Source organism: Pseudopodoces humilis, chromosome 4 (genome assembly GCF_049639895.1).
Source record: "Pseudopodoces humilis isolate 2021_Gansu_Grassland_sample_001 chromosome 4, ASM4963989v1, whole genome shotgun sequence".
Taxonomy (NCBI): Eukaryota; Metazoa; Chordata; class Aves; order Passeriformes; family Paridae; genus Pseudopodoces; species Pseudopodoces humilis.
The window spans coordinates 31,015,082-31,159,260 of NC_142203.1; the positions used below are offsets into that span (position 1 = coordinate 31,015,082).

General features: G+C 41.0%; 1 protein-coding gene and 1 long non-coding RNA gene across 10 annotated transcripts; one reads left to right on the forward strand and one right to left on the reverse strand.

The window, feature by feature from the left end:
• Positions 1–3,775: 3,775 nt before the first annotated feature.
• GNE (glucosamine (UDP-N-acetyl)-2-epimerase/N-acetylmannosamine kinase) lies at positions 3,776–43,191 on the reverse strand. 7 transcript variants are annotated; one of them, XM_088053966.1, is made up of 13 exons: positions 27,396–27,412; positions 25,593–25,702; positions 22,840–23,048; positions 20,088–20,539; positions 18,937–19,089; positions 18,300–18,512; positions 17,969–18,056; positions 13,139–13,349; positions 10,645–10,774; positions 8,628–8,849; positions 7,494–7,676; positions 6,813–6,929; positions 3,776–6,090 (listed from the first exon to the last, which is right to left on the reverse strand). In XM_088053966.1, the coding sequence occupies exons 3-13, from the start codon at positions 23,001–23,003 to the stop codon at positions 5,855–5,857; spliced, it is 2,169 nt and encodes a 722-aa protein (XP_087910092.1). In that variant the 5' UTR covers positions 23,004–23,048; positions 25,593–25,702; positions 27,396–27,412; the 3' UTR covers positions 3,776–5,854. The 7 variants fall into 7 exon arrangements, with proteins under 7 accessions (XP_087910092.1, XP_014116446.1, XP_014116445.1 ...); XM_014260971.2 differs by lacking the exon at positions 27,396–27,412 and adding an exon at positions 26,196–26,807; XM_014260970.2 differs by lacking the exon at positions 27,396–27,412 and adding an exon at positions 26,712–26,803.
• Positions 43,192–51,357: 8,166 nt separating this feature from the next.
• On the forward strand, positions 51,358–91,181 carry LOC106628682 (uncharacterized). Of its 3 annotated transcripts, none has more exons than XR_001332119.2 (5): positions 51,358–51,575; positions 68,347–68,462; positions 71,353–71,432; positions 72,141–72,250; positions 89,780–91,181. It is a non-coding gene; the product is annotated as an uncharacterized LOC106628682 (long non-coding RNA). The 3 variants fall into 3 exon arrangements; XR_015772433.1 differs by lacking the exon at positions 89,780–91,181 and adding an exon at positions 73,387–74,260; XR_001332118.2 differs by lacking the exon at positions 89,780–91,181 and having other exon boundaries at positions 72,141–74,260.
• The last annotated feature ends 52,998 nt before the right edge of the window (positions 91,182–144,179 follow it).

Consider the following 144,179-nt stretch of genomic DNA (forward strand, 5'->3'; position numbering starts at 1 on the left):
TCAACACACAGGAGAGAGGACTGAGCAGTTAAGACATGTGATATTCTACTGCTTATTCTGTTCTGCTAGGTTTTTAAGGCTGTCTTCATATGCGAAGGTCTGCGGTGTACTTGGATGTTTTTGAACTGTGTCCTTGTCCTCACTGACCATTGCAGACACTTCTTCCCACTAGGGTGGTGAACTGGAGAGTTGGAGAGCAAGAGAAGGGAAGACTTGCTCTTAAGGCTGCTCATGTCTAGGTTGGAGTTCTGTCTGCCAAGGTAGTTGAATCGGAAACAAACTGATAGAAAAATCTCTGTTCTGCTTCCTTGGCTCACCTAACAGTCACAGGAGCTATATTCTAGCCTTGCTCGGTTAAACCTTACCCTTAGCTGCCTATCTTATAAAACTAATCTGTTCAATCTCCTACATTATTTCACCATGTTTATAAAAAACACAGTATCTTAACTACTCTGTAGCGTAATTGCTTTAATACCTTCTATGTACAAGTCCAGGCAGTCTGAAACAGTTGCAGGTGTAGACTACGATGTACCAAGGCTCAGGATGTTACTGCACAGCAGCTGTCTCACTAGCAGCTGCATTCCTGTGGTGGGTAAGGTAGTGAATAAATGGTTTCCAGTTGGGCTGCAGTTAAGCTGTACCTCACAATTGTCTGTAATGACTGGAGCTACCAAGTGTATTCACATACTACTGGTGGGTGGTGATGAGAATGATAGTAGATTACAAGTCTGAAAGCTTGATTCCATGGAAAATTAAGACAAGAAGGTATCTTCTGAACTGCACAAGGGTATGGCAGGTGAGTCCAACAGGACTGAAGCACGGAGCAAGTCCATAGAATACTGATACTCATTGCTAGCCTTGACTAGTTATGCATTTGCCTTGACTGAAAATTTGCTTTTTACTGCACACTAAAAAGCTCTGAAAATAAATGTGTTCAAAATGATCTGATAATTTAATAGAGAAGTCCACTACCTTAAATGTACAGTCTTTAAAGTGTTAATATGAATTTAGGAGAATTTGAAAGATCTACTGTTTAGAGGGGCTCATGCGCACTGAGTAATGGTATTTATTTTCCTATCTTACATAATATTTTATCTGGCTATGGATGTGGCTTAGAGCTGCAATCCAAGAAAATGGGCAAAGACTCGAATTCAAGGCCAATGCAAAGTTACAGAAGTTAAAACAGTATTTTATATGCTGGGTTTGCAGAGTGTAAGAATGTGTTTGCAGATTTTTTTACATATTTCATCTTATTGGAACACTTAAAATGCAGCTCTGTGGGTTATGATTACCTCCACTAACTCTGGTGCAGAGATTTTGCAGATTAACTCTTCTGCCTTAATTCTACATTGTATGTAAAATTAATGTAAAATGACATTGAGTATGCTAGCTCACTGTTTCCTTTATCAGTGCTGTCACAAAATCACAGACTGGCTGTGGTTGGAAGGGACCTCTAGAGGTCACGTAGTTCAGCTCCTCTGCTCAAGCAGACCCACGAGCCTGTTGCCCATGACAATATCCAGACTACTTCTGAAGATCTCCAGGAAGTGAAATGCCACTACCTCTCTGGGCAACCTCTGCCAGTGCTTGGATACCTGTATAGCATGGAAGTGTTTCCAGATGTTCAGATGGAGCCTCCTGTGTTTCAGTCTGTGCCCAGTGTCTCCTATCATGGCACTAAGGAAAAGAGCTTGGCTTCCATCTTCTTTGCACTCTTGCTTCAGGTATTTATATACATTAATAAGATTCCTTAAGCCTTCTCATTTCCAGGTTGAACAGTTCCAGCTCTCAGCCTTCCCTCACAGGAGAAATGCTTTATAATCTTTGTGGCTCTTTGTTGAGCTCTGGTGTGCTCATGTCTCTCATGTACTGGGGAGCTCAGAACCAAATGCAGCACTCCTGGAGTCAGGACATTTTCTGTGTCTGAGAATTGTTTTAGATTCTTAGACCTTGTGACAGAACAAAAGAATTCTCAGGTTTATTTGAACAAATCTTGTTTGTGTTTCTAAGCCCTGACTTCTTTTCTTCAGAGATCAGCATCTGTCACTGTTTTGTAACTTCATGTGACTGTGTTGTGCTACCTCTGCCTGGCTGTGCATGCTCAGTCCTGTTTACTGGCTTTAACTTCCCCACTGTTGCTGATTATCTCCATAGCATTACTCAGAATCTGGGAAAAAGCCTGGATGCTTCCTATCCTTTAAACATAATCCCAGCTGCATGTGTGTGAAGATCTCATGCAGTATTGAGAGAGAAGCTGTGGACTCTTGCTGAACACATCCTGGTATAGAACTTGCTTTGTTTAGCTTCTGATCAAGTGACAGCCAGCAGCCAGGCAGTCTGAAATTACAATGAGCATTTGTAAAGAAGAGGGATGGAGAGGTCATGGGTTCACTGGAAAGCAGGGAGCCTGAAAACAACAGCACTGTGCATTCATCCTCTTAGCCTGTGGAACATGGTTAAGTTTTAAACAGCCATAAAACAACATGGTGTGGCTTACCTATTTCCTGCTGATGTTTTTATTTTCTGAGCAACCAGTTAAGAGCGAAACATAAATATTACAGGCTTGTATTTCAGAATGGTCAACATGGGTGTCTACAGTCTTTGCCAAGAGGATTCCTCCAGCAGTACTTGTCATGCAGGCAAGGATGTTCCTCTGCAGGACCTTGTCCTGTGGAACTAGCTCTAATCCAAATATAATTATCTGGAATGGTCCAAAAGGAGTGTACAGCCCAGGTGTTTTATACTTACTAATGCCTGTGATGTTTCCATGGCATTTGAAAGGGACCCCGATTTCAGATTTCACTGAATCCATGTATAAATTCTATCTGCACCTTACTCTGGGTTGTGTTTTTGCAATACAAAATTGCCATTTCCTCCATTGGTAATTCCTGCAAGTTTTTGACAATTTTGTTAGAATTAAATGGAAGAAAGATGGTGCTTCAGCACCACCAGAAAGCTAATGGATTTGTTATTTCCAAGTGTCTGGGTGGCAGATCAAAGATTCAGAACACTGAATAAACTTGATGGTCAGGAAGCCAAAAAGAAATTCTAAACCTTGAAGTATACAATCCTCTATGGATTAGCTATGTGGTTTGCAAAGCATCAGCAGTGACCTGTAAAAAGGTATCTATCAAAACTCATCTTTTCCTTATGGTCCCAAGTCCTGGGTTTTTGGTTTGAGAACTAAGAACTCCAGTTTTAGTTTGCTTTCCAGTCTTTTGGCACTCTACTGCTGTTGCTTGCTTATGTAATGCTGAACATCCAAGTTCATGAGGGGTCTAGTCCTGGCCCAAGCTGTTGATGTCATACACAGTTCTGCTTGGAGGGCTGGAGGGTGGCATTCCTGCCAAGGCTCCCACAGTTAGGATACCACATGCACTTGCCACAGACACTGCAGAACCAACCAAAATGCAACAGGCAGTATGAACAGGTGCTGCCAGTGCAGGTACTGAGAATTGTCTGAGCTTTAGGCTCTGAAATACTGGTAAAGGCTGGGGAAAGGGACTTTGTTTCTGCACATTTTCCCAGTATTGGATATAAAGGTTGGTTTGCCCTTACTTGAGTCGATCTTCATGGTACGGACTACTCTAAAGGACACTGGGCCAGCATCAAATAAACACATTACTGCAGATATTCTGTGAACATATGATGTTTGCTCCTTCTGGGACTGTATACAACTGAGGGCTAATGTCCATAAAATCTCTGGTCCACACTGAAGTACCTGAAGTTAAAAGGATGCTTCTGAACAGGGAAAGAAGGAGAGACAAAACCACTATTTCGCTATTAAATATGACTTTTTATTCTCTCTGATTTTATAAACTGCTTGTACATATGCAGCAGGTTCTTGGCCAATTGACAGAAAAAAAGCATTTTCAAAAGCATTTGAAGAATCATTTATTAAAGGTGTAACACTTTTCAACTGTGTTTTAGTCTGTCGTGTTTTTTCTGTGCCTGTACCCTCCCTTCAGCTGCTAGGGAAAGACATCTTAGATACCAGAAATACAGAGCTTCAGAGGGTCTGGAAAGCAAAAGCCTGGTCCCACTTTTAGCCAGGCATTCCAGCCAGGCATTCCTTGTGATGGCAGAGGATGGAAAGATCAAATGACAGGCCTCCTCACTGTTAAAACCTCATTATTCCTTATCTGAGCTACTGTCACTGCAGTTTCTGCTCATAGAGCTAAAGCTCTGGTGTTGAAGGTAATGGTAATCATCAAGTAAACCAAGATGTGTACGAAAAGGAACTAAAACTCCTTGGTTACCTAAAGCCTAGTACAACTTGGCAAACAATTAAGAACCAGTTACTTGCCAAGTCTGAGAAAACTATGGTACAGAGGCTGCATGATTGTTCCTGGAGATACCAGGAGGAGGATCCGGTGGTATTCCTGAAATCTGCTCTGAAGATATGAGTTACCAGCAAGCATTCCTTGTGGAAGAGAGGGTGAAGTAAAGACAATCTGTGTAGGTTATATCCCAGAATTAGCGAGTGTACTAGGAGCTATTCAGTCCAAGTTCGTTGTATAGCAGAGGGTAATGGTTGCAGAAGATTGTTTCATTTTGACTGGAGAAGAAATTCAAGTGTGGAAATAGCCCCTATGCTAACACCTTACTGGACTTCTGAGAATATCCGTGGTTGAGTTAAATGTCAAGATAGGTCATTAAATTCAGGACAGGATAGTCTTGTGACTGTTCCTCCAGAGCTGTCTTTCTGGATTAGCTGATAGATGGGTTGGTATTTCAGTTTCTCCAGCATCTTGAAAGTATGCTAAAAAAAGCAGCTGGATAAAGACAGCACTATATATCAAGGACTCATTAAAGAAATACAAATCACTGTTTACTTAGGCAAGCCTTCACTGGTATTTGACATACTTTTCTCCTAGGCTTTTGAATGCTCTGAAGGTGAGAAGGGTCAGATTTGACTTTCCATCCTGAAAGCTGATGGTGAAAGCAGGACAAGAGCAGTGCACCTGCAGCCACCTTCCGAATGGCTGAGGGGATGCATCATGTCACTGGGCAGTGAAAGATTGTCTATGATCAGCTGTGACACGTGGCTGAATTTCAGCTAACTGACTACCAAAGAAGAAGCAGCCTCCCTGAAAGTAGCAGATTAAGTCTCTTGAGAAATTCTCCAATATTAAAATTCAAACAATTTACTACTGGCCATAGCCAGAAGACAAAGATGCTCACTGCTATACTCATCAGTTTGTTTGGACTCCTCTGCAGGCTGTAAGCTCACTAAACTGTATGTTTTTTTCCCTTCATATACAAAGATTCTAAAATGAGACTATGTCCTTTAGAGATGATGTAATAAATAAACTTGGTTGCCTTTACCATCTCCTTACTGAAAAGGAATTTCTAGGTGTAGCCTTTTTTTATTGTAGAGGCCCTTGTTTCCACCCACAAAAATTACTACCTGCTACTGGTGATTACATCATTATTTACTTTGTGGGTGGAATCCTGGAAACTGAAAAGCTGGTAAACAACTCATTTCACATACGTGGGAAATGAGATATGGATCCCCGAGAGTTATAATAATTTTACACACCATACACATTATCCCCATACAGCAAGAGATGCTCATAAATAATTCAGCCACACTCAAAAGTAACATATAGGCTTACCAACAGAGGTGCTTAAAAAAAACAGAATTGCACATTACTTCCAATGAAGTCAGCTGAAATTTAGGAAAAATACAAAAAGAGAATACCTCAATTAGGAAATGCTGAAGTAGTCACTAACTACTCAGAACACTACTCTGATTCATTAGCTGCTCTCATAAAATTAAAATTTGGGGCAAAGTATTCCCTCCACCCATTAGGAATTTGAATAGTCCAACTCTAACTCTTCTGTAATTCTTCTAGTATATTCTACGTGTAGTATAATCCAGCACCAGGCTAGCAGCCCCAAGAAGAGCAGGATCTGCTAGATTTGAGACCACCACATCCACTGTTTTAACAGAGGACAGCGCCTGTCGATTTATCACATCTTTGACAGCGTTAACATAGTGGTTAGCTAGAACTCCAGAAAGGATCACGAGAGATGGGTTCACGGTGTGTAGAATGTTCACAACGCCAAGGCCCAATGCAGTCCCAGCTGAAATGATGAAGTAAAAAGAAATTGAGTAGAATACTCAGAGCAGTTCTGTCATCAGTAGTTGAAACAGTTCTGTTTGCAGCAACACTGGAAAGTCAGCAGTGTTTTGTTCCACGGTTTTATGTTACCAGGTAGTATGTGTCTGCTGTTAACTTTTCTTTCCAAAGTCAAAAAGAAAAGGCAATTTTCTTTTAGTACAATAATGCATTATTTAACATTATGGATGTGAAAAGACAAAACAAGGCATTAAGCATGCTCGTAAGCAAAGAGAAAACAGGAAAGCATCACTCTACCACCTTAGTCTTAACCACTATGCATGAGGGAGGACTATGCTTAGAACTAGTAAACCAGTGAAATACGCCATGTAAAGTAACACATAAAATAAATTGCCTTTGCTACCTCAGACCAGCCATTCACTTGCCTACAGTGAAGTGTCCCAGAATTTTCCAATATGATAATATTGAAACTTTACTTATTTTTTTAAATTGATCTTTGCAGAACCTTTTAATCTTTTTTTTTTTTTTTTCGGAACAGATACTTTTAACGCTTCTGCTGACATTTCCTCCAGCATTTATATTTAAAATCTCATTACCATTAGTAATCTTGATATTGAGAGGGCCTCAATGTGTACAGGCTGTTTGTAGTGTTACGGTGCACTACCATTTCTGTACCCCCTAAAATACAGTCATGGAAGTGTTTCACCCTCTGGGCTATGTTCTCACCTGTTCTGAGAATGCTCTCTGCTTTTCTATTCCCAAGTTTAGCTGCTTGAATAAGGTGTGCAGCACTAACAATCTCTTCCTCCTTCATTGACATTCCTTCCACTAAAAGCAGATCATCTGAAAAGGAGAGAAAGCCAAGAGCAAGACATGATAATGTGGCAAGTCAGAGGGTGAAAAATTAGGCAATTAAAATATTTTAATTTCTTTTACTTGTATATTGAATCCTGAACAATCTGTAGGTAATCAATCTATATTACTCAGGAAACTACTTGCAGAAGCAGGAAATCAAACTCAAACAGTTAGAGTATGGTAATTCTCTAGTCTTGTCAGACCCAAAGGTAAGTAAAATATAAATATTCTCAAACTTAAGACCAAGAAGCTTTTGCTGAAAGACATCACAAACCAAACCAAACATCACAGAATGCATGTCAGATTAGTTTACATCAAGCTTAAAAAGAAGAGACAGGCTCTGCTGTGTGCTTCTGGGAATTCTGAGACCAGTGGTTCCAAATGTTCCTTGCCACTGAAAAAGATCCGTACTATGCAGGCTGCCTGTACACCTATTCTTGTCTCCATCCAGAAAAAGAAGGCAGATTTATTTTTTCTTAATATCTTCTTTGAAAATTTCTTCCTATACTGCAGTTTAGTAACTGTGTTTGCAAAACCAGAGTAAATAGGTACCATCATGCAGTTTCTTAGCTTCTCTCTGTAACGCTATTCCTGAGGCATATGCTTCTATACATCCTTGGCTGCCACACAGGCACTCTGGGCCATCTAAGGATACGACAATGTGCCCAAGCTCAGCAGCACAGAAAGAACTGCCATGGATCAATTCGTGTTGATGAACGATTCCACCTCCAATTCCTGCGAAGATATTAAGACTTCTATTGTTACAAAAGAAGACAAACATCCCCTGCTGCCCAACAGTTTTTAAAGGCCCCAGTTCTGCAAGACACTGGTATTTGCCTATTCTGATACAGACAAGATAAAATAATTTGCATCAGTGGTCATCTAAACTAGAAACCAAGAATTACTAACTGTTAAAGAACTCTTGTATATTTGACACACCTAATACACAAGCTCACAGCTCCCTCCTTCCTATTCATATATGGATCAAAATGGTATATAATACTTGTATTTTTTTTTTTTAAAGCCTATGGATAGTACTGAACTCTGACAGATATTTTAAGCTTGTGAGTCATGCTCTTTATGAATAAAACTATCCAAGTGGCCCTAACATTTTATACTTCAGAGGAGAAGTTCTAATGCTGTATTTAGACAGTTAAGCCTCTGTGTTAAAGGGCCAGGACACATAAACGTGGATGCCTCTGCTGCCCCTTCCCAAACTGTGTGTAGATTCATCAGCTAGTTCTTATTGCCACCATCTAACGGACTATATACTTCACAAATGAGAGACGTTACCCCATGTTTGCATTTGAGATTTAAGCATACTTTTTTATATTCAGCTGCTTATCTTCTAGATACATATTCTGATCTGACTTGTGTTTCTAAAGTTGAAAGAGAATTAAGCTATAAAGCAGAAAAAATGCAAAATTATTCCAGTTGAAGTTGCTCAAATTTTCCTTACTTGCCTGTGGAGCAGTACCAGAAGAACTTCTTTCATCAAGAAGTTTAAATTATGGAAGTGGTTTTATTTGTCTGAATAAATTAAAAAGCACCCTAAACCAAACATACAGTGTAGCAAAATAATTTTTTGTTTTCCAGGCATAGTGGTAATCTTTATGCCTATAGAACATCTGAACCTCTAAATGATGGTGCTGCACTTTGGATTTCATTGAACTATGACATACCCACCTGTACCAGTAATCAGTGTTACAAAATTTTCTATTCCTTTTCCGTGACCAAATTTCCTCTCTGCTAGAGCAGCACAATTTCCATCATTGTCCACCCAGACTGGCAGGTGCAAAGCATCAGATATTGGAGTTCTGAGATCCACAGAGCTCCACTCCTGAATCAGTTTTGTAGAATGAAGCACAATTCCTTCTCGAGGGTTTACCCGTCCACCTGTGGATATACCTGTCACAAAAATACAGAGAAAAATGAAAACTAAGTCTGTGTAACAGACTTTAAGTAAAAATCTATTTTTCTAATGACGATATTTTTTCCCCTAATACTAGGCTTTGAAGCAGAGCATGAAAGTAAAAAATTTTGAAGTATTACTGCCAGTTCAACATTTGACATGTAAAGATCCCAAAATCATGGAATGGTTCAGGTTAAAAGGGACCTCTGGAGATAATCTAGTCCAACCTCTCTGCTAAAGCAGGTTCACCTACAGCAAGTGGCACAGGATTCTGTCCATAGATTTTGAATATCTCCAGAGAAGACGACTCCACAACCTCTCCAGGCAGTGTGTTTCAATGCTCAATCACACTCAAAGTAAACAAGATAGTTCATAGAATGCCATGCCTCTAATCACTATGCACGAAGTATCTTAAGACTAACTAGATGGGTAGTGGTTAATGTTAGCGAGAGAGTTAATATTCCTAATTCAGGCAAGACTGCAGCAAATTGCTTAATAGCTTTGTTTCTTGTTAGTGATGTACAAAAGACAACAGCAAAAATAAATTATTCAAACCCTAGAACACTGTTAAGTGTCTGTGAGTCTGCTGTAACTCTCAGGATTTAGAATGACTAAAAATAATTACTAGTGATTTTTACTTAAAAACACAGTTTTTGGGAAAGAACAAAACTGTGTTCAGAGATTTGTCTCCTGAACAGAGTAGGTCAGTAATAGGCTCTATCAGCCAACCCAGTTTTCCCTAGCTGGAGAGGCTTCCAGAGTTGATGGAGTGTCTCAGGACCACTGAAAGGAAGGTCTCTATTATGGAGGTATTCAGCTCTATACAACAAAGTTTTTAGAACATTTTATTGTACAAAGCTTATATAATTAAGTCACATATACAGATGGTTCCAGGGTTAATGCTGTAATGGAAAGCAGCCATAAAAGCTCTAAAAGAAGCAGCTGAATCGAACATTAAAGTTTTAAGAAAGTTCTGATTTGAAGGGCTAATATTTCTCCTTATGGCTTTGTGCACTTCACATCGTTTTTAAAGAATACATGTTCAAGTTAACTTTTCATTGTAGTGTGTGATTCAGGTAAGTTTTCATCTGGAACAAGCTACTTTTCTTTGAGAACATTTCTCAGCTAAAATAAAGATTCTGTCCTTCTTAAAAATCCAGGACACATTACTCAACATCTTCATAAATAACTAGTATGTATCTCCTAGCCAAATCTCCTAGTCACCATTAAACTGAAGAAGTCCTGTCTGATATAAGCACCATTTAACACAGAACTGTACTGCAAGTGAACTAGAAGATAGCAGAAGGGCTGCTTTTGTCTCTGTTAGCTACAAATTCACTCCTAACATTCTAGTCTTTTTAGTCTGCCTTGATGTATCTGAAAATTCTGCTGCACAGTTGACCCTAGCCCTAAAGAAAAGTTTGCAGACAGCAGAGAAAACATCACTCAGCTGCAGCTATTTCAAGAGCTGTTTTGAGAAATTCTGAACATCTATCTGATTCACAAGGCCAAGACAGCAGAGAGCTTCAAAATCCAGAATGCTACATAAACGCATTTTAGATATAGTTTACTGTGACTTAACAGATTGTTTAATGGTTGTTACAAACTGGAGAAACTTCAGTCTTTGTAGTCTGCTTCTCATTTTCTGTTTAAACACCTAAAAACGTTTGTTAAGAAAATGTAAGAACTTAAAGTACATAAGATCCATTTTAGAAAGGTCTTTTAAGTTAATGAGTAGTTATTTAATTTCATGTTGAAAAACATAGATGTAAAAAGTATTTGTTAACTTACCTACTCCCAAAATTCTGCAGTTTACATTTACTGCCTCTGATGCCGCCTCTACACACATCTTTAGAATTAATGCTAGTCTGTCTTCATAGGTTTTAGGGTTGAGCTGGGTGTACTTCTTAACTATTTCACCCTAGAAATTAAAAACAACAAAACATGCCCTAGAAAAATATATATAATGATGACGTTTATCTTCCATATAAATTACAGGTCAATTTGTAAACAGAGAGCCATAACTTATCTCTTTAAAAAAATACAGATGCTATGCTTTAGATCTTGGGCCTGCAGGCAAGGTTTTTGATAGCTCTAGGGGACAAGTTTTTAAGATTAGACATTACATTCTGCTTCTGTATTCAACTTCCCATCTGAAATTAAATACACATTTTAAGGAACTTGTAGCTTGTGTGAGGAAGTATCACCAGAGCTGCTGCAACTTTTTTTAGGCATAAACCATGACACAGCACTTAAGCTCAACACTGAAGTCTTAAAAAAAGGAAAGAAACAACTGCTAAAAAAGACAGAAAAACCACAGTGCTTTAAAAATAAATTATTTCTAATCTGACTGCATAAAATGTTTCTTTGATGTCACAGACAGTGCCATTTCACCAAAAAAAGGAGAACCAGACAAAGAGAAATGCTAGAAATTTCAAGGCAAAATTTACTATACTTTCAGAAAATTATCTTCTAAGAAATTACACTTCTGAGTCGCAGTATCTCTAGAGTACCATCAAGTGTGATACATCATAGAACAGTTTGGTTCAAATGGACCTCAAAGATCATCCAGTTCCAATCTCCTACCATGGGAAGGAACACTGAACCAAACCAGATTCCTCAGAGTGCCATCCAACCTAGCCTTGAACGTTTCCAGGGATGCGGCATCCCAAACTCCTCTGGACAACCTCTTCCAGTGCCTCCGCACCCTCACAATAAAGAATTTCTTCCCAATATCTAATCCAGTCTCACCCTCTTTCAGGCTGAAGGCATTCCCCCTTGTCCTGTCACACATGCCCTTGTAAATACTTTGGAAAGGATGGGGAATGGCCATGAAGATTATTTTTAACCCTAGTCACGCAGTGGTAATGAAAGTATTCATGACACATGCTTGGAATCTATAGGTACTAAAGATTTGACCTTAATTAATTGTTTATATCACAGAATTAAGTCAAGAGACTGCTGAAGGTATTCTGCCTAAGAGTGTTATTCTCCCTGTTAAATCCCCTGTGTAATGTATCTAAGGGAACTGCACTGAATTGATGCAACTAAGCAAAGAGGAGTAACAAAGACAGTCTATAAAAAATATGGCCGAGTCATTGATACCAAAGAACTTGGAAAAATTCCAAAGTGACAATGGTTTTGAGCATCGGGTCCCATCATCTCAGCATCACATGAGCAATAGAGTTTTGGATGCTTAGTTTCTTCACTTTTAGTTTGGACGGCACATCAGAGAACTTGTTTTGGAAGGCTGCAGCAAACATTATCAGAAGACATAACAGCTTCCAAAAAGAAGTTTTTGAAATAATCTTTTTTTGTGAAAATAAAATGAAATCTCATATTCTGCCACTGGCTGTTAAATGCTTACATCTCTTGTGTAAATTTTGTTATGAAAATCTGATTATTTTCACTCTGATTTGCTAGTATTTCAATTTTCATAAATGTCACTTTGAGCTCTGTAAAGTAGGCAGAATTTTTTCAAATTATTTTTTTTCAGGCTGTGTTGACTCACAGGAAAAAATGTTGTGTCAATTTTGCTTCTAAAAATATTACACTTTTAAAAGCTGTCTATAAGATCTTGAAGATCTGTCAGACACCTTTTAAATGAATGCAAAAATTCTGGACTGTATCAGGTCACTTTACACTTTACAACCTTTCATGCTTCTGCACCTTATTTTGCCCTCTGGGCAACTACTTATTGAACTGATCTAGTTATCTGCAAATATGGAGTGTAAATGTAATTGTCCAATACTGTTGAAAATAAAAGCCAAGGACTTATCATTGTGAGTTTTATTCACATCTTTGAGATGCTGCAGAGCTCAGTAAATTGATTTTCTAGATGCTGGTTGTTGCTCAGAATGGTCTTGTGTGTCTGTTACATGGCAGTGTAAGGCAGCGGAGAAGCAAAAAGCCTACTATTGAAGCCTTCCATATTTTGTTTTACACACAAAAATTTGCAGGGTGAACTGAGTCACCTTTTAAGGAGAACCAACACATGCAGAAGTTGTTCTGTTCTTCAAAGTCCGTAGTCAGCCTGCACAAAGAGGCAGCTACAACCTTGCACCAGCAAATGGGCATTGCTAGTTTAATATCAGTCTCAGAAGAGCAAACCAGTAGGCAAGCTGTATCATGACTGTATGAGAGGCAGCAAAGAAGGGGATAAATCTTTATTCCTCAACAAAAGTCAACAGACTGCTTTGTTTTGGAGCTCTTTTGCAACACAAGCCCATATCCACAAAGCGAAACGAAGTTTTCAGGATATTTAGAAGCACAACAGAATATTTACCTTCATACTGACAATTGCTACTCGGAGATTTGTTCCTCCTAGATCCACTGCCAGCGCACTCTGTGTCTCTAGAATATGGTCAATATCTTGAGAGATATTATCTTTGACAGGAGGAAAACAGAATTTCTTTTGCAATGGTTCTTTGAGGTCAATAGATTTAAGGAACTTCAAAATCCTTGGAACAGCATTACCATCTCCATATATTTTTGAGCTATAATATAAAAAAGATTTAATGTAATTTGAAATAACACTGCAGTCTATAAAGTTCTTTGTATGACAGAAAAGTTTAACAGTGTCATTGCAATATTATGATCCGGCCACTCTGCCAATACTGCAGCTCACACTATGAAAGTCTGTCATGAAATATGGTACACTGTGACAATGGTTTACAGAACACACACAGATCTTTCAAGTCTGGCACTAGCTCCATTTTGGAATACGAAACTGGAATGTAGGAAACTGAAAAAAAATGGTGCCAAAATCCCTGTAAAATTAAGTTTAATGAAGAGACCCACACCATAAATCAGAAGTAAAAATATGGACTGTTTATGTGCTACAAATGAAATAAGATGTACTTATCACACTGATGCCAACTATGTAATAATAAACTACATTCATGTCAGTTTTCAACATGTCTGTTTCTAAAATATCATACATGGCATCAGATACTTGGTATTAAAGAATTCAGTTTTATTGCTCTGTTTAGATTCTTAAGAAACACTCTTTTTATCCTTGTCCTTAGCTGAATAAGTATCTATCAATATTTATACGAACTTATCTGTTGGAGAAATGAGGGTCAATACCCATTAGGGCTGAGGAATAAGGAAAAGCACCTTGCCAGAATTCTGCAGCTTCTCTGGAAGCTTGCACTCAGGGCTCTCTATGTATCATGAGGTCAAATCAGCTATCCAGTATCGTGTCATAGAAGCACAGAATAGCTTGAGTTTGAACTGACCTCTGGAGATCATCTAGGCCAAACCCAGCCCTGCTCAAGGCAGGGTCACACTGAGCAGGTGACACAGGAACTCGTGCAGGTGGGATTTTAATGTCTCCAGGGAGGGAGACCCACAACACACCTGGACAGTCTGTGCCTGTGGTCTGCCACCCTGTATGTAAAGCTCTTCTTCATGTTGATGTTACTTGTGTTTTGGTTTATGGCCATTACTCCTTGTCCTGTTACTGGGCACCACTGAGTAGAGTCTGGCACCATTGTCTGGGCACATGCCTGGAAGTATTTTTATGTTTTGAAGAGATACCCCCTCCCAGTTCTGTTGTCTTCTCTAGACAGGGCTGGCTTCCACATTTTCTCTCTGTCCTCATAAGAGAGATGCTCCAGACCCCAAATAACAGAATCACAGAATAAACTAGGCTGGAAAAGACCTTTGACATGATCAAGTCCAATCCGTGACCTAACATTATCAGCAAAACTACGTCACTGAGTACCTCATCAAGTCTTTTTTCAAACACCTCTGGGGACAGCAACTCAACCACCTCCCTGGGTAGTCCATTCCAGTGCCAAACCACTCTTTCTGTGAAGAATTTTTTCTAGTATCTGGCCTAAACTTCCCCTGGTGTAGCTTGAGGCACTCTCCTCTCATCTTGTCACTGGCTGATGGGAGAAGAGGCCAACCCCCATGTACCTGGCTACAGCCTCCTTTCAAAGATTGTGCAGAGTGATTAGGTCACCCCAAGCCTCCTCTTTTCCAGCCTAAACAACCCGAGCACCCTCAGCTGCTCCTAATAGGACCTGTGTCCCAGACCATTTACCAGCCTCACTGCCCTCCTCTGGACACGTTTGACGATCTCAACATCCTTCCTGAACTGAGGGGCCCTGAACTGGACACAGCACTCCAGGTGTGGCCTCACCAGTGCCCAGTACAGGGGGAGAATGACCTCCCTGCTCCTGCTGGCCACACCACTCTTGATCCAGGCCAGGATGCCATTGGCCTTCTTGGCCACCAGGGCACACTGCTGGCTCATGCTCTTGTCTGTCACCTGTACCCCCAGGTCCCTTTCTGCCTGGGCACTGTCAGGCCACTCTGTCCCCAGACTGTGGCACTGCAGGAGGTTTTTGTGACTCAAGGGCAGGACCCAGCACTTGGATTTGTTAAATCTCGCTGGAATTGGCCCTTCAATCCAGGCTGTCCAGGGCCCTCCTACCCTATAACAGATCGATACTTGCTCCCAGCTTGGTGTCATCTGCAAATTTACTGATGGTGGATTTGATCCCCTTGTCCAGATCATCAATGAAGATATTAAACAGGACTGGTCCCAGTACAGATCCCCAGGGGACTCCACTGGTGCCCAGTCCCCAGCTGGATGCAGCACCGTTCACCACCACTCTCTGGGCCTGGCCACCCAGCAAAGAGTGCTCCTGTCCAAGCCTGGGCTGCCAGCTTTTCCAGGAGTGTGCTGTGGGAGAAAGTGTCAAAAGCTTTGCTGAAGGTCAGGCAGACAAGATCCACAGCCTTTCCTGCATCCACCTTGTGGGTCAGCTGGTCATAAAAGGAGATCAGGTTGGTCAGGCAGGACCTGCCCCTCCTAAGTCCAAGCTGTCTGGGTCTGATCCCTGGGGCATCCTGTAGGTGCCATGTGACCACACTCAAGATGATCTTTTCCATAATCTTGCCAGGCTGACAGGCCCCTAGTGTGCTGGATCTTCCTTCCTGCTCTTCTTGTGGATGCGTGTCACACTGGCCAACCTCCAGTCATCTGGGAGCTCCCCAGTGAGCCAGGACTGCTGGTAAATGATGGGGAGTGGCTTCACAAGCTCATCTGCCAGCTCCCTCATCACTCTGGGATGGATCCCACCTGGTCCCATGGATTTATGACCATTCCAGTGGCTCAGCAGTTCTCTGATTGCCTCCTCCTCAACAACAGGGGGACCATTCTGCTCCCTGACACCATCTACCAGCCCAGGACAGTTGTCCTGAGGACTGTCTTACTGATGAAAATTGAGGCAAAGGTATTAAGTATCTCTGCCTCTTCCTCAACTTTAGTTTCTAAATTCCCTCCCCCATCCAATAATGAATGGATATTATCCTTGCCCCTCCTTTTGTCAGTAATGTATTTATAAAAATATTTTTTATTATTTTTCACAGAAGTGGCCAGATTGAGTTTTTATTGGGCTCTTGCCTCCCTAGGCTTTTTCCTACATGACCTAGCCACATCCTTAAACATTTCCTGAGTTACCTGCCCCTCTTTCCAAAGATGATACATCCTCTTTTTCTCCCTTAGTTCCTTCACAAGTTCTTTTTCAATCAAGACCAATGGCTCATCTTTTGGCACACAGGGACAGCCTGCTCCTGTGCCTTCAAGATTACTTTCTTGAAGTACATCCATCCTTCCTGGACCCCTTTGTTTTTAAGGGCTGCTTCCCAAGGATCTTTCTGAATCAGATTCTTGAATAGGCAAAAGTCTGCCCTCCAGAAGTCCAGTCTAGAAGTTTTGTTGGTGGCCCTCCTTGTTTCACCAATTATTGAGAATTCTATTATTTCATGATCATTGTATCCCAAATGGCCCCCACAACCACATCTCCTGCCAGACCTTCTCTGTAACCCTTTTGGAAGATGGGAGTATCACTGGCTTTCCTCCATTTATTGGGCATCTCCCCCACTCTGTGATTTTTCTAAGATAATGGAGACTGGATTAGCAACATCTGCCAGCTCCCTCAGCACACATGGGCGCATCCCATCAGGCCTGTAGATTTATGGGTGTTTAATCTGCGTAGCTGATCTCTAACCCAACCCTCTACAAACAAGCCTTCCATTCTCCAGCCTTTTTCTGTTACCTCTGATGTGTGGGATTCCTGAGGGCTGTTCTCAGCAGTAAAGACTGGAACAGAGAAGGCATTCATAAATCTACCTTCTCTGTGTCTTTCATCACCAGGACACCCATATGATCCAGCAGCAGCCACATATCTACCCTATTCTTCCTGTTGCTGCTGCTGCACTTGTGGAAGTCCTTTTGTTGTCCTTGATAACCCTAGCCAGACTGAATTCCGAGTGGGCTTTGGTCTTCCTTCGCACATCCCTGCATATTGTGACAGTGTTCCATTAGTCCTCTGTCCCTTTTTTCACATCCCATAAATTTCTTTCTTATGTTTGAGTTTTACTAGAATCTCATCTATTTAGGTGTCCAGCCCTCTTTGCCTGATTTCTGGATCATAGGGATGCATTGGTCCTGAAGTCAGAGGAAGTGATGCTTTTAGCCAGGGGGATCCCCTTCCCCCATAACAGGCTAAAAATCATAAAAACATAATCCACTGTTATAAAAGCCAAAACCTTCTCGATAGCAAAAGCCACAAACCCAGACACTGATCTGCACAATCTGTCTGCCTCTGGCTATTCCCAGTTTCTCTGACTGGTAGGATACATGAGGAGGTGACTTGGGCAGTGATGTTTTTCATGTGCTTCACCACGGCTTTGTACTCTTCGTGATCCTGCCCATTTTTTGGCTCTCAGTGTTATTTGTAACCACATGACAAAGTGTCCTTCAGGCACAAGTCAGAGTACAGACAGGATGCCCTCCTGTTCCCAAAGAACAAGCTCTCTTAATCACACAGATCTATGTTAACATGAATTTTGGCCTCTTGACTTTCTGTTGGATATTAAATGACTACTTGTGTTGAAACATTGCTAGTAACATTTTGCTCTATAAATACTATTGCATACCAGATATCACATGGTTCTGAAATGAAAAGTCATTTGTAACCTCAGATCAGTGCATTAAAAGCGCTCCAATGAAATATGATGAAAAACCTTAGGACTAAATGCCTTTTACTCTACTGCTTTAACATCTCCTCCAATGAATTAAGATGAATATACTCACCATGGATATTGCTTCCCAAACTGCAGCTGTAGAGCATGAAGAATCTTATCCTGTGTATCAGCATCACGAACATGAAGAACATTTTCACCTAGACAACAAAAATTAACATATTAGGAAAGATCAGATCCTCAAATTGCATTAGAGTGTGAGCTGCTTTAGAAATGAAAAAAAAAAAATTGTTTTTATTTCTTCTGTGAGGGAAAGATGCCCATCAGATTGACATCACTCTTCATCAGTTATGGCCCTCCCCTTGCTTCCACTAAATCAACGGTGAGACCTCTGACGCAATATCCTGAATTACAAAATACTGAAGAGTTAAGCAAACATGTACCTGTTTCTCTTCCTGTCTGACGTGTCCCCAGGTTGATGACAGGTGTACCAAATGCTCCCACCTCTCTGACACCACAACTGCTGTTACCAATCATGCAACCAGCATGAGCAACTAGCTGAATGAACTGGTCAAATGGCACATGCTTTACTGCCCGAAAATTGGGATGATGTTCAATGCCCTTCTTCCTCATCACACGAACCATCTCTTTGCTTCCTACAGAAAACCAAAGTATAAGAAATTATTTAAGTTCTACTTTAAGAATGTAGCATCCAGCCATTCACGGAGTTGCTAGCTCTGAATAAGGTTCTCCTTTTATCCTTACACTGTAAATCACATAGCTCAGCACATTTGCCAAAGTTTGATACAAGAATTTACTGCAAAACGATCCCTGTAGTTTTAAGTTAATTTAAGAGACACTAATACTACTCCTACATGTCACATGGCTTCTCCTCATTTTCCTGCCCACACTGAAAAGCTGAAATGTCCTCCAGCAATGTGAATATGGAGCTGCAGCAGATGCACCCATGAGGCTGACACCATCCAGCTATTTCCACCTGGCTGGAGGACGTGGGATAAAAGCACTCTTTTTGAAGATAATCTGTTATGTGTCACTTTGTCATGAAGGTATTCTACTCACCTGCATCCACATTAGGGAACAGAACAAGTGTTCTCTTGTTGAAGGAGATGAGTGCGTCTAGTGTCAGTTCAAACATCTTTATGGAATGTTTAATATCTGTGGTTACAGGATGTTGCAGAGCAACTATATAATCTCTGGTTTTGACATCTTCACCTGTCCAAATGGAGGGCAAGAAAAGTTTTTTTATTGGCATAGAATAGCAAGAGGAAGGAAGGACATACTTTTGGAACCACAGATGTGAAAGCCTGAAAAGTCAAGGCACTGAATGGAATATATCTAACATATAGGAATCAGTGCTAGAATAAAAAACAAGGGAGTTACAGGGTAGCCTAGCTTGTTATTTGCCTCTCTAAGCATGTCTCATAACTTTAGAGACCAATACCTAAATGTCAACAAACTGTTAACTTGCAAGCCTACTTCTGAAACTTTCCAAGACTACACCAGGATTGAGAGACTGTTCTCACACCACTGTAATCTGGAATAATCCCTGAAGCCACTCAGATTTTGTGTCAGTTGTCCATTCTCAAGCAAAGATTTAATTTCCAGTGCTTTGAAATCGTCAGTCATACTTGTCTTAGTATATTTGATAAACATTTATCTGCAAAATATACTGATCAAAAAAGACTCCAGCTTCCAACCACATATGGTAGCTGAACAGGAGACTTCTTTGTCAAAGACAAAAAGCAAACATAAAACCCCACTGTTTACAGGAATTATTTTTAAGTCAATGAGTATGAAACACCAAAAGCCTTTTGTCCTTTTGCAGTGCATTCCTCAAAAAAGGGTTCACAACAGAAATTCTCTTTGATTTTTTTATATTAGGGCTGAACAGCTTTGACCCTATTTAAGCAAAACTCTTAATACACCAAAGTAACTCCTCATGTAAGACTGTTCTGCTTTTAAATTGTTCAGCTCAGAGAAATTACCTATTTAAGGAGTTATTTTTGACTCAGCAGAAGGTCCAGAAGTGTTCAGTAAAATGCAATTGAAGCCTTTCAGCTGTACGTGGCAGAAAACAGAATGAAAGCAAATGTAGAAAGAAATTTCAAGTACTATTAAAAAATATATTACTTCTTGACTGGTAACCTACTTACTGAGTTCATCTAGTGTTGAAAGGTATGTGAGAAAAACATAAAAAGTGGCCCACTTACCTAGCCACATGCTAATAATACTCATGTAGTCCTTGTTTTTGGCAGAGAGCAGCTTGTCATATGAGGGACAGCCTGCTAAAAGGATGCGGTCGTGGTCTTCACACATGGCTATCAAGTGCTGCTCTGCACTCCTCGTGCAGCACACGTGGTAATGGGCCAGTTTGGTTATGGCATGTCTGATGGAGTCATCGATGGTCCCACTGACTTCCCCACCTTCAATGTGAAGAATGCGAATGTTCATCAGGGCTGCAGACGTCGCCAGGGCCAAAGCATCGAATCTGTCCCCGTGAACTATCATTATGTCAGGTTTCAGGCGGTTGAGGACATCAGGTAGCTTGACTAATGCAAGGCCCACTGACTCCACCATAGCTGCTTCATCCTCCCCTCTCACAATGGTGTGCAATCTTGTATGAATATCAAAGTCATCTTGTTCAATCATACGATAGGTATTACTGAAGGTCAGAGAGAAAAGGTTATTCGAGTAAATACAACTTGATTTTACAGCAATATTGCTTCACAAAATAAACATGAATTACAACAGCTGTACTGGGGTTTGTGTACAAAGACCTGCTTTTCACATCTTCTTCACTGAGGAAGGTAGCTTTTAAGATTTTAACAGAATATTCTCATCCATGTGAAGATCCTTCCTATATTCCAAATACCCAGTTTCTCTAGACACCTTTAAGGAGGAACTGTGCTGAACATATTCTGGAAATCCTCAGAAATCAAACTCCTTGTTCATGAGTCTGAAGAGCCTTTCAGAGAGTAGACATGGCATGATTTCCTGTCAGAAAGGGTACGTTTATTGACTTTTCTGTGGACAAATGTATAAATACAACAGATGTGATGCAAAGTTGTATGTTTAAAGAAAACATCTTGCAGGTAGCATATATTATATCACATTCTGCATTTTTTTTAAATGCAAATCCTTTTTATTTTATGGAATAAAGGGGCTTGCATTTATATAGCACAAACTTCACTATGTTTCCAACTCCATCTACAAATATTCTGCACAGACTTACCATTTTCTTGATTATGTACATTTATCTCAGTAAACTTTCTTCTCATTGTTTCTGTATTCTTTGCCTTTTGAAAGGTGCAAATCTAGGGACAAACAAGACTCTGCATTTCTGGTGGTTTTGTTATTTTTTCACTCCTCCATGCATTTCAATAAGACACTTTACAGGATCATCTGTCATCTGACTTCTTTTACTTTTTATTACCCCATTCACATCACTAGAACATATATGTTCTGAGGACCAAATAATTTTCCAGGATGCAGATTAAGGGGTGCAGGGCTAGACCCTGAAAAAAACCCAAGGAGTACCTGGGTTTTAGAATACTTACCTCAAAGTAATTAGCAGCAAAAATATTTGCCAGATCAAAATCTCTACTGTTTGCTCTGTGCATTACAAATAATTCACAATACAGAGACAAGTGTTAAAACCACCTTGGAACTGGAAAAGTAGTATTTTGTATTACTTTGCACCAGTCTTGCAGACAGTAAAAGGTTATGTGATATAGAGAAATCAGGGCCATGTTTCTCCTTTTTAGCAAATGAAATGTGGTTACTTTATTTCTCCAATCAGACAGGGTGCAATTCAACATACTAACCTGTCAAGAAATTAAAGATCTGGTTTTGTTTTGAATCAGGTTAGTTTTGTGATGTTGAATTCACCTTGCTATGTTACTGGATGGAAACAACACCCAATACAAAACAATGAACAGAGCGCTATAATGTGCAGAAAGAGAACAGTCACCAGTGGAATCCTGTCTTAGTACTTTGAGATAATATAACTTCCTCCTGTCCTAGTATATAAAATGGCAAAATTTCTCACTGGAAAGTCCAAAAAGTATCTCTACTGGAAGATAATGCTTATACATTTCTAAAATTTCAACAATGCTGATACACTGCAGACCTAAGCTAAAGTCTGATTTTTGTCTTCCAAATATGAGTTTTCATATCTATTTCACTTCCTGGCTCCAATCTAGTAAATGCAGCCTGAGGAAAATCAACCACAGTCCCAGAAAGGCTATCGATACTTCTCCTTTAAATCCATACTTCTCCTTTAACCTTTCCCCAGCAACCAGGAGAATATCCACCTGGGATGAGGGAAGTAATTCCAAGGGAAGGGATTTGGACCAAGACTTCTCATCCTCCTGGGCAGGCAATCTGAATACTTACTTATGGAGAGTTATGAATAGAGATTCTGTTCTCTCCCACCTACCCATATACCACAGAAAACCATATATCTATCATTTTGTTATTCATTCTGTCAGAAACATACAACCACAACTTCCTGTCTCCACAACACTGGAAGTAAGCACAACGGTGTTCTCCTGGGATATGCAATATGTAAGTACTTTCTCCAATAAATGTAAAGCCCAAGAGCTGCAATTTAAAATGACTGAGAAGGCTCTTTTCTCCATGAAAATTAAAAAACTGTAGCACATTTCCATTTGACAATCACCAGGTTTCAGGGAAAAATGTTGTTTCTCACTTCAAAAAGTCCGTGATCCTCTTTAGGGTCTCAATTACAACATTTGCACAAAACTTTCTAGAATTCCAAGACTGGCACAAAAGAATCCCAGAAATATGCATTCTCATAAGGAGCTGCAAAATAAAATTCTGGAAAAAAAAGTCAAACTTCATTGTGTACACTCATGATGCCAAGACATCTTTTAACGTGATGTTGACATTATCATTGCTAACACCTCAGAAACATATTGGTAGATAAAAAATTCACCTTACCCGTAATCATCAATCAGGTGGGAACCAAGCACTACGACATCAAGCTCAAAAAACTGTGGTTCTGCCTTAATACCAAACATAATGGGAGCTAATTTTGAATAATCAGCACGGTTGCAAGTAGCAACACAAACACGAAGTTTGTGGTTGTTTCCATTCTTCTCCATGACTTCCTTTTGTTTCTGTTTTGAAAGATTCTTGAAGTACACCTCCTGACATAATAGAGAGAGAAAAAAAAGTGTGTAATTAATAACAGTACAGCAATTTACTTATGGCAAATGGTGTGCACTTCATAAACAGTATACACAAGTGCAGCCCAAACTGTGGATACACAATACCTACTCCACTGATAATGGACACATAGTATGTAACAGAACAAATAAGTTCTGTTTCCAAAATTTAGAACACAAAAATATATATATTTTTTCTAGTTAAAGCTCAATTTTAATATTCTATTTCTACAAATAGGATATAAAAATTCTGTATAAGCAATATTTAAGTACTGTGAAGTTCAACTGTAATTAAACAGTAAAAAGACTTCTCCCTGCTCTGATGGAAACTTCTGTACAAGTAGAAAAATGATTCTGCTTTAGTAAATGAAAGTAGAAAATCTCATTCCCAATTACAGAATGGAACAAATTGCTGAGATGCATCCACTGACAGACTCTGTAAACAAAAAGAGAAAGTTTTTGATTGAGACAGTTTATGTATCTCCATGAAAACAAATTTTGGTGAGGTAAAACAAGTCAAACATTTACTTCCAAAGCTTTACATACCCTTTTGTAGGCCAAAGTACATTTAAAAAAATCAATAATACAGTATTAGATTAAATAAAACTATTAAAAAAGGATACAGCATTAAAAACCCCAAAATAACCCAAATTTCCTGTCCTCCCCAACAGAAATTACTCAGGTGTTACCAAGAGTTTAAATAAGTACCATCCTTTTGGTATAAATCTAATGTTATGTCAGATTTTTGCTCCACTGTGCAGACAGAACTTTTTCTGGATTAATGCACAAGGCTTGCTTATCCTTGCCTCAAAGCAGTATCAATCTCTCTACTGACATTATATTACAATTAGACAGTACATGATAATATTAACAAGAGCAATTCTATGCTCCTTTTAGATTGCATTCAAATTTTTTCAGTAAAGTTCTAAAAGAAAGGCCACAGTGACTTTACACTCTCATGAAACTTACAAAAATCAGCAACTTTTCAAGATTTCCCTATTTTAAAGACATTAGTATAGGTTTCATCAAACAAGACAAAACAATGCTTTGGTGTAATAGTAAAATTAGGGTAATCAAGAATCTATCCCAAGCTGTCAAATGTAAAGTGGTGTCTCTAGTCCACTTGCAATCTGTTATGGCTCTACAAAACTATGACTGGCAGTGACATTAGCCAGACTCAGATCTAACAGACCCACTGCTTTTCCTCATTTCTAAAACAACCTCTCTTTGGAGGTGGTTCTGAGCAGGACATCCTGTCATTATTTATGTAAAACCAGACATTAATTCAAATAAAATGGTGATCAATGTGATTCACCATTGATTAGCACAATATGAATGCCACTTCTAACACACCTATAAGCTTGTCTTCGAAACCGCATGAACAATATTAGTGTAACTAATAGCAAGCCTCTCACAAAACTCAAGCTGGCCACTGCTGCATACATATTCTATATTATATAAAACAAGAAGCCAAAGTAAAAAACTGCAAAATAAGGAAGTAACAAAGCAAACTTATCTGAAGTCTGTTAACTCCAAGTTACCTGTCTGAGCTAAGAGCATCATGACCCCTCTGACAAAGCAGATTCTTTTCATTTATGAAAAGCAGGCTTTTAAGAAGCATAACAGTTTTCTGTCCTCCTTTTTTCTTCAAGCATTGTCTAAAATTCTAAAAACCTTCCACCAAGACACAGAACATACCATCTAAAACGGTAGGTCTGTAAGAGAAAAAATAAAAGCTCATTTTTCACCATAACTACAGATCCAACAGAACTGAATCACTAGCCCACACATCTTTCCAGCCAAGAAGATCACATTTAATTACAATTGGTATTTGGCTGTAATAATGGTCTCTTGAAATAATTTTAGAGGTAGATGTGGAGACACTTCAAATCTGTCTGAATTGACCAGAATCAAAAGCAATTCCTGGCATTTGTCCATTTCAACTTCTGTTCAAATTACATTTCAAAGCAGAATTATTCCCAATACTGCCTTGAAACTCTAACACACTAGTTTCAAAAAGCTGCCAAGTGAGCCATGCACTGGCCTTGGTGCAGACAGGTTTTCTATCGCTGTCAATTTTAAACACCTGCTTCTCTGAAGAGCCAAAATATTTACCCTAGCATAACCTAGGTTACAATGCAATGTAAGTATCAACTGCATGTGGAAATTTGCCACTAATTAAAGTGGTTTATTGTTTTCTAGGATAACTTGGATGTTTCCTAAAGAAACACATAATGTATTGTTGTTAGTTTAATAACAGACATTATTCTATCCTGACTCTGACCTTTTCTGTGCCTAAATGCAAAAATAATTCTGTATTTTCAGACAGTATTCACTGTCAACAAGTAATGGCCAAGTCCTTTCAGCCACTAACAGCAAATTCCTTCAAGCAGAACTGTGATGACCTAGCTACAAAATTTTGTTATGACTGTGTTTTTTAATTTATTATCAGCTTCTGCGGGCAAATCATCTCTTTTCAGAACTGTTAACCAAAATTACTTGAAATAACTAATCACCAACACTTGCCTTCTAGTTTCTAGATGTTTGATAATATGCTGAGATTGAGCTACATGGAACTCTCTAGTTGGGGAATCCTCCTGTTCCAAGGTCTACCTCTTCCACTTTGCAGGGACTATCTTTAGCAGAAAGGAGAAGAAATAGAACAGTCTTCCATTAATGACTACTTGAAATAGTTAATTTTCATCTACTGCTCTTCTATATCCCATCCTAAACTTTTAGATTATTACAGATGCAAGGACTTTTTACAACTGGGAAATTCTGGGCCAGACTTAACAGCAGTCAAGCAGCTAATATTTCTGTTAGCAGCCCCCAGAGCATGAGACACCCCTCTATTACCATTTCACAGAAAAATGACACCACCTGTACATTCTGTATTCTACATTCACACCTCTGAAACACTGGGTTAAAAAATCAAAGACCCTGGCATATTCCCAGTCTCTACACTCTGTATATGCCCATGTATTGAGGGCAATTTCATCTTCACACTTGCTTTGCTATGTGGCATGCAGGATACTCTGCCCTGAACTCTTGCCACACCCTGTACCAGTATGTGTGTTCCCACCACCCTTTTCCACCCTTCGGTTCTACACCGCCTGTGTGCAAACACACCTGGGGCCTCTTCCTAGAGCCCAGTGCAGATGACCAAGCACCAAACCAAGTCCTTAAGACACCTCAGACACTTCAGTGAGCGTGGAAAAGCGTCCATTGCCCTGCACATGTGTTAGGGCAAAACATGCTCCCTACCATTCCCACACGAATGCGGCTGATATATTCACCAGGCCCCTTCCTGGTGAAGGATCATCCCCTGTGTTTCTCCAGAATACTGGTACACCAGGAATCACAGGATATGATGATTCCAATGCTGAATTGGAAGGGACCCACAAAGATCATCGAGTCTAACACTTATTGCTGCAGAGGACACCCCAAACACCCATGTGGCCGACAGCATTGTCCAGATGCTTCCTCAACCCTGTCAGGCTGGTGCTGTGACCACTTCTCTAGGGAGCCCGTTCCAGCCACCCTCTGGCTGAAGTGCCTTTTTCTAATACCCAGCCTAAACCGCTCTGACATTTCAGGCCATGCCCAAGTGGAGGGTCTGCCCTGGTACTCCCCTCCCTTCCGCACCCCCCATACGCCGGCAAAAGCCACTACTGCAGCCGGCCGCTCTCCCTGTTCTTCTCGACGCTGCCCTGCGGGCTCTTGATCCCCGCTTTCCCCGGGAGACCGCGCCCGCATCTCCGGGGTTCTGGACGCCCGCATTTCACGGGGACGGGCCCCGCCCCCGCGGAGCTCCCGCCCCCGCGGAGCTCCCGCCCCCGCGGAGCTCCCGCCCCCGCGGAGCTCCCGCCCCCGCGGAGCTCCCGCCCCCGCGGAGCTCCCGCCCCCGCGGAGCTCCCGCCCCCGCGGAGCTCCCGCCCCCGCGGAGCTCCCGCCCCCGCGGAGCTCCCGCCCCCGCGGAGCTCCCGCCCCCGCGGAGCTCCCGCCCCCGCGGAGCTCCCGCCCCCGCGGAGCTCCCGCCCCCGCGGAGCTCCCGCCCCCGCGGAGCTCCCGCCCCCGCGGAGCTCCCGCCCCCGCGGAGCTCCCGCCCCCGCGGAGCTCCCGCCCCCGCGGAGCTCCCGCCCCCGCGGAGCTCCCGCCCCGCGGAGCTCCCGCCCCCGCGGAGCTCCCGCCCCCGCGGAGCTCCCGCCCCCGCGGAGCTCCCGCCCCCGCGGAGCTCCCGCCCCCGCGGAGCTCCCGCCGCCTCCCCGCACGTCTGCGGCGCGCCCGGCCCAGCCTGGGCCCAGGCTCCGGCGGCCTCCTCGCATTCACCTTGCCCTGCGCCAGGACCGCGGCGGCGGCGCCGGACCGCTCGCATCCGCCGGCAGCAAGCCCCGCCCTCGCAGGAAATGAGCGCGGAGGAGGCGCAGCCCCTCGCCGCGCCCCGCAGCTGCCCCGCTGGCCACAGGGGCAGCTTAGGACCCAACACTAGCTTATCAACCAGACTACGGCACTGAGTGCCACATCCAGTCTTTCCTTAAACACCTCCAGGGACGGTGAGTCCGTTGCATTGGCAGCCCATTCCAATGTCTAATCACCCTTTCTGTGAAGAAATTCTTCCTAAAGAGGAAGCACCTCCTTGAGGTGAGACAGTTTCTTCTTGTCTGTTATCTGCATATATATATGCTCCATATATACACATCTGAGCCATCTAGTTAAAACTGCTGGATAGTCTCACAGCGTCAGTGGCAATTGCCATCATATTAAGAGGTTTCAAAGTGAGTGCCATCAGGGAACTACGGCTATGGGGCTGCTGTAGGAGATGCACAGTTAGGACAAGCACAGCCTACAGGGGTGTATGGAAGAATAAGGCAGTTGCAGGCTCTGAGTTGCAGCCCTCCAGCCAGGGCACCTGCCAGTAGCGTTAAGTTTTAAACCCTTTAAGACTTGCCTGTGGGAATTTAAAGTGCTGATTTGACTGTTTCCCAAGAGATCTAGAAAGGATCTTATCCTATGCTGACGTTCAGAAAGTCCTCAGACAGCTGCGGTTCAATGAATCATAGCTCCTCAAAGACTCAGTGTATTGAGAATATTGCAGCACACCCACTTCTGAAATTACTAGGCACTTTTTCTTGCAATACTGACCGTATGTAGTAATAGCAACTGGAAGGCACCTTAGGTTCAATTCATGTCCAATTTAAATTATTTTCATTGTTCTCTGCATCACTAAATTTCCTTTATGCACATTGCTTAAAAACCCATGTACATTCTGGAAATGTCAAATAAATGTGAATTGTCTCCTGTAAATGCTTTCAGGTTGTGATAAGATTACCAGCATCTATGGTTAGTTTCACTGAAACAAAATGCTGAAGAGCCTGAATCATATTTGAGCATGAGTGTATGGAAGTGTGAACATATGGACAGACACTGGTTTATACTAGTACTAACACAGCTAGAAGCATCTACATTGAGTTAATTAGTCTTACAACAGCATCAGTGCATCTCTTGATGTGATTTTTCTGTAAATGTTCTAATGGTGTTTCAGCATGTTGCAGTAGAAGGTGCAGAAGAAACAAGAAAGTTTATGCTCCTTTTGGTTATTTCTCACAGACCTCACATATTACATGAATAAGATTAAATTTTTCTTGTTACTGAGTGAGCCCTGCCTCAAGGCTTTCCAGCAGAGAGAAAAATGCTTTGCAGAGAGATGAGATAGGAGGAGAAGCCTCAGCCCATATATCTGCCTGCTCCAATTTGTTTTATGCCTTTCTGCTCAAAATCTCCAATGACACTGTGAAGAAGGCCTCTTGTCCTTGACAAGTCCTGTGGCTGTGAAGGGGTTTATTAGAGGAGCAGGGTCTCAGTACCCAGATAATTCATTTGCACTTCCCTCATCAGAAAGCTCTGCAGGAATAGTAAAGACTCTGCAAAGACTAAATGGACATTAGTGTCAAAGTGCTGGGAAATGTTTGAGATGAGGACATTACTTCTTTCGGGAGAGGTCATGTTGCTTAAGATCTGAAGAGCAGAACCAAGGTCAGTTCTTTGTTTGCAGCTGGTTTGGATTTGTAGGAAACCCATCCTGTAAGATGGGTGAAAGGGTGCTCAACTGGGATGATCTGTGCATGACTGTGACCAGGAGATGGATAGTGTGGACAGACAGAATCAGTAGGACTCTGATCTTCTGCACTGGTGCTAAGCACTGTGTTGCTTATTCCCACTGAAAGCAGAGAATAATGACTTTTCAACATCTGTCTCACATAACTGAGATCAAGGTGGCAAAAACTTCCACTAAGATTTTCAAAAGCAGCTGTCCATATCAATTCTGTACTGTCTAGCCTGAAACACCTGAAAGCAACTTAAATTTTAAAAATCAGGGCTTTCAGAAAAGCAGGTCTTTCTAACACGCCAAAGAGATAACCTGTGAAAGATTCTGGCACAGTCGCTACTGTGAATGCACTCCATTACAAATATCCCTTGTAGGAAGAGACCAAGTATCACGTGCTACATGATATAAGGAGAATATAAACTTGTTTATATGTAATAATTAATGTAATTAATAATAATAATGTAATTGTAATAATAATGTAATTAATGTAAACTTCCCTTGTTAGGGAAAGCCTAACAAGTTTCAACTTCCTGTATTCTCCTGTTTATTCTTCCCAGTTAAAACTACCAGGTAAGCTGTGCAGTTAATAGCAATTGTAGGCAGCCACATCACAGTTCATATCTGATGTTTCATAGAAGGGGAAGAGATCAGGGATAAGACAATGCCATAGATGCTAAGAGGGAAATTTGGGGATTTATTCTTTTCTCATCACAATACAGATCTCTTACATCTTTGCTCAGTGTCTTATGCTAACACAAAATGGGTATCTACACGAGCTAAGACTGTAAGACACAGAATTCCCAGCTAAGGGAGAGGAAATCCATAACTGTATGAAAATTTGTTCTTTGTCTCTGGAAAGATACTGTCAAAGGAAATCAATGAAGCTAGTGCAGGGAGCTGTCTTATGACAAGCAGTTGAGGGACCTTATCATTCTCTATATGTACCTGAAGTGAGATTATAGCAAGGTGGGGATCAGTTTCTTCTCCCAAGTAACACGTGATAGAAAAGAGGAAGTGGCCTCAAGGTGTTCCAGTGGAGGTTTATTCTTGGATATTCAAAAATAGTTATTCACTGAAAGGGTTATCTAGCTTTATAAGCAGCTGCCCAAGGAAGTACTGGAGTCACCATCCCTAGAATTATTTAAAAGGCACATAGATGTGGCACTCAGGGACATGATTTAATGTTGGACTTGGCAGTGTTGTATTAATGGTTGGACTTGATGACCTTAAGGTTCTTTTCCAATCTAAATAATTCCATGAGTCAGTGTTAAAATTAGGTGCTTCAAAAACTCAGGTAACAAGACAGTTGTGAATCTCATTGACATAATTATGAATTAGATAAAAAACATTGCATACTTTTTTTTAACGTTTCCAATGTTCTATAATAGATTACAGTTCCTTTTTTCCTTATTGGAAAGATGTCATATTCTGGTGTCTGGTGTGTTACAAAATAATGGCATTTGTACATACCCTATAAAATGTGAGTAAAGTTTATTGTAACTAGCTAGAGTTGTAGAATGTGATAGATGCATGGCATAAAAAGTAACCTATGTTGTAGAGAATTCTTTGATCAGGAGTGTGTGTGTGGGCCAAGATAATATCCATCTAAAACCCATGCACAGCACTGGAAAGTGTACTCGAAACTTCAATTGTTGTTTTTTTTTCTCAGTTCACTAAATGTCTTGAGCCTTTGTCTTAATTTCAGCTAAAAAACCCACCAAACCACAAAACTTTTCTTTCCCACTCCCTCTATCTAAAAAAGGAGTTTTTAGATAAACAGTTCCACTATTTATCTAAAAATAGTGGAACTGACCCACTTTTTTTTGTCATCATGTTACTAACTCTGCTTGTGTCATTTCATTCTTTAAAAGGGTCTGTTTTCTACACCTGTAATCAATGCTGTTAAGGTTAAGTCTTGTGTGTTTCTTCTGAAGCTCCGCTCCTTGTTCAGTCCTGCTGGAATGATTGCTGCTGATTTGTTGACATCCATTGGTTCAACATACCCAAGTGTGCGAAACAATAAAGGTAAGAAGACTTTCAGAAGCCATGAAAATAAGCCTCAGAAAAGAAAAAGTAGAGAACTTAGAGCTAGTTGCAGCCCCCTCCATCCCCTGCGAACCCCTCTCTGGGAATGTTTCTTCCATCCCAGCCCGGGGTCCCTGCCTCCCCGCTTTTAATTCGTCTGTTACAGCGCCTCAGACGCGGGGGGAGAAGTCGTTGTTGGTGATACCTTTCCCAACTTTTTCTGGTGTTGGAGCGGTGCCGGCCGGTTCTTGTTACGGTAAAGGGGTCCAGAGCCTCAGGCTGCACGGAGAGCCCAGGCACAGCCAGCACGCCCAGCACAGGCGCCTGCCGCTGTTCGCAGCTCAGAGGAAGCGAGGAGCCTGCCCGCTGCCGCTGTACAAACGGCTGGCACTGGAAACTGCTCGGGTGATGGTTTGGCTTTGCCCAACTCTGGTCACACAAATTTAACACGGAATCCTGAATTTTTTCAGTCCAACCCAGAGACTGCCTCAGTTCTGGCAAGAACTGGGGACCCTCCAGGGACCAATTTGAAAACTAATTCAGTATGTTTGACTGACTGGTCTGATATTAGACGAAATTTCAGACAGGATAATGATTTTGACTCTTTAAATGGTCAGCTTCTAGCCAGGCCGGTGAGGTATGGTAAAAACAATCAAAATCCTCAATACAAACACATTATGATATCAAAGAACTCAGACAAGCAATAAAAGATAGCGGGCTGACTTCTCCATATTTTAATAATGTGGGGAAAAGTATTTTTAATTCTTACGAGCGGGTTCCAGCAGATTGCCACAACGTGGCTTCTATGATTTTATCTAATTCGCAGTACATCTTATGGGACTTAGAGTGGAGAAAGCTTCTCAATAGAGTAACAGAAGATTATGTGGGTGGTCCTTATGCTCTATTAACCATTGCTCAATTAGCTGGTGATGCACCAAATGACAGGCTGGAGGATCAGGCAGTTTTCCTGCCTAGGCCTGTGCTCAGAGATATAAAAAACGCTGCAAGAAAAACCTTGCTCACTGTTGAACCGGCAGGTAGTCAAGCCAATGCTCACTCTACAATAATGCAAGGCGAAACTGAGGCCTACGGTGCTTTTTTTAGAGCGACCAACACAAGCTGTCAAAAGGCAATGCCCTGATGAACAGGCTCACCCTTATAGTCTTAAAAGCCTTGCTTTTATTAATGCAAATGAGGAATGCAAGAAAGTTATTTTAGCTTTGCCTGACCGGCCCCCAACTGTTCCTCAAATGCTTTCAGCTTGCAGCAAACTTAGCCCCCAGAGGACCTTGCTAGGGTACAAGCTAATGCTCTTGGGGAACAGATTCTAAAATCCCAAGATTTATTGGGAGAAAAGCTGGGAGATAAACTCGAAAAGGTTTTGAAAGCTCTTGTGACTGTGCAATTTGGTACAAAAGCCAAAGAGCTTTGTTTTAACTGTGGAAAGCCTGGTCACAGGAAAAAGGATTGTCCTGTACTGGTACCACAAGCTAAGCCATCTACTGTTTGCCCTCGATGTCAGAAAGGGAAACATTATGTGAAGAATTGTCATCCTCATTTTGACATCGATGGTAATCCCTTGCTGTTAAACTCAAAAGGCAGCACGGGCCAACACACGATGAAACAAGTAGTGGCACCCCAGTTGCCAAAAAATTTAGTTACCTCGGCTTTACCTGGAAGGAACCCAAATCAGATGTTATTTATGCCCCAGCCACCCATCCCTCAGGTGGCTCCACCCTACTACCCCCAGGGGCAAGGTTTGAGTTGGCAACTTCAAAATAAATATGCCTTTTAAAAGACTTCTGTTATGAAGGTATCCCCACAGAAATTACTGGCATTTCTCAACAAAGACAAGACTTTAATTATATACAAGCACAGCAACAGAATTTTTGGACTTTCCTTTCAGCTGTTGTTTCAGCAGACTGCAAACAAGCGCTAATAATTTCAGCTCTTGCATTTAGTATTCCTGCTGTGATTCAACCAAAAACACCTATAGCTATTGCATTGTTTTACCTATGGATACACACAGACAAAATATGTATCAAGAGACTCCACTTCCAACTAATCAAGTTGTGCACCCAGAGGTGCCATTTGGGAATCCTACCCCGAGTTTTGATGTCTTTTGGGTAGAACACATGGGCCTTGACCAACCAGAACTGACTTGCAGCCTGACTCATCTTGGTAGAACAGTTTCTATCACAGGCATGCTGGACACTGGCACAGATGTCACTGTGATATCTCACAGGTTTTGGCCGAGTGATTGGAATTTAGTGTCACCTCTGGGCACCCTCACAGGGACTGGAGGCACCACTGTGTGTCTGCAAAGTGAATCCAGGATTACTGTTACAGGTCCTGAGGGGAAGACAGCAACAGTATGTCCCTTCCTTGTGCAGAAGCCTCTCACTGTATGGGGGAGAGACTTAGTGTCCCAGTGGGGAGCAAAAGTACAAGTGGACCCCTGATGGGGACCACACCAAAGCCCACCATTCTAAAGCTGTCATGGAAAACTGATAACCCTGTTTGGATTGATCAATGGCCTTTAACAGAGAAAAGAAGTAAGTAACCTTAAAAACTTAGTAAAAAACAGTTGCAAAAAGATCACGTTACACCTGCAAGTAGTCCCTGGAATTCACCAGTGTTTGTCATCCACAAGAAGACTTCTAATTCCTGGAGACTACTTCACAACCTGAGGAAGATCAATGAAGTAATTGAGGACACGCAACCTGGACTCCCCTCTATGTCAATGATTCCAAGAGACTGGCCTCCCGTTATCCTTGATTTAAAGGACTGGTTTTCCAACATTCCACTCCATCCAGAGGATGCACTGAGGTCTGCTTTTTAAGTTCCAGCTATCAATAGAGGAGAACCACTGCAAAGATATCACTGCTAATCTTTGCCTCAAGGGATGAAAAATTCTCCCACCATTTGCCAATATTTTGTTGTACAAGCTCTGTCTCCAGCTCAACAGAAGCACTCACAATCTGCGATTCTACACTACATGGATGATTTGCTTATTGCAGCACCAACACGAACAGAAATGGAACAAATTCGTGACAGTGTTGTTACCGAAATTCAAAAGGCCGGACTGGAAATTTCTACATCCAAAATTCAAAATGTCCCACCCTGGAAATATCTGGGATGGAGGATGACTGAACAAACAATTACTCCACAGAAAATAAAACTCTGGACCAGTGGCAACACCTTGCAAGATTTACAACAGCTTTTGGGAGAAATTAATTGGGTCAGATCTATTTTGGGAATTACCAGTGATGAACTTGCCCCACTCTTTGACTTATTAAGAGGAGACTGTGACATCAAATCTCCTAGGACTTTAACACCTGAAGCTCAAGCATCCCTTGAAAATGTCACAGAAGCTTTCCAAAGGAGACAAGCCCATCAATGTGCTCCAGAAAAGCCCTTTATTCTTGCAGTTTTGGGAGAAAAACTGCAACTTTATGGTCTCATTTTTCAATGGGACCCTTGTGAAAGAGATCCTTTGTTAATAATGGAATGGGTTTTTCTTCCTTACAAGTCCCCAAAGACAATTTTTACAACTAGGGAGATGACAGCACAAATTATAATTAGAGCCAGAACAAGGTTGTTAACTTTAGCAGGCCAAGATTTTGCAGTTATTTATTTGCCTCTGATAAACGACAACCTTGATTGGGCATTGCAAAATTCAGATGATTTGCAAAATGCATTGTTGAATTTTTCAGGTGTTTGTTCTATTCATTACCCAGCCCATAAATTGTTGCAAATAAAATTGAGCTTTAGAGAAAAACCCATGTTGAGTGAAGAGCCTTTAAGTGCTGTAATTCTCTTCACTGATGGATCAGGGAAAACACACAAATCAGTAACAGTATGGCTAAATCAAACAACAAAAACATGGGAATCAGATATTCAAACAGTGAGGGGATTTCCCCAAATTACTGAATTAGCTGCTGTAGGCAGGGCCTTTCAGCTTTTTCCTTTTAATTTCATTACAGATTCTGCTTATATTGCTAATGTAGTTAAAATAGTAGAAGGATCAGGTTTAAAATATGTTGGAAATGATGTTTACTTTCAAGCTTTTATACAATTTTACAATACAGAACTAATCCATGTTTTGTTTCTCATGCTAGGGCTCATTCTTCGCTCCCAGGATTTTTAGCAGAAGGAAACGCAAGAGCGGATAAGCTGGCAATGGTTGTTTCTAATACTTTGCCAAACATTATTGAACAAGCAAAACTAAGTCACGCCTTCTTTCACCAAAATGCACAAGCACTTGTGCGGATGTTTCACATTTCCAAAAGTCAAGCTAAAGCCATCATTAGTACTTGCCCTGACTGTCAGCTTGTGCAACCTGTTTCTATAGGAGCTGTCAACCCACAGCGTTTGCAAAGCCTGCAGCCACGGCAAACAGACATTACTAAGCACCCTTCCTTTGGGAAATTTAAAAATATTCATGTATGAGTTGAAACCTTTTCAGGTGCAGTTTTTGCTTCTGTCCACGCAGGAGAAACAGCTAATCATGCCTGTCAACACTTTTTGCAAGTATTTGCTTCACTAGGGGTACACTGAGAAGTAAAAACAGACAATTGCCCTGCATATGTAGCCCAAAAATTGGCCACATTTCTGATGGACTGGGGTGTTCGCCACTCTTTTGGAACTCCCTACTCCCCCACAAGCCAAGCAATTATTGAAAGGACACATCACACCCTAAAATGTGTTCTAGATCAGCAGAAGGGGGGAGCAGAGATGACACCACAGATGAGATTGAGCAAAGCTTTACATGTTTTTAATTTCTTGAACAGCTCTTTTGCAGAACCTGATCCACCAATTTTTAGGCATTTTTCAAATAACACACAGGCAAAATTAGAGGAAAACACCTGTTTTAATTAGAAACCCTGAGACAGGACAAATTGAAGGCCCTTTTCAACCAGTAACTTGGGACAAAGGGTACGCTCGTGTCTCCACAGGTGCCAGACCTAAGTGGGTTCCAGCAAAGAACGTCAAACCATATTGCACAGAAGAACATGCTGATGAGTCCAAGAGCAGAGAGACAAGCACGGAGACATGAAACAAACAGAGAGCCCACGAGTCCTTCCTGACAAACCTTGTTCATCTGTGGAACCTGCAAACCCTGATTTTTATGTCATTGTAAAAAATGTGTAAATTGCTGATTTCATGGACTCCTTTGGCAAAAACATGGTATTTTTTGCTACAGAGAGTATATCCCCCCATTGAATTTGCAAAGGTGAAATTACCCCTTCTTTTTTTTTTGTTATAGGTAGCTAGTCCCCAAGCAAATTTGAGAAAGTACAAGAGTAGAACCTGGGAAATAAGATATATGGAAGGGTCTTTTGCCAAAAAATAGTTCACAAAAACGATGGAGCTGAATGAAGTATTATGCTGGTACTTGCTGGTCTTGCTTGTTCTGTGCAGAGCAGATTTGCCTGTAGAACAACCAAAAACAAATGTTTGCCTTAGCCAAGGCTGCAGGCTCAGACACCATATGCCTGTCCGATTCAAATCCAGAAAAGCCGTTTTCAACCTGTCTAGTTGGTGTCCCAGTAAAACACTGGCCAATACCCATATATTATGATCCCTTGACCAAAACGGGAGCAATCTTGTGACTGATTGGAACATTTGGACCAAAGGACTTCCAAAAGCAGAATCTGAACCCCAAGAATTGGAAATTCTTGGTTCTTTGACAATGGATTTTCAGGTAGCAATTCATGAGAGAATGATTCTCCAAAGTGCAATGTCACTCCCAATTATCCTCCTTATAGGAACTACAGTTTTTGGTGGAATTACTCAGACAGTTGGTGTAAATTTTCCAGGGCTGACCAATATCCATGACAATTACCAGAAGGATATTGGTTCATTTGTGAAGATAGGGCTTGGCAAGGTATTCCATCACACCTTGAAGGTGGTCCATGCAGCACTGGAGAACTCACTATGCTAGCACCTAAAACAGTCATTAAGAAAAAACATACAGGAAAAAGATTTATCCACCGGTATGATGAAAATTGTCAGAATAATTTTAGACCCTGAAAGGCTGCAGAAAGAGCTTCAGCAGGTTTGCTACTACCCCAGCTTGCCTCAGCAATGGCATTGAAACAATTAGATGAGGTAAGATGTTGGCTGAGTAAACAGACCAATGCCACATGCCTTGCAGTCAGTGATATGCTGACTGATGTCACTGGTGTTAGACATGCTACCCTTCAAAAGGTAGAGCAGCAATTGATTTTCTCTTACTGGCACATGGACATAGTTGTGAGGAATTTGAAGGATTATATTGTATGAACTTTTCTGACCACTCTGAGTCCATCCACAAAAGCATACAAAAGCTGGAGGATTTAACATCTCAAATTAAAAGAGAAAATGAATTATGGTTAGACGATTTGTTCGAAGGATGGAACTTTGCAACTTGGTTAAAGCAGCTTTGCAAAATAGGCTTGTATGTTTTAATGGTTGTGGTGATATTAGCAATAATGCCTTGTATGCTTCAGTGTGTTTGATGAGTGATGAACAAAGCTGTCAAAGTTTTTATTGTACAAGGAACCACAGTAAGTTCTCAAAATCTTACAAAGGTAGTAGATGCAAGTATAGATATAGATGAAGGCTTTGAATTAAGACCCTCTAATGGACAGGCCTTATTTGAATAAGAATAATTATTTTATATATATTTTATATATTTATAATATATATACTTATATACTTATATATATATTTATTATTATAATAATATATTGTTATATATATATTATAACATATATATTTATATAATATAATATAATATTTATGTATTACTTATTTGAATCCTTGGAATAGACCAGATCTTTACAGCCTGTAATTGCTGTGGTTTAAAATATCAGTGCTTAAAGTGAGTAAGAGAAGTACCTTAAACAAGCAAAGAGGAATACATTAAGTATTAAAAGACTTTAAGTTTTGCTGATGTACCTTTATGTAGAAAAAGTATTGCAGTAGACCTGTGTAACACAAGGTAGTTAATAAGCGACAAAGTTAAGAAAGTCTTTGTGGTTGTTCCAAGAGGGGGAATTGTGGGAAACAGTAAAGGTAAGAAGATTTTCAGAAGCTGTGAAAATGGGCATCAGAAAGAAAAGGCAGAGAACTTAGAGCTAGCTGCAGCTGCAAGGCCTGAAAGTAAAGAAATGCAATAACACAGTATGCAAGGATGTTAAACAACAGTTGAGTTTTTAGGCTTGGCCAAGACAGACCTTAAGACTGCAGAAAAATATGCTTACCAGGACAGTAGAAAGCTTTAAGTTTAATACTGTGTTATTCTATTTCTATTGTTAATAGAAAGCTTGTTTGCTTTCTATTAACAATAAACAATTGTTTGTAAGCTTTAGCAATATGCTATTGGCTGAAAAAATTATAAAATGTTCTGTAACAAAGAGATCTTGAGCTGCTTGTGGCAGATGTGAGCTTGTGCCATCTCCTGTATCTGCAGCTGAGACTGGTGCCCGAAATAAAAACTTGTGACGTGTCACCCAGCAGTCCCATCCCATTTGTGAAAAATTAACCTCCAACACCCAAGCTGGCTTCAAACCAGTTAGACTTCAACCATGATGGCAGCCTAGGCTGGCGTGATTCTTGTAGTGTAATTCTTCCTCTTATTGTGCTGTACATCTCCACCCCTTCATCAATAGACAGTGTGGTTCACTTAAAACAATTTGGGGAATGTTCAAAATTAAATGAGTAGAGCTGCTGTACATACTCAGAGTATTTGGACGTGAGTCAGCACAGAACCAATTTGATTGGAAGCTGTCATCACTAGGTAAGACAATGGGTAACTTTGCCAAATACAAGATCCCAATTTCCACCTCAGGTGCAGGTGGGAGAATTATTTGTTATACATGAATATTATATATTACATATATTTATAATACTCATATGTGTGTGTGTATATATATATATATATGCATGTATGTATATGTGTATATATACACACACACATGCATTTATTTAGATATATATATATATCTATTTATTTGAATACCTGGTTGAGGAAACCATGCAGAAGAAACCAAGTTTGCAACAGCATCTTTTGTGAAAGTCCGGAAGGAAAATTCTGTTAAGCTTTCCCAGTTCTGTTCCCAGTTTCCAGACTGCCTAATTTTTTCACTTCAAATTGACATGAAATGCTGAAAAGAAAGCTAAAAATCTGGCAGGAAGGAGGAATCAAACTCTGTCCACTTCTCACTATTAATAAATACCTCCCATGTTGCACACAGGTCTAGAGATTTCTCTTTGTTCTTCTTGTCCAACTGGTTTTGTTTTTTTGGGTTTTTTTTTCATCTCTCCTAATCCTTTTCAGGCTCTTTGGCATCCTACTTGAATGCAAGTATGTTTTTCAATGTGATCATCAGATGACAAATATTTGAAATATTGTGTCTTCTCTGGTAATTGCTAATTTCTAATTTTAAGGAGTACTAATTCCACTACATAATTACAAAAAAAAAGAAATCCATTAAGAAGTGATCCAGTATCAGGACTAAAGAATTATAATAATGAACATGCATTTTCACCCTTTATGCCATATTAAAATAATTTCTTTCATATGTAGTTTGTGGATTTTGGCTATTAACTGCACTAGGAAAAAAAATGTGATGAAAGAAGAAAATGACATTGTAAAGTTACAGTTACAATACAAAGCAGATAGTTTACACTTAACAAGAGAGATGAGGAAACTTTGTGAGACACAATATAAAATGGACAATGAAGTGTAGCAGTAGCTACCCTTCACTAAGTCTATCCTGTCTTTTATTATTAGGTGAGTTATTCAAATGTCTCCTTTAATCATCTGACTCTGAGAGGAATCTTAGACCCTAACCTATTACATGGCTACTATAATTACCTGAAACAATTTCAGATTTTCCATCTGAAGAAGCTTACAGAAATACAACAGAAGGCTTAAGTGCCAGTAAAAAGCACAGTGATATCAGGCATTCCAAAAAAGTACATCTGCAGTCTTGATTCTGGGTCAAGAATAAAATCTCTTCATTTTTTTCAAGTATCTGTAGCCCTTATTTTCATTATCAGAAATGTCCAGAAAAACTTTGGTTTTTCCAAACAACAAATAAAGTCATAGAAAAGTAAAAACAAACACACAATTTTAAAAAGAGATTCTGTTTCTAAAGCCTTCAACCAACAAACCTTCTGTAAATGTGCTTTGATTGGACAATAAATCAAGACCTTGATGATGAAAAGAAAATTTTTGGAATTCAGGATGACATTAAGGAAAAAAACCAAAAAGCCCCACATGCTAAATTGCCATTTACTTCTTTCCTTCTGGCTTTTTCATACTAATTTGGAAAAAAAGTCACATGAAGAGAATCTGAGTCAGCTGTTATTCTAGAAGAGTCTAATTTTCTCAGCTGGATTTGCTATCCATGTTCTTTTATTAAAGCTTTGATTTAATACCAGATGTTTTAATGAAAAATTGTCCATAATTACAGAGCCATATAAGTAACTGCTAAAATATTCCCTGATTTTTGCAGGAAGACCAACTCTTCAACAAATGTTCTAACAAAACATCCATGTCCTTAGGCTGTGCTGAGTCCCTCTGGGAAAGGCCATACACTATGAAGAGAACAGCAGCCCATTTTCCCAAGGACTTCTGTGTGACAGGGTGTAGGAGGTTACTCAGAATCGTGTGGACACAAACCACTTTCTGACTGGCCTGGCTGCTGAGGCAGTATTTATAAAAAACTCAGCCTGAGTGTCACTGACAATGAGACTCCAGGTTGTGAGAGTCTCTCCCTCTTACTTTTCCTGTGCTTTTTGAAACACTCTTGTGTGTCTCTGAAAGGCAGTTTGAAATACTGGCATTGTGTGGCATGCTCTCATGCCTGTATCTTCTCATAAAAGATTAAAGATTGAGCTCAAACTTTTGATTAGAATTAAAATTTGATTACAATTTTAAGAAAAAGCATACAATTTGAACATGATTTTGGAAAGGACATTCCTGTATTTTCAAAGCTAAGTACTTTGAGTAAAAATCAATATGGTTGTCTTCTACCACATGAAATCATGCTTATTTACAGAAAATATTATGGGTGTCCTTGACTCTGTCCTATTGTCAGTTTTGTATAGGCCATAAAAATCTGCCTTCCCCAGGCAGCACAGTGTTGATGGGATTCATGTCCCTGAGTGTGGGCTGCCAACCTTCTTACTAGTTAAAATTCTCCAGGCTTCAGGTAGACTTGTTAAGTGTGATATGCTTAAGGAGCAATGAAGCAGAGGTGAGAAATCTTCTAGTAGAAGACTGCTCCCAAGTCAGACAGTCCACATAGCTCCTGTGTGCTGACATTCTCATTTAAAATCCTGGGGGATGTGCAAACTTCTTGTTTGCACTCTTGATTTCCTTAGTATGAATGGAGAGCTTTGTTAATTTTCACTTTAGTCCCTGAGCTTTAGTACTCTTTTTTTACTCTTTAGTGTCTGGTGTGCTGACATGGTGGTTTCAGATTTGGACTCAGAGTACCATAGGAAAACACCTCTACAGGAGAGCAAAAAATGTCAATTAATTTCTTACTTAAATACAACAGAAATATTTTCAGTGCATTTTGGAAATCCGTTTCTTTAAAACCTAAATCTGAGTCCTAGATGCATGCCTTCACTGATGAATATCTAAGGTGGTATTTCTCAACACCTCCAGATCTCAGGGAGACTTGGTGCTGAATCTGAAGTCAAAGCTGGCTGGAACACAAGAGGAGGGGGAGGATATGTAAAGAAAAGCTTCAGATAAAGAACTGACATGGTAGGACACTCAGATTGAAATGGAACAGGCCTTCTTTGAAAGATTTTGTTTAGTATTCTGGCAGACATCACCTCTGATATCAAACCACTTCAAGCATGCAGAGCTATAGCTCCTGGTAGTTAAAACCAGCTGGCAGTCAGCCACAAAACCTGCTCTACAGGTGGCAAAGTGAATGGCCCGAGGCAACAGCATCAGCAGGACTACTTCCTGCAGTGGCACTGCTGGCCAAAGAGCAAGGGATTTGGACCCTTCCCACGGGTCTTGGCCCCCTCTCCAGTGCCACCTTCCCAGCCTTTCTGCACTTGCTATCCCCCCTGCTGTATGGCCATCCTCTGCCTTCCTCTCAGTGTTGTGTTGACTTCACCTGTTAGCGGTACACCTTCTGAGAAAACCGACCTGAAAAATGACCCCACAGAGCTCAACTCCCCTTGTTATCCTGCCTGTATTCATACCTCTTCTCCCAAACCCTGTCCACCTCTCCATCCTGATGGAAAGCGATTCCTTGGAGTATGCATGGCTTTCTTCCTAATGTGCTTGTATATAGCACCTGGCATGTAGGGGCCATTGGTCATTGCCACAGGTACATAAACAAAACTGAAAATTTTTCTAGACCCTTGCCGAGGCCACCCTACAGGGTCGGTGAACCTAATGCGGGTAAATCTAATTTCTCATCTCCCAAATGAAAGAAAGGTAGTCACAATTACAAGGTTCAGAGTGCTAGCTTTGGGAAGGTCACAGCTTGCTATGGACTGGGTAATCAAAAGAGAATCCAGAGAGAAAGGGCACAAATAAGCAACCATTCAGCACAGGTCTCACGAGAACTTCTAAACGCCCAGAGCATCAGCCGGCACGGCCCCAAATCCTGTGTGCCCGGTGGAGACACGGAGATCAGAGGCGGGTCCCGCGATGGAGACGGCGCCTGCCGTGACATCCTCGCCGAGCGGGCAGGGCAGCTCCCTCCCGGGTGCTCCCATGCCGGGAGCCGGCTCGGCGCAGGGCTCGGCGGCGCTACCTGCCCGGCCGCCCGGCGGGGCTCAGCCTCGGCTCGGCCCCACAGCGCCCGGCCCGCCCGCGGCCCCCCGCGCCCAGCCCTGACTTACGTGGGGCCCGCGGGCCAGCGGCTCCCGGCGCGGCGGCACGTTCGTCCCCATGGCGGCCGCGGCTCCCCGCCGCTTTCTCGGGCCGGCTCCGCCGCTGCCAAGCCGAGAGGCACCCGGGGCCGGGGCCACGCCGCGGGAGTGGCACCCGGGGCCGGGGCCACGCCGGGTCCGCCCCGCAAGCGCCGCCCTCCGCCCGCCGGCGGGGGGGGTCCGCGCGCGGCGGTGGAAGGCGCCGCAGGGTCGGGGGATGAGGGGATGTGCTGAGACTTCTCGGTGTTCCGCGGTGATCCAGGCGTGCTGGGGCCCAAGGCTTTGGCACTGCGTGTGCTAAGGCCCTCCGGCATCCCTGCCCGGCAGCGTGGGCAGCGGGGGTCCTACGCCGGGTGTCCCCCGGTATCGGCTCCTGGTGCTCCCCTGTGCCCCGGGGAGCCATTCCCCGGCTGGGTACCCTCAGAGCACTCACGGCGGTGGGGAAATGCAGGCAGCCTTACTGCTGCCAAGCATCTCTGTGGATATTACCAGCTAATATCCATGACACCTAGTGTGTTCAACATTACCCAGACTACCCAGATCCAGTCAGAAGAATAGGAATCTGCAGCTGTCTCAAGGCAAGGAATCTGTCAAGCGAGTCTTCCAAACACAGGTCTGGAACACAGCAGCAGCCAGAGCTTCCTAAGTCTGATTCCAGTTTCTTCTTGTCTCAAGATAATGTTTCAAGGCTGTGACATGGTGTGTCTTACAGCTGTATCTCTGCCCCCTTGGAAGTCCTGGGGCCTGCACGTACGTGCCGTGTCCCAAGGGAACCCTGAAGTTACCCCTCTCATGCAGAGCTCCAAGCTGCTCTAGACACCTGTGTGACCACAGAATTCTGGGTCATCTTGGGGTACTTCCAGTTCTTTTGATTTTTGAGATATGTACCTTAGTGTTTGCAGAGAAATTACTTGTCTCCAGCCATTCTGTCCTTTCCTGCTTGTATTTCCTGGAACACAGATGTTCAAAGTGAATTTATAGCACTATAATTCAGTAAGCAGGTCAGCACACAGCACCTGTAAGTTTTACAGACCAGCTTTTTCTCTGTGACCAGATTTACACCTGTACACAGAAAACTCAACAGTAGTGGCCATGACTATTGCTGTGATACTCTTCTAGTTCACATCAGTGTGCTATACTGGTATCTGTTTTGGTTCTTCCCTTATAGCTGTGTCTGTTTATAATTGGCAGTTTATATATATTTTTTTTTTCATTCTGTTACCACAGTGTTTTCCTAGCTGCTCATTTTATCCTGTTAAATATCTACAAGGTAAGTTACTAAATAAAACATCAGAACAAAAGGAAGGACAATAAAGCAGTACAAAAGACTCTAAAAAGGTGGGCATTTGTAGAATGGGAAAAGAAGGAGGCATTTTCTTAGTTTGCTGTAAATTGTATATTGCATTTTTTCCCCCATTTTACACAGCTTGCACAGCTGGGTAATTACCTTTTCAGTATGTTTTCACTGTGAGTTCTGTTCTGTTCTCTTCTTTCTTTATGTATGTGAACATACATAATTTTTTCTGTCTCCAGTCTAATCTGAAACCCAGCAGTTTTACACTCTGTTCTACAGAAGTCTCATTCTGCACGTATGTATTTTAGCTCTTACTCCTTCGCAGCATTGAAACATCAAATTAACAGATTTTCTTCTCCCAGGGCTGCATTACACAAGAGTATATGTGTAGGCATACACATAAATATATATGTAGGTATATATTTAAACATATTTTCCAGCTGTGGGAGAAAACAAGCTGTATTGAAATTTCCCTTTGTGAGGTACTTGATTTCTAAAATGACTCTGTTGTTGACCAGAAGAGGACCTTAGATTTAGAACTTGAAGCTCTATTTTTTTTTCCTCTGAGACAACACTACAAAAAAAGAAAAGCCCAAATTCCCTTGGGCTTCTCCAAGCAGCATTCTTTTCTTACTCTGCTTTTCCACTTTTGCAAACATTTGTCATCCTGCTTCTCCAAATGTCACTGATAATTTCTTTGGCATGGGACCTTTACTTCCTACTCTACTGATGATTAATACCCTTACAGATGGGCCTTTGTTCTGGATTGTTACAAATGCAAATTCATTTATTTAACTAATTCTTTTTTTTCCCCTTTAGTACTGTATTCTGTAGCACTGCAGAAAATTCAAGTCTTCCAGGAACTGTGTCTGTTGTGCTGCAGGACTGTCTTTTACTTTTCCTGAAACTTAGCAAAAGCAGGAGGCTGAGATTCTGGGATGTCAGCCTGAGACCTTATTGAGTCTGCTCTGAAAACTCACCAGCTCCTGTGGACAAATGAGCTCACCTCAGTGCTTGTAGAGACAGTCAAGTGTTCCTGTCCTGGTCCCTTGTGCCATGTGAGTTGCACTGTTGTTTTATGCACTGTGCAGGAAATCATGGCTTCAGAGGTGCAGTAAAGTATCCCCAAGGTGTTTGAGGCCCTCAGTATTATGTGCCTTTGTCCTGGCCTCCCTAGCTGAAAGATGATTGTTATTCTCAGGAAGCCTCTACAGACATACCTGTGTAGGTGTGGTGATTTGTAAGGGTAAGACTTAATGCAGGAGGGATGGCAGGGGCTGCATAAAGTGAACCTTTAACAAGGTTTTCCCTCACTATCACTTGATTTAGAACAGCCATAGGTCATTTCTGTTATATGTCCATGTCCTGGTTTTAGGTGGGTAAGTTAATTTTCATCCTAGTAGGTGGTATAGTGTTGTGTTCTGTATTTAGTATGAGAATAATGTTGATAACAGATTTACATTTTCAGTTATTGCTGAGTTTACAGTAGTGTTTACACTAAGAGAATTTTCAGCTTCTCATTCCCTGCCAGCAAGAAGGCTGGTAGGACACAGCCAGGACAGCTGACCCCAAATGGCCAAAGGGATATTCCATACCATATGATGTCATGCTTAGTATATGAACTGAGGAGGAAAGCTGTCTGGGGCCTGCTGCTTGGGAAGTGGCAGAATCACGGTGAGCAAGCAGTAAGCAATTGCTTTGTGCATCACTCTTTCATATATTCTAACTATTGTTGTTGTTGTTGTTAATCATCACCACCATCAATATTAATATGTTCTCTCTGTCCCCATTAAACTGTCCTTATGTAAAGCCAAGAAGTCTGAGTCTACCAGTTATCTGCCCCTTCCTGATGAGAGGGTGGTGGACTGAATGAGCACCTGTGTGGTGCTTCATGGCCAGCTGGGGTTAAACCACAGCTGTCCACCACTCCTTCTCTGCACGCAAGACAAGTGGAGAGAGTTGTGTTCTCCTTAATCTTCAGTAGGCTTGTGAGCCACCTGAGGCTGTACAAGCTACACTGACCTAACTGAGTGCCTGCCTCCTCACACAAAACCAGACCTTCAAGTGCCTTATCTTGTCTTCTGGCCTCTTTTTTAAGGAACAAGTCTTGGTAAAATGCTGTTTTCCAGTGCCATCTCAATCTACAGTCTAAAAAATTATTGCATTTTAAATAACATATTGGTCAATTTTTATCAATTTGGCAGAAGCTTCTATTTCTCTCCCTCTTACAATGCTTTGACATTGCTCTTTGACAAATAGCAGTAACCCCATTGAGCAGGGTGTTCTGAGGCAGAGGGAACTGCACAGGGAGCTCAAATTGAGCAGCTTGCATTGCCTGCTGCTGGCCAACTGGGGCAGCTGATACATTGCTGACAGCAGCCTGGCTGCTGGATAATGAAAGGCTAATAAAAAAGGCTTTGCCTTTGTGAAGCTGTATGTGATATTAAAATGAGTATAGTGATACATAAGACTGGTGACTTCACATAGCCATGTCTGTTTTCCACACCTCTTCACTGACCTTTCCTGTTGAAAGGGAGGTAGCATCACCCTTTTCCTTGCCTGGGCTTTCAACATCTTAAAGGTTCACTTGATGTCCTTTTGGCAGTTTATACAGTCTGGAGACTTATGCCCTGCCCAAGTGATGAGGTATTCGGTGTGGAGGAAGCTGCAGGGTGGACATGGATGATTTGCAGAAGTTTTTTTTCTGCTCCTTTGTGGGCATTCAGAGCACTGAGCTGTTGTTGCAGGGAGCTGAGAGTAAATGTTAAGTTCCTTTGACCCTTTCTAGGATATACTTACTTCTCTCTGCTTCAGGGCAAAGAGGGATAGAAGGAACTTTCCAAGTAATCTCTGATTAAACAATTAACCTTGCTTTACTAGATTTTCTTGCTCTACCCTCCTATATTTGCCTCTAGGCTGTTCCATAAAAAAGCATGTGAAGAACGTCCACTGAGAAAAGAGCAGACTACTGTTATATAGTTCATGCAGGCTCAGATAAAAATGTCACCACAAACACCGGAGGAATTCAGTACAACAATTTGCTGAAGTAAAGTTGCTGAAGGAGAAAGGAAGGTCTGAACTTCTGGAATGACAGAAATAAAGTTGATTTCTACCAGCCGCTGCTGTGAGGGGCTGTGGATGAGGCAGATGACCTGGATTCTTCCCCTGCCCTTTTCATCCACTACATGAGTGACTGACTGGACTGTCTGAAAGAAGTGGAATGTGGATCCTGGATCCACAACAGCAGAGACTCTGGGTCAAGAGGGGAGTGAATGGGAAAGCTCTGTGTAGAAAATCCCCAGGTTTGCAGACTTAGTAAGACCCAGTATTTTTCATAGATTCAAACAGATGATTAAAACACCTTACTGATATTTTAAGAAAGACTAGTACTTCATCTAAAAGTCCAAGTGTGTTAATGTGGTAAAAGCTCTAGAATTTCTATAGCTAGTAGCATACAGTATGGTGAATGTTTAATATATTTAGGTAAACACAACTCATTAAAAATAAAACCAGTAGCCTCCACAGTATAATAGTATCTTTCTGCTAGCAGGAGCAACATCACATTTGTTACATGTTCACAGCCTGTTACAACACTCAGTGAATTCAGATCTTACTCCTTAGTCAGTTTTTGGCTAAAAAAACTGTTGTATCCCAGTAATGTGGCTGCATGTAACAATGTTCTCAGAGTAAAGGTTTAGTGTACAAGCTATGTGGTGGTAGAGGAAAACACCCCTGCTTTTCTAATTTCATAAGCTTCAAGCTCTGAAGGATCATGCACAGATGAGTGCAGTGAAGAATTTGTACAGGCAGAAATGAACTGCAATCCCTGCTACATATTATTGAAGCAGAAGTCTGGAAGCACTAGGTTTATATAGCTACGTATGTATGAAAGCAGGCTGAAGGTAGGATTCATTGGAGATGGTATGGAATGTTTACCTAGAGAACAAGAAAGGCCTATCTGCTGTCCTGTATTTGAAGATCACATTTTGCTTACAGGTTTTTACCTGTGAAGATTTCAGATCCCTTGGTGACTTAGATTGATGCTTGTTTTGGTACTCCAGAAAGGAAATGAAAGCAACAAATATTTTGAGGAAGGTGAGTGATTAGCTCCAGGAAAGCCATGTGGATCTTAGAATTTTCTAAGGAGGCTGTGACCATTATGCAGGAGTCATGAGATCTAATTAAGGGAACAGATCCATGTGACTGTTAGGCCAGCTCAGATCTGACTTTTGACAGAAAAGAGCACTTGGTTATTTTGGACAGAAGATCCTTGATAGAGGATGGTCCTTAGACAGCCTCTGCCCTTACAACCAAATGTTGGGAAAATATCTTTATCTGCCTTCTACTTCAATGCTGTGATGAGGTGTACCAGGGGAACCAGTCAATGTTCATTACTTTCCAATAAATCCTGATTCTTCACAGAGCTGGCTGTTTATGAAGGATGTACCGTTGTCAGGTGCCGGAGCATGAGAGAGCTCTGTCTGGTGTTCTTGGAGCTGCCTTGTCATGTCTTCCATAACAGAGAAGTGACTGAGTGCTTCTGTTCCCACTCTGAGATGAGATGTGTCATCATATGTCTAGGCTTGAAAGTTGCCCTGGAAAGATTTAGCCAGCTGTTCTGGTATAACCCTGACAACTGCTCACTCTCTGTCTTTGGTCTGAGCAAGGGAAACATGAGATTTTCTTCCACAGCTTAAATTATCTGGGTAGGACAACTAGGGATTAAAATATAGATGTTTTTGGTTAATAGCAGGTAGACAAGAGAAAAAACACACTCCCATCAGAAAACAGCAGTGATCCATGTCTATACATGGATCTCTTCTCTAAAGAATGGTCATCACAGTTAGCAATAAGCCTTGTCCCAGCCCTATCTGGAAAGTGTCATACTGAATAAACACAGGCATACGCAAGAAACAACCCTTTCTATTCTCCTGTTCTTGATGTTTAATTGAGTTATTGATGCTAGTAGATTTGTTCGGTTCCCTGCACTTGGGAACAATCAAAACTATCTCACTTGAGTGCCAGATAACAAACCAGTAGCTCAGAATTTGACACAGGAGACTGAAGATGCCATTCAAGCATTGCCAACCCTTATAAGACACCTCTGTACCTTGCCTGTCTTGGTCTGTATCCATAAACAATGGCTTCACTCATGGTTTACGGGGAGTGGTTTGGCCACAATATGACTGCTTGCTTGTCAAGCACTGTAGGAATGAATTTGTTTAAACGTCAGTGAGACTGCGGGGAAGTCTGAAGGGAGGAGGATTTAGTACTCTTCTTGTTGGAAGAGATTCAGATTACGGAATACTTAACTAAATTAATACCTGAAGCCATGGGCCCTGATGGTGCGTACCCATGAGTGCTGAGGGAGCTGGCAGATATAATTGTGAGGCCACTCTCAATTATCTTAGGCTGATCATAGTGACTGGGAGAGGTTCCTGAGAGCTGAAGGAAAAGGAATGTCCCTCCTGTCTTTCTTGTCTTCAAGGATGACAAGGAAGAGTATCCAGGCAAGTATAGGTCAGTCACCCCCATCCTGATTCATTAGTAAGAGGGATGGAGTGCACCCTAGCAAACTTGCTGATGACACAAAGCTGAGTGGTGCTGTTGACACTCCTAAAAGATGAGATGTCTTCCAAAGGAACCTGGACAAGTTTGAGAAGTGAGCCAATAGGAATCTCATGAGATTTAGTAAGATCAAGTTCAAGGTGCTGCACCTGGGTCAGGACAACCCCCAGCATCATCAGCACAGGCTGGGGCTGAGCAGGTGGAGAGCAGCCCTGTGAGAAGGCCTTGGGGGTGCTGCTGGGTGAGAGGCTGGACATGACCCAGCCATGGGCACTCCCAGCCCAGAGAGCCAAACGTGTCCTGGGCTGCATCCGGAGCAGCGTGGGCAGCAGGGGAGGGAGGGGATTCCGCCCCTCTGCTCTGCTCTGGTGAAAGCCACCTGGAACCCTGCATCCAGCTCTGGGGTCTTCAGCACAGGAAGGACATGGAGCTGCTGGAGTGTGTCCAGAGGGACACCAAGATGAATAGGGAGAGGGAAAACCTCTCCTGTAAGAGAGACCTGGGATTGTCGAGCCTGGAAAAGAAGGCTTTGGGATGACCCAATTGTGACTTTACAGTACCTGAAGGGAGCCTGAAAGAAAGACAGAGAGGGACTTTTTTACAAGGGCATGTAGTGACAGGACAAGAGGGAATGGCTTCAAATTGTAAGAGGGTATGTTTAGATTACATGTTGGGAACAAATTACTGTGAGAGTGGTGAGGCACTGGAACAGGTTGCCCAAAGAAGCTCTTGATGCCCAGTCCCTGGGCATGTTCCAGGCCAGGCTGGATAGTGCTGTGAGCAACATGGTCTAGTGGAAAGTGTCCCTGCCCATGGCATGGAGGTTGGAAATAGATGTTACATAGTGTTCCTTTCACCCCTTTCTATGGCTGTCTCCTGACATGATGGTGAAACAACTTTTGTGAAACTATTTATTCCTGGAAAGAAGGTGTTTTGAATTAGTCAGCATGGATATAGAAAGAGGAAGTTCCGCTAATGAAGTCAGTAACCTTCCATAATGAAATTACTCACTTGGTATATATGGGGATAGCAGTTGATATTGACTGCCTTGACTTCAATAAGGCTTTGGATACTCCCATAAAATTCATGGATAAACTGCTGTCATATGGGCTTGATGAGCAGACAGTGTGGTGGTTTGAAAACTGGTTGAATGGCTGGGCCCAGAGGGTATATTCAATGGCATGAAGTTTGAGTCCAGTCACTAGTAGGGCACCCCAGGGGTCGATACTGGTTTAACACTTGTTAAACACCTTCATAAACAATCTGGATGAAGGAACAGAATGTACCCACAGCAAGTTCACTGATGACATCAAACTGGGAGGTGTGGCTGGTACACCAGGGGGTTGTTCTGCTTTTTAGTGGGACATTGACATCATACAGCCAAGGGAAGTGCAAAGTCCTGCATCTGGGGAGGAACAACCAGATGCACTGGTACTTGCTGGAGGTCAGTTGGCTGAAACAGCTTTGTGGGAAAGGACCTAAAGTCCTGGTGGGCAGCAAGTTGAACAAGAGCCATTGATGTGCTCTTGTGCCCATGCAGTTTAACAGTATCCTGAGCTACATTTGGAGGAGTGTCACCAGCAGGCTAAGAAAATGATATTTCTCTTCTGTTCAGGTAAGATCACACCTGCAGTGCTGAGGTGAACTCTGGGCTCTGCAATACAGCAGAGATATGGAGCTGCTGGGAGAGTCCAGAAGGGCTCCAAAGATGATTCAGGGCCTGGAGCATCTTTCATATGAATGAAGTCCAAGAGAGCTGGTATACTTTCTCAGAGAAGGCTCAGGGGAAAATCTCATCAATGTGTACCAAAATCTGAAAAGAGAGCAAAACAGAGAAAGGACCCAGTCTCTTTTTGGTGATGCTCAGTGACAGACAAGGGGCACAAACTGAAATGCTTGAATTTTCCTCTGAACATCAGGTAATACTTCTTTTCTGTGAGAGTGATCAAGATGGTGGCTTCTCCTGCCTAGGGCATCTTCAGAGGTCATCTGGGCATAGTCCTGGCAACCAGCATGAAGTGGCCTTCTTTCAGCAGGGTGGTTGCACCAGATGACCCCCAGAGATTGCTTCCAAACTCAGCCATTCTAAGATTCTATGATAGATGTCATAAAATACTGAAGATGTAAAAGTTCATACAGGTCATATACTGACAGTTAAAGGCCATGAGCATTGCTTAAAGGTCTCTAAAATTACATCAGATGCCTGTATTTAAATGCCTGAGTTACTCCTTAGTGTCTAGACAGAGCAAAAAAGTTCCATTCAATGTTGTATCTGTGCAGGATGGGCAGGAGCAGGATGTGGATCCTGCTGAAGAGGAGGAGCATGTTTGCCTTAAAGATGTTGGCTTGTTTGGTGTGTGAAGTGATGCATTACAGAATACACTACTGTATTTTTTTCCCTCAGGAATGAACTTTATACAGTTGATTTTTTTTTGGGTCAGGTTTTGATTATATTGTTTTGCTGTTTGTATCCTTGTCAGACCAAATATGTGCTCAGATTTGTGGTGACAAGAGATACTTTATGATACTATATGACCTCAGGTATCAAGGTAGGAAGGGTCAGGGAGCCTGAGTACCCTTACAGATCTGAACCTTGCTGCATCAGAGGTGGAGATTACAGTCTGGGTGTCCCTGAGCCAAGTGCTTGGGACTTCATGTTTTTAGAGAGGTCTGCATCAGAAGACTTTGATAGAAGAGTTGAAATCAGGATTGGTCACTGCTGTCTTTCAGCTGAGAATCTAGGCTTAGAGTCCAGTTGGCACTTGGGGTAACAAGAAAAAATCCCTTTACTGATGAGAGAAAATTTTCAGGATTGTACTGCTGCTACCTACAGGCATGCTAGTTTTCCATCCCTCAGATCACTTGCAATCTCATCCTGCCTGTTTATAACTGTAAGATAAATTATAACAGAAAGCTATTGCAGATACCATTTTTCTGCATTCTTCTCTTGAAGAAATGTGGATTGCTTTTTGATTTGACTTTTTTTCCTGGCGCAAACTATGATTGGCAGGACATCATTGCTTGCACGACCATTTTTTACTGTCTCCAAACCAAAAGGCTGAATTCTGACAAGAGAGTTTAAGTGAGGATCTGAAATATATTTGGTCTGAAATGTGTTGGATTCACATTGATCACTGAAAATCCAGGGGTAGGAAAACAGGATGTAAAGTATGCAGATTTCCTGTATATAAAGGATAAAGTAGAAATCTTTGTGGGCATCACACAGAAGGGAATGTATGGAGTCAAACTCAAAGGAATATTTATTAAGCAAGTTTTCCTTGGAAGGCACAAAAGAGAGAGCTGCCTTCTTGCAAGTCACTGTTCTTGTTAATGCAAGGGGAGCAACACAGATTGTACTGTGTGAGAGCAGCCCTGAAGGTGAGTTCATACTTTGGGATGAACAGGGAACAGGGCAGGACTTCTTGTTCTTGGCAAATGTATTTGTAATGAGCTGTGTAGCTGGCAGTCTTCTGCGAAGAAAATACAAACCCTGCTTATATATGGAGGCTAGGTTTTTTTAGTTTACCTGATGAATAAGTGAGATCCATACTTACTTCAGCACTTTGCTCATCCAAATTATGAGGTGCTCTACCAGCAAAGTGCTTTGGCATCAGTGCAGTTCTGAGTCAATATGCCATAAACTTTTAACCTTTTACTCCAAGAGCAAAAGAGAGACAGGAAGGCTCTGGAGGACATTTTGGCTTATATTCTGTTTTTATTGGGTCTTTACTCCAAGTGAGGACCCTAGCAGATTCCTTTGTTTGGGTGATGCCAGCAACCTGCTATAGAGGGGGAATTTAGGAAGCAAAGATGTAGTGTACAACTGATATCTCCTTCACAAATTCTGCAGTGACACTCACTGCTGTACAGACCCTGCACAGAGAGTCTTAAGGTAAATTCCCCTCTAAGCCTTCAAAGCAGAATATTTTCCCAGTGCTTCAGGCTGTCCATCTTCATAAATGACACGCACACTTCTAGAAAGTACAAGAAAGCATGTGTAGAGTGCACAAGTTAAAAAAATTTCTAGCATTAAACCTATTGAAGATTTTTAGTGCTTCATATGTATTGAAATTATCTGTATATTGGCTTGCTGGTATCTGAAATGTTTTTGAAAATGTACTGTTCTAAATGTTCTACATCAGTTACCCTCAAAAAGCCAAACTGAAATGCTTCATAAATCAGGGAAATAAATAATGTCTGAGAGAATATACTGCAATGTTACATACTGAAAGAGATTTTCTTTGAGGAAGTTATATACAATAAAAAAAGTCAGAGATGCTGAAAATTGTAAAAGCCGAGCTGGATTCTTCTCAGCCTAGTTTGAAAGCCACTTTTGACAGGCAGGGCTTCCTGGATTTTAATTGAGGAAGACCAACTTTTTAAAGGCACTTTGGCACTCAAAATGTATGAAAACACCACTGGGAATTTTTAACATGCATTGGAAGGGGATAAGATTCAGAATTCCCTTTCCCTCTAGTATCTAGCCAACTGGGATCTAACTCAACCAAGACCTTTCTCCATTCATAGTGAGCACGGTGTGTTTGAGAAGCTGACAGTGTGATGTCCTGGAATAGAGAGTTCTGAGGCTGTTAAGAAGCTAAGAGTGCAATCATTCTCAACTTCATCCCTGGCTGAAGGTAGGGAAAGTATTAGCAAACCTGCAGGATGCCTGGCCAGACTTTGGGACTTGACACCATCTGTGTGGGCCCTTGCCTCTTCTTTTGGGTCAGAGGGCTTTCAGGGGTGCCACATGGTGGCACAGCAGGAGTGATAGCTTACAGAGCATGGTGAACAGCACGTCTTCTTCCTTGCCCCCTTTAGGTCACACAGTTGTTTTCACAAAGAGGTACAGTTCACACTCCAAGCCACAACTCCACCCTCTGGAGCATCTAGTCCCACAGGAGTACTCTACTTAGCAAACTGTTGCAGTGTATTCTGCAACCACTCTAATGGCTTGGAATACAAATGTTTATTTGTGCTTTTGTTTTGAGTGTGTGACTGGCTTTTCCTAGGTCTCTGTTTAAGAACTCAAGAACACACTGTTCTCTCAGTGAAGGAGCAGCAAAGAGTAAGCTGTATGGTAAAAGTCTGCTGTGACATATTTAATACATTTGTGAGAACGACATGCTTAGATCTAAACAACTCAAGATTGCCACTATTTAGCTAAAATCTGGCATATAATACCTGGCATAGACCCGTCTTGAAAATACAGATGAGTCAAAAATAGCTTACAGAGCATACAGACATTCAGGAGGGAGCAGATCAAAGTAAGAAAATCTAAAATACATAGCATCAAAATCTTCCATTGTCTTTTTAGTGAATAAGATAATAAAAATAAAGTATCTGGGACTCTCTCCTATCTCTCCACTTTCCACTGCTCTCCTTTGGTTCATTTGTGCTTTGTTCTTTTTTGGAAAGTAAATTTCCTGAGCCTGTGAGTACCCTTTGACCTAAGCAGACTATCAAAACCTGTGCTGTATCTTGGGAGTCTGCATGGCTGCAGTTGCAAGAGCAAGGGAGTCCTTCAGTGATTTCTTAATCAGCTAAGCTTAGGGACAGTGAGGAATGCCATGGGAACTTGACCACAGCCTTTTGTAGAAAAGATTGCTCTGAGAAATGCTGTGTGATAACTTAAGGTGGTGTGATAACTGTCAGAAAGAAGTATTCTTAACTAGTCAAAACAGCTGATTTTGTGAACTACAACTGGTGCAAATCATCAGGGGAGGTACTCATGTGTCACTTGAGGTGTCTCTCTGAAGCTTCATGGTGTGTTTTATTCAGGTCTTGCCAAGTAAACTGTGCTAGGATGTAAGAGGTCAAGGCAAAGTTAAGTGTGTGAGGACCGAGGAGAGCTATAGACAAATGTCCAGAATTCGTCTACAGCAGCAATGAAGGCACCAGCAAGAAATTACTTTAGGCAGAGAAAGCCAAGACCCCTTTAAATTGGGTGCCTCTTTCTTGACGTGGCTGAACACAGATCAGTGCAGGCCAGTGTGGCCTTCCTGGAAGAGGTCACCACAGCTATTGGGGTCTTCCTGCTATGAGGACAGTGTTTGAAACCAACAGGGGGATCATGACACTCCTTGGAAGATCAGAGGACAGGTTTTGAACAGAAATATATCAAGGGAAGCTGTAGGCAGCTTCACCTGAATCAAGCTGAGTCTTTCACATTTTAGAAATTTGGGTTGGATTAGGTGAGTTGTTTTCCAAGAAGAGTTGCCAAAAAGCATGGTACTGCCAGTGCTAGAGGTCTAAATGCCAGTCCCATGGTACTTGATATCTGAATTTGGACTTTAAGAAAGTGTCAAAATGGATTTGTAGCTCTTGGGCATGGGATTTGAGAAATCTTCTCTGAAGGTAAGGGGAAGGCTTAAAAAGACTCAATTTAAAAAGCCAAAAGTCAATCTAACAGGAATTGACATTTCTATGATCCTATTCCATTTGCAGCCCTGGCTGACTAATCCTCATTTCCTACCCATATGTTCCAGTCCTGACTGAAACAAATGCTAACCTTCAAGACAAAATTGAAATCCATGTGCCAGACCACTGGATCTCTGGCATATACCCCTCTGATATGGAAGAGACATCATGCACTCCAGCTCTGTTCACTGACAGAATGGTGAGACTCACAGCCTAGTATGCTGAGAGGAGCAGCTTGTTATGGGGCTTGCATACTGAGAGAAGACTAACCCAAACACTTTACCACTGTTCCTTTCGTCTGCCAGTCCAATATTTTGTTCCAACTCCAGCTGCAAGCACCACGTAGCAGGAAAACTTCGGTGATACTAGCTCAGGGCTTGGAGGGCACTTCAGTGTGACACAATGTGTGCTTTGAAATTATGGGCTAGGCTTTTTTTCTTCAGCACCTTTCTTCTGTTTCCAGGATAATTAATGAGCAAAGCAATGATGGAACTGTGCATGTAGGTAATAAATTCAGCACTCATAGGTAATTTAGATTTGCAAACAGAAACTGCCACTCTACCTTCTAACAAAGCAGAGTACAAAAATCTGCATCTAAGCCTGTGGAGACAGACCCAGTCTTAGCACATGCTAAAAACTGTAATACAGCACGGCAATAAATGGTTTCCTCCTCCAAAAAAAATTATTTTTCTTGATGTTTTTCAGATGTTTCTTTATCTCTGCATTTTTTGTATTGATTAGTTGGTCCCACTTGTAAGTGTAGAGAGATACTTGTTTTTCACTCTGCGTTTTACTAGACCTGTGTTTTTGAAGATGATAATGGTGGTGTTTGGTGGTGCAGGGTACTGACAGGAGATTCAGGGCCCAGCTCCTACCTCAGACAGCAATCACACTCAGTATTAGTGCTGCTGTCATGAGGATAGGCCAGATGTGAGGTGAAGAGAAGAGAATGATGTAACATATGGATGTTGGCAGGAGGCCATGCGGACAATGATCAGTTGTTTAAAAAGAGTGTGAAAAGGTTCCAAAATGCTATGTTTTGCACATTTGCTCCTGCCTCTGAGCAGTGTTCAGCTGCTAGGGCTACTGTTACTGCTGGAATCTTCCCACTCTGCTATCCACCATCTTAGAGCAGTCAATTATTGAACTCCTTGAGTTAAAAATAAATGTGTTGCAGTAGGTCCTGAGAACACCATCTGTTTTAAACCAGGCAACTAAAAGGTATTTCTCAAGTTGATGGCAGTTATGCAGGAAAATTTTCTATGTAATTTCTATGCAAATTTTCTATTTCATTGCCTTACCTGATCTTTTCAGGTCATTTTTCCTGTGCAAATTTTGTATAAAAGTTTAACTGTAACTTCTGGATCTGATCCTGGATCTTTGTCATCTCCTTCCTGGTTGTAAGAATGAGATGAGACAGTGCCAGGTCTGTGTTACACAGACATCAGAATGTCTGGCAGCAGTTCCCTCTCACATTCTGTACCTGTGCTTTTAACCCCTGTGGGGTTCGGAGGACAGGAGCTCCTCTCTCATGCCAAGCAGAGCAGAGATAAGGGTCATATGCAGGTTGGCTCTGCCTGGGGAACATTCAGGTTGGTATGTCCCGTCTAATATAGAAATGTTAAATGTTTCTTGTTTGCTGTATTAGCTGGATCACATCTTGGTAAGGTATTCAGAGGTGGCTGAGGCTACATCATTAAGCTCCAGGGCATACATTTTCTCTTTTCATCTATTTCTTCTATTCCTGTATGGTTGGTTTGCCATTTCATGAGATTTTTTTTATTCAGACTGTCTTTTCAAACTTGTATTCTCACTGTAGTCACTACAAGTCCTTTGAGATAGTGTTTCTGGGAATTAGCAGATTGGAGTCCTGATTTCAGAGAAAAAAAAAATATTTTTAGCTTGCAAACTTGTATACAACCCACCACACTTGACCTGGCATTGGTGAACCTGACTAGGAGTGGAGTATTTCATAATGAAATGACTACTCATACTCAAAACTCAACAGAGATTTTTATTTTGGTATACCAGCCAAGCTGAAAAATGTTTCCATTTTATGCTGACTGACACGTCATGGGCCAAATAACTTCTGTCTTGCTGACCAGTCAATGCCCATTACGAGTTTTCTTCAGGGACAAAGCACAATTAAGAGCACAGCATGTCTCTGCTTTTTTTTTTGTTGTTAGTAAAATATTCAGCTGAACTAAAGCAATGAATCCTGAAAATGGATTTTTTTTTTTTTTTGGGAACATCTTGGGTGAAAAACAAATACTTCTTTCTTGCAGACCATATAGATTTGCATTTGAACAAACTATTCTCATTCCTTTCTCAGGAAGGAAAAAAAAAGGCAGTTGGATATTTTTGTTTCATTCCACTTTTCAGTTGTGGCTTAAGGAAAACATTCACAAAGTCCTTCTGGGAACAGCTGCTAAAATCCTGACTGACATGGCAAATCTAAGCGTGTCTTGTTGAACTGTCTTCTAGTCTCTATAAATTTAGGGATGGTGATGTGATAGAAAAAGTTCTCTCTCAACAGTGAAAAGAATCATGTGCAATTAACCAAACCAAACCAAACCTATGCAGTTATTTCATATGATTTGCTGTTTAGGAGACTAACCCACCAAGTGAGACAGTGGGAGGTCAGAGAAAATTCCAGTGGCTGAGACTGGAAAAAATTACACATTATTATAGGGCAAGTATACACCCATGGGACTTTCTTTCCTCCTCCTGTAGTTAAATCCTGGCTAAACACTATTAAAATTTCACATCTAGCAACCTGGAATTGTTGAGGGGAAACAGCTATGTGCAACACTGGGCTTTTTATTTTCGTTTGTTTTACTGGTCGACCAGGTTGGCTTGGCTCATTGTGATTGTTCCAGAGCAGGAATGGTTTGGTGGATTGAAGGAATGAGTAGCATGATGAAGGAGGCAGTGCCAAAGGACACAAAGAAGCTCCACTGCTTCTTATTGCCATATCTGGGAAAAAGTGCAGCAAGCACCTTGGTACTCCTTCAAGAGGTGCTCCTTGCTCCTGCAATGGAAATTCTGCAGGAGCTGTACAGTACTGCGACAATCTCAGGAGCCAGTCCTGCAAGTGCTGGCTAAACAACACACCTTTGTAACCTGAAGTACTATGTCAGTAACAGCATTCTCCCAAATTCCCATTTCCTCAAGTCTAATAGGAAGCTTACCTTAAGAGGTTTTTTACCTTCTGACAGACCTGGGGTATTTTAACTTGGGAGTTTCAGTGTTGTTCATGATCCTTTAGTGTTAAGATTGGTTTGCATGTCAGATGCTCCAAGAACTTTCACTACCAGTATTAATCCAGAGAGCATGTGCCACAAAATAGTGTATTACTCAAAGTTTGTGAATGGGTCTGTTGTAGCCTGTTGTTCAGAAGAGAGAAAACTTTTCAAACACTCTGAAAAGGGCATTTAAACTGTGTTTTATTCTCATGTTCTGTTCTAAGGTTATCACAAAATTTGGCCTCAAAGCCTTTATCCATAAACTGAGAGTCAGCTTACAAAATTTCCTGGTGGAAGTTAACTTTTTATTTAAAATCATAAATCACTTTATTTTGCCTTCTAACTTTTTTTTGTGTGTGTGTGTTTGAGTCTTTTGTATGCCCCTGTTTTTCAAGATTTTCTCTGCCACTCTGAAGACCAGAATCTTAATTTTTTTTATTTATAAGGAGGAAGTCAGATAATGTGATGGCACTAGCTGGGACATAAGGCAAAACACAGTACATGCCAGTATAGTTAGTTGAATCCTCTGTCTTCAAACTGTGTATCTGAGGCTCCACATCAGTCTCCTGGAATGTCCTGAGTTATCTGCTTAGTAGGCAGACGCGCCTCAGAGGTTGGTTGTATAAATCACAAGCAACTGTGCAGGGAGCACTCCTTTTTATATATGGGACAGACATTCCTGTTTGACTGTGGTAAAAACCAACCAAACCCTGACATATTGCCAGCACTGAAGAGAAAGCTGAACTGACATTTTTACTAGTCTGTAGGGGAATTGGAGAAGAGTGTCAACTTTCTTTTGTTCATTTTCATCCCAGCTGAGAGAGGAATCCGTTCCTCTAATTTGAGTCTCATTCCTATAATTCCTCTGTTATCATCCCCCAGATACTATGTTGTTGCAGACACAGTAGGGATGGTAGGCAGAGGCTTGTGGTGTTATAGAAGAAGGATTAGGCTCTTCGTTATTTACCTCAGTCTTCCATTCCTACTATATTACTCAGTGACAGCCTCATTCATTCTAAACTCAGTTTAGAACGAGAGGGAATGGGCCATTCCCAGGAAGATAAGTGGGATTCCCTCTGAAATGTTCTGCAATGTGTATGTGAGAAATTTGCAGACAAGTCCAGTGAAACAAATGAGATTTTTTAATGTCTCCAGTGCTGCAGTGTATTTTTTGAAAGCTTGTAACAGAAGTCTGTCGTTGTTCTACAGGATGCTATAACGATGAATAACCCAGATTGGGTCTGAAGCCACTATAATCAAATGCACCTTAAGAAATCAATTGTGTTGCTAAATCAAATTGGTATGTTTGGTGGCCTCAGTTTCCAGCAAAATGTCACTGTATTGACTAGGTAGGAAATAAAATACCTTTGTTTGTGGCTTTTTTTTTCTACTGATAGACCACAGAGCAGAACTTCATAGAACATTTCCATTGGAGTAATACCCTCTGGGAAGTAAAATTTTAAGGGAGGTAAAATGATTCACTAAATTGGAATAGTTTCCATAATGTTTAGTTAAAAAAATTCAAAAAGAAATAAAAATTGATCCTAAAAGCTGTGTTTTTTCATATGACTCAGTTTTATTTAACCAAGTTCAGTTGGAGAAATAAGAGTAAGTGGGTAAATGTTGTAGAAAAGTGCTTAGAATCTATAGAAACTAAAAACATAAATTGGGTTCCTAAAAGATGTCTTTCATCCCAATTTGAGATAAATAAAAGAATATGAAATATGAAATGTCAAGCATTTCCCAAAGTTTTCTTTCTGTTATAGCTCTGAGTCAGTATAGCAGTGTACCCTGAAAATCCATCTGCTTTCCTAGAAATGAAGGTCCAGTGCAGCACTTCATCACACAGCACTTGGAATAGCAGCAATGTTGCAACAACCGTCTCATGTTGCAAGATATACTTAACACAGAATTAATTTTTAAACTCTGAAAGGCTAAGTCATTTGAGTAAGCGAAGAAGCACTCAAGCAAGGCTTGGTTTTTCTTTCTTCCCTGTGCTGTGTCTACAGCATTGAATATTTTCCCTTTTTTTGGCCAAAATCCATTCACAATATTGTGTAGTAGCACACAGCATGATATTTCCAACTAACTACTCATGTAGAAAATAAGGCTATCATTTGTTATCTTGCTCAGCTGAAAGCAGGCAGGCTAGACAGTGATGACAATGATGAAAACTTGATGGGTCTGTCATACTGGTAGAGCCTGGGTAGTACTTCTCAAGTGACACTGGGATCATCTTTTGAGGGTGATCCTGACAACCATGAGTCCTGGATGGTCACACTTGGCCCTAGCAGAGCTTTTTCTGATGTTTGACACCTGTATGTTGAAGCTTGCAGGCTTCTTCAAGTGATTACAAAAGTCCAAAGGTTGAAGATCAGATTAAACCCAGCAGAGATAACATCACAGCATAGGCAGCAGACTTCAGACTGTGCAAGGGGATTGATTTGGAACCTGCTGTTCACATTCTTTGGTGAATAGCAGGGAATGGTGGCTGATAGCCCACATCTTCTTATGCACAAATAATTTTCAGATACACAAACTGAGTTGGTTGTGTTTGGGCCAAAAAGTATTTATTTTACTCTTTTTTTTTTTTTTTTTTTTTTTTTTTCCCCAGGAAAACACCGTATTTTTCATATATCTAATCAAGGCAGAATTTGCAAGGGAAAATATTTGGTTATCTGGAACAGGCCCAGAGAAAAGCTAACCTATGTAGGCAGGACACAGGCTTTTATCCAGATGGACCAGTGAGAAAAACAGACAAGGTTCATTTCACCTTTTGATGGACAGTTATCTTGTCACATGACAATCTCAACCTACTCAGTATGTACCAGAAGTCTTTTTAGGGTTCTGAGAAAGTGAATTCCCTAAATTTTCACTGGATTTTACCTTATTTTTCTTTTTGCATATAGCAGAGGGATTCTTTCAAAGCATCTATTCTCCTTTGTCACCTAGACTTTTTTTTGTAAACTGATTTCTGCTATGAAATACTGATATTTAAAAAAGAAAATATGTTCAAAATTAAGTAATGATTTTATTTTTCTTTGTCTTATTTCCAGTGATACTTTATTCCTTCATTGCTTCCTGCAGTTTATTTCTCCTACTCTGTTTGCTATTATAGATTTGCTTGAGAAATTTGGGGGTGTTTTGTTTTAGGCCAGAGATGTCATGCTCCATATAGCAGAAAATGCCTCAAGTATGTGCATGCCTTAACAAAGATAAAAGTATGAGGTGTGTGCAGAGAGTATGGCAGTATCACATGGACTACACTGTCATTGTAATTAAACTGGCTCAACTGGTCTGATAGCCTAGTGTAAATATTAGGCATTATTGATACCATCAGCTCCTCCTAATCTGATAAAAATAAGAGAGTGACCATAGGGAAGAAAACCTGTGGAAGCCTGCATGCTATATGAATGTTCCAACACAAGGAGAAAGGAAAAAGAACAGGGAAGCTTCTAACAACAGAGTTTCTAACTGTGTCACTCTCTGAATCCAGTGTCAGTCATTTTTAACCCTGCTGGTACCACCAGGTATGGGGCTTACCTCCCACATGGCCAAGCAAATGTTTCTGTATGGGTGAAAGGCATTGGGGGTGTGCTGGTCAGAAGGGATCTAAGCCTACCTCAGTTTAGCAAGCATGAGGAAATTGCATAAGTGCCTGAATGCTGCTCTGATTTTCTGATGTTGGGGTGTGGTTTAGAGGGAGTGGTGCTCATTAGGGCCACATTATCATCATGGGGACATAAGCAAACCTAAGCCATGGGGACAGGTGGGGGATAGAAAGAAGTTGTTCAGTGCAAAAGACCTCAAAAGTTGAGGGGATTCATCAGTTCACCATGGTTTTGATCTGAGAGATTCTAGACTTCTGGGGAGTTGCTGTCAGCAAATCTCTGTTTTGCAAACTACAGGAAGAGGGAGCATTTTCAGAGATTTCTTTGCTCCTTGCTTTAAGAAGGCTGTTTAAATGTGCATAAAATGAATTTAAAATAATTTTAAGGGGTAATTCTAGCAAAATGGGACAGTTTGCAAATTTGCTTTTGTCCTTTTCAGTTCATTGCTATGAGTCAGGGTATTTTTTATGTTTTGATACAGTTGAAACTTTTTATTTGTTTTGGGAAAGCTGACTTCCTGTCCAGCTGGCAACTTGTAGTTCCTCCCACCTCAGCCTTTCAAAAAATCTTGAGGAGTGCTCAAAAAAAGACATTCAGCCCACTTAATTCCAGTGTCTCAGAAACTTACTCTCTACTGCCAGCTATGACAAATCTTGTCTGTTTTATTTGGTATTTTATTTTTATTTTTTGAACAAGCAGAGTTGTTTTCCAAACTGGACTTAAGATTTTTAAAAAAAATTCCATTATTTGTGAAAGCAGTTGCAGACTGACGAATGTTGTTGTTTTAGGGGACTGTATGTGTGTGTGTGTTAGTTTGGTGCTTGTGAAAGGTGGCTCTGTTCCCTTCAAGTGTTAGCTATTCTTTGAGAACATTAAACAATACCAGGATTAGGGAGCTGGGGTGGGGAGCCACAGGAAACGTCGGTAGATGAACTTTTAGACTGTAGAGAAGAGACTCCTGGGTGTGACAGAGTAGCTTATGGGACACTGGGAGAGGTACAAGGCACTTTAGACAATGAAGGAAAAGTTAGACTCACTCAGTTCCTGTGAATTAGAGTCCTCCCTTGACACACTGAGTCTGGGGATGTCTCATTTGGCTTGCATCCACAAAGAACAAGCAAGTAATCCTCATTTCTGCAGCCAAGAGAAGCAGGCAGGTTCAGCTTTCACCAGCTCTGGGAAGTGTAACAAAACTCTGAGACAAAGTGGGTACAGAAAACCGACAACTCAGGCCAGTGCAGAACCCTCCCTTTCTTTGGGTCTCCTGCTTGTTGTAGAAGAGGTGGAGGAAGGAGAGAATCTGGACAGCAAACCTTCATCCACCCATCATCCTGAAGATCTGCCCTGAGCATTACTTGGACCATGGCCTTGAACAAACCACGTAATGGCTAGGCTAGGCTTCAAGGCAGTTCTGGTCACCACCCTTTTCTGACAATCGCACTTCCTGACCAAGTCAGAAAACTGAAACACAAGTGTCATCCACCCTAGACAGGGACACATTCTGTTCCACAGACCAGGCAGTTTTTGGGAAAGGCAGAGCTGTGCACAGGGTCCTGGCTTGGGAGGTGTGTAGGAGTGGGAAAGGTGAAGCAAGAAGAAGCAGAGATATTTGGTTTAAGAGCTGGCTGATGTGAGTGATATTGGTTAACACTCCCATTTCTTATCTCATATTGTGGTCTAGAATAGGTATTCTTTGTGTCTTCTTTGGAAATTGAGTAACCTTCTCTCCCACATCCCTTCTATATCTAATGGAAGCACTTGTCAAAGCTCTAGGTTTTAGTAAGGTACTTCAGTTATACAAGCCAAACATATACTGACAGAGGCTGTATGTAAATAAAACTCAGGAAGCTCTGGAGTGAAAGGCTGAGCTGATCCAAACTCATGAAACTGAAGCTTAGGCTGGCTCCTGTTAGGTGACAGTTTGGGTCTTTGTGTTCCATCGGGAATTTCAGTCTTATATTTTGGGTTCTTCTGCCTCCTTCTGCTTTGGTATTTAGTACAGTAGTTACCTCTGAGCTCCCATCGCTTTTGGTCTCCAAAATAAGGTTTACAGCTGTGGAACTAAACTGTTGTTAGGAAAAGAGAATCTACTCTCCATGCCAGTGTCAGCTGCCTTTAGCTTCTCACATAATGGAATCCAGAAATAGCACTCAGGCTTGTGTTCATTCACCACAGAGGCAAATTTTACCGTCTCACTCTAACTGAATGCCATTGTGAGATCTTCTTGGTACAAATAAAAATTAGATTGCAAGGATGCTATCCTGCATACCATTATACTTAATTTGTCAGAGTGTTGCTCCCATTTGAGTGACAGGTATCTCTAGACTGTTGTAACCCATTCCTTCCCAAGAATATGGAAGGATATCCTTGTTATCATACTTGACATAAGGAGGGGATGATTCACAGTTAAAGAAGGATAGATTGAAAGAATATAGTAGGTCACGGTCAAGGAATGGTGGATTGACAATGTCAGATACATCTTGTGAGGCCTTCAGCAAGAGTGACTTGAAATGGCAGGACTCTGGGAAGCAAGCTGGACCTTTTGCTCTGTGGCCAAGACAGGCTGGTAAAGTGGCTAGATCCAGCCTTGAGGAGACACAGCCTGTGTCACTGTGAGGAAGAGGCCAGTCTGAGCAATAGCATAGCTACAACCTGTCTGGGCGACAGACAGCACAGCCTGTGCTGTGATGGGAGGTGCAAGCACACACACGGCACTGCACAATGCTGACAGCAAAGCTACAGGCTCCTAAACTGTGTGTCTGTCTTTCCAGCTTATCTGCTGATGATCTGCTTGAAACCCCCATTCTCTAAACTAAGTTTAACATTTACCCCACCTTGAAATCCAGTGCTCTTCACAAACCCCTCTAGCCTATTCCTTCTTCATAAGGAGCTCTCTTTCCTTGGAAGGCCATATTCCTTTCCAATTCACCTTTGCTTTTCATCAAGCAATCACAGTCCTTTTAAAAAAGGTACCTTGTAGGGCAGGAAGACAAAGAAGACTGCTTGGTTAAATAAAAGAAGCTGGGGAGAAGATGCACCAAAGTTTCTAAAACGTAACAGATAGAACTGCAGTTATATGCAATAAGCTGTAACAAAATGCTTGTTCTGAAGGAAGTGGTCTGATGCCCAAATAATTTTTTCTATTGGCTGTCTAGAGGCATGTCATTTTAATCTGATGGTAAAAATATTATAAAAAAGTGTATGCTTTTCCAATAAATATGTCTGGCCCTATGACTGTCTGAGGACAGTGCTTTGCATGCTGAAATGCTGCAAAATGGTGCCCACTTAACAGGGACCTGAAATCTCTGAGATGATTCTGGACCTGTGGTATATTCCCAACTGAACCAGTGTATTCCCAACTGATCCAAAGGGTGGATTTCAAGAATGGTTGAGGATGTCCTTCTCATAGTGGGCTAAGGAATGATTACAGGTCAGCCTTGCAAGCAGCTAGGGAAAAAAATTAAATTTCATAGATAAACAAAAACCAAACTAGCAAAACTCAAAACCCTACCATATATATATATATATATATATATATTTGATGGGGAATAATGTAAGTAAATTAGAGACCCTTCATAAAAATTGTTACATATCACAAGGGAGGAAGGTTACAGAACTCAAGAAAGAAAGCTTATGCAACTTCTTATGTGGGTGAAGGTAAAGCAATTTGTGGTGTGAAGTGAAGCAATTGTATAACCTTGAAAACTGGAAGAAAGTGGGTGATTATTTAAAGACTCATCAATCAGAGAACCGTGAGGTTAATCCTGATGAATTTATTACATGGCAAATTATTTGTTCTGCACTACGATTTTTTAATGATTTGGATGAAATTGATCAGCCTGCAGTAGATCTGTCAGCAGATACTTCTTCCGAATCAATACCACCACTTTCGCCTCATGATCCCGTAGTGTTCCAAATGAAGGAGGGAATTAATGAGGAGGAACCAGAGGGCGATGCCATAGATTTGAAAGAGTATAATTTACATCCCACTGTAAAACCACAGCCAATGAAAGCTGTGGCTGCAGCACCATCTAGTGAGTTAAGGCTGCTAAAACAGCAATTAAACCCTGCACTCTGTGCGACTGAGAATGAAGCTTTGCCGTCCTCTAAGTCAAAACACTTTTTAGATACTTGCCAAAAAAGATGGATCAAGGGGATGTTGAACTGCTCGATGCTGTGCCTGTGACTTATCACAACAAGCATCCTTGTCATGAATAAATTTCTTATGATATGGCTAAGGAGTTAAAGTCTATGAGCAAAAAAGGTCTTCAATCTTCCCGTACGATAGGACTTACAGAGGCTGTTGCAGAAAGCTATATAATGTTACCTGCTGATTGGAAAGACTTATTTAAATAGGTTATGGCACCAGGACAGCATTCAATTTGCTGGTCTGAATACCAAGATGTATGTCAAGAACAGGTACTGGCAAATATGAATACTCGTAATGCTGAAATAACAAGAGATAATCTGGCGGGGATAGGACCTCAGGCATCTATAAGGGATCAATTAAGAATGCCCCCAGAAACATTTAACCAAGCGAGGGGGCTGGTTTTGAAAGCTGTGAGAAGAGTGCCAGATGTTAACAAGACCGAGCCTGGCTTTTTCACCATAAGGCAAAGACCCTGAGAGTTTACATCATCTATATTGATTGTTTGCAAACAGCCATGAATAGGCAAGTTGAATTATCAGCTATAGCAGAAGCTTTATTGAAATCCTTAGTCTATGAAAATGCTAATACTGACTGTCAAAAGGCAATTGATCCAGTCAGAAACAAATCTGATATTACTGTAACTGACTTAATCAAAATCTGTACACATATTGATACAGAGCAATACAGAGCAGATTTGCTGGCAACTTGCTTGTTGGCTCAACAGCTGCAAGCAGCTTGGGCAGCAATTAAATGGTTTGACTGTGGACAGGAAGGTTATGTGAGAAAGCAGTGCCCAAAGAATGAGCAAAGGAATAAAAACCAGTGGTGCCCCAGGTGCAGAAAAGGCTATCACTGGCATAGCCAATGCCACTCTAAATTTGACCAAGAATTCCTTTGAATGTCATGTATTCTTACTTGGGAGATCAACCTCATCTAAAGGTGGACTTTTTATTTTACCAGGAATTATCGACTCTGATTCCGGGGATGAAATAAAAATCATGGCTTGGACTCCTAATCCACCATGTACTATTCCAGCAGGATCATGCATTGATCAACTGATACCATCAACTGATCAGGTGATACCATCTGTCAGTGCTGACAGGGGCACTGGAGGTTTTGGGAGCACAGGCAGTCCTCACATTTACTGGCCTAAACTCATTCTGTACAGCAACCTTTTCTAACCTGTGTTGTAGATGGCAAGTCTCTTACAGGATTAATAGATACCAGAGCTGACAAACCCATCATCAGTGAATGTGAATGGCCACCTACCTGGCCCTTGTCAATGCCATCAGTGACCGTCACAGGCATCAGAGGTCAGCAGATGCCCCAGCAGCCAGCTAAGGGGCTCATGGTATATGGGCCAGCTCAAACCATATATATGTACCTTCTACTACATGCACACTGTGGGCTAGAGATCTGTTATCACAGTGGGGACTGACAACAAATTTTGAAAAGGGCTCACTGATGTGCAGCTGAGACTTAAACTCACATGGAACATGAATACTCCAGTGTGGGTCCCTCAGTAGCCCCTCAAAAAGATAGGCTGCAACAAGCACAAAAATTGGTCAAAGAACAGCTGGATCTGGGAAATAGAGTTTCTACTGGAACCCCGTGGAACACCCCAGTATTTGTGATTCCATAAAAGATTGGCAAACAGAGACTCTCACAAGATCTGAGGGCTGTCAGTGCACTAATAGCCCTGATGGACACCCAGAATTCCTAATCTAGCAATGATCCCTGAAACATGGGAATTGTAAATCGTTGACTTAAAAGCTTGTTTTTTCACAATTGCATTACACCCTGATGCTGCACCTCATTTTGCTTTTTCATTATCATACTTGAACAACACTGAATTTATGCAAAGGTATCACTGGATTTTGTTACCAATAGGAATGAAAACCAGTCCTACAATTTGCCAGTTTGTGGTGCAAGTGCTTTACAACCAGTGCAAAAGCACTTTTCAAAGGTTCTGTTGTATCATTATATGGATGATATACTACTAGCAAAAGGTGACTCTGTAGTATTGCAAAAATGTTTTGCATTTTTGCGCCTTTCTCTTGATAAATTTGGTCTTTGTATTGCAGCAGGCAAGGTTCAAACTGTCCCACCATGGAAATACCTTGGGTTTCTATTACTTAAACAGAAAATTGTTCCTCAGTCCATTGTGCTGAAGACCTCTATTACAACACTAAATGATTTGCAAAAATTATTAGAAACTATTATTTGGCTCAGACCTACCCTTGGTATGTTCACTGAAGAACTGCCACCTGTTTAATTTACTTAAGGGAGACACAGATTTACTATCTCCTCTCCTCACAAGCTGGATGCAGAAGCCCCTGAAGCATTGCAACCTGTAACAAATGAAATTCAGACCTCTTTTTTATCCAGATGACAAGCAGAGTTACCACTGGGGCTTTTTCTTATCCTGGCTCAATTCCAACCATATGCAAACTAATTGCACAGTGGTGTACAAGCAACAACTGTGGATGATAGAGTGGGTGTTTTTACCTCACACATTTTCAAAAACAGTAACTACACTGCTTGATGTGATTTTTAGACTTGTTTCCACAGCACGAAAATTATGCCACACCCTAGTGGGGAAGGTCCTTCTCACATCCACATTCCTTTGTCACATTCCTTTATCTCTTTTCAGGATGTGTTCTGAGAATCATTATCTTTACAGGCTGCCGTGACACACTTTTTGGGAAACCTTGTTAATTCTTTGCCAAAAAATAAACCCCTGCAACTTCTAAAAGATCTTTAAAGATGTGGTTTTTAACATCGTCACAGCCCCTGTCTAGAGCAAAGATGATTTTCGTCAATGGCTGTGAGAAAACACAGAAAGCAGTTGTTGCCTGGAAAAATTTGGCAGGGGTTTGGGAAAACTGTGGTTTTTCAGCCAGGATCAACACAGCTGGTCAAATTAGCAACTGCTGTAGAGTCCTTTTGATTGTTCAAAAATGAGCCCTTCAACTTAATATTAAATTCCTTGTATGTAGTTGGCATTTTAAATCAAATTGAACATTTCTTTCTAAAAGAAGTACATAACCATTTTTTCAGTATTGTTATCTACTTTGTATGATTTTGTTTGATGTAGATCTCACTGTTTTTCTGTTATGCGTCTCAGGACTCACTCATCATTGCCTGGACCTCTGGTGGAAGGCACTGCAGCTACTGATGCTCTGACAATGATGGCAACAGTTCCGAATCAAATCATACAAGCAAAGTTGTCACATGACTTTTATCACCAGAATGCAAAATCTTTAAGAAAACAATTTAATCTTATTTTTTCTGGAGCCAGATAAATTGTTCATTCTTTCCCTGATTGTACACATTAACACCTTTACCTACTACAATAAGTACAAATCAAAAAAATTAGGTGTCAATGAAATCGGGCAGATGGATGTTACACACATTTCCTCCTTTGGCACCCTAAAATATGTGCATGTATCAGTTGACACATGTTCCAAATTTTTATTGCCTGCACTCATAAAGAGAAAAAGGCAGGAGATGTCATTAAACACATGTTGCGAATTATTGCTACCTTAGAAGTCCTGAAAGTAGTGAAAACTGATAATGGTGCAGCGTATGTTTCACAACCAATGAAAACCTTTTTTCATTGTTGGGGTATATGTCACTTAACTGGTTTACCTCATTCCTCAACAGGTCAAGCTGTTGTGGAACAAAGGCATGCCCTTTTAAAGAATATGCTTATTAAACAAAAGAGGGGGGATGCCCTTGGTACAATGCCTCAGGAACAACTGGACAAAGTAACATTTGCTTTCAATTTCTTAAATATTTCCAGATTTGATAAGAAAACAGCAAATGAAAGCAGGTTTTCCCATGGTGCTTTAATGGATTCTCAGCCACCTGTCTATTACAAAGACTTGCAGAGTGGACAATGGCTAGGCCCTGTGCTTTTGCTAACATGGGGGTGTGGTTATGGTTGTGTTTCTCTATCCACAGGAGCTCACTGGCTACCTGTGAAGAACATAAAACCCACCACAGAAGGAATGAAGACTGGAAGGCATCACAGTTTTGGCTTGGTAACCATCTACTATGGCTTTAGGCAAAACATATGTGACCTTTTTTGTCATCTTTAGCAATTCTTGAGGATGGTGAATGAGGCATGGGTCCCACAGCCAAAGAGCAATGGTTGGCTCACATTAGCCAAAGCAATTAACCAATCTACCCTTCATATATCCATGACCATTCCTAGTGATCCACTTCAGGCATGTCTGGCTGGCATTTCTTTGATGAAGGATTGTTGAGATGGAGAATGAGGGATGGGACCACCTTGCTTTGAGATGATTTATTGCTCAAGTAGCCAGATAAGATATCAGTCCCAAGGTGTGAGATTTAGAGGGGAGCAACAAGTCAGCCATAGCTCAAGGAAGTCACAAGTTTCTTCTTCACACGGCAATATATAACATTTTGGTCCAACAGACAGTTGACACAAAACTTGTTTCTACTTATTAACCTATCACCTTTGCTTAATTTTGCTGCACTGCATCTGTCTCTTAGCCAATAAGCTGACAGGTCACGTACTCATACACAGCTCTATTATAGCTTCTAGATCCCCAGCCTACTCTGTAAGTCCCATTATTACAGCTCAAACCTCACACTATTTTACCTAATGTAAATTTCTTACTTAAGACATATTCTTACTTATAACTATAGGAACAAAAGTTTATAATTTTTCTACTTAATGTTTATGTAACTTTTTAATTTCATTAACCCAAACTCTTTCTAAGGTTGCAGACTGAACCCTTCTGCATCTGTGGAATTTTCCATTTTTCCATTTCCCACAAGGCATGAATGGAGTAAGCTGTATGATCAGTTACATGTGATTGTATAACTCCAGGTAAGTGTAGATCATTGTTGTGATTTGGATCATGGCAGTCTAATGCTGGAGAGTCTGTGGGATGGTAACTGGGCAATACTGATGGAGGCATGAGAAAAGTAACTTCCATGCTTTCCCACTGAAGCCTCTAAAGCTGAATGTGCTAGGCTCTATAAAAGCTCCTGTATGTTTTTATCTTAATTATGCTAACAGTTCAAACACAGACAGCACAGGAGCTGATATAAGTGGCACTAGCATTTACCATAATACCTCTGCCTGCTGTAGTCTTACTGCTCCCTCACAAGCCACCACAAAAATCAATGCAGTAAGCATACACAATAACATATTTCTAATATGTGGCAACAGAGCATGGGAAGGCATTGCAAGTAGCGCAGTGGGAGGTCCATGTACTTTTGGTCATTTGGCTGTGTTCCACCCCAGTCTCAAAACTCTAATTGGACATTACTACTAAATAAACATGATGCTGAGTAATTTAGTCCTGACTGTGACTCTGAGATCAAATTCTGGAATCCTAGAAAATGTTTTTTTAGTTCTTTAGTTGCCTCTGTTGGTATTCATGGCACTCCTTGAACACAATTATTTAACTAGGTTGTTGGCTTGCAGAGGAGAGTAATGCTACTTTATTTTTTTAATTTTTAAAGTAATGCTTTAACAAGATTGTTAACAGATGTTGACTCAGTACATCATGCAACACTGTAAAACAGAGAAGCGATAAACTTTTTATTGTAAACCCAAGGATACAGGTGTGAAGACTTCAAGGGAATGTGCTATATGAATGTCATGGAGTTACTTTACCTTTAAGAAAGTTTAAGTTGCTGGGATCTGCCTGGCGTCTTTTCTCCTGACCAATTATCGGTCATTGCTGAGAATTGACAGCAGTTTAGGCCATTGAAAAGTGGGATCAACTTGTGAACCCTACCTTAAAGTGTAAAACCAGAGCTCTCTTGGCTCTCTTTGTTTCCTGGCTGGGAAGGGTGGCAGAGCTCCAGGCTTCCCGCTCCCTGCCCAGGCCATGCGGCCGGGCGGGGACTGGGCTGGGCCCAGCGTCTCCCGGCCGGGGGATGCGGGCCCTGTGGAGGGGGTTTTCTCCGGGCTCCGGCCGGGCCGGGCCGAGCCGATCTCTGGCTCGGCTGCAGGTTTTTTTTGCTGTGGCTGGATTCACTGGAGACTGCTGAGTGAAGAAGGAGAGGGGCTCTAGACCTGCAGCGGGCTGGGCGCGGCGACTGCACTCTCCAGAGCAGCCATGAGGAACTTTCCATCGCAGACGGCTCCAGCTCCTGCACCGGCCGAGGCCACAGAACTACCTACAACAGCCTGGGCAAGATTTTAACTCTTTCATTTCCCAGATGAGACTTGCGGATTAATCTTTTTATCCAGACAGAGAAAAGAGAGTGATCAACATGAAAAGAGACTTTATAAACTGCTAGTGACAGGAAAGAAAAGAAAAGGTAGAGAATTAAGAAGATGCTTTAATTAAGCTGAAATATCTTTCTGTTAAAACTATGGAAATGGACAATAAGGTCTTGAAAACGCTCCTTTAATTCATGACAGTATATAGGGAGGAATAGAGTGTTCAAAGTGTAAATTTTGAGTAAAAAGTAGAGTAATTATGGTACAGTGAAGTGCTGGAAGATTTGAAGCCTTGAGAGGCAATGAGAAAACTGTTTTCTGGTGAAGCTCACGGAAACAGATGAAGACTTTTTGCCTTTGAATAACTTATCCTTAAAAATCCCATCCCTAGACTCATGGCCCATACACACTTAAGAGTGATGTGAAAAATGGGAGGAGGGGGCTCTAATAACAGCAGCTCTGGGCAGCTAACATTAGAGCAATGGAAAACTATAACAAAAATAGTTTTTCTTGTGAGAAACTCCATAAATTAACAGGAAGAAACTTCTGTTTCTCTATAAAGACTGGTGAAAAGACTGTAGCAAGAATTGGGACTGTTTTAACCATCAAAGTTCCAAAGGTTTTGTCTCTTTTGTCATGTGAACAAGGGAATAGTGGGTAGACAGGGGATGAAAAGGTTTTTCTGGAAGTTTATTCTGGTGTTCTTATTGTAGTTTGTCAATAAACTTTCTTTCTTTTTCCCTTTTAAGTTTTATGCCTGTTTTGCTCTTGTTCTAATCCATATCTCACAGCAAGAAATAAGTAATTTTCTTAGTTATTGGTTTAAAACCACGACAATGAACCTGAGTGACCACTCCAAATCCATTCACAAAAGCGTCCAGGAATTAAAGGAGCTGTCTGGAGAATTGCAGCAAAACCAGGGATTGAATCCTTTTGGCTTGTTTTCTTGGCTGGGAAGTCAAATTTTGGACCTTAGATTTAACATGTAGTTGCCGTAGCAAAATGGGACTTGTAGTGTTTTTGATGATCATGCTGTGTTTGCCATGTATCTTTTCTTATATTCAACAGCTTATCAATCAAAATGTAAAGCACATAATGCTAATGCATACACACAATGTAATGGCTTTACAATGGTTAATAAATTTAAGAAGGGGATATGTAGGGCAAGAAAACAAAGGAGGCTTAGTAAAAGAAGATCAAAGACTTCTTGGTTAAATAAAAGAAGCTTGTTCCACTGAGACAGAGAAAAGATGTAACAAATTTATAAAATATTTCAGATAGAACCACAGTAGTTTGCAATAAACTAGAAAAAAATGCTTGTTTTGAAAGAAATGGTTTGATGCTCAAACCATTTATTCTATTGACTGTCAAGTGGCATGTTAAAATATTATAAAAACTGTATGCTTTTCTAATGAATGTTTCTGGCCTTATGACTGTCTGGGGACCGTGCTTTGTGCGCCAATACACCACACAAAGCTTTTAGCAGGCGCAGAAGTCCCCAAACTGCCTGTTTCTGGTTCTCTTTGATGGTGACAACTTGAGCACAGCTGAATTTTCAGATTGGAACGGCCTATCCTGATTACTACATAGGTGATCATCTCTGGTGGAGTAACAGTGACACCTGGTGGTCGTTAAATAAATTCGGAAGCCACTTCCCAGGTGAATTCCACCTTCACCTACCTGCCTTCCCGTTCTTGATGCATTTGCAGGTACATGAAATACAGGGTGCAGTAACATCACATTTGCAAGCTCCTCAGACGAATTCCTTCAGCTCCTTGTCATCTCCCTCAGCTATTGAAGACAAGCTGTGAGCAACACATTTCTTTGGTCACCTGGGAACTGTGGAATCAAATGCCTGCTGTAGGCTAAATAAGAATAAAATATCTCTGGAAGATGAAAAGTGAAATCTGAGCAACAGGGGTTGTGCAAAGGAAGTGACTCCCCTAAACTAGCTGTACACAGTTTGTAATCCCCAGCAAGGAGCAAAACGTTGAAATGGTGGCAGTCTGTAGCAATGTTCCACAGAGCTGCCCAGAACATCTTGGCAAACCTTCAGGAAGACAGCAGTTATACTCTGATGTATACAGACCAACTTACGCTTGCATTAGCAGGAAAGTATTTAACCAAAAATTGTCTGATCATCAGTAGATTTTATCCCTTTTCCTTTTCACTTTGAGAAAATTATGTCCAATCAGGAGAAAACCTTTCTACAAAAGTGCAGTCTAAGCTGGCAGATTTTGTGCAGTTGCCCTAGTCTACACCTGTTCAAGGAACTGTTGAGGCTGTCACACATCACTTCCACTCCAACACCTCTGCCTAAGCAGCATCAGTTGAAGCAGGTTTTCCAGGACTGTTTTCAGTGAGATTTTGAAGAGCTTCAGGGCCTGAGATTACCAAATTCTCTGGACAATCTGTCCCAGTGGCTGAGCCACCTCACAGCTAAAAGTTACACCCTTGTGTGCCGTTGAATCTAATGTGTTTTAAATTGTGTCCATTGTCTCTTTTTCCTATCAGCATCACTGAATAGAGCTTTGCTCTGTCATCTCTAATCCCCTCATGAGGTATTTATTCACATTGATAAGATCCCCAAACCTTATCTTCTCCAATCACAGCTTGTTTAGACTTTCCTCACATGACACATGAACCAGTTCCTAAATTGCCTTAGTGGATCCTTTTCGGACTCTTTCCAGTATGTCCATGTCTGTCTTGTACTGTGTAGCCTAGAGGAGAATATAGTACTCCAGGTGTGGCATCACCAGTGCTCAGTAGGGGTGGAAGAATCACCTCCTCCACATTCTCAGTGTACAAGGTTACTGTAGGTCAGATGCAAAACCTAGCATTTCCCTCTCTTGAGCTTCATGAGGTTTTTGCTGTCCCGTGTCTCCAGTCTGTCTATGTCCTGGCTGTATGATGGCATCAAAGCCATCTGATGTATTAGCTACTTTTCACATCTTTGTCTGTTCTGCAAACTTCATGCAGGTGCAGTCTACCTAATTGTCTAGAGCATTACTGAAGATATGAAACAGTATTGGCCCAGCGAATTTACCCCCCAGAGGATATATGACTAGTGATCAGCATCTAGATAGACTTTGACCACAATCCTCTGGGCTAGCTCTTTGACCAAATTTTAATCTTCTTCAGTAGCCACTTATTTAACCTGGTTGGTTTATTTTCTAGATTATTTTTTAGAAGCTATTCAGCTTGTTGGAGAAGCCTATCAAATTAGTTACGCATGGCTTCCACTTTGTAAGTCAGTGCTGACTACTCCTGATCACCTTTGCATCCTTCATGTGTCTAGAGATGGTTTCCATCACCTTCCAGAGACTGAGGAGAACTGGTCTGGCCTGGGCTTCTCTGACTCATTCTTCTCTCTCTTCTTGGAGATAGGATTGACATTTTTTCTCTGCCAATCCCCAGAAACTGTCCCATCTTTCCTCCGAAGACAACCAAGAGTGGTCTTTCAATATCTCCAGCTTCCCTCAGCACTTGTGAGTGCAAGCTGCCAGGTCTCACAAACTACTGCATGTCAAATTTGTCTGTTTCCTAAAGTCTTCCCTGCTCAAATTTTCTTTCTGGTCTCAGAAATCTAGGATTCCTGAATGCTGGTTTTACCAGTAAAGGCTGAGGAAAGAGAGGCTTTATGTGCTTTAGCCTTTTCCTTTTGTACCATTGTCTCTGCTCCATCTAGTGACAAGACCACATTTTCCTTGTCTTTCTTTCATTTATATACTTGCATAATCCCATATTGCTGCCCCTCACATTCTTGATCAAATCCAACTCCAGAGAGCCTTTGGCTTTTTCTATTTCCACCCCTGCATGATCATGTGGCATGTATATCTTCTTATTTGGTCACAATTCCTCCTGTTCCTAGTTATCCTCAGAGAGGAGTTTCTCATTGCTTGAGAGGAAGCAGAAATGAATACTTTTAACACTGATGAAGCTAGTGGTATACTGAGACCCCAGCTGTTGAAACTTACTATCTAAAAATATTTTGTTGCTGACCCTTGTCTCAAGCTTAAATGGCCTTTAGGACCAAGATGACATTTTCTTCTGGTTTTATATTACAAAGAACAATTAATAATTTATCACTTATCACTGTAGAGAAGCAACAGACAAACTTGTTTCTTTGTTCTTCATTTGAATCATAAGGAAAATTATGTTTGTTCATCTGTGTTTCTACATAGAGCCACAGAGTCATCAGACAGATCTTAAGTGCAATAAATGTCCATCTTCAGTCTGTGCCCAGTTTTGGACTCCTCAGTACAAAAGACACATGGAGCTCCTGGAGTGTGTCCAGTTGAGGGCAACAAAGATGGTTAAGGGATTGGAGCATTTATCTGTTGGTGGAAAGGCTGAGGGAGTTGGGCCTGTTCAGCCTCCAGAAAAGATGACATGTTGAAACACAATGACTGAGAGAGGATCTCTTCAATATCTATCAGTATCTGAAGGGAGGGTGCCATGAGGGTGGAGCCAGGCTCTTCTGAGAGGTGCCAAGCAATAGGACAAGAGGCAACAGGCAGAAACAGACTCATAGGAAGTTCCAGTTGAACATGAGGAAGAAGTTCCTTACTCTGCAGGTGACCATGCACTGGACTAGGCTTCCCAGAGGGGTTGGGGAGGCTCCTTCACTGGAAGTATTCAAGAACTGTCTGGATGAAATCCTGTGCAATGTCCTCTGGGATGACCCTGCTTGAACCTTGAGCAGGGAGGTTGGAACAGATGGGCCACTGCAGTCCCTTCCATCCTTATCCCTTCTGTGTGAACACCAGAAGAAGGAAGAGAAAGGGCTGAGATGTTGGGGTGTGCTTGTGGTCAAAGGCCTTCCTGGGAGCAAGTCTCAGTTCTCCTAGGCTTTTTTAACCTCCAGGGCAACTTCTTTGGGATTCTTCCAGGCAGGTCCCTGAACAGCTCAAATTCTGTTTTTCTGGTGTCCAGGATTGTGATTCTGCTCTTTATCTTGTTCATTCCTCTTAGGACCTTGTGTGCTGCAGCCTAAGAATGCCATCCAACTCCTTACTTGCAACTTGTTTAACCTTGTTTGGAAGTTGCAGGTTGAACAGAGCATTTTTTCACATCAGGTCATTGGCCACATGCATCATGCTGATTTCACAGAATCATAGAATATTCTCAGGCAGAAGAGACCCACAAGAATCATCAAGTCCAGCTCTTTTCTGAAGGGCCCATATAGGGATCAAGCCCACAACCTTGGTATCATTAACACCATGCTATGTTCACAGTCTTCTAATTGCCCTTGCTTCATGCTTCATGCACTAGTGTACAAGCATTTGTGATAGGCTGCAAGTTATACTGCTTTTACAGTGGAAATGCGAGACAGCTTCACCTGTCATGCTGTCCACCCATTTGTCAGCCCCTTGTGCCCCCTCTTCCCTTAAGGTTAACCCTCCTAGGCCCAGCTGGTTTAAAGCACTCCTCAGTAGGTTGGCAAGTCTGCTTACAAAGACAACTTGACCCTTTCCCCAAAGGTCTGTAGTTACTCCTGACATGCTTCAGGTTAGTTACTCTGGCAGGTTAAAATATTTCTCAAATATATGGTTTTGCAGCCCAAAATAGTTCCAAAAATATCACAACATTATGTTTTAAAAAAAGACCCCAGATCACAACCAAATTCCTCAATACCTCTGTTTATTGTGGAAAAAAGAAAAAGAGAAATCTCAAGCATAAAAGGCCATCACTACTGCTAGGCTAGATGGGCAGAACATGACTTTAACTGTAATTATCTATAAGCTGTTCAAATCAATTTGCAAGCAGAAAAAGAAAATAAATTTAATCCACTATAATATTTACTCTGATTTATTGGCTATGCTCCATAGAGGGAGCTAATATTCCTTCTAACGCTCTTTAATATCTGCCTGCTATTTCTTCTTGCCAGAACTGTATTTTTCAGACATGAGTAACTATTTATAGTGTAAAATCTATATAATAAAGTAAATTCATTTCCCTCCCACTCTAGTTCATCAGTTGCGAACTGATAATGAAAACCTCATTATTTTGGCACATGCTTCTGAATTTTCTGTACCTAATCTTGATTCACTGTAAATATTCACAGCTCTCTTTGATCAGTCCTGAAGGCCCAATAGGAATATTTGAATTTTTTCTTGGGTGACTGAAATAGAGAATAGAGTTTATGAGAATTTCAGACGATACACATTTGATCTCTGAAAAGAAGGAGATCTAAAAATAGGTCATTATATATAGGAGTAAAAATTAATCTCCATAAATGAATTTTGAAGGTTGATAAGGAGTATTTATGGAAAAATAGGTTGAACTTTAATAGGTTTACACAAAATGTGTTGTAGAAAATGGCTGAAATATAGAATATTAGAAAAACAAATAAACTATTAGGCATTTGTGGGAATTTGAAGGAATGTGGGAAAATTACAGAGATGGTATTACTTGATAAAAAGGGAACACCAAAGTATTTGTTGTGGTGTATTAATTTTCTGTCTCACCACCTCTGTCAGCATGGATCTCTCTGTCTGCTGTGTTCCTTTCTCTTCCTTCACAGCCTGTCTTTCTCTCTTCACTTTTTCACCCTTTCTAACCTGTGTTTCTCTCATCCTCTGTCAGCCTATCACAGATTTCTTTGGCCCTATATCTTTCCATTTTCTTTCTCTTACTGACACCCCTTGCTCCTCTGTCTCTCCCTTTCTTGCCTCTGCTGTGTTCTGTCTCTTGAAACAACTGTTGTAATGTGAAGAAGGACTTGTCCCAAAACCTTCCATTTCCTGCAGTATTGTGGTCTAGTCAAAGATATTTTTTTTCCTCTTCATGTATTCTGCCTGTCTAAGTGCAGTGTAATGAAACTACTAGTCACTGATAGTTTAAACCTACAGAAAAGTCAGAAACAACTATTTCAGTCAAACTACTGCATTAAAGAGAAATTTCCCAGCAAGGAAGGGATACTCAGGAGCACAATGCTACTGCCAAACTAAATTTTTTCATAAAAACTGCCATGATAAAATGGACTTTGAGAAGAAAAAGATCTTCTTTAGTATTGACTATCTGATAAAGCTAAAAAGCAGTGTGCTGAAAAGTCATTTCATAACTTACTTATGAACTGGGGCAAACATCTGTAGAGGCTAAGGGTGCATGGTTAGAACTGCTGCATGTAATTTACATGACTGAAGAGTTATCAAAATTTATGAAGTCCTAGAAAGAGTTTGTCAAAACCTTTTTTATATGATCTCTTGCTTTCACTTTCCATGTGCAGATAGAGTTTGAATAAACTAAACACAGCAGATTGGGACTCTTGGTGCTAAGTTTAGAGGACATTCACTGCCTTTGTAATAGCCTTGTTCAGATTTGTTCTTCCTCACGAGCTTTGAGCTTGGAGTTGTCTGAAATTGGCACTTGAATTTATGGAAGTGAGTTGTTGTTCCAAAACCTACCTATTATAGACACTCTAGTTCTGTCTTTTTTCCCTGTCTTGCACAGATTTTTCCTGTATTAGATAAACAGTTGAGATGTTGGCTGTGATTTCACAACCCCATTAAACTGGTATAGACTGGGACTCAAGCTGACGTGGTCGTCCAAGACACTAACCCAGACTACCCTCCGGATTCTAATTCTTCCTGCATTTGAAAGCATGATTTTTGCTGATACAACAAAGCAGTCAGTTTTTATGATGGTAGCAGAAAGTAAGAAGCAAATAGGTGGTTTCTTTTAAAGTCAAATTTTGACATATGACCTCATAATCAGATTTAATTCCAGACTGATCATTTTGACTGTGATGTAGGCCTTGAACCAGGCTACTCCATTCTCTCTGCAATGTCTTGTGACAGCTAGTTTGTCAGTTCTTAGGTGCTGTGATCAGGGCTAAGCAAATGGTGAAAGATGACATAAGGCTTTCCTTTCTGTAAAATTAGAAAATGTTTCAGTAGTATTTTTTCCCATTATAGCTGTATTGATTTTGATGATCTGTGAAATGCCCTTATGTGTCTTGTTTCTGTAGCCTTGAAAGGTACACCTGCAGAGATCTGCCCTCATATTAGGTTACAAGATTGTGGAACTAGAGTCTTTTGACAATAGGAGTAAGACTGATGATCTTGGGAACCAGACCAGAGCTCAGTACTGGTCAGGTGAAGTCCCAGGTGACTGGAAAAAGGGGAACACTGTAAGCATCTTAAAAAAGGGTAGCAAAGAGGAGCCTTGGAACTGCTGACAGGTCAGCGTCCCCTCTGTGCTCGAGAAGATCATGGAACAGATCCTCCTGGAAGCTGTGGGGAGACACATGGAGGAAAGGGAGGCGATTTAAGCATGGCTTTAACAAGAGCAAGTGATTCCTCACCTTCTATGATGGAGTGACTCCACTGGTGGACAAGAGAAGGGCTATTGATGTAATTTATCAAGATTTCTATAAAGCCTTTTACATGGCCTCTTACAACATCTTTGTCTGTACATTGAAGAGAAATGGTTTTGATGAGTGGAGTATTGGATAAGAAAGTGGTTGTACAGTCACATCCAGACTGTAGTGGTCAGAGTCCCAGCTGACATCAGTGACAAGTGGTCCCCTCAGGGATCCATCCCATACCAACACTATTTAATATCTTCACTAATGGCATAGAACAAATGAACTAATGGCATAGACAGAGGAATTGACTGCCTCCTCAGCAAATTTGCAGGTGGCACCAAGCTGAGTGATGTGGTTGGGAATCCTGAACGATAGAATGCCATCTAGAGGGATCTGGACAAGTTTGAGAAGTGGGCCCATGGGATTTTGGAAAGGCAGGTCCTGCTTGACCAACCTGGTCTCTTTCTATGACAGAGTGACCCACTTTGATGAGGATGAGGGAAAGAATGTGTATGCTCCTTGTGTGCAGTTCAGTAGAGCTTTTGGCACTGTCTCCCCCAGCATTGTCCTGGAGAAACTGTCTGTTCATGGCTTGGATGGGTGCACTCTTCTCTAGGTGAAGCACTGGCTGGAAGTCCAGGCCCAGAGAGTGGTGGTGAATAGAACTAAATCCTGCCGGGGGCTGGTCACTACTGGTGTTCCCCAGGGCTCAGCATTTGGGCCAGCCCTGTTTAATATCTTTGCTGATGAACTGGAACTGGGAATCGAGTGCCCCCTCAGTCAGTTTGCAGGTGACACCAAGTCGTGTGTGAGTGTTGTTCTGCTGGAGGGCAGGAAGGCTCTGCAGAGGGACAGATCTCTGCAGAGACTGGACCTTTGGGCCAAGGCCAAAGGTGTGAGGTTCAACAAGGTGAATTGCCAGGTCCTGAGCATGAGCCAGCAGTGTGCCTAGGGGGCCAAGAGGGCCAATGGTCTCCTGGCCTGTATCAACAATAGTGTGGCCAGCAGGAGCAGGGCACTGGTTGTCCCTCCATACTCAGCATTGGTGAGGCCATACCTCAAGTTCTGGGCCCTTAGCTTTGGGAAGGACATTGAGGTGCTGGAGCATGTGCAGAGAAGGGCAACAAAGACGGTAAAGAATCTAGACAATATGTTTCATGAGGAGCAGCTGAGGGACCTGAGGGAGCCTGGAGGAAGCTGAGGGGGGACTTCACTTCTCTCTACAATTACCTTAAAAGAGGTTGCAGCAAGGGTGTCAGTCTCTTCTGCAAGGTCTCAAGTGAGAGGGCAAGAGGAAATGGTCTTAAGTTGAACCAGAGGAGGTTCAGAGTAGATACTAGAATTTTTTTCATGGGAAAGGTGTTGGAATAGATTGCCCAGGGAGGTGGTAGTTCTGCTTTCTCAGTAAGTGTTCAAGTGGCATCTGGATGTAGCACTTCTGGCATCTGAATATATCTGAATATGGCTTGGGATGATTATGTTAGTGCTAGGTTGATGATTGGATGGATGATCTTGAAGGTCTCTTCCAACCTTGGTGATTCTGTGATTCTGTGATTCTGTAATTCTGTAATACTGGTCACTGTATAATTCCTACTGAATTGGAAGCTTTTTTCCACAGTGGTGGTCTAGTGATCTCTGACTGAGGCTGGCTTCTGGCAGGCTTGTGTCCCCACAGCTACTTATTTCTCCAGGCACTAGCCAGAGCAAAGTGCTGGACCTGATAAATCACTCCCCAGGTAAGAGTAATCCTGACACCAGTTTGTGACTTTGTTACTGGCAAAATAGTCAGTACTCTGAGCCAGAGCTCAAAACAGTATGGAATCTGTGGGGTGACCTCATTTCCTTCCATCTGACTCTGTTGCTGCTGCGAGATACTTGTTTGTGGGAGGGTGATTCCCTTAGCTTTCCCTTTGCAACAGGATAGGTTTATTCCCTGCTTCCTGTGAGGAGCCTGAATAATCTCCCTGGATGATTGCATCTTGACAAGTCAAGTGCCAAGGCAACTTAAGCGTGAATGTTTCAGTTTGGGGATATTTTGGGAAACAGCTGCTCCCACACATGCTGACAACCTGTTGTAAGTCCTTGAGTTCATCCCTTTTGGGGAAGGACATGGGTATTGAAGTTGTCTTCAGGAACAGAATAACAGCTCTGTAAAGTACTCAGCCTCATCTTTCCTTTTATGTCTGCCCTGGTCACCCAGTACTGAGTGAAACAGCACAAGGCGAGGCTCTCCTTTTCCCATTCATTGCACCATACCACAGGAGAAGTTACCTTTTTATACAGAACTGTTGGGACATAGAGCATCAGATTACCACTGGTTTTTTTTAAGGAAACTTCCCTATCTGACCATCCATGGACCATTCTGGCAGTCGTGCTTTCTTCACCTGAGACGGAACTGAGGAGCTTTTGCAATAGGTGGCTCCGGTGACATGATAGGTGCCTTATTTGACTCCTTACACCCCCCACACTCATACAGCTGGACATGGTTTCCTTACAGGATTGACACCATGGTTCCCACAGCTGAGTCTCAGACCTTCAGATCCTGAATTTAATCCTTGTGCAGCAACAGAATCACAGCTTGAACTGGTGCCTCCAAGGAGGGACCCGAAGAAAGGGAAGCGGAGATTTTATACCTAACAGTCTGTCTGTGTGTAAGTCTGCCATTTTCCTACTGAGTCCTTGGCTCATGCAGTGTCTCAGTGTCTGGTTTCCTGGCTGGTGCCACAGGGCCCTGTGCCCTTTGCTGTGCCTAGGGTTGGCAATTCCTGACCTCTTGCCTCAGACTCCCATCCAGAACTCAACCAGCAGCTCCCACTTCAGCTGCAGCCCGAGCTACCTGCATTGAATATGTTCTGCAACAGCTTGCACATAGTGATCCTAAATCCTGTATGCAGTGAGAGATTTCTATGCTGTATTTGTGTTTCTGATAGCACCTCACCCATAGCGAATGTCAGACAAATATGCAGCTGTTATGGCCATGGCTATGCAAACTTGCATTTGGCAGAAGCCTCTCCTGCAACATTAGTTTTGGTCATCCTTCAGTGGCTAGTCGGGAAACAAAGCCACACCTTGGAGAATTCTGGTAACACAGAATGACACATATCTTCAGTGAAGTTGTTTAGAGAGCATCTAACAACTTTGTGAATTTTTCAAAGAGATGCATCATTACAGAAATCTGGATTAGTCCTAAGGTCACCCTTATAGCAGAGTTGAAACCTGTAGAATTGATTCCTAATACCACTGTACATGAATCCCTGTATTTTCTCTGAATGGAAAGAGTAGTTCTTCCCCAGGGTCCCTCTTACTTTCCCAACTCAAAAAAATCTTGACAATTCTTTCAAAAGGAACCATTATTTGTTGCTTTAGTATTCTTCAACTGAACTATGCAATACATTTTTATGTTGTGTGCAAGAAATACAAGAGGCCCCTAAAATCGTTTGACAGGGCAAACTTTGTGAAAACTCATAGACTCAGGAAGATCAGATCTGTTGGCAGGAAGCATAAAGAGGGGATTTTCTTCTTTATAAAAAAAGGGATTGGCATTCAAGTATATTCATTCTATTATTTTTAAGCCACAATAGTAAATCATAACAGACAATCTGAAAAAAGGGAATTTATTTAACACAAAGAAAAAGTGGTTTTTAAGAATATCTTCCTCTGAAATAGCACCTTACATTTCAACTTTTGAATCATTATTCTCAAGTTGCTGCAAGTGCCCAGTGTGATGGAAAGTCACCATGACAACCACCACATCTTATTGTATTTTTATATTGAGGGAATTAACATCCTGCTATGGTTGTGATTTTTGATTCTTGGGTTGATATGTGAAATTCCTTTGGATATAAACCACCTCATTCATGGACTGTATCAAGCTGCTTTTATAAGAACTAAGAGTTGTGCTCCTCCCAGGACATCATTTGTTGCCTGAGAACAAAGATACAAAATGAGAGACATTCAGGTCATTTGTGATTTGAGATTCCTTCTGAAAGCAAATTTTGAAACATTGAATGTGCTTTGAAAAAAGAGGAGGAGATTGGGACTTCAGCAGCTTGGGATCTTCAAAGACTTTGGTTATTCTGTCTGCAAACATCTGCAGATTAACAGCAAAATATAGGCCCTGGCTATTTCTTCTTCTCTGCTGAGCTGTTGCTGCCTGTTGGGAGCACTCTGTCCTCACACTGCACATGGGTTAAATCCAGCAAAGAGCCTGTGTGCTGCTCCTGGCATTGTCTAGGTATATATATATATAATATGTAACAACGAAGAAAAAAGTGGCAGAAGAATTCCAAAAAGGTCCTCTTTTGAGGACCTCCCTGACACAGGAAAGCGACACAGCTATTATTATTTTCCACTCCTGAAAGAAATATAAATACCAGATTTGAGATTTCTCCTTAGCTATCATCTTCCCTCCACTGAAAGAGAAAGCCTAATGTTCATGCCAGCGGCCTAAGGACATGTAGATTTTATTGCTGGAAATAACATGTAGATTTTGTTGCTGGAAGCGTAGGCACATACATTTTAGGAGACTGAAAGAATATTCTGGGAAAGGCTGGCTTCTTATTTGCTTTGGTTTTGAACTGTTCTGCAGCTATCCATTTCAGGCCATCATATGAGATTCAGGACACATGACCTTCTGATCAAAGAGGTGTATTGAGATACTATGTTGTACTCCTTTACTGCCTAGTCCTATAATCTCGTATTGACATTGCTACTAGCCTTTGGTAGTAAATTACAGTCAGGCTTACTTCACCTTAAAAAAGTCTGCCTACAGTTTATTTCAGTGAATTCAGTTGTAACAGACATTTTTCTGATTTACCAGATGCTATTTTTTTCAATTTTTCTTAGCTTTGTGTGGTTTAATCACTACCATAATGATGTAGTTTAGAGAAAACCATATTTGGTATGTCAGCAGAATCCTTGGGAATGGAGGCAGAGGATGTTGTGAAGAGGAGTGCTACAGGCATGGGAGGATAGCAGACAGAGTATGAGGCTGACAGTGGAGACACCACAACCATGTGCTCTGCCCCCTGAGTTCCACACAGGAGGCCCCAGAAGTAAGGCAAGCACTGTGGAGGGAAGCCTGAGAGTGTCTGGCTTGGTGCTGGCCATGCAAATCAAGCTGTAGTCCCACAGTACTACAAGATGAGGCTGCATCAGGGCTTTATTGTCTGGGCTGTTCTGCTGTGAAAACACTTAGCTCCTGCGTGTATGTACACAGGACATGTTTACAAACACTAAGATCTCAGCAGGCAGCCATCCCTGTGTGAAATGCAGCTCCTGGCCTACCTTTATGATGTCAAAAGACATGTGGATGGGATGACTGATATTTGGTCTATGAGTTCAGACAGGAGCTGATTTAGCCTGTAGCTTTTCAAGACAGAATTGATTCTTTCTAAAGCAGTGCTGACAGCTTGTTTGTTTAATGTTCTCTATCTACCTTTTCTAATGGGAATCATCCTTTACCAGGCAGGCAGTGTTTGACTCTCACTGTTATTGCCATTAGAAAATACTTCCCTAAGTCTAGTAGAGATCTACCATGGTGCAGTTGCAGCACACAGAATTAGTCCTTTCTGTTTCTATGAGTGTGTGTATGTGTATGTGTGTGTGTGTTTGCTGTTTTTATTTATGTGCTAGGGTATTTTGGTTTTAGTTCTGTTCTGTTTTGTTTTGTTTGTATTTTCTTCCTACTCTGAATCATTTAGGACTTGTGTTTCTGTGTTTCAGTCATGATCACAAGAAAATATTTTCATCCTTAAAAAAAAGGAGAATGTGCTATAAGACCTTACAGAAAGACTTCCATGAATGCTGTAGTCAAGGCCAGTTGCAGGGGCAGACAAGACAATTCCTTCGTCTCTGGAGTCAGATTCCTTAGTTGTATAGTTTCTGCTTTCGTTTAGCAAAGCACAGGTTTCTCCAGGCTACTGTTTGAAGAGAGAACACAGCCAATGAGAAAAGGTCCTATGAACACTGAGGCCTATATGTAGGAGCTTAGCTCCTGTTTAGATTCCCAGGTCCCATTAGAAAGAAGATTGGAGCATATACTAGACAGGAAGATGCTTTCATGTGTCATTGCCTGACAACGCTGCAGGGGCCACTGCTATATGGCAGGGCTGTGATGGGACCTGTAGTGCATGGCTAACAGAGGGAAAAGATGGGGGGCAGGTGAGGTCAGTGGAAAACTGATCAATATAGGTCAGTCTCAGTATCAGGTAGCTCTATCTCACTGATAGCTTCTGTCCTTTCCAAGAAAAAAGAAAGGAAGTGCGGAAGGAAGTGTGGAAGTGCGGAAGGAAGGAATCGTTCCACTGTGTGGATCTGTGAGGAGTTCCTTTAAAAACAGATGTTCTAAGTTGAAATGAAGTCAAACAAAACAAGATTGTATCAACGATTTATTGCCAATGGAAAGGGAAAAAGGGGGTGAGGGGGAGGGGAGGGGGAAGGGGGGAGGGGAAGGGGGATGGGGAGGGGGGATGGGGAAGGGGGAGGGGGAAAGAAAGAAAGAAAGAAAGAAAGAAAGAAAGAAAGAAAGAAAGAAAGAAAGAAAGAAAAGAAAAGAAAGAAAGAAAAGAAAGAAAGAAAGAAAGAAAGAAAGAAAGAAAGAAAGAAAGAAAGAAAGAAAGAAAGAAAGAAAGAAAGAAAGAAAGAAAGAAAGAAAGAAAGAAAGAAAGAAAGTCACCAAGAATATCTTAGATTTTAATTTTCTATGAAGAGAAAACAACCCTAGAAAATGTGTTTGCCTTCATCTGAGATTAGAAATCAAGATGTTTTCAGGAGTTTTAAAGCAGAACAACTGAATTACTTTTATGTCTCTATGGAAGCTAAAAATGAGGATATTTCTAATAAAGAAAAGATACAGTGATGTGACTTGATTTAATATTGGGCAGGTAGGCTTGATTACAGCAAGAAATATAATGTTGTAATTTAATTGTGGCACTGGCAGTCTGAGGTGCTGTGACAGAGGTCTGATCCTGTCAGGAAACTACCAGCTGAACAGATTGCTAACATAATCCATAAATCATCAAACCTTTGAGGAAGGTGAACTGTATCTGAGGCAAAAGGGGGATGTATTGATCCAAAGGACCACTGCATGTTGTGGAGGTAGTTCTCATGAGAATAGCTTTTACCTAATAAAGGTAATAATAATAATAAAATATTTTTATAAAATTGTTTTCTTGTAAGAAAATAATGTTATATCTCACTAATATCTTGAGTTGGAAGGGATCCATCAGGATCATTGAGTCGAATTCTTAAGTGAATGGCCCATATGGGGCTCTAACCCACAACCTTGGCATTGTTAGCACCATGCTCTAACCATTTGAGCTAATCTCAAATGACCAAAAAGACAAACAGTTCTTTCCAAAAGGGGTTGGCACAGTGGGGCATGTAGAAGAAAAAGCTTTCCTCTGAAAACTTATTTCAGGCGTGCCTGCTCGTAAGTCAGCTGAGCATCTGTGCTGCCACCTACCAAATCCTGTGCTCTTGCTTCTTTTAGTTAGGTGTATATTGGCGCACACAGAAAAACACACACAAACACACTCACACATATACCCATGCTGATTTCTAAAAAGGTAAATTTGGAAAGTGAATTATTATTAATATTAGCTATTACCTGATAACTGATTCAGCTTGGGACCACTGCGGACAATTTTCCTTTTCTTCCTTCATTGACATAAAAGTTGCTACAGTGATTTTGTTTACTCCCATACTTATTTTTTGAGGGTGTTTTTGTGCTATCACAGCAGACAGAGCCCCTAGGGGAATCCGAGACGATAAGAGGTATTAAACTCTTATACCTTCAAACTGTGCTTTTTAGTCTTGCTACCTGTCTCAAAACACTTAATCTTGTTTTTTTGTCTGCTTTCTCCTAGGAAAGAATGCCTCATGGTGTTTCATGGCAACTGAAATCACACAGCAAGTTAAATCAAGGCTGGGTGCTGTATTCTTTCTAGTATTGCTTGGACTCAGGTGGAGCAGATCTTGGGGACAGGGACAAGGCAGAGCAGGAGGTGCCAACATGGGATCTGTTTCCCAGCTTGACTTTCAAGTGACCTTGAAGCAGGGCCAGAAAGAGAAATGTTGCTTAACAGGGCAGAGCTGAACTCAGTGCTGAGGAACTGCTCCTGCTGCTGGGAGACTTCAGTGAATGCTCAGCAAACTGTCTGCTAGTTTCAGTCCCTCAGCTGGGAGCTGGTTCCTCCTCCAGGATCAGCACCCACTCAGGAATTCCTGGTGGGTGACCTTCCATAATGCTCCACCTGCTGCTAAGGAGAATTATGATGAATGTCTGTGGAAATACCACAAATAATTATGCGACCACTGTGGTTTTACATGAGCTTTTGTGAGTGGGATACATTAGAAATGAAACTCAGTTGTGAAAACATGACAGTTGAAGACTAAATTATTATTCTTTTGAATCTCCATATTGCTTTTAATTGCAGGTGTTTATGAAATGCACAGACAGCAGGGAGCAGTGATTTAGGAGCCTCAGGCTTATATTAGGACAGCAATGGCCAATTCAGTTTGCCCTTGATGAGAAAAACTGGTGATAGAGTGATATTCTGCCTTCCAGTGTGTTCCTACTACTTTTACAGGTCTTTCAGTTTAACAGGAATTACTGTCTCCCTAGAAGGGACAATGGGGTACTCTTAAAACAGTTTATGTAATTTAGCCATGACTAATAATTTGGTCTTATTTACATACTTTTTTATCCTCAGGGGGAAGCTGAAAGACAAGCATTTTGATCACAGTTGCTAAGCTGTGCTTGCTGTCTGCTGTTCAAGCTGTTAAAAATGATCAGAATTTTTCCACTGCAATACCAATTTAGCACAAAAAATTGTTTTGTTTTGTTCTTTTTTTTGACTGTAATTGATTCGGTTTTACTAGATGTGCCTCCTTCTGCACACCAATTCAATTTCTCAGCTGCAAATCTAAGTATAATAATATGGGAACATAGGTGTATCACTGCTACCTCAGATGAAGTTTCCCCCTAGCTGAGCAGCCTGTTTCTGAACATGTACAAAGCTGAGCAAATATCTGATTTTTTGGTTGAGAATTCCCATCTTCCTGCTATTTTTTGCTCAGGAAAATCCATGAACATAATGGAATTTTTCCACTTAGTCTCACGCAAATACCTAACTATTCTCCCTTTAAATATATGCCAGCTTTTTATACTCACAGAATCCTTTAGCAATGAACCCCACTAACACCCAATTTGTGATTTCAGCTGTAAACCTCATGAAAACAATGTTGTTTTCCCCATTTTATTCTGTATTTCTATGGACATTTATGTTTGGTTTTTTTTTTTAGTAAATAAATTTTCTACTGTGTAAACACAAAAAGACTTGTACGCTTCAGGGAAATGTTGAGAAAACCAGAGAGACTGACCTGAGGAGGATGTGCGCCATATTTCCACCTTTCAAAAGACCTTTCTATTCATTGGCTAAATGAGGTGAATAAATGAGGTGAAAAGGGGAAATTTTCACAATGCCTCTTGCTCTGTTGTTGTCAAAAGAGCAGCAAGAGGTGGGGATGGTTTCACAAGGGAAGTAAATCCAGGAGTTAAGGGTGAGCACAGCACAGGCAGGGATCTCTCTGGCAGGGACCACCTGAAGAAGGACTCAGTATTCAGAATCCAACAAGAATCCATTGATGGACAGACAGATTCACAGTGACTAGGTAGGTCTCAAATCTAGCCAGATACATGGTCAGGGCTAGCCAGATAAATGGTTATATTTATGGGCATAAGCATACCTACTGAGCAGCTTAGGGAAGGATCAGTGTAGCTCCCAAGCAAAGGGGTGAAGGCTGTGTAGCTGGAAATACCACATGGGACTTGTCACAGCCCTTTTCATCCAGCTTCTACACAGCAGACCCAAGTAAAAAGCCTGTATCACAGCAGCGCTGGATTTTCACACAGGCAGCCAAACCACTGGATACCAAGAGATTGCAGAATCTATCAGTGCATTCAGGTTCCTGATTGTCATTTTCCAATTAGCCGTATATCTTTCCTTCCCTTCTAGGTCTTTAACATGAGAGACATCTAGCCTTCTGTGCCAGTGTGATTTATTGTTTTGACTGAGAGAAAAAATGGTCTTTTCTGTCCAGCAGGGATAGTGGAAGCTCCTGTTGTCCTGGCTGGCTGGCAAACCCACACAGGATGATGGGCTTACTCACAGAACAACAAATTACTAGAATTATGCCTCTGGTTTTATAGCAATGGGAGCTCTAATTTTCAGCTCCCTAAAAAGCTACTAATTTTCAAGAAACCTGTAGAAATTTTATGCACTGGGTTTGCCCATGGCTGAAATAAGTTGAGACAGACAGCTATCCTTGCCTGCCTAAGGAATCAGGACATCTGCCTCATAAGTGTACCTTAGGTCTCTTTTAGAGACCTTAAGTGTCTCTTTTAGGGGGTTGAATTTTTCTGAAAATATTAGGAAATTGCAATAGGGAAGAAAGGGTGGCTCAATTTCTACCTCTTAACACAAGCTTCTGTCAGTGTAGGAACTGCTTGGGATCTATGCACTTTAGAAAATTTCCTTTTTTAAAGGAGTAGTAATTGCTTGGTCCTGTGAAGAAAGGGGTGCTGACCATTATTTGTTTATTCAGTCTGTAAAGATACCAGGTTTTGTGAGCACTTTGACAGCTTCAAACAAAATCTCAGCATATTAGCAGCTACTAGGCTCATGTGGCTTCCTCAATATACCTGCTAGCTCAAATCATCACTCTGGCTTTGCAAGACTGCGTCAGGTGAGCATTTTTCCTTCTGTATATCTGAACCTGTTTCTCCAAATCTGAGAGACAAAAGGAGTCACATCAATTTCTCTATTACCTTAGTGGCCTCCAGATCAGTTCTTAAGTAGAACACCTTAAGTGCTGACTCACTCACATGAGTGCTATAGTGATAAAAACTTCGGGCTTATGCAGGTCTTCTTCCACCAACACCCCTGAAAGTAACAGGGAAACACCTCTTGAGCTGCTGAGCATTACTCTGAGCAGTCAGTGCTTGTTTTGGATTACACATACCATTCCCTGGGCTTCTTTTCCTCTCTCCAAACTCCTTTCTCTGGGTACCATTTCTTGCACTGCCTTTCCCACTTAATAATAAGTATCTCTGTTCTCGGAAGGTCTGGGGAGGTTTTTCTCCAACTGAAGAATTGTTTTCTTCCGTTCTCTTCCTTATGGCCCTGAGAAGGGAATTTTCTAGTGTGACATCAAACCTAAAGCAAGTAGTAGTTTCATACTTTTGCATTTTGCCATGACTAAAAGTGGGTTTAATCTCTGTTTAGTAGAGCATGTTTGCATACACTGCAAATACACAAAAAAAAAAAATAAAAGGAGAAAGTTTTCCAATTAAGCTGCAGCCTCCCTTTTTACAGGTGGCTAAAAATGACCAAGTTATATTAGGAATAACCTGAATTATGCACAAGTCTAATTTTATAATTCTATTAATTTTATTACTGAATAAAAGTGACATTATTTCCTCAGCTCTGGAAGGTTTTCCATAACTACATGCTCTGCCTATGGTAACTATTAATAACTTGAAGAACAAGGTTGTAATGAAGATGTAACAGTGTCTTTTCAGGGGAAATGTCATTTAAGTAACCTCCTAAGCAGTATATTAAAATTACTAGTCTGGTATCTCAGTGGGAACTTTTATCTTATACATGAGTTCAAAAGTTTAGAGAGTGACCACCACAGCCTTTCACTTTTCTCATGAAACCCGGTGTGTATGTAGGGAAAAGACCATGGGAAAGTAGTCCAAATATTCTGACTGCCTCACGTTAAACAAGCCCTTTTGAGGCAAATTGTTGCGGAGCTAAAGGTGCTTTGCTTTCATAGCCTGATGCCTCCTGCCTATTTTAGAAAATTTCTCAAAAACTTTAATTTTTTTTGTTTCACTAACACTGTGTGTTGTGTGGCAGGCAGAAAACCACTCATCTTTGCTAGTGCTTCACAAGAAACTTCAGGATGCAGGCACACCATACTTCAGGCATGCCCATTTCCAGCAATCGAGGAGGTTTGGCCCCAATTTTGATAGTGTCTAGAGATGACATGAGGCCTTGGTTACAGGGGATTGAGATTTCAGAGAATCAGAAATCAGAATTCAGACTGTCCACCCACACACTGGAACAGTTCTGCAGAAATAAAATTTCTATTATTTTCTGCTCCTCTTTGCATATGCAGTACTTAATGCTGGAGATCATATCTGTGACTTAGCATCCTTTAGGTTTTGACAACTGTTCCATGGCATTAACTTTACATTTCTTCTCTGATTCTGTGCATTCTCCTTCAAGTGTACTTCACAGATAATGACAAGAAATGGGGAAAAACAGTAAAACCACAGAAACTTCTATGACCCAAGCTAAATAAAAACTGTACTAAGATTTTCTTGAAATACTAGATGAAACTAGGGGAAGGAATAAATGGTTGCCTACAGAAGATGAATAGGAGTTGACTTCTCGCTGTCTTTTCTACTGCAGAATCCAGTGTAATGATATGGAAGTATTCACGGGCAGCTCTAATACAAATGAAGCAGATGGTTCTCCATTGAGTTTGCAGTTTGGAGTGGACATCCATTCTGTAGGATGTCAGGAATGCTGGAAATGTATGTGGTTTCAAGAAGAATACTGGGTAGCTCAAGGAAGACAAATCTTTGTAAAGTTATTAGGTAGTCATTGGCTGTAGTTTATGATTTGTCTGGCCTATAAACTGTTGGAAACTGGAGAAGTACTGAAGGACAGTAACTTATAGGGCCTGATCTATTCTCTTGTTGCACAGTCACCTGCTTTTTGCTGCTGTGGAGAACAGGACACAGAGACAGTGGAATTGTTCAGTTCATTCAAGCACAGCCTTTCTGAACAATGGTGCATGAGATATGCAGAATAGAAAATACAGGGATTATTTGAGATGCCTGTAACCAGTGTGGTCAAAAGGCACACTTAGCTTGACAATGAAGAAAATAAAGGGGATGAAAACCAGACTGAAAATATGTCAGAAAAAAATGAGGCAAGTCAAGTGGCATGAAGTACGATGGTATTTTAATAGAGCTTGAATAGCCAAGTACCAAGAAGGCTTGGTGGATCAGCAGAGAATATTCAGGAATTGGGAGCTACTGCAGCTACTGCCACACCAAAGTGGGTGCAAAACATACAGCAGGGATACCAGGAATATTTGTTCAAGAGGGGGTGCCATGTGGGTTCTCATGGATTAATAACAGAAACTGGACAACACAGGATTTCATCTTGTCTAGATGAGGTGGACAAGGAATGACCACAGTAGAGCATTCTTGGCTAATTTTGATTCTAGCACTCAAGACTGGGACTTGAATCACGTCTCATTGAAGAAACAAGGCTTTGAGTCTATTTGTATAGGGTTCTGTCCCTTCAAAACAGGCATCTAGTGATGCTTTAGAGGGACATGTGTCCTCAAAGATCTAGAAAGATGGCTGTTGCCTTTAGTTCTTTGTCTGGTCTCCTGGCCCATATGAGTGACTTAAAGACACCTAAAGTGTCTGAAGACTGGCATTTTATGGTATAGTATTGCCACTGTGCACTGTACACTGAACAATACATTTAGGTAATGGTGTCCCAGCAGGTCTGAAGCATGGCTTTTTGGTAGAACTGTGTAACTACTACCCAATGTTCTAAAATGTACCTAGACCTCCCAGTTTTGGAGCTCCACTGAGAGGCTGACTTGCTGTGCAACAGAGAACTGCTGGTTCAGTATGGCTGGGGAAGTGCAATAGTAGCAGAAGGGCAGCAACAATCAGAAACAACAGTTTAAACGCTCTAGAAGTATGCAGAAAACTCAATACCTGTAGGTGACCCATGTACTGAGAGGTTCACACAACCTTCTTTGGCTAACTGATCTCATAAAATATATTGCCAGGGTTTTTCCAAACACACAAAAGGAGAGGGGAGTCACTTCAGCTCCTCAAGCCAGTTGTAATAAAAGCTAGAGCAATACAAGGGGATAAGAATGAGACTAAAACTGCTGATACCAGCATTTACAAAGTTTGGGAAGGTTTAAGAGCACTGTGCACCATAGTAAAATATCTTCTGAGTCTTAAATGCAGATCCACCACTTGGACTTGTGGATGTGTGACAACATTTGGATCTGAGAGTCTCTTTCAATATGAGCAGAGTCAGGTAGAAAGAAAGATGAAGTGTAAGTGCCAGCACTGGAGAACAGGTTGGCAGGACAGAGCAAGCAGTATAGGCTAATGCGTTCCTAAGTCTGGACGGAAGTGATGGTACTGGAGATCCCCACGTGAAAGACAGCAGCAAAAAGTGCTTCAGAGTGTTGCCTGGTGACAAGGTGTGGAAAGAGCTGACCACCTAGCCAGTAAAGCTCTGGGACATTTTGCCTGGGAAACGAGGCAAAAGTATAAAATTAGGTACCGCTCTGTCCCCCGTGATCCTGTAGTGTCTCCCAGGGGAGGACTGTCTTCCCATGGCTGGCACTGAAATGTGGGTGAGGGGAAAAGGTTTCCAACCAATGGCCTATTACCCTGGTTAGTGATGTTGAGGGTCACGGCTTGGGATGAAGGCGGCACTCAAGGACAATTTTTTCTCCAACTTTTATGTCGATCTGTCAGTTTCACTACTCTTTTTACTACATAGAATACCTTGGCATCTTCCTGAATTGAACTCAAACATGCTTAGCAGATTCTGAAGATATTTTGGGGCTGCTTTGAAGAGGAATTTAGACCAATTTTTGTCTAGCTTTTCTGAAATTGTGACACAGAACCCTGTCTCTGATTATTAAAAGGATTATACAGACAGATAGTAATACTTCATTAAAATCTCTGATTTACAAAAAGAAGTTTTATTTAAAATATTCTTGGCAAGGTTGGGAGGGTTGATTAAATCCCAAACAAAGATTAAAGCCAAATATGTTCAATTTTTTTTTAATAACAAATGGTTGTAGATAATTTAAAGAACAGATGGGTTCTTTAAGTAGATAGACTATTTAAATAAATTACTTTGAAAAGTTCAAATAATTATTTACTTCAGTTAGCTATTGAATGTGTAAACTCTGAGGGTTCTGTTGCAAGTACAGATTTATTATTTTGGAAGAGAGATCCAAGTTGATTGGAAGAGTGATTTCTTTTGTTCTCTTTCTGATTTCACTATCATGTTCCTAGCCAAAGATGTTAGTTAAGTTAGGGCACTGGACCAGGAATGGTAAGAACTTCAAAGAAATCCCTGAACTCCTTGGACAGGCTGTCTTCTCATCTCATGGGTCTAAAAAAATGTGTATCTAGAGAAACATGCTGGGAACAGCATGATATACTAGACAGATATTGGTCTTTAGCTGCCAGTAATGGGAGTAGGATGTTCAAGGGACTTGGACCTTTAAACACAGCTTATAAAAATAGTAAAGGCTCATCTTTTTACAATTACCATTTTTCTTCTCTGTGTCTGGAAGACAAGCTGCGCCTTGAAAGGATTTTTTCAGGGGAGAATGTGCCCCTGGTTTATTTTTGTCCTTTCCACAGCTGAAGAAACTGGTGAGAAAGGAGAGTTGGGATGATATTTGAGTGCCTTACCGCAATCAGGCAGAGCTTGATCTTGTATCTCCAGTACTGCATGGGAGAGCTCTAGATCTCTAGATCTAGGTCTGCTCTCCCAATGCTCGTCTATCTTCTACCTTCTTGGCTGCTCGGTCACAGATCTGTGCCCATTGCCCTCATGGTACCTTCCTGAACAAATGTAAGCTCTAAGCTTTGCCTGGCAGTACAATCTGCTTTTTCCTCCTTGGCAGATGGGGAACCCGAAAGAGTTAGGGATTACATCATCACCCCTGTCTTCCCTTCGCCACCATCCAAAGGGGTGACTCACAATTGCAAGACAAGAGCAGCCTGTCCTGTGTGCTCCAGAGGAGAGAGAGCTGGTAATAATTAATGCCTGTCGTTTTCTGAGAGAAAACTTGGAACATTTTGGAGAGGAGACTGGGCAGCCAGGCTGTTTTCCTCCATGTTCATGCAGAGGCATTTCACAGGCTGCCCAGGAGCTGAGTCAGCACAGAATTCAGGTGTCACAAGTGCCAGATGCGTAGAGCAAGGAGAGAGTCATCCTGCCTAACTGTGCAGACTGTCTGGGTGTGCTGGGAGCTGAACACTCTCAGGGGCTGTAGGGATGGGTCCTGACAGTTGTTCCCAGGAGGAACAACTCCATCAGCACTCATGGGCTCATCCTCCCCAGGAGGAGTGCTGGGGGGGCCAGGCAACATAAGACAGGCCCAGTGGTGCCTTTCAGACCCTCACACAGACACTGACATGTGTTTAATGACAGGATTAAAATTCAGTGTTTTAAGTTTCAATCACAGAAACACAGAATCTACTGGGTTGGAGAAGTTCAATCAATGTAGATGTCAATATTAGTAGTGTGAGGCTGTCTGGCTTCTGAGTTGTATTTTGTGCCTGCTGTTGTGCTGTCTAGAAACTGGGTGAGCTGAGTTTCCCATGTAATCACACACATCCAGGTGATGAGGCTTTACAAATTCTTGATGAGCTTGACATTTCTGAGACAGCAAAGTGTAAACATAGTAAGCCCATGTAAGTGCAGAGAATGAGGGTTTAGGAAGAAGCAGATTGTGTGCTTCTTCCCTGGTGCCAGAGGGAATACAGCAGACCTTTCACTTTGAGTTTACAGAACTACAGAATGGGTCAAGGTGGAATGAACCACAGGGGGTCATCTGGTCCAACCTCCCTGCGTAAGGAGCATCACCCTAGAGCACCTGGCACAGGATTTTATACAGACAGTCCTTGAATATCTCCAGTGAGGGAGACTCCTCAATCTCTCTGGGCAACCAGTACACAGACACCTGCACAGTAAAGAAGTTCTTCCTTATTCTGTCTTTCTCATATTTTGGTGGGACTTTCTGTGCCTCAGTTTCTACTGCTTGTCCTCTTGGCCTAACCCTTTCCAGAGCTTGCTGAAGTAGTTGGAGAAGCTCCCACTGATGGCAGTAGGTGTTTTCTTTCTCAATTATAATCTTATAAAGATTTGATCTTTAGCTTTCTGCTCAGTCTGTTTTCCTGAGGGAGAATGCAAGTGGTCTGGCAAGGTCAGACGAGGCTGGAAGGGTCTGAGCTTCAGTCCATACCTTGAGCACAATTGTGGGAAATTACTTTCTCTCCTACTTCACTTGTTTTCCTATTTTGTTTGAGGAAGCTGATGGGGTGGAGTTGTAGCCCTCAAACTTTTCATTGTAGAACATGGAGGGTTCTAATATAAAACTGTGAAAGAAATCTGCAATAATATGTTCCCCTGGTAGGTCTGTCAAAGTAATCAGTCATATCTATTTGAATAATACAAACAGCAGAAGTGAATCCTATAGTAAGGAAATCCAACAGTTAAAAGTGAAATGTGAACAGATCAGTACCATGTCTTCTGTCTTATTGCCTTCTGATGGAGATTGCTGCATAGGGTTAAACTACTGGTCTGAGAATAGCCAGCACCAAAAGTTGATATCAGCCAAACTCGATACCCAAAATCCCAGACTTGCAGCCTGACCAGAGGAACATGTCACTTGCATTCAGCTTTTATCATTGGCAACTTGTTGGGTCCTACACCTTTAAAAAAAGTGATTCCGGAGGCTTAGAGGCTGGATTGTGTTTTTTTCTCCCCCTTCTTCCAGATCAAATAAAGCCTGTGAACAGTGCTTTGCTGTCACAGCAAGAAGAACAATGTGCTTTCATGGTCTCTTAAAATATCTCAGGAAATGCCAGCTCCCAGCTGCCCTGAAGGTATCTGCATGAATGAGAAATCAGAAGTGTGTGTCCTATTAATTCTCTAGATCCCACTAATTCTTACCTCATCCTGAAATAAGTTCCATCTTTTAACAATGGAACTAGAATTTTCAAGTTTCATCTTGCTAGCAAGAAGTGTTTTTGTGTCATTTGTCTAACTTTTCTTGTAATAATTATGATTCAACATAAAAAACAGTACCTTGTAGACTTATTCCCCATTTTTTACAGTTACAGATTAAAACACACTAGAAGGAGAACCAGGAGAGAGTAGGAAATACCTTGGCTGTGAAGCTTGTTTACCACTTCAGAAGCCAAGCCTGTTGCATGAATGAGAATAATCCCTATGCTCCTAACAGTGCCTCTAAATCTAAATAAAAATTGCAAAAACAGGACTCCTTTATTTTTTGTGTCACTGTGGCAAAATAGCAGCACAGAGTAAGGGACTTCTGTGAGGTCACCAGCGGGACAGAAGTGGCCTGAGGCCTCCTGGAGCCCAGGCTAATGCCCTGTACAGTCAGATAGAAGCACAGGAACAATGCTGCAGCCTTGTGGTAACCAAAGTACCCCATGCACACAACTCAAGAAGATGCTTCCTGTGATGCAGGAACCTTATCAGCTCTTGCCTTCTTCACTGGTAAGAGGATATGGTTAGTTCTTAACAAAGCAATAGTAAATCCTCTGATCTCTGTGGCTGCACTTGGAGAAATGTGGAGTAGAAGGGCTGCATTTGTTCTGTACCTGTCTATATTGTTGCATCAAAAGCCACTCATGGAAAGGATGTGAGCATGTTTGGGATATTTTGATTACGCTGTTCTGCTTCATATGACAGAGGTAGAAGGTAAGGATCAGCTATTCAGTGGGAAAAATCAATGGATTGTCTTGAAAGCTTTTATCAATTTATGCTTCCTGGAAACTGAAACTTAAATATTTTTTTTAGAGACACAAATTTCACCCTTAATTTCAAGTGTAATAAGCCAGACAGATGTCTGTGTTACAAGGTAGCTATAAAACGTGTAAAGTTTCCTGTTGCTGTGATTGACTCGTAGATCAGATGGGGGTGGAAGAATTAGCTTCATTTTGGAATAGCTTGGGAGGATTCTGAATTTGGATTTGTGCATCAAATGAGGATTTCGTAGGCATTTTTAAAACAAAAAAGCTTTTTTGTTGTTTTAATGTGTTTTCATTTATAAGAGGATCTCAGTTTTGGTTTTGCCTTCTTTCCCTCTTCTCTTCCACCCTAGAAGTTACCAGGGAGTTCATCTGAACTTTGTTCCATCAAAAATATGAATCTCTGTAAATTTCACAAATGTTTACAAGTATTGTATTAAGCCTAGCCAAGCCTTTTCCAATTATTTTAAATTATTTCTCCTCACAATCATGCTCAGTATCTGGGCTTTGTCAATTAGATATATTCCAAGGAAAGACACAGATGTCTGTTTTGAAATAAATACCCTAAAATATCTTTTGCAGTGAAAAATATCAAAGACATCTGAAAACCTGCTATGGATCAATAACTGGCAATCTGTCTTGTGAACTATTAAAGAAAAAATAATGCTGTTTCATGATTTATTGCACTCTATTTTGAATAACAAAAGGATTTTATTCTTTGAAGATTGCATGCAGACTGATGGTAGCGTGAGTATGGACATGGAGTTATTCAAAATCAGGGAGCAGTTACTGAGGGACAGACAGCCTCCAGTATCTTTCCAAGCTTGTTTATATGTGTGAATACTTCTTCATGAGTTCAGAAACAATCTACCACCTCTTGCTTGACTGTTATGTTCTTTGAACTTTCCAGGAGCATGTTCCTACATTATCAGTTAAACGAAAATTTCACTCCCTATGCTAGTAAACATTTCAGTGCAAATGTTTTCATCCTCTGAGAGCTTATTACCAAGCTGTTATTTATTTTATATTTGAGAGAAAAATGAAGTGACATTTTGTTTTTGGCTTTTAAAAATAAATGAAGGGTTTTTTTCTTTTGAAAAACAAGAATGCTTTACAATTTTTTTTTTTTTTTTAACTTTCCAACACCGTGTACACCTCCTTTCCTCAACAGACTTCTTTCAGAGAAGAATGATTTAGGTAGGCAGTTATTCACTATATTCAATAGAATTGAAATTCTATTCTCTCTCAGTTGACTGTGTGTTTAGGTGTTACCTTCCCAAAGCAAAAGGGACTTTATGGAAGAAGATGCTTTGGGATCACTCGGGCTGGAATGTAACACATGGTGTCTATATTTGGCACAACAATGCTAGGCAACAGAAGACATCTTTCCAGTCTGCTATCATTACTTCAACCTACTCCCTACATCAGAAACAGGCTGATTAAACCCTTATTTTGTTAAAGCTCCAAACCATGACTTGATTTAAGAGAAAAACAGAAGGAAAGGTAGTTAAAGAGAATTTGAATAGCTAATGTTTTCCATTTGGATGGCTTGTATTTTCAAACATATAGCTGCCTCAACTGTGTTGTGCTGCATTCATTTTATTTGGTATATTATACTTGATGATCCCTTGGTGTTTTTTTGCTGGACTGCTTGTTTACCTCTCCTTCCTTTAGATGCAAAGTGAAACTCTAAATATATGGGAAACTGACATCACATGTGATTCTTTTTATATCTGTGTCCCTATGTATTTACATAATTTCTGGAGGTAATTAGCAGGAAGAATTGCCTAAAGAAGAGTATATTTTGTGCAGAGAACATGTAAACTCTTGTGGCATACTTCATGGGTAAAGACCTCTGCTGTACAAAACATCTAGTTAAGATACATTTGGATGGGTCCCAGATGTTTGTACTGTGTTTTTTTCTATTGATGGCCTAGATCTTGATGAATTACTTCTTACCAGGGAGAGGTCCTGAGGATGCCTCAATCAGGAGAGCAGATGATAAAGCACTTACTGCTCTTTACATGGACAATTTAGTAAACTCCTGCAGCTGTCACTCTGCAGTGAAGTTATTGCACTACATTGAATGAGCTGACAAATGTCACCTGGCTGAGAGCAGGGTCTCATGCTTATAGATGATCTTTGAGATTTATAGACAGAAAACACTGCAGAAGAATTAGCTCTTTATAGAAGATGAGAACAGTTTAGAGCAATTGACTCTTTGGTGGGAGGGATTTTTGAAACTCTGCATTTCATACAGGTTTATATAATGCCATGTTTCTCTTTATAACCACTTGGAAAAATATAATTTCAAGAAATTAAAGCAACATTTCAAGAGGGTTTTATTTTGGATAAACCCAACTCAATACATGCAAAGTAATATGCTACAAGAAATGTTCTTTTATCCTGTTTTCCATTGACACAAGAACAAATTCTTACTCTTTTTAATGCTATGTGGTCCTAAAGCCTCTCTTAAAGAATCTCATTATCTTTTCCATAATGGCAAAACAGCTGTGAGAATAAAGAAAATCAGTCATGGAAAGATTAGTAGTATTTCATACTCCTGGTATCTGCACTGAAGGTAGTCAATCACCCCTTTTTAAAGGCAGGTAAGGAAGTTTAAAACAGAAGGAAGCCTTTCTTACTGGATATTTCTACTGCTTCAAACCCTGATAGTCACTTACTAGGTGTGCCTTTATGTCAAACTCTTCCACTGAAACACAGACAGGGGATGGGAAAATGGAGACAATCCAGTCAGTTCAAATCCTGCTTTGATTCTCTGATGCCACTAGCTGATGCCACATGTCATTCTGAGGTGACCTGGTGAAGAGCTGCAGTTTTCATATGCAGATGCTGGTCATGCTGTGCACCATCAGAAGCAGAGGCCTGAACGTGTGATGCTTACTGGCATGAACTGGCATCTTGGCATTTCTGCCTCCCCTATCTCTACACAGTTGTGGTTTATAAACATTATTCACAAACTATTTTGTGTAGCTACTACTTGTTTGTGTAAGATAAAAACCTAGACAGGGGAAGAGAGGTACAAAAAGACAAATGTTTACCCCTCCTTCAGATAATTATTTTCTTAAGACAAACATGTGACTTTGTTTTTACAGCTATTCTTCTATGAAATCCCCTTACTGTACATTTAACTCATTTATTGCACCCACAACCCAATGCTTGGAGACAGATCCTTCTCCTTTACTAACTCAAAAAACCCATTATCCCTTGGGGTTTCAGAAAGCATAAGGACTGCCATCATCAACATGAAAGCCTTGGGGTTTGAGGGGTGAGCTGGGGTTTGCCCCATATCTGCACTGAGCTCTATTAATGACCGCCCTTTTCTTGCTGGAAATAATAGAGGGAATATCCACTTCCTGCTGAATTATCCCTGCGAGACTAGTGCAGAAGATGTGGCTCTTATCTTGCAGCTTTCTGTTATTTATGCAATTGTTAGAAACACTTAATTCCTTTCTGGCAGTAAAGGAGTTGCTAGCCTTGTGGGGTTAGATTGATGAGGGGGAACCTATTTTTCTGACTGCCCTTCTGTTTTTCTGCCTGCTAGCAAACAGTAGTCAATACAGGTAGCTGCAGGAAGCAGGGTGATCTTTTATCTCCACAGAAGAAAATTGAAAGCTCCAGCTGAGTAAAATGATGAGGAAATGGAAACAGAATTGCTGGGTGAGACAAATCCAGGTAAGTGTTTCATATTTCCAGAACATTTTTCTTTTTGATAAATAAAATAGGAGTTAAAATTTCAGATTGAATTGCCCATGGCATCTATTTAAAGTATTTTTTTTTTTTTCAGGAATAAAGAGGCACATTTCAAGATTAAATACAAACTATAGTTTAAGAAAATGCTTTGGAAAAGTCTGTTTTAAAATACAAAGAACAGTGTGAGTCCAGCTTAAATTTGTAAAAGGGTTTTTTGTTGCAGGAGATTTGTCCATAAATTCCATACAGACTTGTACTAAACTTCATACTTGCCAACATATCTTCTTATATTTGTACCTTGGTTTTGGCAACTGAATCCACAACTGCTCATGTTAGCAGTCTTCTATGCCTTGCAAAAAGAGTTAATGCAATTTTCTTAAGCTGGAAAATGATCTGATGTATTTAGGAAAAGCCCATGGATCATTTTTTTTTCAGCCTAAAATGTCATTGCTTACATCTGAATTCAAGTTAACCTCTGGGCATTGATGGTTTGACATCTATTTTCCTCTTTTGCTTTGACTCCATAGGAACATACAAAGACACAGGTGTGAAGGCTGAAACTGTGTGTTCGTAGGTCTAAAGCTAGGGGAGAGAACTAAAGTAGGACTGCAGAATCCTTTTAGAGGTGGTTGTAACTGTATCTTTGGCTGGGGTGCTACGCATAAATGTTGTGCTCTGGTGATAGCTAATAAATATTAGAAACACCAAAAGCATCTCTTTGTCATGGAGAGAGCTTTATAACAGGACTAGGTTAGTCTTAGTGCCTGTTTTTCGATTTAGGCTTGGGCCCAATAAGAAGCGAGTGAGAAGCATTTGGGAAAAGCCCGAAGATTTATGCCTAAAGACTGTGCTTTTAGTCTGTGATTTTCTGTGGCTGTTGAGTGACTTGGGGCACAAAGGTGTGGAGGAATGGCTAGAGAGCAAAGGTCATATTCCCATGCAGCAGTTAGCTGGGAAAGAGTTAGACAATGGAGTACAGTTGGTGTGAGATGTTGCAAAGTCAGGAAGGCCTTAGTGATAACTGTTAACTGAGAACAGGATGCTGTGATCAGAAGAATGTGAACTCAGCATAGATGAGCGATCACAGGAATGTAGAATTAGGTGGAGTTGACCTTAAAAGAAATATCCAATAATGAGCTTTCTTTTGCACTATGTATGAGCCTAATTACTGATGCTATATAAGTGGTTTTAGAGTTGCTAATAAACGAGACTTGCTGACCATGAGAGCATGAGGCTTGTCTTCCGCGGCTCCGGTAAATCCCGACACAAAGGTTATGACTGCAATTGGCCAGATACTGGTGTAAACAGACAGACTGAGCAGAGGAGAGCCTGGCTATGTGTTTGACAGTGGAGGCTGGCCTGCTTGTACCCGAGCTTGTTGGATGGGCAGCGAGCACCTGTGTAGGCAGCAGATCAGTGCTAATGGAAACTGCCTGGGTGGAAATTGGCAGTAAAGCAGAGCTGAATGCTGGGACATGATCTTTACTGCAGATTAATTTTTGTGGCCTATGGTATAGCTAAGGCTCTGGAAGAGTGGGATAAAATGCCTGATGCTTGGTGTTGGGGATGTTTTCTCCTTCTTCTGGAGCTTGGCTGAGAGGGGAGGGTGCTGTGAAGTGTAAGGGCAGTGACCTTACTGAAATACAAGAAGTAGGAGGATGCAGAGTTGACTTTAAAATCTAGGTCTGAACCTTTCCTCAAGGAAGTCACATTCCCACATCCCAGCCCAGCTCCAGAATGGAAGAAATTAAATCATTTGTCTGATGAAATGATAGAAACAAAGTCAGGTCACAGCAAATCAAGGATCTAAGGGCAGCTGGGATCAGGTGACACGAGCTGTTGCTAACCTTCCCCTTAATGATTAGACAGTAAGAGACACATGGTCCTCCTTTCATCTCTTGTCTGTCTTGGCTACTCCAGCAGCACTGAAAACATCTGTATGTTACTAGTGACAGAGACAGAACAGTATGAGAGAGGAATAGTTCACTGGATTCACTTTTCCCTACCAGGCTGTGATGAACAAGACAGCAATGATGTTTGTCCCTATGCTTTTCCTCCTTTTTAAGCCTTTGCTATTCAGCCGTGAGTGTAGCAGCAGACATTACTGGGCTTGAAAGCATCAAGTATTAGCAGAGGTGGTACTTAAATATACTCTCTTTCTCATATGTGCTCTCTCTTCCCAAGATCTGCTTGGTGCTGAACTGGAAAGAGCAGAAGACTACATGAATCTGCCGCTGCTCTTTGCAGAGCTGGCCTTACTCAAAGCTTTTGCTGGCTTTGTAAATCCTTCCCAGGTGTGGTATCCTGTTGAAGGTGACAAGGCTGTTATCTTCTGGCTCCTCATGTTGCTGAAAGCCTGGGCTGCTTTTATTTTTTCAGGCTTTGAGCTTTTGGTAAGATTAGGTAGGTTCTCAAGAGGCCTGAAAAAAGGCCTTTTTTCTGACACCAAACAGTGGCAATGTCACAAAAAAACAAGAAGACACCGTCTCTAAATGCTTTACAAAGTCTCATGTTTTCTCCTGTTCTGTGACTGGATGTTGCTGCCCACATCCTTAGCTCTCACTTGATGCATAAACTTGGAATGCAAGTGAGAAACCACAGTGCCACGTGTGTGGGGTCTGGCTGTGTGAAGCACAGGGATCTTAAGATTGTAAGAGGCTGAGTGCCACAGGCATGACAGAAAAGGTATGCCTTTAGATGTATCACAGAGATTAATTTATATGTATTTGTTCTGGCAGGGAGGAATGGGACCTATTCAGGGGGAAGGGAGGAATACAGGTGACGGTGATTCCAAGCAAAATTATGTGTATGGTTAACAGAATCACCAAAATGTTATTCTTGTTTTTTTTTTTTTTCTGAAAGTGTATTCAGTGAGACTACTAAACATGTGATCCATGTAATACAAAGATTCATTCAGGCCTGATGACTCATTTCATGACCTGCTAGGGAAAGCTTCAGTCTTTCCAAAGCTCACAGCAACTCCAATTTGGCACACAGGAAAAAAAAATTCTCACTGAGAGCTGAGTAGCATGGATAACACTGCCAATACGTTACAGCCATACCAGATGTTTCACAGCTTTGCAAAAGTGATTAGCATTGCCTACAGTGTACTCCAGAAAACTGCTTGCTAGGTCAGAAAAGGATAAAATATTTACTGGACAGCAATGAAAGCAAATGTGCAGTGTTCATGTGATGAGTAGCCGAATCTATAAGCAAGTTTCAACTTACGTATTTTTTACTTCCCTCCAAGAGAGAAAATGTAAATACAGCATGCTGCTAGTAATAGGTGGTGAGTCAAGGGAGTAGATGAAAGGGAGAGCAGGGAGCAAAGGGAAAAAAAAATCTCTCTTCTTTCTTGTCAATGTCTTATTCACAATGTCAGTCTTCTGCTGAAGTTTGGTTCTTGTTCTCCATCTCAGCCTTAGAGAAGGTCAAATCAAGAGAATACACCTGAGGTATATTCACCAACAAATAAAACCAGAAGTGTTTAGAACCTTGATTAAATGTTGGGAGATGGTAGAGCATCCTGGGCTAATTTTACTTGATGTGGAAGGCAGCAGAGCATGATGGGCAGATAAGAACTTAGGTCCTTGTTGTATGCCCTTGTTCCTACGGCAGTGCAGTTGAAGACCGCCTGTTTTTGCAGGCTGCAAATGCCTCTATATGCCTGAAACTGAGGTCCATGGCATTTCTTCCTTCTGGAAATCTGGGTAGTGCTCTGTTTAGATTACAGCTGGTCTCCAGTCCAGCTGAAGCAGAAATTAAAAAAGTAACCCTCAAACTGTTAGTGAATAAGAGCCCTACCTTTCTTTAAGATACATTTTGTTTACTGCTAACTAGTATGCTCATGTAAATGGACCAGTTTAAAGAAGACATTTCAGAGGTAATGTGTGTGTGAAAATGCCATTTTTTCCCCAAGAACTGTACTAGACTTCAAGAAAGAATTTTTGAAAGAGTGCCTGCAAATCCTGATTGGAATTTTCCATCAAAACAAGAAGCATTGAGTAAACTCTAAGAAACCTTACTGTCTGTAATTACATGGTACAAAATCCAGCTGCCTTGACCGGTCTTGAGAAGGACACCAAAGTCACATCCTCTCTTTCATTGATACATCTGTGCAAGCAGGTAACTGTAGTAGAGAGATCTGTTAAACAGACTCAGGTTTCCAATTCAGTCACTCCAAGAACTTCTAAAGTGTGGTCAGTAAGCACCTGGAGATGAATGAAACAGTAAGTTTGAAAGTGTTGATTCCTGGGTCAGCAACTACAGCTTCTTCCTGACCTTAGACAGCTTTGGAGTTGATTGCTGGGTCACCACAATGAGAAAAGAGAGGCAGGGTGAAGACCCACCTGTTCTTTAGTTTTCCCATAGGCTAGGCAGCCTGCTTTGCAAGGGCAAACTTTGAATGTATCAAAAAATCAATACAGTCTAAAACTCCAGACTCACTATCGATTGTTTCTTTGAAATTCTCCTCCTGACTGGTCTGCTATTTTTGTTCATAATTGAGGTTGAAGTCACTCTCTTTGGTACTTGTGGACTCTGTCAGCTCATTCCCTGGTCCTCCCAACCACTTTACATCTGCTCACTTTGCAATTACTTTTGAAAGGAATTCTTTAACATTTTGCTGGAAGTAACCGGAGTCCTTTCTCTGTTGCATGTCTATGAGGGGCAATCAACGCAGTCCTACAGTGGTTGTCTCAAATACAGAATTTAGTTTTGTTAAGGTATTGGAGCAAATGGTTATGAATTCTTATAAGTAACATATAGCTTTTACAAGAAGAACCTCAAGCTTATAAGCACTGTAATACACCTGCCTGCATTTTCATCTGATGAGATTTAACTTTAAATTTAAAGAGAAATTTAAATTTTTTATTTTTAATTTAAAACTTTTTATTATTAACAACTTACTTTTTGTAGGACTGTAGTAAAGGAGTTGAAAACTTCTGCTGTAGATAGGTTCTGCGTTTATTGTGCCATTTGTATGACGAATGCAAGAAAAGTGTTAATTGACAATCAATTTAAGTTGAACAATAACTGAGTAACTAGTATCTCCAAAAACAGACACTGAGTATACAACGCTCGAGGCTCCCAGCTTACTTTCTTTTTTTTTTTAAATCTCTATGTCTTCCAGTGGCTCATGCAATATAAACTGGTCTGGTCTGGTTTCTTAGGAGAGTCATGTCTGTTTGATAAGGAACAGCTCCCAGCAGCTATCAGCCTCAACTATCAAGAAATTTGTGTGCTAACACATGTCCAGAAGAACACAACACTTTGTCAGGCCTCATCACAGCTCTCTTTTTCAGTCTTGACAGCACTGCTTCTGATTATTATTCTACTTTTGTGTGTCTGAGGTCAATGGAGTAGAACTGTTCATACCTACCATGTTACCACTTCCCAGAGCACAACGTAATCAGTTTTGTGCTCTTTTTCTCAGCACCAGAAAACAAACCTTTGTGCACTCTCTATTACTAGAGATTTGACTCAGAAATCTCAGTGGGATATCCACAACTAAATTCTATTTTGTTGCCCTGAAGGTACAATAGAAGCACGTGCAGATCAGCATCCTAGATTCTTTCCTCATCTGTGGCCACTGTGATGTGCCATACAGGATTTTCTGACTTGCTCTGTTTGCTGTGAGGAAGTAGGACAGAGGCTGTGTTGTGGCTGGTCCTAGCAATGCATGACTCAGTAGGGAAGTGAAGACAGGGGTTGCTCTCCTGGCTGAAGTTTTTTCCTTGGCTGCAGCATGCTTATGTCACATCCCTTCTGCACAGGCATTGACCTGACTTGTGATCCCATGGTCAGTAGACTCCTCTTTTGGGAGGCAGGATAAAGCTGAGGGTCCTTTGGGGACTGAAGGATGCACCCATTTGGATGCTGTCTGACAGCTGACCAGTGATTTGTCCTCTCTGCACTGCAGATCCTTCCAGCAAAATGTGAGACTGCTGCAAGGGCACACTACCAGGGCTCTGTGCAGCTCTGAATGCTAGCCTGTCCTTCCTGGTGAGTGGGATCTGACCCTTGCCTTGTAAGAAAAGAGAAGTTAATGAGCCAAACCTCTGGGCTAGTGGCATGGTCAGTGGCATAGAACTGGCTTGATAAACACTTGCTTGATTTGTAGGTGAGCTGTTCCTTTCAACTCTTCTAGGCTATTCTCACTCAATGTACAAACCAGCTCCCTTCTGAACATCTCAGACCAAGCCTACAAACCACTCAAAAAGGTGTAACTGTACACAAACACCATTTAGACATGAATCATTGCTGACAGTAGCAAGAGCCATTTCTGTGTCTTAAAATTTGTGTTTTTTGAAATATTTTCACTAAGAGAAATTTTTTTCTGGGAACCAATTAGCCAAGATTTCTGCAATGACATTAATATGCTTTAATAAAGTTAATCATTGTCTAAAGGGTCATTGGTATTCTTGATTTTGCACTGAAAGTAATGCAATATTAAAAAAATTGAAATAATATATTTGACAGTTTCTCATTGCTGCAAATAAAAACTTTTTATTTTTTTAGGAGCAATTTTCATCTAGGATATCTCTTGTTATTTGTAGAATAATCAGTCTTGATTTAATAGAATTATAGCTGTGTTGAGAAGAATGGTACATGAAGTTCAAAACGGACGATCATTGTGTCGTCAAAATTACACCTGAGTCATGAATCTAAAAAGTAATTTGACAGAAAAATAGCACATTTAATAGCAATATAAAAAGCCTACTTCTTTTAGCACTTAGCAAAATAGTGGTGGTGAAAAACATACATACTGGTACATAATTCCTTGACAAAACCAAGACTTTGTTGCTGAACAACAAAGTAGAAATCTTTTCTTAAACTTTGCACTTTGTGACAGCCTCAGAGACAGAAAGAGGCAACAACTTCCATCAACCCCTATTGACACAACCTTGACAAATAAAATACAGTGTCCCCCATGGCTCTTTTGCTCTGTAAGTAACTACACAGAGTGTAATCTGCCAGCCCTTTCTTTGCAGTGACATTAATTTTCAGGTGGTCTGTGGTCCAACTTTGAATAGCACTCTGCATGGATTTGTATGTGCTGCTGATCTCCATCTTTTCCATGACAATCCAGAGCTCATCAGAGGCTGGTTACTAGACTAGATGAGCCATCACCCTGATTACAGGATGCCATTTTGTGGCTCCTTTGCTACAAAGGCTGAAAAAAGGCTGAAAAAAAGAATTCCTTACTGTGAGAAACAGACCAGAGTGTCCAGGCCCTTGCAGGTGCCAGAAGAGGGCTTTGTCCACAGTAGCCATGTGCTCCTGCCCTGTGTGGGGCCTGCTGTCCGTGCCGCCTGGTGCTCACCTGCTGCCTGCCAGCGACACTCCGTGTGCCTGGGAAACACCACACTGAGCTGCTGACAGGCTGGGATCCATAAGCAATGCCAAAGTGAAAGATGGATGTGCAAAGCTATTGAGTCTGAGGCTGGAGAAAAGTATCAGGCCCAAAATAGGTCTCTGAGCACTGCAGAGTAACAGTGAGCTGGTTTCAAATATAGGTTGTACATGCAAGCACACACAGGTAAAATGCTGGAAGGAGGTGGAATGCTAGATGTGGATTACTACTGTTATCCATTTGTCATGTCTGTATCACTGGGTCCTGCAGAAAATTTGGAGGCTTAAAGGATGTGATAACATCAAGGAGAGGAGGCATCAGCAGAATGCAGTTTTGCTCTGGTCCTGGAATGTGTCTGTCAGAATCAGTTCCTGAGAAAGCATAGTCTTGATGTCACAAATGTAACAGGGCCATTAATGGAGGAGATGACTGATTTTTGCTAGAAGCATAGTTAACAGATCCTTTGACTCTCATTCTGCTGAGGGAGGCATGCTGGTATCCCTTACAATGATCTATGGTATCACAGTTGACCCAGCTAAAACATCCATTCAGGGTCATTGTAGCGCTTGAATGTCTCTAGCTTTTGGGATATTGACAGAAGGGATAAACTTTGCTGTAGGGGAGACATTGGATCTACAGACACATTACCAGGCTTCTCCTTTTCCAGAGCTGGGAGAGAACTGTCTTTATTTTAGAACTGTATGAAAATGGCTTCTCTTGCCTCCCTGCTCTCATTTCAGTCTGCTGGCACTTTGAAATCCATGTGTGCAAACTGCTTGCATATCCCCATCCTGTCTCATCAGCATGCAGTCCATTTGGTCGTGTTCTTTTAACATCAATTCTTCACTGAGGTCCATCTGAGGTGTGGCTGACAACAATGTCAGACAGTCAGACAGATTTTTGTAAACAACGGAGTGAAATGAAACAAAAGCTCCATGTTTAAAACATTTCTCCTTCTCTGTTGTGAAGTTCCTCCTTGTCTTTTGATTGTTTGATAGTCATTTACTTGAGAGGATAAAAGAAAGATCTACTTCAATGGAGACACAAATGCAGGCAAAAAAGTACTCTTAACAGTATTCTTATTAAAAACCAGGGTTTTCTTGATAGTGAAGTGTTTGGTACTCAGAACTAATATCCAGAATTATACAAAATACATATGCAGCCATCATCCACTATGCACAAGTCAATGTGGAACAAACAGACATTTAAGAATATTGTCTGTGCCAATCTTGTTCAAGTGTATTAAGCTATCTTGTTCAGAAATGCTACCAGGAGCCATTGCAGTCTTCCATTCCCCTCTGTCTTTCATAAAAACTTGGATCTTTGTGTGCCTGTTGGTGTTGGATTTGCCATAAAGCATGTGGCACGGTCCAATACATGACCATGGATGTATCGTAGAATATCCCACTACTCTGAAGTACTGCCTGAGAGTCCTTTTTATGCCTCAGTTTTTACATCATCTCCAGGACTTGGTGCAGTTGCTGTTGAGGCTACTCAGGATGAGCAAAATTAGTTGCCCAAATATAACACAATTTCTGTGCTTTCTGTATTTCTGAATGGGGAACTAAAAAGTTCGTCAGCAGAAGCAGCAGTCTTCTGAATTTTTCATGTTCTCACAGATAACCTGTCCTCCACAGCTGTGATACATTAGGGAGAAGATTTTCAATATGCTTCCTAATATAGCATAAATATTTCAGCACATGTGCAGAGAAAGGAGGGAGTTTTCACAGTAGATAATCTATTTTTTGACTGTGGATACATATGGAAATTGTTCATGTTGGACAAAATTTCATGATGGGCATTTCCAAATATCTGACTGTACAAAGCAGTTGTCACCAATTAAGTGATTTTTAAATTAGTAATATTTAAGAGGATAATTCAATCTGACTTGATTGAGTACAGACTTTTAAGAATGAGAGAAAATACCTAGGCAAGAAGAGGAATATTTTTGAGGTATCTTCTACTAAATAAAACTTATAATTTTTTGTTTTCTTTGGTAGAACTGCAAAGAAATGCTCATCAGCATAACAATACAACCAGGAGGTAGAGGAGGTAGACACTTCACTATGAAGAGGATTATTTGAGCCATCAAGCCTGTTGATGTCCATAAAATGGTGCTGATAATAGCAACTGAGAGCCTTATTCAACATCCTGGTAAAAGTTCTCAGGTCCCCCATGAGGAAGGTTTAAATGTATATCACTTCAAGGGGCACAGCTGAGCTATTTAATGCAATTCATATTAGACAGGTCATTAGGTTTAAGAGTAAAATGATTTTATTTTTAGCATTTTGTATGCAACCACACATTGGAACATCCTCAGGGTCGTACTAGGTCTCAAGCAGAAAAACGGCTAGATCAGAACAACGGTGTCTCTGAGAGCATATATTTTGGTCAAAAGAGAATCACAGAATATGCTGCATTGGAAGGGACCCACAAGGATAATTGAGTTCAGTTCCTGGCCCTGCACAGCACTATCCCCAGGACTCACACCATGTGCCTGAGAATATTGCTCAAATGCTTCCTGAACTCTGTCAGGTTGGTGCTGTGACAACTTTCCTGGGGAGCCTATTCTAGTACCCAGTACTCTTTGGGGGAAGAACCTTTCCCTAGTACCCAATCTAAACCTCCCCTGACACAACTTCAGGCCATTCACTTGGGTCTGTCACTGTCACCACAGAGAGGAGATCTGTCTTTGCCCCTCCTCTTTGCCTCGTGGAAGTTGCTGACTGCAATGGGGTCTCCCCTCAGTCTCCTCTTCTACAGGCTCAACAGAGCAAGTGACCTCAGGCACTCCTCATTACGGCTTCAAGGCCCTTCACTGTCCTTGTCATCCTCCTTTGGATGCTCTCTAATGGCTCATCTTGGCTTGTCTTTCTTATGCTGTGGCACCCAAAACTGCACATGTGCAAAACAAACGTGAGTGTTCCTCAGTGACACTTAGTCACTGCTTCTCTCCAGAACCCCACTCGCAGCAAGACAAGGTGAGCAGCTGGCTGTTGGTTGAATGGGTTGAATTTTGTCAAAGCAAGTGCTGCTCTCTGCCTTCCTGCAGCTGAATGGTGCAGACCAGCTGTCTTCTAGTGAGGCTGAGAGGAAGAGGCTCTGGGAAAAGCTTTCAAGTAGAGATCTGTAACATAGGAGTCAGCCTATGGAAAGATCAGACTGTTGAATAACAAGGGAAGTTATTCACATAATTACCAGTCCTGGGGAAAATCTTGATAAGAAATCTCTGCCTGCCTTGTTTCCACCTGTTGCTTCTTACAAAAACATGAGAGAAGAGTAATAAAATAGAAGTTCTTCGGGGATGATTTCACCTGATTCCAAGGGATCCCAGCAGCTCCCCTAAGCTGTGAGTGTTGGGGGAAGTGAAAGACAAAAATCAGGGTGATGATGGATGTTGAATCACTGCCTCTTATAGCTGAAGATGTTCAGGTGTGCTCTTCACTGTAGAGCTGTGTAGCAGGGCCACAGGAAACTCATACTTTTAGTGCTGCTGTTAAGAGACAAATTCTAATTAGAAGTGTGGAGGAAGGTTGACTAAGTACACCTACTCAAGACACCTAAGTACACCTTACTCAAGAACTCTCTTGATATTCAGGTCTTGATATTCAGAGTAATTAAGATCACTGCTTAATCAAAGGTCTTTGGGTTAAAAATGAAGCCAGCACAATTTAAAGAACATGCGAGATGGTTGGATCCAGACAGTGGTGTTCAGGCTGACTACAGAGCAACTCTCTGCAGATTGCAGGATTAAGAAATCCCATAGAGAGTAAGATAGATCATAGAATCCTAGAATCATAGCATAGCTAGAGTTGCAAGATACCTTGAAGATCATCAAGTTCCAATCCTCTCAATGTGGGCAGAGACACCTTCCACTAATCCAGGTTACTCAGAGCCCCCATCCAACCCAGTCTTAAACACCTACAAGAATAGGTAGTCCCCAGCCTCTCTGGGCAATCTGTTCAATGTCTCACCACCCTCAGAGTGAAGAATTTCTTCCTAACCTCTAATTAAACCTCATATACTCATATACTACTTTACACATACATATACTACTTTAAGGCCTTCCACCTTGTCCTGTCACTATGTGTCCTCTCGGGCCCCTGTAAAAGCCTCTCTTGAGCCTTCCTGTGAAACTTCTTCAGGTACTGTATGGGTTAGGAAGATTTTAATGGATCCTCTTAAATCCAGGTATGCCTGCTGCTGCAAGGCATCAATAGGATGGGAAGAGGAGGCATTTTGATTTCTCCTTTTCTTAGAAGCAATGCAGAAAACATGCCGGAAGGCTTCCTGCATCTTACCTACAGCTTCCCCAAGTCACCTCCCCCATTTCACTGCCCTGCAGGAGCAAGTGACATCGCAAACAGTTGTCCATGCCTCATCCAGCCTTCTGGACTTTCCATCCCAGCCCCTTACTCTACAAGAGAGGAAGGCTAGTCTGCCAAAGACTTTTGGATGCACCATGTCATTTGTGTAACAGAGAAATTGTGATGGAAGGTACAGTGTAAAAAATGATCTCTTTTATGTGTTCTGTGGCTGTTAGGGAGTGAACTTCCCTTAGAGAAGAGAAGAAAGTTGGGACCCCCTCCTCTTCACTGGAGCATCCCAGATGAAGAACTCTCCAAAACTTCTGTAAATACATGTATGTACCTGTATACCTTTAAATCCTGATTGCAGGTGTGGTTGAGTCTGCAGGACTTTCTCAAATCTGACATTGGTTCCAGAGTATCCTTGGGTTTGGCAGCAGGCCGGGTAGATGTGTTTAGTGGAAATAGATGCCTGCAAGGCTGCATCATGGCTGTTACATAAAACCCATGGACTTCCCCTGCAAGGAAGCTGAGTGCGCCAGCCCGTTAGGGTGCTGCATTTAACATGAAGTCTGCACTGCCTTGTGTGCATGGGATCCTCCTAGCAATGTTCCCACTGAGGAACATGGATCCTTGCTGCTGTCAGAACAAATAAGGACGTGGCTGAACTGTTTGTAGCTCTTTCTCCAGGAACTCATCTGTGCTTAAATTATGGGGAAGAAATGAGCTGAGAAGCTTAATTTGTAGCTCAAGTGTTGGGTGGTGTACATCACAGAGCATAGGTCAAGGTTGCTGCTCTATCTGGCGTCTCAGCTCTGTATTGGGATGAACTGTGCTGAATTCAGAACAAAGGTGTCACTTCTGCTCTTGATACCTTCACTTTGAGCACAAATGGCTGAACATGTGTGAGGAAGGATGTGCCTTAGCACACCTTACTTCTCAGTCTTCTCTCCCACTGCACAGTGGACTTCACACAGATTCCTTGCATCATTCCTTTAATCCTCCTTTTACTGTACCATCTGTTTCTGAGATGTAAAATTTCCTGGATCTCTTAGAAGACTTTGGTTCCCTATTCCAGGAGATACCTGCTGTAAATTTAATTAGCACATGACATAGCTTTTTCTTAACCATCCAGAATAAAATAAGATCTTGATCCTGAACAACTGTTGCCACCTTCGTAATACAGTTTAAATCTATTTTAAAAAGTGGCTAGAAAACAGATTTTATTTTTTTTTTCAAAGTCTGTTGTAATTTTATAATGTTGCATACTTGGCAAGTGTGATTGTGTTGCTATAGTGATCTTAAATTATGGCCAGAATGAATTTTTACTCAAGGCTTATTTAGAACTCATCTGGCTCAAAGCCATCTTATCTGGTTCTCTGAGCCCTGGAAGCAACATTTGAATCTCCATGAACATTTTCTCTGAGCTTTCAGTTTTACAGTAATCTCATTGGTGTAATTTTGAAATAATGTTCTTTAAATGGGTTCTTGAAATACATTTTAATTAATCAAAACTAAAACTTCTGAGAGGTACAACTTCAAAAGTGTAGCAATCAGGGAGTTTTTCTCTTGTTTACAGAGAAGATGAGGTGCTAGTCACATCTTCAGATAGTTCTGAAGTCAGAGCAGTCAATCCTTTAGTTGGACAATGGCAAGTAGCAATAAGGAGAGTCCTGTGTTTTTAAAGAGCTTTGGTTTTTTACTGTAAAATGTATGGGCACTGTCTGTATCCATGTGTAAGGATCCTCTGTCTCATGGGACAAGGTAGTGAAAACAGTCAGATCTGATATATACTCCAGGCAACTGTGTCCTTGACTTATCATCCAACACTGAGATGCCTGTCTCCCTTCATGACAGTGATAACTGGATTGTACCATGAGTATTAGATTCTTGACTTTCACTATCAGAAAATCATTGTATGAAATCTCAAATGTAGAGGCTGGAAGCTGTTGTGGTCTTGCCCAGCATTGTCACTATCAAAAATCTTGCCAGAGAATGCTGTGGGCCTTTGGAAAATAGTGAGAGGTAAGAAGGGTACTTGTCCACATCTTGGCATGGAGCTGGACAGTTCTCTAAGTCTTGCTGTTCAGGAACTGCCTGTTTATATGGGATACAAACCATTAGAAAGAAATTTTAGACCATAGGGCTGTTCCTCAGATGGGGGTCTCGCTTACATTTTTACTTCTGTGCTTTATGATGCTGTACACTGAAATAATATTTTATGTTCAGCAGGCTTTTTGAATTTCCTTCTTGACCTGCAGGCTGTTTGCTTCCCAGGCCAGACCTTCTGGGTTACTTCTTGCAGTAACTCTGTCCTGTGTTGCTGCACTGCAGAGTGTATCAGGGTATAATTTGTTCTACTTAATTCCATGCATAATGTTGTGCTTGTTACCATGTTGGAAAGGTCATTTTGACAATATGGTATTTATGAGGGATAAAATGCAGAAACTATTGACTCCCACCAGCTCTATACAAATGTATTTAGTCAAGCAAAACTTGCTAGGAATACCAAGTACATCGGCTTACTTATAGAAGCTGGATACCTGACAATGTCTTTCATTTCAATTTGGTTTTGATCTTCATTTGTGTGCTCTGCTGCATGTCTGTAAGACATGCAGAAGGAACGGATTATCCTGTACAGATACAGGACTACTTCCAGCCCACAGTAAGTTAAAATGTGCAATTAACAGACTGCATATCCCTGAAGTCACTGGGGTGGCAGGGAACAAGTTAAATGTTGTATAATGTATGGGAATATTGTTAGCTTTCTTAGGTCAACTTAGCTACATTACCCTTTTCATCAGTTAATATTCATATGATAGAATATATGATCCTTTAAAGGAATAAGTTCAGCAGAAACAACATTATTTGTACTAATGCTGTTTCTTTAGTTAAGTTCTGACATTGAAACTGATTGACTGTGAATGAACTTTGTAATTTATGGATAGATTGAAAAATCAATCAATCATTAATGGTTGTGAAAAAATAAAACTGGAGACGTGGGGAGTTATAACTGGCTCGCTGCCAGATGCCCACAAAGACACTCTCTCACTCTTCCCTCTCAAGAGGACAGAAGGGGAAAATAAAATAAAAAATCTTGTATATCAAGACAAAGACAAGGAGGGATCACTTAGCAATTATCCCTAAACCCACCAGAGAAGGGAAATAAATATTTAAAACTAGATGTATGGAGTTTGTCCTCCTTGTTTTGTTGTTTTTTTAACTGGCACCTTCAATAATTTTAGGTCCTAGTGTCATAATTGATACTGTCTTACATGCTTATGCTTAAGTAAATGGTGAAATACAACAATTTTAGCTGAAAATAGGAGCTGGGTTTTCCTGTTTTAAATGCAGCAAATTTGGCATTTGGAGAATATTTGAAGCTTTACCAGTTACCCCCCCAAAAGGTAGCTTTATGTAATTTAATATATTACTTTATGTAATATTTAAACTGTGGACCTGGACAGTCCACAGAGGTGTGTGTCATGGAGAGAAGAAACGGTGCTCATGCTTTGGACAATGAGGAAGTCAGGGCTCTGAGACATGCTGCAAAGTGCATGTGGTGCAGACATTCCCTACAACTAGCAGACCAAAATGTTCAAGCTTAAAGGTGTTGTCCAGGCTGAAATATGAATTATATTATTACTGTCCCAGCACACACTGCTTCAGGCCTAAACATGATGTAGCAAAGACTTCACAATTCAAGCTCAAGTAAGCAAAATGTGAACCAAAAGGCATGCAGAAATTAAGTGACTTATCAAGGTCATCTTGGTAGTTGGTTGTAGAGCCAGGGATTGTAGCCAGTTCAACAGACTGAATTGCAGTGCCCCTGGCAAAATTCTTGAGCAGCTTGTTGGCTGAAGTCAAGGCAAGGACGCTGCTCCCATGCAGCCTCCTTCGTCAATATCACACATAAACTGTCAGCCTGGTGAGATGTCAAATGGTGGAACTCTACCAGCTCTTGCCAGGCAACCCACTGGTTCAAGAGGTGTCACCTGAAGTTTTATTTACCCTGAAGAGCAAAGCTACTGCTTTTTTTGCTAATTGTTCTTGCTAGCTGCTGATAGGCAGGCACACCTGCTAGCTCATCCTTGCACTTGCTTTACTCTTAACTTCTTGGTGAAGGAAGGGTCTGTGGATACCGATAGCTCAATAATGATTGTTGCATGTGCCTTTCAAGCAAAGAATCTCATCAGCAGCTCATTCAGGCACTTCCAGAGTGGAAGCCTGTAGCTGTATAACACCCATTTGACAGGTCAGGGAACAAGTGTGGGAGTTGAATAGGGGAATCAATGCCTTGACAAGAAAGTATTTTCTTCCCAATGCACTTCATTCCCCAGACAACTTCCATCTGAGTCTGTGCTTGGTAGAAGAAGCTGCCTTGTGCCAGACAGCATGGTCCCTTCTTTGAGAGAACTGAACGGCTTTGCTGGTCCTACTCACCATTTCAGAGAGTTTGATCTCTACTTAGTCTCATGTCAGTCTGAGATGAAAGAGGGAGAAGAAGCAGAAACATTCCAATCAAAAGAGAAACAGTTCCCATCTGAAACCACAAGGTGGACAAGTACTCAAAAGTTTTGGTATTTCACTTTAAAACCCTGCCTTCACTTCCACATTTTGCTGAAAATGTGCAGGAAGCAAGTAACAAAGGATGAGCTATTAACTGAGGAGCTTGGCAGACCCTAGTGAAGTGTTGAGCAACTTTTTCCTAGGGGCATGTTCGTATTAAGACTCTTTGTAGTACTTTTGCTCTAGTATCAAATGGCTTACTTTAGTTTTGCCTTTTAATTACCATTGTAAAATGTTCTTGGGTACTTACAATGTTTAATTTACTATCAGATTGAAAAGGTATATAAGGTCTATAATGCTTGGGTAGGAAGGTGTGGATTATTCTTCTGTGAGAGTATTCCACTTAATTATCTACTGCTAAAAAACTTTTACCAATGAAAAAGCTAATTGCAAAATCAGGACAGAAAACAAGTTTTTTTTTTACTGAAGGAAATAGACTCTGTCCTTATGTGCAGGCCTCATGAGGGGACAATTTGTTTACTTTCTTAAGTCTCTGCCTTCCATCAAAGATGGGACAGTGAATAACAGTACCATGTGCCTGTCCTGTGTCCATCCCTCTGTCTAAGAGACAATGGATTGTCTGTCTCTGGACATTTAAGTGTGAGGTAACCATAAGAACAAAACCACACCATCAGTGACACAAACTTTAGATTTTTAATTGCGATGCAAAAAGCAGGTTATCAGCAATTTCTCTTCTGGGACTGCTATTCTGTCAAAGGCACACACACAGGTGTTGGGTGTGGGTGCTGTCCCCTCCAGCCCAGGCTAGGCTGACACCACAGGGGAGCTTGATGCTTGTGATGACATTCCACATGCTTGGACACTACTGGGAAGCACTATGGGAACAGCCCTGTGTGTGATGCTGAGGGTTCCTGTGGGCCTGTTGTCCACTGGAGGTGCTTGTATTCACTGGGTTTTGCTTTCTAATGTAGTGGGCCTTGATCTCCTGAAGCTGCTTGAGTGAAATCTTTTACTCATAACTGGATTAAAAGTAATTGTCTGGCTCTATCCTTGAAACTTCTGAATTCTGATGACCAAGTATCCTTATCTCTATTTTCATGAGCCATATTTCCAATTTTGTCCAACAGTGCAAAAAGAAAAATTATATTTTTAAACATGCCAAGGTTAGATTCTCACTTAATCCGATTATATATATAGATGAGCTGTGACTTTAAAGAAAAGCAACCAAAAAATACTGAGACATATTATGAAGAGCTGAGAAATTAAAAGCCCATCTACCACTCACAGAAAGCATGGGGCTGTTTTCCAGCTAACTGGTCTACAGAAAAATCTATTGTCTAGATCAATTTTCTCAGAGCAAGATTCTTGAACATTCTCTTCAAACAAATATTCTCTTTAAAATGAATTAGATTTTTTTTTCCAGGTAATAATCTTAACTTTCATTGTTAAGATACCCAGAATTTAACTTCTCTAAATTTCTGAGTTTTACATCTCTGGGTCTAATGGATGATTTTGTTCTGGTGGCAAACAAAGAAGAACTGAAAAATAATTATTTTCTGGGTGCCATATACATTTTCTTCACACGCTACTATTCCACATTCTATTCCCTTTTTCAGAGTATTCTACAGTATTTTCCTGTATCTCTTTCTCCATTAAGATTTATATTAATAGCAAAATTGTTTGCTCAAAATCAATATCTGGAATGTTTCTTTTACAAAAAGAATGTGTTAAAACAATTATAATTTCAACCAGAATTGTGATGTAATTTCAAGCTTTACTTACAAAAAAAAAAAAATACTCAGAAAAGCTGTGTTTCTTTAAGAGTGTACTTTGCAGTAAATTCTCTGTTTACAAATTCTTGCCCAGCTGTACTCTGTGCTCTCTGACCTTAGAGGGGAGCCTGAAATCATCAACATTGCTGTAAAGTGTGACTGTGCTGTGGATGACAGTGCAAGAGCAGGGCCTCAGCATAACATTGAAGGGACACAAGGACAGCTGGTGAGGTAGAGAGTGGGGTTGTAATCCCATGAGTCATCTATAAATCTGCAGCACCACATCATTGTTTGATAACTTACAAATGCTGTAATGGAAAATGCATTGCCTCAACAAGAACAATAAAACTATTCCCTCTAGGTCCTTAAGGGAAAATCTTTTACTCTGTGATGTTATGGTATGCAAACATGGCTTTGGGATGAGACATGTCTCTGGCACTCCAAAGTGTCAGGAAGGGTGCTTTCTTGGAAGGAGTTTTGGGTTGGCCTGTTCATCTGGCCTCACCTTGACATCAGCACTCCAGTTTATGTCCTTTCCCTATTCTTCCCACCTTCCCTGAGGAGCCTGTAATTCATGACTTTGAATGCTTTATGTCTCAAATAAACCAGCACCCACTCCTCATCACTGCTTGTTTTCTGGCAGTGCTGTTTCTTACAAAGCCATAAGGAAAATCAACCACTTCTGCACCACCAGCAATAATGTGACCTATTACATGAGATAATACGAATCAAGTGTTTACATTTAGCGTAAGAGGAATGAGTTAGTCCCTGGAAGAGTTGATGATGTGTCTATTCCATAGACAACTGTCTCAACTGTGAAAATCACTAGGTGATTACATTTAATTATTTGGCTACTTAGGTGTTCATATTTAGAGACAAATTCATCAGCAGATGCAAGTGTAATGTAATGCTTTGTAAAGGGACAAAGCTGCAGCTTTGTGGGCTGCATCCCCTGCTGCATCAGTGAGCTGCAAGAACCAATTTGGAGTATACCATACACTTAAGGCCTTCCCTAGGCAGAACTGGAATATTCTGCAGAAAGTTTACCCCTGTCCAGTGCTTATCTATTCTCAAATGTTTCTACATGATGCCAGAGGGAGTATGGAGAGTGTCTATTCTCTTCTAAAGAAGAAATCTGAAATGAGGGATGTTTTGCATACTTTATATGGTCTTTATTTAGGGAAGTTTTTGAATAAAACTGGCTTATTTGTTTTGATACGTTGTGCTTTTAGCTTTTATAGAGAGAGAAAGAAGCAAAAATGAAGTAAGAGGAGGAAAATTAATGTGGAGTGATTGTAGTAATATTAGTCAAACTGGAATTCATAGGAGATTTGTATATATGCGTGCATGAAAAATCTTCTCTTCAAATTGATTCAAAAGAAAAGCATTAAATCATGCAAAATGAGAGATGTGGAAATGGCTGAAGTTACACTCCTTGTCTATTTTGCTTGCTTTCTTAAGAGAGAAACCATATGTTATGTCAGACAGTGAAAACTAACTTAATAGATACCAAAGAGTATAATATGACTGCTGTAAAAACCCAGATTGTGAATTGTATTTTATAATGTGATATGAAGAAAGTAATTGCTTTATACAACCTACAGAAACATCAGACATGATGGTAACCAGTACATAATCTGTTAAAGAGGACAATCACATAGGGTTCAGTGGCCAGGATGTAGTTCATGGTCCCTGGTGGTACTGGAAAATTTTTATGGATTTAACCACAATGCATCAACCTATCAGGCTCATAAGTCAAAGAGCAGCACACCTGGATAAAAGCCACTAAGGTGTTTCAACCTGGGGCATTGTCTGTCTCTCCCCTTTTATGTTGCTTCCACCATGTCTCCTAGCTCTGGAAGGCTCTATTGCCATGTAGAATATATTCCCTCCAGGAACCCTTGAGTCAAATGGTTCCCTTGTCAGTTGCTAGACAGCTATTGAGGTGGACTTTCTGGTTTTATGGTTGCTGGTGTTACCAGGGGAAATTGCAAGGCACTTGGATCCTGCCTCTGCAAAGGCCATTCACAACAATATCACAAAATCCTAGCTACTGTCAGCCTCCAGCTCTCCTCTTTTGTTGGGGAGGATGAAACAGGGAAACCTTATGAATATGATTATTTAGCAAAGGATTCTGAAAATACGAAGCCTAGAATCGAAGCAGAAATGAGAGCTAGCTTTGAGTCATGGGATACTGAGTGCTATCCAAAGAACAATAGCCTAGCCAGCTAACGGAGAATCCTGGTTGATGAAACAATGTCCTTCTGCTGATAGAGAATCCAAAGGTCAAGCAGCAAGAGAAGAATTTGTAAAGCTTTTAGATGTTGAAATGTAACACTGTATGGTAATGTAGCAGTTCTTATAGGGTATATGTAAATTATTTAGTGTGTGTATCTCGTAGTGATTCGTTACTGGGAATTAGAATACTCACTATAGAAAGTGTACTGTAACAGGAACTTTGCCCTCTTGTTTTTCCCTCTCCCTCTCTTACTCTTACTCTCTTGTTTTTCCCTCTCTTCCCCCCACGCTCTTCCCCCGCCCCCCCCTTATTCTCCCCACTCTCTTAACTCCCTTGTGTTCCCTCTTCCCCCTCTCTTGTTCTCCCCTCTCTCCTAAGCCTCCCTTGTTCTCCCTGCTCTCTCTCATGCTCTCTTGATCCCTCCCTCTCCATCTTTAACCTCTCCTCTCCTGCTCTCCCCGCTCCCCTCTCTCCCTTCCTGACCATGTGTTCGCTGAGGCTGGTGGCAGACATGGGTCTCTCCCTCTCTATCCATGTAATAAACTGCTTATACCTGAACAGCTTGACCCTGGAGAAGTCTCTCACTGCAAGCGAGTGTTTTGTACATCAATGCTCTTTGTCCTTCAGCTGCTGTTAAGCAATATCAGAGGTGATCAGTGTTCTCCCTTAACAGGAGCACTGTGCTCTTTCTAGGTGTTGTCCACTGTCAGAGAAGCTAAAATCTGTTCCACACAAACAGAACTTGGGCTCTCTGAGAGAAATAACTGAGCCAGCATGCTGGCAGACTTGAATTCAGGATGTGGGACACTAGGAGAAGGAACTTGGTGGGTGCTAATCTGATTTCTCTCCATGGGTATTGCTGGGCAAAGTGGTCTGTCAGGAATCTAGGAGCATTGTGATTACAGTGAATGGTCTGTCATGACTTCACCAAAGGACTGGATGGGCACTGACTGCCAACTGCTCTTGCTACATTCTTCTGAAATTGAACCATCTTCTTGCAAGAAAAGGACAGGTTTTTAGCTTGCCCAGGGGATTTCTTCCCAGTTGAAATCTGCACCAGAAAGATAACCGCCAAAGCACACATCTGAACAAAGATATGAATCCATATTCTTGAGTATGAAGCTTCAGATAAACCTCACACCAATTTACCTTTTCTTTAGCAAGTCTAATATAAATTAAAATTACATATTTTATTAAAATAATACAGGTAGTTATTTAAAAATTAAATCATGTTCTCATCTGGAACATTCACAGTATGAAGAGCAGGGCTAATTGCTGTGGAACTAGCTCAAAGTCAGCTTGGTAGAAGAGTTAGAGCTCACTGTTACAAACACCAGGTTTTTCCTTGTTCAGCTGTCCTCATGGCTTCAGATGTATCTTTCTGAGAAAGTAAGAGAGGAAAAGGAATTCCAAAAAAAAACAGGAGAATGTTTTTTAACACATGACAGTGCTGCAGAGAGACAACAAAATAGCAGTAGGATGCACTTTTACTGATACTTCTGAGGTATGATAATGCTGGTGACTTACAGTAGTAACTGCTGGATCCCAGTGGTCAAATCAGCATTGCCTGATGCAAATCCCAAGTTGCTTATTTGGGTGACTGAGCACTGACTTGAGGGGAGACAGTATGACTTGTTGAATCATTATATATTCCTTACAAAGCTACATTGTGCCCCAGCTGGGTCCCCACTTTTCTCAGACATTTACACCCACAGATAGGTCCTCTTTGTTACAACATGGCTGTGGTTGTTTACACTGCCATAGGTCCTTACAAATTATTTTGACTTTTACTATTCCCTGTAAGACTCACAAGAGTGGGGAGATTAGTTTTTCCCTTTTTTTCAGTTTTTGTAATGCCCTGCTTAGTTATTAGGTAGTGATGCTCAACGGGAAAGACAAACTAGGGTGACTTTTTATAGCTGTTGAATTTTTAGGACAACCTGTATCGCACCAGTCCCAGGCTCAGGAAACAGGAACATTTTTAGCTTCAGTTCTTAGCTTAAAAATGCCTGGATGTCCCTCAATTCAATATCAGTTGTCAAACCCACTAGAAGATCAAAAAGAAATGCAAATCAGGATGACTGTTTTGTGTTCTGACTTAGGCAATGAACAACAGTGGATACATCCTGATTCAAATAGTGTTTTTTTCTCTTAGTAATCAACACCTTGCATTATCCATACTATGTTTTTTGATCCTTGGCTCTGATCTAGAGTGAATGAAATTGTTCTGCATCTGTGAATCTTGGCATAGTCTGAGCCATCAGAGTTCAGACATAAAAGATGGATGCACCTCATATTGTATTGGCCCTTGCTGCAAGTGAATAGTGCCTCTTCCCTCCTCATTATCCCCTTGGAGCTAATTATGCTCATTTATTTGTATGGTCACAGCTCTGCAACAGTCCATCTGTTACACAGACATGCTGATATTAAACAACCTGTTCTCCTGCATTGCCTGGGAGAAATTCAGGACACATGGTTCCTTACTGGAAACTAAGTTCTGATTTGAGAATGTCCATGTGCTTCCTATCTTTAAGAGAGAAGACATTTTTAGTAGAAGCCAATGAAAGTCTTCCTATGTGGAGCTCACTACAGCATGACCAATAAAACACCTTCCTGAAAGTACGCAGATGCTTTCTAATGAAATTTGGTAGTGAAATAAAAATGTTTCAGCAGAAAACTGTTGGGAAAAGAAAGAAGGATTTAGCTGTCTCTGTGGATAATGGCAAGCAGGATGGGGAGAAAGATCTTTGAGATGTTCTACTTCCAGGAGGATTAGAAGTAAAACAAAAAAAAAATATTGAGCATGAAATTCTTGTGCATATGAGTATGTAGGGACTAAGAGGGTGGTGAGAATTTAACAGTTACTAATATATATTGACAGGGATTTCATATGGGCAAGGCAAAGTATTGAACTGACATCTTTAATAAGTCACCTGTGGGCTAGCATGATTTCATGGAAAAGCCAGATTGATTAGCAGGGTACAACATTGGTAGGGTGGATAACATAACAGGACTGACCCCATTTGCTTCCAAGTCATAGGCAAGGTCACCAGAAAATAGCAGGTCACTGATCAAAACCAGAAAAATCTATGTATTAGTTAATTAAAAAAACTACTGGCAAAGTTATTCTTTTCAAAGCATTCCTTCCTGTGTTGTTCTGTTAACCACCCCAGGGCTCAAAATGGAAGTACATAGTCTCGTATGGCTTTGGGAATCTAGAATCTGGGTCAGAGAAAGGAACACTAAACATTGTAAAGTTGATGATGTGTCATAAATCCTGACAGAAGAAAAATTCTCACCAGGAAGAGTAATATTAAAATTATTCCAATACTCTGTGTCAATTAAGGTGAGGCCTCCACCTACACAGAATTTCAGGTTGCTGCTTTGTAAACACCTCTTCTCCAGATGTTAATGCCATCTGGAACATCAAAATCAAGTAGGTATTGTGGGCATATTTCGTCAGATATATTCTTGCAAAGGCCGATGCTTGTATTGCCCTGAACCCCCATTGCTTGTAAAACTCAGCATGAAATGAGATCATGTGACAATATCCAGAGGGAGGAAATACCAAGACCTTTATGGTAGCTCAGGTATTAGACCCTATGCGGCAAAGAGAAAGGATGATACTCTCCACCACCCAGTACTGGCCACAGTACATTTCCAGGAGCAGTGTGGAAAAGTTTATATTCAAGTGTAGATGTAGAATTCCCTCAGACAGAACAGATTCACTTTTGGACTGTGTCCTCAATAATACAGCCCATGTATAATATAATATGTAATATTTCCTGCCTTGAAGATGGTAATAAGTAGAATAAGTATTTGAGATGAGGGAAAGACTCACTGCTTCAATGATTCTCAAAGTAAACCTGCTTGAAGTAAAGCTGCAGATTCCTACCATCAAAATGTTTTGCTACTGACTGCAAGAGGACTGTGGTGGCTTGACATGTGCTCTGGTTCCAAGTGCTGGCACCAGCAATCACCACCTTACAGTTACAGTTCCTGTAAAGATGTGTGGATATGATCTGGGCTTTTGAATTCTAGTCACTCTTCTCCTTTATCTTGGTGATGTTTCTAAGGACAAATTAGTATCAGAAGCTAAAAATATATAGTTCATTTTGTTATGACTGCAAGAGTACCAGCAAAAAAAAATACTTTTGTGAATATTTTCAACGGAAATAATGTTTCTGTTCCTCTTTTTGCCATCTTATTCAGAAATATCTGCATTTCATAAATAAACAATAGAAGTTCCAGATCAACATTTAACAGGTAGCAGCAAAAGTTATAGGTAAGCGATAAATGTTGTGTCTCTCCAGTGAGAAGGGAAGGCGTGGTGTCTCCCAGTTCATTCACTTTAACATGCAAGATCTTCTTCTTCCCTTTTCTTACTAATCATATTGGAGTTTCTTGTTTGTTTGTTTGTTTTCTGATTAAAATATATGTAGAAAATGCTGGTCTCATGCTAAAAAATCTAATTTAGTCTTATAGTTTTACTACCTCCCTCCAACAAAGAAACCATAAAACCAAAACCAACCACAAAAGCTTGACAAGCTGAAAACACACAATTATTTTCCTAAAAGTCTTTCAGTCTGTTGTGCACTTCTGGTCCTTGTGTCCATGCATGAGGTGCTGAATGCAATTTGTAATTTATGAGATGCACAAATAAAAGTCATTAAACCTGTCTGGACACTGCCAAGTGGTGCCCACACATCACCTGCTGGTGTGGGCCCATTTCTTGTTGTGGCTCACTGCTGCTCTCAGGCTGCTGCAGACAAAGGCGTGCCATGCACAGCAAGCAGCTTGCCTACGAGACAGATTGGCCTGCTCTGGCTGGCTGCAAAGCACAGGATGGTCAAACCAGCTGTGCACTATAATTCAATGAGAAACTTACGCAAGCCCTCTCATGATGCTCTATTTATATTTGAAATCTCTTTTATGAAGGCCTTTTTGCAGCCCATGTTGCAAAGCGAGGTATTTATGCACAAAGCACTAAATACCTCTATTTCTGCACTAATATTGCAGCTGTTTTTAGAATGCAAACAAGCTCAAATACATCCAAATGTCTGTGTGTTTGTACCCTGTGAGAACAGAGAAGCAGAGACTGTGCTCAGGGCTTGGTGAGCAGATTAAAACATTCTGGTTGTTTCCTTCCTGCCTTGAGTATATCTACTTGAATATTGAGTGTCATTGTGATCTCTCAAGTGAAGTGGGAAGGTGTTTGTGGTGTCCCTCGGCCACCCACTTGAGTGTGCAGACCTTGTTTCCTGTGAGGCAAGAAGACCTCATCCCTGCATCCTGTTTTTTTATCCTCTTCAATCTGGGATATAGCTGAAAGGCTGGCTTTTCACAGCAAGCCTTGACAAGGTGGCAAAAACCAGTAGCTATGAGCTAAGATAGCCATGTTTTATATTGATGTACAAAGCACATGCTAGAATGCCATGGCAAACTCTGCCCTTTGGAAGCAACTAATTTTTCTCAGTGTCTGAATTGGCCTTTCCTTTCTGTCAGTTAATAATTACGCAGAATATTTCTCACCTTGTTTTCACAAAATAAAGGCTGAAGAGAAGAAATTATTCCACATTTCTCACCATATTTCACAAGGTATATACTAGTCTTTTGGTAGTTTAGGGAGTAATAATTGCTCTGATGTCTGGTTTCTTGGGTCTCCTACTATAGGAATCAGTTCATACTGCACTAAGATGAGATTTCCAAATTCTCAAGGCAGCTGCCTCGTGTCATGCCTGGGTAGGAGAAGGCATTTGCAGAAAAGGTGGCTAGAGCAAGCTTTCCCTTGCTTACTGATGGGCTTTGGAGAGTACAGAAGGTACTTTTTTTTTTTACCCACTGATATTAAGATGCCTCAAGAACAAAACCAACCCAACTCCCAGCTGCTGAAACTGGCATGCAGAGGCTGTGTGTACCTGCCTTTGCATTTTTTAGATGAAACACATGGTCTACTCAGTCACAGTGGGAAACCTCAGGTATTTAGTACCTGAATAATGCACTAGGAATGGGACAACACAGCGTTTTGCTTCCTCCTGTGCATTAAAATTCAGAGCATCTTCAGAGATATGTTGCTCAGGGCCTTGCCATCTCTTTCAGATGCTAGGTAACAACTTGGATTATGCTGGAGTAATGTACTTGTCAGAGTGCAGAGTTTGAGTAATCCAAGACTGCGCTTTCTTCAGGAATACAGTGTCCCACCCTCAAGGGGAAGGGAGTGCTCAAGACTTGCAGATGTTCGTGGTAGAAAGGATCAACAGAAGTCAGGAAGTCTGCAAAAACTCACTAAGTTTTATTAGTAAATGGCACACTTTGAATGGAAATTTGTGTAAATTAGTCCCTGATATTCTATATAAGCACATGGCAGTGGGTTTTGGGTAAAGGGACAGGGTGAAAGGGAGAGAAGTGTGGAAGGACATATGGAAGTGTGGAAGAGAGAAAGAGAGAAAGAGAGAAAGGGGGGAGGGGGAGAGAGAGAGAGAGAGAGAGAAAGAAAAGAAAAGGAAAGAAAGAAAGAAAGAAAGAAAGAAAGAAAGAAAGAAAGAAAGAAAGAAAAGAAAGAAAGAAAGAAAAGAAAGAAAGAAAGAAAGAAAGAAAGAAAGAAAGAAAGAAAGAAAGAAAGAAAGAAAGAAAGAAAGAAAGAAAGAAAGAAAGAAAGAAAGAAAGAAAGAAAGAAAGAAAGAGAAAGAAAGAGAAAGAAAGAAAGAAAGAAAGAAAGAAAGAAAGAAAGAAAGAAAGAAAGGAAAGAAAGAAAGAAAGAAAAGAAAAGAAAGGAAAAGAAAGGAAAAGAAAGAAGAAAGAAAAGAAAAGAAAAGAAAAGAAAAGAAAAAGAAAAGAAAAGAAAAGAAAAGAAAAGAAAAGAAAAGAAAAGAAAAGAAAAGAAAAGAAAAGAAAAGAAAAGAAAAGAAAAGAAAAGAAAAGAAAAGAAAAGAAAAGAAAAGAAAAGAAAAGAAAAGAAAAGAAAAGAAAAGAAAAGAAAAGAAAGAAAAGAAAAGAAAAGAAAAGAAAAGAAAAGAAAAGAAAAGAAAAGAAAAGAAAAGAAAAGAAAAGAAAAGAAAAGAAAAGAAAAAAGAAAAGAAAAAAGAAAAGAAAAGAAATAAAGAAGTAGTTGGCATGTTCCTAATTCATAAAGCGCTGCAGGAATGTTCCATTAGAGCTGTGTGGAAAGGATCATGGGTGGTTTTTTAAGTAGATAACACTACTTTTATCAGTCAGAATTCTTCCTGATGCCTTCATGGTGAGTTGGCACCTCCAGGCAGAGGAAGTTCCACATCAGAGTACTTAATGGTGGTGTTAAACCTGTGAGACCTGCTGGCAAGGGACCTGCCTTGCTGCCTGCAACTCTTGTCACCACTGTCTCCAAAGGACAGGTAAGTGTCATGAGGACTCTTGCACGTGGGACATCTGTGCCAATGGGAACCCACCAGTGCCCTATTACAGCCATGGAGAGTTGTGATCCTGTGTCTGGATTACCTTTAGCTAGAGACTGTTACATTATATTTGCCTACAATGAAGTTCAGACACCGCTATTTTATACAGCTCTGTTGTGGTGTTGAGGTGAACTTCCAGATCTCCTTATTACAGATCAGCATTTGTCCACTAAATGTTGATGTTCTTCTCTATCAAACACATATATTTTCATAAAAGCTTTGGGTAGTATTTTCCTTCTTGGCTGTTGCATCACTGAGAGATAAATCTGAAGCGAACTGCCTCTCCAAAATGAACAGGCAGGAGGAAGATTTGATGGAATGTCAAAGAAATAACCTCTGTTTATTCTATTACTAGAGAAGTAGTAAGACTATATCTGAGTAAGTTTAAGCTGAAAGGAACTTCTTGGGAATGCTTGAGCCTCCTCTATGTAGAATATATTTTTGGCAATCTTCTGCTTACAGAAAGAACCATTTTCTGCTGTTGACATTCCAAGAATAGCTATGGGTAAACCCCATTGGATTTTATGCTGTCTGCAAAACAGGCAAAATATTATTTTTTTCTCTTTGATTCATCTAACCAGTGAGAGAAAATGCACCCTCTGGATCTAGAGAAAATGAATTTATTATTTTTCCCCTGATGTTATAAGAGCTGAAGGGAGGAAGCTAATTGGAAGAAAATTAATACTGCTTAAGCTTCCACAAGAAAAGTCAATTTTTTAAATTGAAAATACAACAGAAGCTAGTTAAGTTTCAGTCCTTTAAGACACACATTTTTCTTGAGGCAGTAAAGGCATGACTAATATTAGTTTTCATTAGCTCTGCAGTGGGTGGGTGCAGGAGCCAAACACCCACCAAACCACTTGCTCACTCCCACCACCCAATTGGAAAAGAAGGGAGAGAGTAGGAAGAATGGAAGTGAAGCTCATGAGTGAGGTAAAAAGGGGGTAGTGCTTACCAGTTACCATTATGGGAAAAACCAACTGGATTTGGGAGAATGAGCTTAATTGACTGCCAATATAAATAGATTTGTTTGTTTTCTATATGCACATCCCTGTAATGTTTATATTGATATATATAAGCTAGAAATAATTTATGTAGATATATCTTTTTATAAATATAAAAATACGTAGCTCATGTGCAATTATTGATTTGGCCATTGGAAAAAAACATTAAAAAGGATCAAGCATTTGATTCTTTCTGGGGAAAACTCTAGTCTTCTTCCCTTTCCCTGGCTCACCTTTGTTCCTTGGCCTGTGTCTTGGAGTGGGTCTGTTGGAGCTGCTTGAAAGTGTCCAAGTCTGGGATAAGGCAGCCCTAGTCTCTCCACTCAGAGTGTTGCAGCCTACTGCTGCCAGAACTTGGACACCTGCACCCAATACTTTTGGCAATGTAAAGAAAGTCAAAACATACACCATTTGTCCCCCAGCAAAAGCTTTTAGCTCTCCAGAGATTATGGAGAGACTACAGAGAGATATATGGACCTGTTTGTTATAAAATTGTTAAAAGGTCTAAATATTTAAAAAACTGGTAATTGCTAATAAATCTGTAAATGAAAGAGGAAAATATGGTTTAGGTAGCAACTTCATTGTCTAACAAGTTTAATTAAACTCATAGCCTTAAGGCAGACTAGTCAAAATTTCTCCATTGTTCTTTGAATACATTTTCAAAACATAAATTTCCATGTACAGAAATACTGGAAAGAAGTATATGCAGAAACTAATTATATTGAGCAGAGATGAACAGGAGTAATAAAATTACACAGCTTCTTGCTTAATTAGATCCTTGGCAAGATTGAGTTTCAAGGGAGAGAATAATAGAAGAAGACTGGAGATTTTTGAGAAACAAACAGAGGTAATATTAAGTGCTCCATAAAAATAATTGATTCAGATTTTCCTTGCTGTAATGTTGGATAGGGAAGAAGGTAGAACAGCTTTGAGGAGCTGTTGTTTTCCGTCCCATATCAACCAAAATTTAGGCCTCTTCAGCTTACTTATTCCTTAACTGGTGCCGGAGGGTGGAAGCTAAAAATTGTCTGCTTGGGGAGTGGTGTGGAGTTTGGGCACAAGCACAAGGCATAAAGCTGATATTCAAAGACAATGAGGGGGAGGAAAAAGAAGTAAACAGGAAAGAGAGACAGGCAGCAGGATAAAAAGCAAGTCTGGCAGAGGACATCTTTCACTGGTGCAGCTGACTATTACAATATGAGGTTCTGGAGATGAGCAATGTTATCTGACTCAGGGTGCTGCTGTCAACACATAGAACCAGGAATACCTTGGATTTTACTTCTTCCTCTGAAACTTAACAAAGCAGACTCTTCAATGCAGCTGACTAGGCTTTAGTGGGAATTGCATTCTTTTGCTCTGAATGTTTAAGTGTCCTAGAGGTACCTATCCAGGTAGCTGGCCAGGACAGACACAATTATTTGATGTTTCATGGAGGGTCTGCTTTAACCCTTTGCCAAAGAAAGAGTCTACTATGCTCTTTGAGACTCCACTAGCAGTTTTCAGGGATACTTCAGGACTGTCTTGTTGCACTGTATTAGGAATGGTGAAAGTACGACACAGACTCTCCTAGCTTTGGTTGCAAAAGAGAGCAAGTTTTATTCTTGCAGATCTTCTTTTATAGACAGTTCCTAGAAGGTCTGAGAAGGTAAACCTTTCATTGGTCAACAAACCAACACAGCACCGTCATTGAACAATTAGGAACACTGTTTGAGTCTGAGATACAGGGTGTGTGCCCTTGTTTCTGATATTTAACTCTAAGATCCAGAAAAGCATCGAATTTCATATAACATGAAATTCATGATCATGTTTTCATGGTGATACATGAAAACAACTGTTAAAGTTAGATAGAAAAAGCTAAAAGTGTAAGTGTGTAGATTAGAAAGTTTTCTTAAGTCACTGGGTGAAAAAGTTAGTTTAGAGAACAGGAGACAAGATGGAGGATTTAGGGTGTTGTCTCTTGTCCCTTCTTCTTTCCTCTTCATGTTCTTCTCCTAGAGGTTTTTGGGTAATAGTAAGTGATTGGACAGAAAATGCCGCAGTGCAGCACAGAGGTGATGGGTCATTGGGTCATTAAGAAAAATAATATACATGTCTTTTGTTAATTGGGTAAAAATAGGTATAAAGACAAAAGAGCAGTGCTGTTCGGGGCCATTTTGTGCTATCAAACACAAAGTGTGTGCCACAAGGCCTTGTTGCACCATCAGAAGAAAGAAACGTACCAGATTGCAAAAAATTAAGCTTGTGCAGCCAGTCTGGAGAGACCTGCCACGTTTTGTGATGACCTTCTAATAAACACGAGAAACAAGATTCTAACGAGCTCGGGAGTTTTCTTCAAAACTAAAGAACTGAGATAAGCAGGGCTCCCCACGAGGGAGGATCCAAAAAGAATTCAGTCCAAAGCAGACTGAGAAATCCAGGAAGAGAAATAAAAATGCAGACGAAATGCAGCAGAATCAGAGAAAGAGAAAAAAGATTATTTAGAGAAAGGTTACACCACCCCTTGACTGTTTCTTGCAAGTAAACAACAAGGATCCAAACAACACCAGCAGAGGTTATTTTCCCTCTCCAAGGACTGTTTGGATTCCTCCTTATGATTTCTCAGGCTACACTTCTCAGGCCAGTCTGAGAAAGTTATGTGACTTTATTTCACACAGACACTGTGCTCCCTGCCTGATTTCTTACATTCAGCATCCATACTGTCTGATTTCAGGTGGTGTGGGTTGTTGGCCAAGTTCTGAGCCAGGTCTGAAACTTCAAAACTGGCATGGATACCCTACTGGAAACAGATGTGCCATGTTGTGTAGAGAGATTATTTTTCCAATGTACAATGACTTCCTATCTTGTGGCTACATCACAGTGGTGCATGAGAGTTATATCACTCAGGTGTACCAGGACTAAGGAGTCCTTAGTGTTGACCCAAAAAACCTTTCTGTGTCTTTCACTGATATGTCATTTAGTATCCAAATTTTGTATCTGCGTCTGAAAATGTGTGAGATGATAGATTTGTCAATTTTCTTTTCTGCTGGTGAGTTCTGCACGATGTTAAAACAAACCCACCTGAAACACTGTTTCCTAAGCTGGAGTTACTTGAAGTACTGCAGTGACAAAGTTATTATGCACCCTTAGGCACTTTTTAAAACTCTTAAATGCATGTTTCCCCTTATTTATCAATACATTTGAACAAGCAAATGTTTCTTTTTATTCTGATAGATTCTTATCAGATGAATTACTTTAGCCATTGCTATTCCCAACTGCACCTTCAACAGGACACGCACTTGTAATGGATAGTTATTCATTTCGAGAAGCTTTCAATGTCTTAGAGACAATCTTGTACAGGCACTTCCAATTGTTTTGGCTATATTTTCCACAAAAATGCTGGTCGTCTTTTCTAGAAGAGTTTTGGACTATGTCTCTAAATAAAAGATACCTCTCTCTAAGGCCTGGCAGCCTAGTTCATGTACACACAGGTACTGTCCTCTTATCCCAAAACAGTGAGGATTCAATCCTTGCCAATGGTGCACTTCTCACAGTCCTTCAGACTCTGTTGTGTCTGCCCGACCACTGACTGCCACAGAGCATCCTGTGCCCTGAACAGGAAAACTGGCAGACAGTGTGCAGCTCCTGTCGTCATTTTTCCTGGCATCTTCTTGTGATGTTCCTATTTCTGGCCTTTGAAACCTGTGTCTGAGCCTGGCCACTGATGCCAGTTCTGTTGGACAGCCCCAGACAAGGGTTGTTGAATGTGCTGTTGAATGCCCATGGAGCTGACAGGAACATGCCAAGCCTGGCATGAGCACGTACCCAGGAGGCAGAGGGCTCTGGAGTCTGCTTCCCTCAGGATAGTGTAGCTATGAGCTCTTGATTTGCAGAGCAGACATCCAGCAGAACTGCCTTTCCTGTTCTCGTGGAGGAGACACAGAGGCAGTGTCTTATTAGTCTCTGAAGAAAGTAAATATGTGCTATAAACAGCACTACTGAAGACTCCCCCTCCCCTTCTCCACATCTTTGCTGTACTAATCCAAGTATTTTGGTCTTTGTCTAAACAACAGCAAGGACAATGAGACATGCAAATGTACTCCTGACATTGGATAAGGCACCACTGTAAGAAACTTCTCTAGCATTAGTGCCGCTAATTGTTCTGCTTTCAGTCAGAACTGATGACACCGTGTAGATGCTGTGGCTGTTCTCTGTTAGGGTACCAAATTCTTGTCAAGGAAGACATTGTGATTCTCCTTGGAGCTCATTCACACAGCTTTATTAGTGAATACAGAGAACATGCTCAGGACGACAGCTTGACTTTGAGAAATGTGAGGAAATTCTACTGAATTGAACATGAAATATGCAGTTAGTTTCTAACAACTGTAAGGTTTGTTTGTTTTGGTTTGGTTTGGTTTTCTTTTTTTACCTTTTCTTAGCATTATTAAGCTTAGTGCTAAGTCATCAAATTCTATACTTCTTATATTTCATCTACTTACTCTTTTTCTGTGGCAATTAAATGAAAGCCACCTCTATCTAAGGAATGACTATAATTCATTCACTTCTGTTGTGGAACTCACTGTCACAGGATTTTGTCAGAATTGTTAGATGTCTTAAAATGAGACTGAAAACTCTTTGATCTTGGATACCCAGGACTATGCTCATTCCTAGGTACTTGATCAACTTTATTATGATAGTCCAGGTATTTCAGTGCAGGAAGATTTTTAAGGTTCCTCTTGGCAGAAGTTTAGGATATATAATAAAATAAAGAGTCACTTTGCCCTTCATTTACCCGTCTGTTGTAGGCTGCAAGCAGGAACAGGATACCCAAGTAGAGGTATTAATTTGATTCAAGAAAGCTGGTTTTGTGTTCACAGCTGGGTGGTGCCAGCCCATGAATTTTTTACTGCAATATATTCCTTTCCTGAGTTTGTTATACTAAGGCTACATAGTTTGAGTTGATATTAGAAAGGATTGTCTCTGTGTTCTGCCAGATTTGGATGTGTTAGAATTCTTCTGGATGCAGACATGACATTTAAATTTTTGTATCAGTTTTTCTCAGCACTAAGGCTCTTTCACTGTCTGGAAAGTGCATGGATTTTCATAGCTCATGGATATTTGCTACTGCAATAAATCAGGGAATAGTCTTCATCTAGTCAGGAACAGTAGTATTATGATATGACATCCATTCTCCAAGTACAAGAAAGGTATCTGCTTCTCTTTCCTCAGAAACAATCAGCTGAAAAAAAAGGTAACTTTCCTTCAGCTTTGGTTTGGGTGTAGTGTAAAGAAGGAATGCAGTGGAAACAGTGAGATCTGTCATCATTTCCATCATTACTCAGACTGTCTCATCAAGCAGAACTGACAGTCGGCTGAAAATTGTATAGATATGTGGAAGATGCTTCTCAGAATTATATTACCAATTTTGGTCATATATTTAATTTTTTTTTTTTTTCAACACCAGAAAGGAACAGAGGAAATTCATGGGTACAGGACTAAAAAAAGCCCCAAACTATTTTGGTTTCAGATAAAGAAAATAAATACAGTGGTGACATTTGTAAAGTAAGTAATGAGTCAAACAATTTTCTCATTTTTTATTTAGATATAATTTCTCTCTGTGATATCCCTAACATTTGTCCTGTCAGGTAGAAAGACAAGATATCCTGAAAGAATTTTTTGATTTTGGTTGCTCCATGTGGTAGGATAAATCTGCTTTGGATCCACAGGAAAACCTCAATTATTTCATAGTCTTCTTTGCATTGTTCTATCTTCAGTGCTTCAGAAAACACATATTCATTGTAATTCTTCTTCATGGGTATGGTTTGTCTTTGCTGTGGTTGCTTGAAATTAACTAATTCTGATGCCTTTTTGGGATGGGAAAATAATATATTTCTTTTTGTGTTTGATCTCTGTAGCAAAACAGATTAAAAATATTAAAACCTGAGAATTACAGGGACATCCCTATCTTCACTATATTAATAAGAATTGTTCTTGCTGTTAAATTCCCCATAATCAATTAATGCATTTCATGACAGAGAGTCTTTATCTCCTCCCCGAAACATAGATCCCACTGCAAAAAAGTGAGTTAAGCTTCAGATTTGACCTTAGAGAAATGTTGCAGAGGATTCTCCAAGAAGAAAAGTCCCAGCTAGAAATATAAGATTCTTAGTTTCAACCCAGATTGAACTAATACAAAGGCTTTTTCAGATTTTTGTTCAAGACTATTTAGTCTTCTCCCTGAAGTCACATGTCTGCATGTTGTATTTTTTGCTTCTAGTACTTTGGCCATTCAAGACCATTTGCCTGGAGATTTTCATGCCAAACCAGCCCACTTCTTTTCTGCGTCCCTTTGCTTGTCCTTCACAGGATGTAGACACAGCTCTGCTGCAGAGAGGATGCTCTGCTGACTGTCACTGCTTTCCTACCCCCATGCTCTACAGAAGAGGTGATTTGCTAGAAGCACATGACGGAACTGGGTTAGGGGAAGTGTGCATTCTGCATTGGAAAACCCAGATCTGAGGGGCTAAGCCTCTCCTTTGGCCTTTCTAGTGTGCTTTGTCCATGTCCTTTCAGACAGTGATAGCTCCAGCACCTACAAACATCTTGAATCATGATTTAAAACACATGTCATTTGACTGTGATGGTTGGAGGAAAAAAAAAAACCAGGCAAGCACAAGAAATGTCTTGGGGATCACAGTGTGAGCCAGAAAAGCATAGGGGTGGGAGGAGAAAGTAAAGTCAGCTGTGCAAGAGAAAACTTGGAGTAAAAAGCAGGCCACCAGGATCCCAAATGAAATAGGATTGTAGGTAGTGTGCTGCATAATCTATTCATTTTTCATCTACATTCACTAGGATTTCTCTTTGTGGGCTAGGTCAAGTTTTACAGGACTGCACGAGGTCTGCAAAACTGGATGTGTTAGCTTACAAGAGAGCATGAAAAGGACTGGCAAGTGCAGAATTCCAGTGCACTCAGTAATTCCTGTGCAGAATGACCAGGCAACAAAAGAAAAAATTCTGCACTGAATTACAAGAAGAGTTGCTGGGTTGGCAATCAGAAAGCAAAAGAAACAGTAGAAATCTCTCACAGAGATTTTCTTGGTGAAAAGTAGAATTTTCTCACAGAAAACTCTGTACATGGGAAATGGTATATAGTGAATGGAAATGCATGGTTAAGCTGTGTTACCACTTTTGCCAAGCTGGATGACTGACCAGATCTGCCACCCTTAACATCCTTCAGAGCTCTTCCTATTTTCTCTCTGACAGGATATAAGCTGGATTCCCAAGCTGTTTGCTTAGGGAAGGATCTGCATTACTACTCACAAGCACAAAAACCACAAGAACTCTACTAAACAGCAATATGTCTTTGGGAACCCTTTTTACTTCCATCATGCCTATGTCTGTGCTGCTGCCAGAGCTGTTGTTGACTCAAGGAACAGGTGGTATTTTTCTTCTAGTATATTATGAAACTTTTTTAAGCAGTTGCTGGTTTTTTGGGGGTTTTTTTTGGGTTTTTTTTAGTGGGGGAACTCAAGATTTTACATAGGATTTTTCTATCCTTTCCACTCTTGATTCAGATCCCTGTATGAACCACGTGATACGAATATGCTCTCCTTGGCTTTAAGAAGACAGACACCTCTAGTTCTATACCAGAGGACACAGATTGCTGCTTGCTCTGAGCAGCTCAGCTGTAAATTTTCCATGCTTTGTGGCTGTATCTGCCTGTGTCCTGGTTTGTCCTTGGAAGACAGAGCATATGTATGAAGCAAGCGTGTTGTAATGGGGCATGTAGATGCAGCTGTTACAAAGGCAAACAGAACACACCAGCTGTCCTCACATGGTGCTTTTGCCCTTTTTGCCTTGTCCAGCTAGTGGCTTGGCTGATCTGAGGGACAGCATCAGAGCAGCCTGCTGAGATGCTAAACTGTGTTAAGTCATTTGTGAGGAAGTGTGAAAGAAAATTGGCTTAATTAAAAGCTGAGGAATATTTGCCTTTGTGATTTTAATAGATCAAGACTTCTTTCATGAATAAAAATAATTTCAAGGATGTTTCCCATGAGACACTGGACAGTGGATTTGGGCAATGGGAGAGACACATTTCCTGCTCCTTTGAACTTTCCTTGTTTCACTGCCTTTTCCCATTCTATCTTTCAGAGAATAGTTTTTGAGAGCTTATCATTCACAGTGGAAGACTCATGTTCCTGAGCAATGTCTGGTCTGAAGGATCTTTGATATTTTTCCTACAGTAGCTTTTTAAGATTTTTCTTTTACTTAGATTGCTTGTGCTTGATATGGAATGTCTGCATGGGTTTGTTCCATCTAAATCACTATCCCAGTCTGTCATGTGCCAGGGCAAAGACTGTACTGTATTTTTCCAAAATATTATTTCCTGCCTACTTCTGTCCTTGTACTACTGGATCCAATTCCACCTGACAGCTGTGATGTCAATGACATCACCCCAGGAAACTCTACCCCAGGAAAGTCTCTATTGCTTTGAGTTCTTCATTACTGGATTAAGAATAATGGCCATTTGATTAAGAACAATGAATATTTTTAGTTTCATTATGGCAGTTAGTGCTGCTTCTGTAGTTTCTGTTCTCCTTCACTTTCTAATTTTTTGTGCAGTTTCCCATATTTTTGCTGAAGGCTTCAAAGAGTATTTTTCACAAAGAATGGCTTCCAACCTAATTTCCCCTTCCCAAAGAAAAATTCCTTTCTTCTGGCATGAATTAATTAAACACTAACCAATTACAAGAGTCAATGATGTTTTGGAAAAAATCCATGAAATCAGAAACAGGAAAACTGTGCCTGTTTTTGATTATTTGGATAGCTCTGAGAAGCGTTTCTTTTTTCGTATTTTATTAGACAGAAAAAAGCTGAAATAAACAAAGTGGCATAGGTTGACTTATCAGATGTACCAAGTCTAAAATAAAGATCTTACCATCTTCTTTGTTTCAGAACTTGTCCTTTAATGTTGAGCTTATACCTGTACTTAGTGGTTTACAGGACTGCTTGTACAACTTCTTCAGTATTCTCATCTGACTTGGCAGAGAACTCTTTACATTTCAAACTGTTTAAGTTGTATTTAGGGAGAAACAGACAGCACTTGTAAACACTCTTTTTATAGGAATTTCAAATTCCTGTGATGATTCAAATGATTCAAATTCTAGCTCTCTACCTTCACAAGAGCATGACAAAGTCCTACAGAAAATATGAAGTGTATAAAGCAGAAGAAGGTATGACTCTTTGAAACCTGAGGTCACCATGGTTTCCTTTCAGACAGATCTTTAAAGGATGCTCACAAAACGTTTGTGAGTTAAATCAGCTCACTTAGAGAAAGATTGTTTTGTTTCTTTTTCTTAAGTCATGTGTCCTCAGAGATCCCTCCAAGATCAACCAGCAAACAGCTACAGCTGGGGAAGAGAGTGACTATGAGAATACTGTGAGATCACTAATGAAGAAACTTTAACAACAAAAGGAGGGAAATGTTGACTTGTATGGAATGCCATACGTCATCCCATGTCTGTCACCACAAAGTTAAAACTGCAGGGAGTCGAACAAAAGAAGGGTTAGTTATCATGGACTGGCAGAAGGCTGACAGATTTTGTGATTCCTTACACTCTGGCTTCCTGGAGGAGGGATTGAAGGCTGTCTAATTATGATACAATAATAAACTTAGGACAAGACATGCAAAAAGTTAAAATATCTTCTTTATAAACTGTATGTCCTTTGTGTGTTTCTTTTGTGCTTGTTCCCATTTGGTGCAAATGTCTGTCATAAGTCTCATGCTGGCAGAGAAAATGCACTTTAAACCTTCAAGACTTATGAAGAATAAAATTGCCTCTTTGAGACGAGACACACTAAGTGCACCACTTGCTCCAAAGTGGCAAAAATAACGAGCAGATACTGAAGTACTCAGAATTGCTATACACTCTTCCAGCAGTTGCATATTCCCAGGAGTTAAAATTGCATGTACATCATATGGGAAATTGGTAACATGGATTTCCAGGCATAAGGAAGGAGATTCACTAGTAAATACTATCTACCAAACAGAAGAAAAATGGGAAGATGTCTCATAATTTCCACTGCAAGTCAGTGGAGGGGACTGAGAGCAGGACAGATTAGAGAGATGTCCGAAGAAAAAGAAAAGCTTTTGATCAGCCTATGAATGAGGATTTGAAGGGAAGCTTGTATTGCATCTACATCAATCTGGATAGATATCTCAATGAAAAATTGGTCAGTTGTCTTAATTTTAATCAAAGAAAATCCAAGTGGTTTATTGATTCATTAAGCACACATAATTAGTGAGAAAATGATCCATTCAGAATCCAGACTCAAGCTTCTGTAAAAGCTTTTAAAAGTACGTAGTGACAAAAGGAAGGCCAGTAAAAATGTGGGCCCAGTGTTGAATGAAGTGGGAGTCCTGTTGAGACTGGACATTGCAAAACACAAGTACTTAATGCCCTCTTTTCCTCAGACTGCACTGGCGAGACTGGACCTCAGGAATCACAGAGCCCTCCAGGTGAAATCTGGAGGAAAGAACACGTCAAAAAATGATCAGGTCAGGGAACACTTATGCAAACTAGACAAAGATAAAGCCATGAATCCTGGTGTGATATACCTCCAAAAACTGGGGAAGTTGTCTCAGTACTGTTGAGACCACACCAGTGCTGGAATTGGGTTCCAGTTGTGGTATCACCAGTACAAGAAAGGCACGGACATATTGGGTGAGTCCAGCAAAGCACCACTATGGCATTAAGGGACTGGTGCATTTCTCATGTGAGGAATGATTTAGAAAGCTGAGTCTGTACAGCTGGGAAAAGAGATGGTTCAGGAGGGAATCTTACCAATGCATGCAGAGACCAGAAGGGAGGTTGAAAAGCAGTGAAGCCAAGCTCTTCTCAATGTTGCCCGGTGAGAGGCAGTGGATACTAAATGAAACACAAAAGGTTCTTTCTGAATACCATGAAATAATTTTTTGCTGTAGGTGTGGTAAAACATTGGCACAGGTCACGCAGAGAGACTGTGCATTATGCCTCCTCGGAAATCTTCAAAAGCCACTTGAGACGGTCCTGGGCAATTGACTCTTCCTGGCCCTGCTTGAGAAGAGGCAGCTGGACCAGATGACCTCCAGAGATCTGTTCCAGCCTCGACTATCCTGTGAGTCTGTGATACTGTTATCAGCATTACAACAGATAAACTACTAAATGTGTGTAAACACTTTCCAGCCTCCAAAATAAGAACCTCCAAAAGCCCTCGCCTCCTCCACATTCACACAGTTACGTGCAGTTCCCTCCTG

Coding starts and splice junctions, on each gene's coding strand:
- GNE (XM_088053965.1), bottom strand. CDS start 43,119: ATGGGGACGAACGTGCCGCCGCGCCGGGAGCCGCTGGCCCGCGGGCCC. Junction 10,775..13,138: donor TAGCAATTGTCAGTATGAAG/GTAAATATTCTG, acceptor TTTAATTTCTAG/GGTGAAATAGTTAAGAAGTA. Junction 7,677..8,627: donor AACACTGATTACTGGTACAG/GTGGGTATGTCA, acceptor ATATCTTCGCAG/GAATTGGAGGTGGAATCGTT.